Below are 144,179 nucleotides of genomic sequence, written 5' to 3'. Positions count from 1 at the left end.
AGGGCTAGATAGAGCCTTGCTCCAGGTAATGCCAATATAGCCTACAGACTCCTGCGTGACAGAATTAGATTTAGCGGGGCAAAAATGATATGCTAGGTTATGAAAATAACAAAATATTATTTGCTGCATAAAATAACGAGTTAACTGAGATTTATCAGTGTTTAAAAGTGTGATTATTACGGGATTCACCTATTGTACATTGAAACATATTATGAAGCTTTAATTTAGAAATATTAAATGGGATGAAACATAGGAGAGGGTAATATCAGATAACGGATAAATCAATTCACTTTCTAATTGAGAACTGACTGATTAGACTTTTAAGTTTTTCATTGCACTCTGTTTATGTGACAGTAATGTCACTATAAACCAATAATCTAAATTTGCTCAATTATTATATAATTTTTTTTTCCATTTATATTCAGTGATGTCTTTTCAGAACATTATTTAAAGGTGTGTACTTTTAAGCCAATTTATTCCAAATTCAGGTGATCCAGGCAGAACTCTACAGTTAATACATCAGACGAAGGATGACATGTTTGGTTGATTCAAAAGCAATAGTACAATTTCCTAAAAGACAATAGGTTATATTCATATATGGGTACCATTTTCACCTGTTTGTTCACCATCAAGTAGCATTTATAATAAATACAATATTTAGAAATCTAGGGAACAAGACATTGAAGTGTATTAATCACAAAATATTTTTAAAAGAAAACTTACACTAATGAGAATTTCTGACACAACAGAATAAGAGCAGGAAAAAAGGCATGACATTTTCAATTGGTTCAAGAATTTATTTATAATTAATAAATTGGTTTGAGAACCTAGATGCCTTAATCACAAGAAATATATGATTAGCATTGGCAGAACATGAATAGTGATTGCAGAAAGCCTACTATTAGGTGAAACATTCTGCTTTTAGCATTATGCATGGCTCACCAATTACAATATTTTCCATAAAACCTGCAATAAAGCAGTTAATTAATACAATATTCCGTGACCTGCTTAAGCTAATTCTGGATCACAGGGGACTACAGCCTATCCTATAGTCAAGGAGGACCTGTTTGCACATGAACACGCATAGTACTGTGGGAGGAAACAGCACATGAATCACACAAGACCAATATAAAAATGACTGCTATGTATCAGTTCACGTCTGTCCCAGCCAAATGAGAAAGTCAGGAAGATTTCTACAAAATGTTAATCAATTTTAGAGATAATAGCAAAAATCCTGTTTTTTTTGGGACCACCTATATTACATTTTTAAAACACTATTTACACTAACCAAATCATATTTATAAGTAAGTACATTTTTATTATTAATGTATATTTTCCATATTTTTATAAATAGCTTATGTTAAAAGGCACAGTTCCCCTGGGGACAAACAAATAAAGGTCTATCTATCTATCTATCTATCTATCTATCTATCTATCTATCTATCTATCTATCTATCTATCTATCTATCTATCTATCTACAATATGCCATAGTTTTTAAATAAAAAAAAAAAATCTTGTTTTACATTGTAACTTTATCTTCATTAATGTGTAAGGAGTGTAAGACAAAGCTGTTCTTAACATTTTTTATTTTTTAAAATATATTATTAACAATTAGTGATTAATGAATGATTTATTGAATAAAATGGAAACATTTCTTAATTGGTTGGTTTCTTTAACTGCAATATACTGTGCAATATATATTTAGTCTTTTGTATTTGTTATTATTCATTCTATCTCTATCCATTTTCCAAACCTGTGTTTTTTTATTACAGGTTCATTTGGAGCCACAGTTTTGAACTTGAGTTGGAAAATTACAGCGGATTGAATGTCAATGCATTACTGGTCACACTCACCCTTACTCATAGCAGGACAGTTTAGAGTTTGCTGGATAATCTAATCTGCACATTGTTAGGATGTGAGTGATCACAGAGTGACTATGCAATCTCTACACAGACAAAACATATGACAAGAATTGAAACCATGAGTCTAGAAAGGTAAGTCATTAGCACTCAACACTGTTACTTATCCAACCATCCATCAATTTTCTAACCCTGTTCATCCTAAGAAGGGTCACGAGAGAGCTGGAGCCTACCCCAGTAAGCATAAGGTGCAAGGCAGTAACAATTCCTGAACAGGTTACCAGTTCATCACAGGGTGAACTCACTAACTTGCAAACACACACCACATACTGTACAATAGGATCTAACATTTTGGACTGTGGGATAAGCCAGAGCACCTGGAGGAAACCCATGCTGGAAGGACCTGGAACGTGAACCTTAGTCTCCCTACTGTGAGGTGCAGTGCTACCAATGCACCACTGTGCCGCCCAATATTGCTTACTATACAGGTATACCATATGAATCAAAATCACCAATACTATGGAATCGCTACTAGATCCATTCTACCTTTTGTTCATTCCTCATTAGTGAATTTGTCTCTTTGAATCAAAAATTTACCAATCACTACTTTAATTATTTCATTAAAATTTTAAGAAAACGGGTGAAAAGTGTTGCGGTACATTGAGAGGTGTTGCCAAAGGCAGAACAACACACTACAGAGGAACATCTACAGAGATATTTGGAGATCATTTTGCTGTGCCAGTGTGAGTAGGCATATGTTGTTTTAGGGTAGAAGGTGCCCTGTAAGCTACATCTTAAGTGCACCTCAATGAGAGAAGGTGCTTATTCTAAAATGTTATTGATTAGATCCTGCCAGGTTTTAAAAAACTTTTGAACAGATCCTCTAAGTGAGAATTTTATTTTTTTTTTCTAATTTCAAATAGTATATAACATTCTTCCATTTGAGCAAGATAAGTCTACGTGCCAATAGTGAAGTAAAGGCAATTACAGAAAATATTTACATTTCAACTTTAAGGTCACATGAACTGAAATCATTTTTATTGCAGCTTGTGTAAGGAAAAGAAGACCCAGTCAACACACTGTGATAGTTTTGTTTATATGTATAGTGGTCTCTTTTGAAGATGATTTATGTTTTCCTAATAGTAAACATTGATCTAAACCATAAGGTTTTATAATTGTATGTTTTAAATACTGTATACTGTATGTATTTAATATTTTTACTTTGATGGCTCCAACATTTAATCTATTTATTGTCTAATTCTATAGGAACTCTGTTTTAATTTGGTTGGACGATGACCCGTGCTGTTGATTGTTGGGTTGTGCTTCCTTGGTTTGAATCTTGTGCCTGGTCATCGTTGGGGTTAGGTTGGCATGTCATGCCCAAATCTGAATAAATATTTACACATGATGCTGCTTGTACCCTGAAATCCTGAACTGAACTAACTGATTTTGAGAATCCAATGTTACATTTAATTGATGAGCAGCTTTTGTAATTGCTGTATCACTAACCCATGGTTTTGACATACAGTAATTGTTTTGATACACATTCATTCATTCATTCAAACTCGCAGTGTTTACTGAATAGTTCTTTTCTGTGTTTTGTGAAATGAGTAAAAATGAATTAAAATGTTCTGGTGTAGATGGATACAGTTTTCTTCATCTAAAATAAATTGCAGTCAAGTTTAATACATTTCATGTGACAAGGATGTATATTTCCAAACTTAACATAACACATTATTACAGATATTCTTTTGCAATTTTATGAAAAGCATTTGGGATTCATACTTTTGTTATGGGTTTTACTCTGTTTTCAGATATTTCTGTTGTAATGATGCCTCTTGATTTCCTTGTGTGTGTATTCTGCACATTAAATTGTTGTAAGGTTAACATTTAAACAGACTAATGTGTTTGGGTGATATTCTGTATTTGTTCGTTTGTTTGGTACTATATGGACTTCCTGCATATCCAACTAAACTTTACCTGTGAAGATTCTGTCATGGACAGGACTGTAGTGTTAAATGCAAGATGAAGTTGCATCGTTCACACTTCAAAATGCTTGCAACCTTTTATCTCTGTGCTGTTTTTATTACCACAACTCTCACTGTATAATTGAGTGGCATAAATAAAGGAATCTGAAGATGCTGAAAAGGCAGAAAAACAATACAGAATTTGTCTTTTAGCAGACACAGATAACAAAAAATTTAGAGTATTAGGAATTGTATTTTTAATGCTGAGTAGATTTGTTTTCTTTTCTGCAAATATTTTAGTAGAACCTGTCAAATTATCCAAAGAGAGCTTTAAATTTAAAGATCTGTTTATTCCAATTTAGGGTTGTGGTGGGCTGGAGTCAATCACAGTAAGATTAGGAGTAAGACAGTAAGCAAAGTTGAATGTGGCACCAGTCCATGGCAAACCCCCTATCACACAGTTACACAGATGACAATTCAGAATAAATTAATCTAACAAGCATGTCTTTGAGATATGGGATGGGGACCACAGAACCCAGAGATTAGAACTTGCAAATATATTCTTAGGATAATTTCTTAACTAAACCTTCACCAGATTGAGTTAGATAATTAAAGTAGGTTAATGTTTACAAAAGGTATATTTTAGTGTGTAGTATAATTATTTTTATTTGTTTATTTGAATGTGTTTTTATACATTAAGCACAAGGAACATGAACTCAGCATTTCTGGTATGTTATACATCCACCTCACTGCAGCATCTTACCATTGATCAATGGGTCTACACACCACACTGTCCCCAAATACAACAAAGTTACCCTGTCCTGTATTCTGTTTGTGGCGCCTTATATAAAATACAGTAACTATATATAAGAAATGCTAACAATCATAAGAACATATAAAGATCTTTTTCAGTACGATTTTGAAAGTACTATGAAAAAAATCAAACAAGATGATAATAGGTGGTCTGTATTCTATCTTATGTTAGCAGAGAGAAATAATACTGTTAAAATGAGCATCCTCCCTAAGCTGCTATAACTATTCCAGAGCATCTCAATATACATCAACAAATCTTTCTTCAGGAAGTTAAACTCAATTATGGCATCATTAATTTGAAATGACTATGCCTCCAAAAGACGATTCTATAAAGATCTAAAAAACACAATGCCGGACGTATTTCAAATTATAGAAGCTTTTATCTGTTCCCCCTAAACACAATAACCATTTCAAACCTACTCAGTATTTAACCTATGGAAATGCTGTGGATTAAGACACTTAGAGATCTTTATACAGTATAGCTAAAGTTTTCCCATCTTATGAACAATTATACTCCAGATTTTGTTTTCCAACTGCACACTTTTTTATTTTATACTTTATACAAATTGCAAATTTTGTTAAAAGAAGCCTCACACCCATATGTATCCCTGAGGCAATGCTGGATAGTCTTGATGAAGACTTGGGCAGCATTTCAAAAATATATAAAAATATTTAATACAATCCACCCAAGTATCTCAGAAAAAGAGTGGAACTCAGCCATACATATAATACAGTGTAGATCTATATGCGTCAAGCATTCCATAATTCAATTAAAAACATTTAATCTATCAAATTTCCATTTACAATTGTTTAAAATGTACCCTGGGCAAGATCCTACTTGTGAGTGATGTCATTTAGCTCCTGTTTCACTAGACCATATGTTACAGGAATGCACTAAATTACATTAATATCGGATAAAAAATCTTAACACAATTCTTGGAGTGTCTTGGTGTCATAATCACCCCTAATCAATTGATGTTGATATTTGGTGTTCTCCTGAATGAGATAAAAGTGACTAAGGAGAAATCAGTTGCTATATCCTATACCACCCTACATAGATTTATATTGTGTAACTGGAAGAATCCCAACCTACCTTCTATAACTCAATGGATAAGTGACATTCTATATTATCTCAAATCAAATTGTCTATAAGAGGATAAGTCCGAGACATTTTTAAAACATAGCAAGAATTAATTAATATAAGTTTAGAATAAGCTTGCTGAGTCAGTGATTAATTGTCTTACATGATTGTTATATTTAAAAACAGATTTTTCTTCTGCTGGTGTCTTTCTGCCTGCTTTTGCTTTTTCTCTTGAGTGAAGGTTGAATCTTATTTTGTTTTGGTTTTATGTTTCCTTTGTCTTTCTATTTGTGTTTTGTCTCCTGTGGATTGATTCTGGAGTAAATTGGTGTATCTATTATGTTATTTATTTGATTGAGTAGTATGCTGTTGTAATGTTCAGATTTTCAAAAATGAAATAAAAATCACAAAGAAAGACATGTAATTTATTGTAAGTGTGCAGAATTCTAAATTCACTCAATTCAAGTGTTTATTGGCAATTTGTTTAATTATAAACTGAAGCTTAACTCTTTAAGGAGTCACTGAGTCAGGCTGTTACGTCACTGTTGCATCTGTTAAATGAAACTTGCATATGACACATTGATGATTATGGTAAAAAAAAGTTTTTCACAAGTCTATAAGGTGGGTGCAATGTGTCTTGGAAGAATGATGTACTGTTTTTCATGTGTTTCATTTGTAAGTTAAAAATAATAATAATGCAAAATGTTTAGACATACCTGTGAAATGTGCTCTATCTATCTATTGAAAGAAAGAAAGAAAGAAAGAAAGAAAGAAAGAAAGAAAGAAAGAAAGAAAGAAAGAAAGAAAGAAAGAAAGAAAGGAAAGGGGAATACTTGGATAAAGTTTCTGAGTGAATGGCCATTTGGTTTTTGCTGGTAATCTTGATCATTCAGGTAGGTTCATTCCTTCAATCGATGTTTTTCTTTCCAGTGTTGTGCTCAAAGATTAATCTGAGTTACCCCGCTATTATGGTAAGAAATACTTTATGGAGCATGATAATTGTACTTTAAATGAAAGCTGGTGGTCACTGGCCAATTACTCCCAGGTTTCGACAGGGAGAAAGCTGCTCTGTGTTGTCTTACTAAAGCCTATTCATTCCTACACCCCCACCCACCACCTCAAGTCACAGTTGGTTATGATTTCGTTAAATTACTTTTGCAGCAGCTTCTACTGTAGTAAATCAAGGCTTCTGAAAACTTTAAAGATGGGAGGGAGCACATTAATCCCCTACACTGAACAACAGTCATCTCCTGCTATAATTGTACATTGTTTTTCTTTTTCCACTCTATCATCTGGTTGGATTTACTTTCATTTTTCACAAATTACTAATTCACTAGAATCACTGCTATTTCCAGATCTAAAGTGTTCGCCTCATCTCAGCACTTCATTTTTCTGTTTAACAATATAATTACTAGAATTCAAGAGCTGTTTAAAATGGGAAATGACCAAATCTGGATGTGTTTAAACATCAAATGTTTCCCAAGATGTTCATAAGCAGAACTTTATTTTGCAGTAGTACTTATCTGTATTGATATTTTTTTATTTTTCTAGTTTCAGAGGCTTTGTTTCCGCTGACTTTAACTTGCAGAGTAGATATAACTTGACTGGCAAATGTGTCCATTCCTGCACACCTGACATATGCTATTGGAGGTGATATGCTAACATTTATCAGTTACAAATATGACTAAACACTTTCAGCTTTTATTTTGTTGATTGTTTTTTGTAGAGACTACCATAACAAGGTGCTTTACAAAGAAAAATCAATTACAATATAAAATTACAATGATACAGGAAGGAAATGTTACAATAGAAGTTTTAAGAAACAAAATTAAATCTTTGGGTAATTTGATATTTTTATGGCAAAACTTTTAAAAGGCTCTTGAGTTTGTAAAATAGCTTGGCGTTTTCAGTATTATCAAAGTGAAGAAGAAAAGAGACTTCATTCAAAACTTATAAATGAAGGCAGCACAATTAAGAAATAATAGGGAACAGGCGGGCCTTCTGTCTTGATCTAAATGTCAAGATGGATGGAACCTCAGGAGCAGATTAAAGAAGAGCCACAAAGCACCTAATAAAAGAGATGCTTAATATTTAAGGTAAAAGCAAAAGATATTTGAAGTGTAGCCTGATGGGAAGAAAGAAACACCACACACAGTTCTAGGCTGAAAGTTTAACTTTTTATTGCTGAAATAACAATAAACAAATTATAATAATAGGAAACAGAGCAGCACATCAGTGAAAACGAATGCCTAACAATAACAAATGTGAATATCAAGACCAATTTTCATGCAGTGCTTCAGTAGCTTGTGTGGTGCAGTTGCCCTGCTCGACACCTCTAGCACCAAGAGTAAATGAGAGGACAGTTGTGTCCTGTCATTGTCCTGCTGAAGGTTCATACATCTAGGAAGTGTGAAAAGAAGGCCTCTGGCAGATCAGCCGGAATGGAGCCTGTCCCTCACTGTTCTTCCACTAATGCAGAAATTGCGTCTGCCCGCAATTTCAGCAGCAATAGGAATAGCTGATCTGAAATGATCTCTCAGATGTTCCAGTCTGGTCCTGCTCTGTTATTGTGGTCACTCATGGGCAACCAGGTCTTGAATAGCAATCTGTCTTCTGAAACCTTGCCTGCAGTAACGACACAGTGGAACACTTTAATCAATATTGTTGGGCAATGCCACACGATATGTCCACCTGTAGCATGCCAATGTCCCTTTTGTTGCTTGTGATGCCATTCAATGCATGGAAGGCAAAGAAAACTGGCCATGTGTGGCCTTTGCGACCTAAGCCTTGAATTAAGCCTGATCAGGTGTTCTACCAGAACCTTGTTAAATTAAAGTGCAGCTAAAGATCTTTGGTGAATTTCACAAATGGACTGGACTGCTTTTTCAGACTGCTAAAACAAATGGACAACTTTTTGTGACTGTCCACAAACTTTTAACTATAGCTTTCTTATTCCAGAAAATGTAATTTTTTTTTTTATCAAGATACTTTGCCTAAAGTAAACTATACAAATTGTGCACTCCCTTTCTTCAGTGTATGACGAAGTCAACAGGTACATTCAATGGTCAATTGTTTATTCGAATGAAACAATTAAACAGCATTGCACATTTGCAAAGGGCCCCAAAGAGAATGGTTTAACCAAGTAGGATCCACACAGCAAATCACTTTAGAAAATTCTCAAATGGGTCACCCTGTCCAAAGGAGCAATCTCATTTTGTTTGTTTATTCCACAGGCTGGCCCAAGAACAATGTTCAAAAATATGCCATTTCGTGGGACTGCTTAGCTATTAGCTAAGCAAATGGGCTTGATGGACTGAATGGTTCATTTATTTTTGGGAGTTGCTTATTCCAATACAGGGTTACTCCAGTAGCATCAAGCATAATGTAGGAAACCATGGCTCAGAGGCCAGTACATTGCAGGGCACATAAGGCCAGTCTAGTGTCCCTATTAACCTAACACACATTTTGGGGATGCTGAAGGAAAAAGTGACATGATCTACATGAGCTTAAGGGGGGTATTCAAGCTTTACACTGACAGTAACTTGGCTCCAAATTAAACTCTGGATCCAGAACTTTAAAGCAGCTGCAAAAAACATTTTGCCACCTTCCCACAACTTCAGTCTCATGTAATCTTATGCAAGCTCACAAAAAACATTTACCTCAAGAAATATATTAAATGTGGCAAATCCATTCCCTGGAGTTTGTTTTTGTTTTTCTAAATATAGTTAACATATTCAAGCAAGTTTATTTATAGATAGCCACATAACTGCAGTACTACGTTCTCCTTTTACATTTAGCCACTTGGACCCTGTTATTTTCAGCGCCCTTTAAAAATGTGGTTCCCCGAGAAAGATAACAATCCACAATAATTTAAGCCTGGCAAATCCCTCTCCACATCCGCTTGCATTTACTGCAATTTCTCCTCCAGCCCCCATAGCACACCTGCAGCAGCAGTTCTTGAACACAAACAGGGGGAGGAATCAGATAGATAGATAGATAGATAGATAGATAGATAGATAGATAGATAGATAGATAGATAGATAGATAGATAGATAGATAGATAGATAGATAGATAGATAGATACTTTATTAATCCCAAGGGGAAATTCACACCATGCTATTCAGCTTAGTCATGATGGACTATAAACAAATTAAATGTTTAAAAAACTCTCCATTTAACTAATACCAGTGTTGTCTGAGCCTAATTCTTTAAAAATAAAACCAATCATTCAATCTTTCAAATCTGCTCTTTACACCAATACAAGGCAATTTAGACACCAAAACAAAATTACAGTACATAAATGAAAGTGCCAAGCAATGCATTGGAAATAATGCAGCAGGGGGAGCCGGGAATTACATCTGATAAATCCTACTTTCTTCCAAAATCCCTAATGTAGTGCAAGTTAGGTTGATTGACAATTAAATTGTGAGGCCTGTGTGTTTGTGTGTGTATGAGTAGGTGTGTGTAAAGTGAAGCCCACAATGGATTGGTGTCCTGTCTGGGATGGGTTCCTGCCACCAAAACACTATGCCAAATTAAATTAAGCAGGTTTGAGAATGTTATGTTTAATTTTATAAAGAGATTATCAAAAGATGATATGCAAATCAAGTACAGCTACAGAATAAAACTTTGAAGAAAAGTTCACTGCTTCAGTGACAAAATAACTACAGAATAAATTAACAAATTATGGAAAAACCTTTTAAAGACAATTGGCCAAGTTTCTATAGTATGCAGTATGATAGTGTCAGCATTCCCCTAGTGAACAACAGAGGCAGTTATTCTAGATCTTTAGGTTGGATTTGAATGCCAGTGCAGACAGGACTACAAGAAAACCTAAGAAGAGGATTCCAGGACTCCATAAGCCTTTGTCAAGAGTTGTGTAATGACATCGTTTTAAATGGAATACCTCAGCTGCCTAACAGGTTCAACATATTGTGAGGAACAGTACTTTAGAGTCATATTTACAAAGATGTTTCAGTAGTTTGATCAGAACCCATTGCCAATGAGATAACTGACATGTGGAATGGTCATAGTGTTTCGTTTGGGTTAAGACTCTTTCAGCAGCAATTGGAACAAGATGTAACCTGCGAATACTTTGCACAAGAAGACTGATTATATTATTTTGCAAGTACCAAAGGAATCAAGTTGTCCAAGTCACCTTGTTGGAAGTAATTTAGCTTTGTTTATGTTAAGCAAGTAAGTCAAGTAAGTCCATGCATCATCAAAGTAGACAATCAGCTTTTTTATAGTGACTGTAAATCCAGGATTGATTTTTGCTGTAGAGATGGGTGTCAGCAGCATCGGTTTAAAATATGAAGTGACACTGATGCAGAAGGAAGACTAAGGAATGGTAGATTCGCCACTGAAGACAACTGATAACATATGGCCAGAAAAAAATTCAGCACCCAGGAATAACACATTTCTGTAATTGAGATCAAAAACAGCCATGATGGCATTGAGTAGCAGCTCAAAGAGACAACCTTCACCAGCAATGAAAGGAAGAACACTCATAATACAGACTAAGAATATAACTTACGTTGATCGGGTGTAAATCCAGACTACAAAATATACATTTAGCTAGAAACTTCACCTTTGTATTCTGCTAATAAGAGGAGGAAGAGGCAAATTGTAAATGGATGAGACCAGAAAATGAGATATAGTCAAAGCCAGTCAATATCAAAAAATCAGTCCTATCAATCGCCCAAAAGCAGTAACCTAAATCATATCAAAAAAGTCACACCACAGAATTCTTTTAACACTCAGTTAAAATGTATGTGAAAAGCATTGAGGTTTTATCCTCAATCTCAGATTATCAAGAAGTGTAAAGTGCTGACATTTATTCCGTCATGATGAATGGCAATATGTTAGCAATGGGAACAAAACAACGGCAACCCATATCAAAAGAATATGGAGTTGTAAAAGACATGAAAATATTTTTATGTCTTTAAGTAGTTTTTCTACAAAAATATAAAAGGTAGAACTTAATTCTACATGTCTCAAAATCCGTTTATGGAGAATAACTTGCAAGAAATAGTGCACAATTACGTCAGAAAAAAACAAAACCCAGATCATAACAGTGTAAGAGCTTTAGGTAAGAAAGCTTTGTATAAATTGACTGTTAGTTTCTTTAGTACAACTCTCACAATCTTCAGAGCAGCATAAACTGAGCAGGACTGCCGGGAACAGTTGAGAATGTGTGTCTGATGAAGGGTACAACCTCAAGACATGGAAAGGGACGTATCGTAGATAGACCCATAATGAAAAAGATGAAAGACAACTAGACAATAAAGTCATGAAGGAGAGGGGTGAGTGAAGGAATAGGAGTGCTAAGATGGAATAGATGGAGAGGGAGAGAGAGAAATGAGGGGAACTTTCATTTTGAAAGAGTGAGACAATATTTAGGCATGTTAAAGAAGATGAGAAATTTGTCTTTTTTTATCAGGGTGAAAAAAATGTTAAAGATTTTTTTGGACAACGTCTTATTCGTTCCTAAGCACTTCAGTGAAATATCTCCTCTTGGTATCAGGAAGCAATTGTCGGAAATGATGCAGATTGAAAAACCATATTTCTCTGTGGACTAAGATACCCAATGATCCTCATCATCACTTCAGCTGACAATCCTGAATCTTGAGTTTTCTAAATTTATCAGCACTTCAGGGGGAACGACAAATTAACTGAAAGTAGTTTAATTTGGAAGGGAGCAACCAGATCAGTATTGTCCATCAGATTGAAGCGGTTTAGCTAAAAGGTGGGAGATGTAGATACTGGAGAAAATGAAATGAGGTTGAGGGATTGATAACCTGAGAGTAATAGTTTAGGGCTGGATGCTCTTGTAATCCAAGACAGTGAGAAAGGAGATGGTAGAAATAAGATCTACAAAGATGAAAAAATGATCACAGTAGGTGAGATCTCAGTGATACTAACTGACTAATTTATTTTGGAGAGAAAAAAAAAATCTGTCCAGAATCACAAATAAGGAAAATAAAAACTGTGTGAGACTGAAAAGTCAAGATAGGAGAAAAAATCAGAAGTTAACAAATAGAAGAACAGTCATCACAAATGTAGAAATCGGCAAGATTTAAAACAGTTGAAAGAAATATAGAGAAGTGTGCAATGAAAGAGCTGAGAGCAAGGCAGGCAATGCAAGAGAGAAAGAGAGGAAATTTGAGAAAGATTTGCAGAGTCAAAGTTGATTGACCTCGCCAGTGACGTCAGCATTGAGGATCTTACACAGAGTAGAAAATTTCTTTGTAGTACATGAAATCAACCTTAGAGGAGTTGATGAAGTCACTGAGAAGAGGTGACTAGGACAGGAAACAGTAACAGTTTAGAAGAGAAAACAAGAGATTTTGGATTAGAATTTGACTTCTGTAACGGAAAATGAACATGGAAAAACCTTATCCTCATTACGATTCACTGCTGTAGTTACTGGATGAAACTAAGGTGTCTACTAACACAGGGTATGCTGCAGCTCACTGATAAGTTCAAGCAAACCTGGATCTCAATTACCCACATTCAAAGAAGCAAGACTTATCAGTACAGTATGTTGGCTGGGGACCACTGACATAGGTAATGGCACTGTGTATCCAGGACTTTTTGAAGAACATGTCCACCCCTTTCTTTACGGTAATCAACCTTAAATGCCACCAGAAGCCCAGCCAAGTTCAGAGGGTGGAATGGTTCAGCATCTTCAAAAAAAGAATGAGTTACAAGTGCATCAAGAGCTCACTCTCTGAAAGAAATGGTATCTTTGACCTCTGGCCATGTGACTCTCCAGAGAGAAGAAAAAATGACCGCACCTTCTTATTATCAGTAACCACTGCATGGGTGGTAATGGATAAAGCCCTTTTTAGCACCCAAGGGCTAACCTGTGCAGGAGAAATTAGGAGAACGGATGGGCGTTTGGTAAATGGACAAGTGGTTGTCGCGAATAAATTATTGTTGCTTTTTCAATGAAGTTGATCTTTCTAATGTACTAATGTTCATTATAGTCACTCAATAAACACACACACAAATAAAGAAGATTTGCTTGTGCCTTCAAGGAAAACATGATGCCTTGTAACAATTGTTTAAATAATACCAAAGCTACCACATTGCGTAAGAGCTTTTTGCCCACAAGCCATCAAATGCATGAATTTAATATTAAGTTTGAAGTACTATGGTGTTGTACCGTGTTAGCCATTATGAATGTAGTGAAAAGTCAAGCAAAATGACCCCTTTTATTGGCTAACTAAAAAGATTAAAATATGCAAGCTTTCGAGGCAACTCAGGCCCCTTCTTCAGGCAAGATGTAACTGTTATTCAAATCATTACATCTTGCCTGAAGAAGGGGCCTGAGTTGCCCCGAAAGCTTGCATATTGTAATCTTTTTCATTAGCCAATAAAAGGGGTCATTTTGCTTGACTTTTCACTATATTAAGTTTGATAAATTAAACATGACATTTTATGAATATAAGTGTGTTTTCATTACATTGGTGGCTAGGGGCTGTTAGGGATTACTATTGCCCTCATGTTTTATGTTTGTATGGATAAATGTTTCAATTGTATGAGTTTCACCAAATTAAAATCTCTGTCACTGACAATTGTTATGGCAGTAAAAAATACTGGAATACAGTATGTAGACATACCTGATTCAATTGCATTTCCTTTTTGTAAGTACAGTATCTGTAGCTCCTACAGTATGTGTCACATTTCAAATGCTTCTACCAGCTGTATACGCTTTAATGAATTACAAAAATCCCAGAAACATCAGGCTTTTGGACAGTCCACACATTCATTATTGTACCACCAACTAGCTTTGTTACATCTCTAAAGACAGTAAGTCAGACCTGTGATATTGTTTGAAATAATTTAGCCAGTAGATTGCTATGTATGGTGATTATTCACTGTCACCAGTGTTTCTAAAAAAAATTATTTTAAAAACAGATTTAAACAATGTATTTATTTAAAACAATTTACCTCTCTTAATGGGCGGCACGGTGGTAGCACTGCTGCCTCGCAGTAAGGAGACCCGGGTTCGCTTCCCGGGTCCTCCCTGCGTGGAGTTTGCATGTTCTCCCCGTGTCTGCGTGGGTTTCCTCCCACAGTCCAAACACATGCAGGTTTGGTGGATTGGTGATCCTAAATTGGCCCTAGTGTTTGGTTGTTGTGTGTGTGTCCTGCGGTGGGATGGCGCCCTGCCAGGGATTGGTTCTTGCCTTGCGCCCTGCGTTTGCTGGGACTGGCTCCAGCAGACCCCTGTGACCCTGTGTTCGGATTCAGCGGGTTGGAAAATGGATGGATGGACCTCTCTTAACAATTTTTGCTCCTCTTGTTCGCCGTTTTTGTTGCTTGTTGAACCAAAGTTTCTCTGTTGCCTCCCAAAAGAAGCTGCATTTCTTTGCATTTGTGGTTGTCCCAGGAAAATCTAAATTATAACATTCTACCACTTGTATTTTTCATTCTAATTAATGTGAACATTTCTTGCTGTTTAAATTACTTTCTGTATTTTAGGTGTCATCTTTTTCATCATGATTAGTGCTAGAAATTAATTTTATTGCCATGGAGCTTGATAGATGTGCGCTTATGGTCATCCATTGTGAGGATTTTACATTTTTTTGTATGGTTTTGCTCTCACATTCAAAGGATGTGCGTGTCAGAGTGATTGGCACAACTCCTTTGTCCCAGGCCTTGTGATGGACTGGCGCTCTACCCAGTGTTGGTTCCTGTCTTGTTGCCTGATGCTGAAAATAACAATCTTTACAATCCTGCGACACTAAAAGACTGCTAAGAATATGAATGGACCTTCCTCATTGTACGTGCCATTTTGTAATCAGAAGAAAAATGTGATGTAATTCTTAGATCAATAATTAAAAAGCTATAATATCATACTACATTCTCAGACATTCTTCATCCAGATTAGGGTTGTGAGGAGCCACAGCGTATCCCAAAAACATCAAGTGTAATGCAGGAACTAACCCTGGATGGAGAGCAGGCCCACTCATAAACAGGACTGATTGGGAATTGCTAGTTAATCTATCATAAATGTCTTTGGAAGTGGAATGGAAATTGGAATACCCAAAGAAAAATGAAATATGAACATACAATGCAAGATCTGTGAGGCTGCATACTGACCAGTGCACCATCCACTTTTGGGCATATGATCTCTCATTCTGTATGAACCATGAGGCTGACTATGAATATGGAACCTGCTTAAGTTGAAGTAACATATTCAGCTTTGTCTTTTATGCTAAAATGTAACCGTGTGCAATGATTTGAGGTTTGTGGGGATGAAGATTGTAAGGGAGATGGATATTCCATCCATTATCCAACCCACTGAATCTGAACACAGTCACGGAGGTCTGCCGGAGCCAATCCCAGCCAACACAGGGCGTAAGGCATGGAACCAATCCTGGGCAGGGTGCCAACCCACCGCAGGAGATGGATATTCAACTCATTAATGTGTAATGCTCTTCTAATATGTTTCACTCAAAGTTCTGGACAGATTTAAAAATACAGACCAGTACAATACAAAACATCATGAGGTATATAGTGACATAGAAGTGCATAAACATTTGATTGGATAGTGTGGCCAGTGACAGGTCTTCAAACAGCAAGCAGATTCTGGGGTGCCAACCGATTGTTCTTTTTGTTGTCCATGGACAAAGAACAACAAACAAAAGAAATGATGCTCTTCAACGTGTGTCCCGTAAGTGGGAATTAAATGATAACAAAGAGTAGCAGGGTTACAGTCACTGGTAGTGGAGCTCCATCTGGCGGGTTGCTCTTTCCGGTACACCCAGGGTTTTACGGTTGCTGGACCACAATGGTCAAATGCCCTGACCAGACGGCTTCTCAGCACTGTTGGGAAAGGGCATGATAGCGTTAGTGGGAGCACCCCCTCTTGTGTCGGCAGGTCATTGCATACTTTGATTGAACCTGTGAGGAGGTCCTCCGACATGCAGGCATGACAATAGTTATTAATTACTTAGTAAGTTTAACCTTGTACAATTGTTTTATTATAGGATCTTAATGGTTTTAAAGGGATGTAAGAGAAGAGAGGAAAACTAAAATTCCTCATGGAAAGAAGAAGCATCGGGAGGTTCTTGCCTTGAGAAAAACCCAAATCCAAGTGTTCCTGAAGTAGTTATCATCATATAATGCTGTAATGAAATTCATCAGAGATGACCAGTTTTGCTACAGTGTGTTCATATGTATTCACGTTGTGCAAAATGGTAGAACAGGCCATATTAAAGAAAAATCAGAACATGAAGCAGTCTTTACAGCTGATTTAATGTCTACTGGTCCAATGACTGATTCCTGCTAAGAAAACAGCAACAGTGGATGATGTGCCAACCACTTACAGATAAGCCAGGGTTCTATGTACCTGTGTAAGAAAACACTTATCAGTAAAACCAATAGTTTGTCTTAAATCTAAAATCTAATGACTCTGCTTTACAGCGTTGAAGAATATCATAACACAAATTAAGGTTGCTTTTTCAGCTGAGACTGGGGTGAGACTTGTGAAATACATCAAAGTGTTTATCTGTACAAGGACTTTAGTAAGAACAGTACGCTGAAAATTGTATATAGTATTACCAGCTACATTTGAACCTTAATCTGATTTCTCTCTGTCTGTTCCCTCATTTGGCCTCCAGATCTTAACACGTGTAACTTATATTTGACCTTTTAGTTTATACTGATGGGCACTCCTGTTGCCTTTCTCATATTTTGTCCTGAACCCTGTGCCTAAATGCTTCCATCATTTATTATAACATATTGTACAAAGCACCTTATCCTTGATCTCACTGTGAAATGCATATGCAAAAGTAAGATTGATATGATTATTTAAGCACTTTATTTTGCAAATTTGATATGCTGTAATGTATTTACAATGCAAAGATGAATGTAAATTGACTAGGATGAAGGACTGTAAATTCTAAAAAGCCTCATTGTCACTCTAGCAAGGCTGAAGTTTGTCCGGTAGGCAAAGGAGAGGGAAGTCTAGGCACGTGAACCCTCCCAGCAAGCTACACTCCACACCCTTCATGCATTTTAATGAAACGTTCCACCCAGCTTCTTATCAGCAAGTAACACTGTGATCTAGTTAAAGGCAGCAAGGAGCCATTACAGGACACAACCCAACTTGTTGTGCAAGAGAGATTCACCCACTCCTTTTCACTGACGCTCTCTTGCATTCTTCTTCTTTCTCATATTTTGGTTTATACTGGACACAAATGCCTCACTGAGATGTCATTTTAATGTTTACACTGTAAAAAAATAAAAGTGCAAACACTTCTTCTCTCTGAATTATGGAATACTGTTAAAATCATTCGTTTCAAGCTATTATTCAAATCCATGTAAAACACAAACTATACTAAAGACTTTTTAATGTGAACTTGTGTTTGTAAGCAGGGCCAAACTGAGATGAGACGGGCCAACAGTCCATTGCAGGACATGAGCGTGTGGCCAGTTCACCTGTTTGGGTCATAGGAGGAAAACCACGCAAACACAGAGAGAGCATAAATAGAGCCCAGGAAGCCATTGCAGCCAGAAATGGACCAGGAGTCCTAGAGCTGCGAGCAAGCAATCACCACCTACTACCATACTACCCAGCAATCGGAAGAAGTTTAAAATGTCAGGAAAGAGAGCAGGGCCTTAAAAATAGAAAGCAATTAAATTGAATTGAATTTGAATGAAAGTTTGTAAAATGTCCAATCTAATCTGTCCAATATAAAGGTCTTCTCAAAGTAAATTTCATCAATAAAAAAACTGAATATTTTTAAAGATAAATAAATCACAAAGAAATACAGAACCTTGCACAGAATCATAATTAACACTACTCCCTGCAAAAGATAACTGAATGGCTGTTGGCTAGCAATGGACAGGTATAGCGGGGTGTGTTGTAAAAGAATGAAATACAAGGAAGGTACAAAACAAAATAAAAGGGTGTTATGAACGTCTTGGCCAAGGTTGTGATGTAAAACAATAAATGTATGCTTTCTTTCCAGATGTAGGAAAGCTTGATGCATTAAAACTTTAAGACATGGGTTCCAGCGTCCTGTGACCCTGCTCAGGATAGGCAGGTTTGGAAAATGGAGGGATGGATGGATCACAGACCTCTGCCCACACTCTTAAAATAGCAGTTCTTTAATATCAGTTTAGAATTCTTTACTTGGTTGTATGGTTTATTGTAGAAGCACTGCTTGACAAAGCATCACTTCATTCTGGGACTGCATATGAAGTTGATTCCTTGTGCTTTGAAAAACTTCCTAATATGTAGAAAAACCCTGAAATCTTTAATGTATGGTAGGCTACCTAGCAGGACCCTAACAGATTAAGGCAACCTGGACCCAACCTGTGTTATTGTATGTAGAGAGAGTCCTTTTAAAATCATAAACCTACTGGTACTTTCAAAAATCTCTTACCATCTACAGTACATATGGTAAAGTAATGTGTGGAGCCCAATACAGCTGTAAATGAATAAAGGTCCTTTCTGAACCTTCAAGCAGATGGGTCTTTTGGGGACCAAAATGGTTTCTCTACGGCACCAGTCTGGCACCTTTATTTGTAAGAGTGAGACAAGTGAAGTTAATGGATGAACTCACTAATGTTGGGTATAAGACTACTGTAAAAAAATTAGGGAATCACTTAAATACCCTGGAATAGAAAGGCACCAGATGCTACATAACAAAAACAGTAAGAAATCTTTTATATTTTATAATTATGTGGTTTGCTTGAAAGTCTCTTAGATAAAGTGAACGGAGGAAAGAGTGAGTTTCCAACCACTTGATTCTCAGTCTTCGTACCAAACATATAAAATGGGTACTCAATATATCATAATCAAGCCGTTTTTAGTGGTTCTTGCATTTGCACAGTTAATGTCTCTTCCACGCCCTGATATCTCCTGAAATAATGTCCACTTTATAATGGCTTTGGAAATTCTACTTTTAGTCATGTATCCCCAAGGTCTCAGACGTGGGCATGCTTTCAAAGCCACCTGTCTAAAAACGGGCAGAAAAGGCCAATGTGGAAAAGCTGACCACGGAGCAGCTCAGTAGAAGAAGTTAGTAAATAGTGAGTTACCTGAACTTCATAAACTCAACATTCTCTGAAAAAGTTCTGTTCACCTAACTTCAAGCTTTAAGCAGCTCAATTAAAGCTTATTATATGCTTGAAAGGTCTTATAAATTTCAGGTATAATTATAAAACTTTTCTGATCAAATTTAACTACACAGCTAACAAAAACCTTTATAGAGAAAAAGTGGACAGTCAGTCAGTCCTTTTTTAACTCATTTTGTCCTGAACAGGGTCACATGGGTGTGCTGCAGACTATCCCAGCTAGCAAAAAAACAAACCCTCGACTGGGTGCCATTCCATCACAGTGCAAGAAGAGGACCAAAAGTGTTCATTTTACAGTATGTTACAAGTGGTCATTAAACACTGTATTCCACTTAATTAAATTAAATATTCATTACCGTGATTGGCACGATTGTGCTGACTTGGTTGCCTTCTAAGTGGGGTGTGCATGTTCTTCAGATGTTCAAGTGGGTTTCCTCTTTGGACCTTAATTTTGTCCCACGTTAGACAGTCGTGTGGCTACGCTGACTGGTGTCTCCGCCCTGGCAACTCAAGAGTGTGAATGTGTGCACAAGTGTCCCATCCCGATACATTTTATGTATGCTGTTGCAGGGTTAGATTTCAATATCCTACACCACAGGCAAGAAGAAAGCAAGTTTGTGAAAAAAGATTAATGAATTCCTTAGGTTCTAACATTCAAAGATATTACTGAAATGCAGTGCGGTTAAATGTTATTTCATAATATGTTACAGTAGCAACCTCATTAATTACATAAAAAACATCAAGTCAGAAATGTGGAAAGAAACGAAAGCTGTAATAAATGACGACCTCTGTGTCGCAATTCCTCACAGATGACTGTTACCACATTATGCTGAATCCGACTCCGTCTTCACCTTTTTCTTTATTGGAAGCAAAATTACTTCTCTATTTTTGCTGATTTTATAATGAAAGTTTCCACTTCCTTCTCTGTGCAATATTACTTTTTTACTCATTGCAGACGTGCAGAAAAATAAACAATCCGGAAAGCTAACTGAAGGACTTCCATATGTAAGTAAAGCAAGTTTTCAATCTGAAGACACATAGCTTTCAAAATGAAAAAAAAAAAAGGGAAATTTAGTTTTAGATCTGGGGAATCATAATCTGTAATGTCAGTAACATAACAAAATGACAAATGTTTTAAATTGTAAATTCCTGTGCCTGAATTTACTTTAATTAATGCATGCACATTACTGCAGTGTACATTTTTACATTTTGCTCATTGTATAATTACTACCACTGTCTAGCCAGGAGGACCACTGGAATGCAACCATATTCCCAAAGGCTTGTACTCCTGGTTGGATAAATCTAACTTTATCCCGAGTGGCTGAGAAAAGCAAAAAGGCAAAGAAAAACCAAAACCAAATCTAAATAAAAAAGTCAGTAATGTCATCCTGGTTCTGCTCAAACGAATAACACTCAACGTCTAATAATTCTCTCTCCCTCGATTTTTTTTTTTTCATGAAGATAAAAATCAACTGCACTTGTATGTCTGTTTACCAGATAGTGCAGAAGAGATTGTTAATAGTCTTTAAAAAGAGCTCTTTTTATTCACACTTGCACAATGCTGTGCACAATCAGTTGGGTTTCCTTTCGCCTTTGAAAACTAATGGTGCGAACTTTGAGTGTAAATGAAAGCCCAGCCCAACTGCCCCTCTCCATCCTAAAGACATGAGGCTAACACAATAAGAGAAAAGAGAACATATTATGTGCGGCTCTCGGCTGCTACAAATGAAACGAGAGCCAGATGTTCATCAATCTTCTTGTGCTAATTTAATCTGTTTATTTATGTAGAGTAAGTCGTGGAGGAAAAAGCTTGTTTAAAGTTAGATCAAATTACATCAGCCAAGCTGGAAAACACGGGGTGTTGCTAAGAAAGCAGCTCAGGCAGTTTATTACTAATAAAAATAACAACAGCAGCAACAACACCAACAACAACAATCATTTTATACAATCCTGATTAGAAGTGAAATGGGTCTGTAAATTCAGAATTTATTCTTCACAAGCACAATTTTACTTATGACCTAACCATGCTATAAAATAACTGTAAATACAGTAAAACAATTACACTGCTGAAACATAATCAGAAAAAATATTATACAAGTATACAAAATACATACTGTACATACATACATATAACGTAGTTTAACATCCAAATTCCACGTGTCCAAGTCTTGTTTAATTCTGAAAAAGATAGACAAGTGACAATTTTATTCAGACAAAAGACTTCCAAAAAAATAAAATCCGTGATTTCTAGGGTATTTTATAATTAATGTATTAATCAGGGGGCTCTAATTGGTGGTGCTGCAGCATATCAAAGCCACACCTTTCACTGCTGGCACGCAATAAAGAAACTCATTTTGGAAAGAGTTGAAAAGATGCATCATAAATGGAGCTCCCGATAGGCTGAACATAATAAAATGCTAATTAATTTGAGCTTTGTCCTTAGATTATATAAAAGTTGGACTACAGTAAAATACTTTTTTTTCTCCTCTTTCCATTTAAACATCTTTTTGTTTCTACTACATTCATCTTATTAATTTTTGCAAGCTTACAGTTAATCATTTTTGGTGTTAATAATTCATAACCCAGTCCTAAATTATTGTGGACACAGAGTATATAAATGATTTCTGATCATGTAATTAAATGCACAAGTATGGTGCAGATATTGATATAATCCAATAACAGTCAATTTAATCCACTGATGCCCTTGAATGACAGAATAAATTTATTTACATGCAACCCACCTCAGCACAGTGAATGTCCATTACTTCTACAAACGTGCCAACTAGAGGAAAATTCAAAGTATAACTTGAGATAGTGCCCGACATAGGCTCAATAAAACATAAAATGTACAAAGTGAAAATATTAACATAATTAGCTAAAAATAATTAGATCAATACAAACAAATAAAACGAAAAGAGTGGTTGTAAAAGTGGAGAGACGATAAACGGTTGAGTACATTATTAATGTGAACTGTCTGGGAAGTGGCATTGTGAATTGCCCAGTTTTGTTTTCGGTCGCACGTTCTGTCGTGGGTAGCATGTGCACCAGGGCACGTGCACAGGTTCAGGGTTTAGTGCACAGGCTGGATAAACAACTTCCCTCAAATCACAAGTCCTATGGTTCCAGGAATGCTAAACCGCACATGTAATAAGTGATATGACTCAAAACCACAACCTCTGCCATATCACTGCCTTTACAAGCGCACACTTCAAACTATAAATGATAAATCTTCCAAATAAGCCAAGTCCTGCTGCTACAATGTGCCTACTGACAGGAGGTCACCAGATGCTTTACCAATTCCACAAATCTGATGATGTATCCCAGTTTTATAGTGTAACTTGAAAACTGGCTGTGCCTCAATGGACCCCCCTTTTTTCCCCAATAAGCAACAACGTATTCTGAATTAAATAATCGGACACATTTGTTGTGAAGCAGAATACAACTGGAAGGGGCATTAAGACTCAATCAGTTTTGGTGACAGTAGTTCAGACTCTCTGGATGATAAAACAATCAAGCATCTCAATGTCCATTCACTTCTTTTTCATACTCGATTAATCACTTTTAGGCTATCCCTGCAGCATAATGGGACTGTATAATGAACATTACAAGCTAGTTAACATGCAGTATCATTTAAGAAAACGTAACACAAACAGTAATAGCTTTAAATATGCATTACCTGATGTTTGTTTTCCTGTGTTGTTAACTTTAAAACTGATTTATTGTGCATAACAGTAACTTACACATTTTGAAGGTGATTATAACATACTCCACAATATTTCAAAATATTTTTCTAAAAATTCGATCTACAGTGTAAGATGAACAAATCTGGTCATTCGACTTTAAAACATTTTTAAGTGTTGTGTAATAAATTGTTCACATTATTTCCAGTTGTAATACGGACAGTGCAGCCCACATCTACTCTTTTTAACGTATTGAGAAATAACTTGAAATGTGTTGTCTCACATTAAAACAAACAAACAAACAAACCCGTCACCACCCATGTAAGAAATGCTCAAAGCTGATTTGCTTACGGCTGGCAGGACTTATTTCTTCATTTGCATAAAGCCCATTCAGTGCCTCCCTAAATCAGGTCACCCAGTGTGCCTCCTGCCCGAATGTGGAAGTAGGACAGAATGATTTCATAGAAAACACAGCTAGAGTGGATTTCTTGCATATTTTATCATTTAAAAGAAAAGTTTTAAAATACCAGCACTTTAGTAACAAAATGTTTTTGCAGCATTATGTAATCATGTTTGATATATAGAAATATTTCAAACAAGAAATATATATATCCATAAAAGGTTAATTTAAGACACTGATGTGAAATTTTCAAGGTGTTTAAACTGAAACACAGTAAGTGTTCAGATTATTTTATTAAAGCACTCGGTGGTTAAATTAGAACCCTCTTTTCAAGATCTGCTTTCTATGCCCTTACCAAATTTGTTGTTCCTTACAATAAATGGAACAAATGACAGCCTGTATTTTATTAACAATCAAAATTTAAGATCTTAAAATAATCATTTTTAGGAATAGAAATTTCATAAAACATACTTTTATTTTCTAAACAATTTTTGTCTATTACACATTCATGGAGAATGGGAGCCAACTGCTGGGCAGCATTAGGTACAAGATATGAGCCAACCCTGGACACAGTGCCAGTCCATCGCAGACCTCCGCACTTTTACACACTAGTCCAATGGAGAGGTGCCAGTTATCCCAAACTTAAGGATGTTGAGAGAATCTGGAGTATCAGGAAAACAATTCCGTGGTACCACAGGGAGAATTGTGCACCCAGCAGACAGACAGCGAGTGACCAGTCCGCAATTTAAACCCAGTCGTTTGGAGCCCTGGCATCTGACTGTAGTCTGTAATAAAGCAGGGCATTGGGATTCTCTACTGTTGTCAATAACATTCCCTTAGTTGTTACTTTCTTTTTGTAAATTTCTTTGCCTATTAATATTGTAAAGCACTTTGGTCTACTTTCATGTAAAGAAATTACTGTATAAACACAAGTAGTTATTGTTGTCATTGCCCCTCAAGATGGATGAATCACCTGTCAGTGCCGACTGCGATGCGGATGGCAGGCGCCGCTATCTGGCTTTCATTCAACTTTTTTTCTAAATTAGGGTAAATCAGGTACTGTCATTTTCAGACTGCAGAATCTGCTTTTATAACAAAAATGAGTCTTTTTAACACTTTATTTTATTTTAGCCTCATCACTAAAGTATTCAGGACTTTAAAGTATTGCCATGACTCTGAAGAAAATATATTTCAATCCATTTAAATTACAAATTAAAAATGTGCCTGTGCACGTACTCCAGAAATTATTAAAGGGATTTTGCAAAGGCTGCAATTTGTTTTCACATAAAATGGCATTTTGAAAAAGCCAATTTACCTTGTTGATGTTAAAGATGAGTGGTAACTTTTTGATACATTATTTAAAGAAAGTTTTTATATATATCACGTCATATTGAGGTGCATTCCTCTTCATGTTGCAGATAGAAAGGTATTCATAAATACATTTGTATATGAATTAATCCATCATCACATTACATATCGGTATTAGGAAGTCCTGTTTTAACAGTTAATCAACTCTGTATCGATTATACTGTATACTCAGATTATGCACAGCACGTTTACAAACTATTTAAGAAAAGTGTCTGAAATTTTACAAACATAAAAGCAGAAAGCTTTACTATTATAAGAAAGAAGAGAATTTTGCATGTATAGTTTATATGCCTCATCATTATCAATATGTTTCCTATATAAGGGTATGCATATTAAAAAAAATATTACTTCAGAAATATACTTTTTCACAAAGTATATTTTTTAATTTACTGAAAACAACAGTTATAGCTTTTAATGCACTCTTTCATTACAAAATTCACCTATTCTCTTCTTAAAGCTTTCTCTTAACTGTCCCTACTCCAGGTTTGATGTAATAGTTTTTCTTTTCAATGCAAATACATATTCGAAGAATTATAAAAATGTTGTATAAAAATACAACAAAAAAATGATGAGTTTGATGTTTTTAAGCCTACTGTTTGCTTGAAGCACATCCTATTTCAAAGTATGCAGCCTCTCTCCTGTTTTCATTCCATGGTCACTTCTTATTAATTCTTTATTGAACGTCCTGCTCTTTTAAAGGTTTACAAGCAGACGCAGGAAAATGGTAAGAAAGCAGCAAATGCACCCTCCTAAAGGCAGTTCACTTAACATTTAGGTGCATTTGTTTTTATTTTGCACGCATGATTTCCAATTACTGTTAAGGTACAATATCAAAGAAAACCCTTTAGGAGATAAGAACATTTTAATGATGCACATTTGAAATAAAGTACAGTTTATGTTTGAAACTTACAAATTTAAATCAACACTCTTGCAAGCCTGACTGCACCCATTATGAAAAGAATGAAAATAATAGGATATTATTGTGTGGGAATGTATAGCCAAAATCTAAGTTACTTATCTGCCCACAGCCATTGATAATTAGTACTTTATAGATGATTGTAATTTCAGCAGAAAAACTCAACATTTTTTAAGGTTTAAAGGAAAGATACTGCTCAGTGATTCATTTCCCGCCTTTGTAAAACTGTTGAAACAGAAACAAGCACACTTCTAAAATTATTCTCAAAACTCTGTTAACCACAACAGAAAAAAATCAAAATCTTTTAGAAACTGTAATTTATGTTAAAAAAAATCTGATTGGAAAAAATTGTGAAAGAGCATCATTAAATATGTCATAAAATGTGACTTGACTTTTTATAAACCCTGCATTTTACATGAACATCACCTGTAAAAAGCAATGATAGTAAAATGCTATTTTTTTTATATTTGACTAGAAACACATTTTCCACAAGGAATGACCTTAAAAATGGGAATAAGTCCATTTCACCAAAGCCTGATAATTCAAACAATATCAAGACTACTAATGGCAGCATTGTTAATCATAGTAACTACTAACTTAAAATTCTTAAATAGCTTTGCTTTTAGTTTGGTGCATGTCTTTCAACAATCAAAAAACTAAAATAAAATAAGCAATAAAAACACATTTAAGGTAAAAAAAACAATTTCTTGGTGTCTCAAATCATGTCAAAACCCAATTTTCCTTTAAAATAAAAATGATACCAGTACCTGTTTATCTAATTTTTTTTCTCATTCAGAGATGAAACAACTTGAATTTTTTTTATTTTGGGGTGTTAAATGTTTATAAAGATAATTACAGTGGAGAATGGAAAACAAACAATAAAGGCATTTCTTTCTTTTTTACCTGCTCCATCATAATATGGTGTGAAAAGACTCCAATATTTTTAATCAGTCTTTATTCTTGATGGTGTTTGCATTGGCATTTTAAATCAAATCTCAGTACATGATTTATTTTCTTAAAAATGATTCAAGTTAGGATGCACACATTGCTGCTATATACATTTTTGTCTATGAATTATGCAGTATAAAAAGCACACATTCCTTGTTTCAGGGCTCCCTCAGTCAGCTCCTGGACCTGATGCAGTGCTGCTCAGCTGTAGCCTCATCCATTTCTTACTTTTATATTTCCCGTTTTTTTTTTTTTTTTTACTTTCAACATTGTAACTATACTATAAATATTTTGAGCTATAGTGGGAGCAAATGTATTAAAGAATTCTAACAGCTGATTATCAAAGGTATACAATTTATCCCTAAATTTTACAATCCACAAAAAACAATAATATAAATATTTCCAGGAAAAATACAGCACTGCACGGAAACAGCTTATCAATTCAAGTTTTGCCCTCGCACACACACACACAAAATCAGAGTTTTGCAGACTATGAAATGACTTCTTTGATGATACTGAGGTATTTTTTTTAAAATGATGACAAATTCCTCCTCGGATATTCCAGTGTATTCTCCACCTCTGCACCGAGACCACAAAAAATCAAAACGAAACAAGAGGCAATGGAAGAGACCTGAAACTCTAGTTCCAGAGATGAGCCGCTAACTAAAATTAAAAAAAAAAAATTGGATGTGTTCAGTTTAGTAAGAAATTAAAAACAGTTTTATTCATTATGCACGTTTGAGAAAACGAACATTTCAACGCGGTCCATATTGAAAAATTACCAAAACTGTGGCGATTGTGTTTCGGTGTGATAAAAAAAAAAAGATTAAAAAATTAATTTTGGTTACCATAAACAATAAAATAAGAAACTATAAAGTTAGGAGGAGTTACAAAATGTGAGCGTGGTGAAAACGAATTATAGTTTAACTGATAAAACACGACCTAACCCCTAATCTTATCGTATCATAATCTTTAAAAAACGAATTAAATTAAAAAGTTAACGAATCTGAAGGACATTTTCGCCGGTTTGCTGCTAGCCGTAAGCGAGGTGTAAACGAAGGGGTCTGCGATTCCCGACGTGAGCTAAACACGAAATAAACAGCTTAAGCCAACAATACAGGGGCGACCGGTTGAATTTGTTCTCCCATCGCTTTTTGTTTCTTACAACTACAAAATGGCACAGATTTGATTGACGCTTTGCAATTTTATGCACACACACACTAAAGAAAACTTACCTCAGTGCATGTAAAGAGGAAAATACATTCGTATTATATTAAAGCTTGGGCTTAAATGGAATCTGGAATCGCGGTTGATTTAATCGGATCGGGGTTCAAAGCACAAATACACTTCTTTTTTGTTACATTTGGGAAAATGCATGAAAACGACCCAGCTAACCTGTAACAAAGCGAATCAAAATGCAAGCTTGCACGCCCCTACCCCCCAGTCTCATTACAAACGGGCAACACAGGCTTCTGCAGACCAATACAGAATTTTAAAAATTAAAAAAAAATACACATGTAAAAACAACAACACGAATTTATAAACGCCTCTTTACTTTTTCACAAAACAATACTTCACAGCAAAAGGCACGTGCACGCGAACCAACAAACAATTTGAAGATGATTTATTGCGGAACCACGGAAATAGCGATGTATAAATAAAAAAAGAAGAAATAATCTTCGTTTTGTTTTACAAGTGTACGCTGTTGTTTTTTTTTACTGCAGATTTAGGGGAAGGTTGAATGCCGGTGCAAATGCTGATCACTGTCATAGCGCGGTAGATAACAGAAATAAAGCGGACAAAGCAAATGCCCAATGATCGTGCAAAAAAAAAAAAAGCTCGCGCACCAAAATAGACTTGCTATTAAATGCTTCACTTCAGTTCACATCTGTATGTAAAATGCATACGGCTATCTTCCACTCTTGAAAAAAATGCCTAACCGGAGTAAAGATGCTTCACAGTTCCCTGTCCGGTTGATCTCTGCTCACGTTCGACAAATGTAAACACAAATGCGGGCTGTGTTTCCGACTAAAAGCATCAAGCCAGCACAACGTGCTCGCATTGTTTTATCTAAATTGTTTTTTTTTCTTTCTTGAAAACAGGTAACGGCAATTCGTTGCCCGCTATTCTTGTTTGGAGCCGCCCTCGCGTTGCAGAGTTAGTTGAATAATTTTGACAAAGTTGCGATTATTGAGAGATAAGAGCAGATTCACTGTGAAAAAAAAGTTTAGCAGCCTCGTAAAAAAGTTTGTGTGAAAGTGCCTGACGTCACTCCCACAATGCTCCCGCTCCATAACTCTAGTGAAGCAGCTTGGGGAGAAGAGACTTTCAGGCCCCGATAAAAGAAAAATTACCGAAAAAAATTTGGAAAAAATAATAAAATCACAGATCGAGGAGATAACGGCCCGGGAAGGTGATGTGGGAGACCCCACGGTAGGTTTGCGTCCTGTCTGGGATGAAATGGCGCGGGGCTTACCTATGAAATTGACCTGTGAAGTGCTGGAAACTTTTTGGTGGGTAACTGTGCTCTCTCTCTCTCTCTCACTCACACACACACACACACACACGCACACACACACTCACTCACTCACTCTCTCTCTCTCCATGTAGCTTCTAATGTAGCTGCAGTTGTCTGTTAGGAAGGTGTTTTTATGAGGACTTTTTTGCAAGTGTGTTTTTGCAAGGGATTCATGGCGATCTACATTTGTAACTTGGTTGTGTCTCTCTTATGGAACGAAGTCGCTGCGAAGAACGAGCCTTCAGGTCTCTCTAACGTAGTTATAACGCATCCGTTCGTTATCGGGAGAGGGTGGCATTAAAGTTAGCACATTTGCGATCTAAAGACAAACATCGATTTGATTGTGTTCGTTTGTGTGTTGTACTTGGCTGCGCCTTTCTTGCTCACAAATCATCGCTCCTTCTTCGCGTGCATTGTGTAGTACTGTAGTCCTGTCTCTTCGGACCATGCTTCTGATGCTTTCAGGCCGGCTGCACTTGGATTCATCCAGAGATGTTTAAAAGACGAAAAACGGTTATGCTCTTGCAGAAATGTAGAATGGAATTGATCCTGCGAATCGCCAACTTCTTTACTTTCAGTTTGCATGTAAAATGTCTAAAAAGTACATCTTTTCATGGCCCCGAACGGGAGTTGCGATTTTGTAGTGAATGTGCGCTATTTTTTTGTGGCATTTGTCTCGTTTTTAAAGTAATTGTAATGTGAGCGGGGTTACACGGTTTCGTTATTGTTTTCTGTTTCTTGTAATCGTCTGGAGCAGTGCGGGGAAAACGAACCTGATGATTTGAGGCAATCGATTTTTCAAACGGAAAAGAAAATATCACAACTAAAGTACTTCTGGTCCGTACTGTCACTTGCTTTTCGTACCACTAGAGCAGCTTTTTTTGTTTCACATCACGCATGTGTGAGTTTGTTCCTGCAGAGGTAAGCAGGTGATTGAACGGCAAACAATTGCATCCCCCCTCTCCAGAAATAAAGGCATCTAAAAACAATACATTTGCGTCTTTAATGTAACTTAGCCCTGTCTTTCATGGGAGGGCTCGTCAGCAGTTTCTCTTTTCACATAGGAAAAGAAAAGATTGTATTCCCTCGGGGGGGAAAATAAAGTGACATTATTCCGAAGGGAGATGGTGCCGGTGGGGGAGTCATTCTTTCGTATAGTCCCCTGCTGAAAATGCTTTAAAATGTTAAACGATTTATTTGCAGTCTGTGCTAAAATGATTTGAATTCTAGAAGGCGATCTGTTCTTGAGGCTGACGAATTCTAGATGGAACAAGAAGACAAACGTTGCCGCACAGACTCCACCATCTCTTTATAGTTACTGCTGTTTAATTGCTTGTCGGATTTTAATGGAGTATCGCCTCGCCTGTTTTCATACTTGCACTGATCTCCGTGGGCTAGGGTTGTGTTTTCTTTGAGGAAAGCATTGCTCGTTTTGTTATTCTTTTGCGTGTGTTATTATTATTAAGTAAAATCATCTTGTTTGAATGCCACAGTAAAATGGTCCTGTTCAGTTTGGTGGTTTAGAGGTATTCAAACTGTTTAAAAGTGAATGACAACAGTAGAGTACCAAACTGATTGCTTATATTGCCACACTGTTGGGGTTTACACAGTACATGCCATCTGCACTTTTCTGTTTTAAAAATAACAAAACAAAATGGGATTAAGTAGGTTTGAAAAAGTTCTGTCCTGTGATCATTTTATCTGTGCAGACCTTTAGGAAAAAAAAAAACAAGTAGAAAAGTGCAGATAGTAAAGGAAGAGCCCTGAGTTTAAAAAGTATCAGTGTAACTAAAGCCAGTTAAATAGTGTCATTTAGATATGCTAAATGGTGGTAGAAGTAAGCCAAACAAACCCATTTCCACTGCCCCCGGGACACACAATAAGGAAATGGAAATTGGATTGTCAAGAGACAATGTCCCTCTTGTTGACACAGCATTCTAGCTGATAAAAGATAGTACTGTACATTTTTTTCTGTTTTGTGTGTGTGTTGGAGTGTTGCTCGTTTTTATGACTTCTTTTCCCTTTAATTGATCTCGTTTCCTAGGTAGGCGATAAATTATTACAAACATTTGTTCCTGTTTCTTAGTTTTGTGTAATAAAAAATGAAGACTTGAGACCATGCAGTTGAAGGTGCTGTACAGCAACTCCAAGAGTGTTGGTGGAAACAGAGTTAAAATGTGTTTTACACAATGGTGCTTGATTGCTTGTTGACTTTTATTAACTTTTTACTTAGAAGGTTCTTTATACAATGGATATAAAATGGTATTTTAAAATCCCCATTAATGTAGCAAATGTTATACTTGTTAAATGGAAAAAAGGAGTAAAATTTTAGCACCCTGTAAGGTAAATGCTTTATTTGATTTGACATGGCCGATTACACATTAACATGTATTTAATACAGTTTGGTTTGTAGCTAGGAAATAACAGTTGTGTTTTGTTCTTTTCATATGAGAAACTTTTTTTTAAGCAATAAATTTAAAATACATTCATTCAAATGTTTAAATGTGCATAGTTGCACGCTTGTGAAATTGCGTTTGGTGTGTTTTCTGTTTTCCATGTGTTTGCACCTTTCATTTCTGAGAAAGCGACTCTTTTTTACATATATATATATATATATATATACATTTATTTAAGCATATTTGCTAAATGCTTTGAAAAATGTAATCTTGCATATGGTCTAGGTAAAGCTTCTTTCAGGGAAAAAAAATACAATTCAGAAGAAAGTAGCAAGTTTGCATTGTGTAACTTTTTTTTTTCTCTTCGGGCAAATCTGCTTCAATAAGAATCCGTTGCTGTGTTGGTTCTGATCTTTTGTTTTTTTTAGATTTTTTCAACTGATACCACAAAGGGTTGTGTGCTCTGGAGGTAAATTGCCAGAATAACCAAGTGACACTTGCTTTTCTGGTGTCTGTTCCTTTTACCTTTTAAAAAAATGTGTTTCATTGTCAGTTTGTTTGTTCAGCTTATTGTGGTAATCTGCTGAAAATGCCTGCATTTTGAGCCTCCTCAAAAGTAAAGGCTTCAGATGAGAACAACAAGTTGGTGTAGCAAAATTGGTCTGTTTGTGGAATGTCTAAAAGATATCTTCCACCCTAAAGAAGTCAGGTCGGCCTGCCTTACCATTAATTTAACGCAGAAAGCACACCGACTGAACTCTCTCAGATTGGTAGATGTCCCAAAAAAGAGCCCAAACAAGGCAGATTCGGAGGAGTTGAAGCAGATGCAGAGCAGTTGCAAACGTGGCCCTTGATCCTAAAATCATTCTGAAGTGTAACAATTCATAAGTAGGTTACACAATTTTCATGTTTAGGCCATTGAAAGCTGCTGTCATTGGGTGGGCTGCGCTTGCCATATTGAGCATGTGACATCGGATGAATATGTTAAATGTTTGAAGTGCATACCACTTCAGCTGGAACAGGGGCTTGGTTGATAAAACCCCATTCGCACAGGGAGCAGCACAAAGCTGTTTGCACAGTAGGCTGGTTAGCATTCTTAATGTAGTAATTTAAGTGAATTAATTGGAGAGTTCAGCAAGGTTCTCTAGGTTCGTTAATTCAAGGGAATTTCGCTCAGCTTGTTAAACGTAAATGAAATCTCATACTCTCACTAAAGCACAATAACGGACCGATTGTTTTTTTACCCCACTAGGCAGAGACTGTTCAAGAGAATGAGTCAATTGCAATTGACTTATTGAGGCCATTTTCTAATTAGTTATCTTTCCCTTTTTGCTCAGAGACTTTGGGTTTAATTGCAAGTGATTGTTGATTTGCAGCTAGGTGTGTCGTATGCAGTTGTATATTGTTGGTCATTTTGAGAGCTTCAAGTAATATTGCATTTATTTGGCTTGTTTCAAATGCAAAAAATCCCCAATTTTTTTAAGTGTACATAGCTGATTTCTGAAGTTGATACCCTGCATTATATGTATCAGCCCGACCGTCTTTACATTTTTTTTTAGAAATTTCCTATAAGTTTCACAAATGAAATGAAAAATAATGAATTGTTGAGAATACTTTATCTTGTCAGACTTGGTATGGCCATGCAGCAGTGTGGAGAGCTGTTGTGCAAAGTGTTCAGTGAGTTCTCAGCGTTGTGATGAATCGCAGCATTAACTAAGAATGATTTTTTCGTTGATTCGGTTTCAGAGCTGAATCACAAGCACAGCAGTGAGCCCTGATCTAAGCAGCAGTGTCTGTATTTGTTTTGTAAGAGATCATTCTTTTACTAGGAAATGGAAGGTCTAGCTGCCTATTTAAATATATGGACCCAATATCTCTTTAGTAAGCTTTCATCTTACATAAAATACCCCGTTTAAACTGCAGAGCAGTGAAGGAGAGAACAATAACAGCAAAAAAAACAATAGCTTAAAATGTTAAGGCAATAGTAATTTATCCGAGAGCCTTCTGTAATGCCAGTTATTCGTGTAACATAATATGAAATGTTTCTTGCCATTCTTAACTTTCTGACCAGAAATATAACATGCATTGTTTATTTGTCAATTGAGTAACATATTTTAGATGAAGGACAGAATATGTAACTGCTAGTGTAGAGCACAGATTGATAACCAGAATCGTCAGCTTTTGTTTCAGAGTTGGATGTTTTTGTGTTATTTTTTCATAATTCCAACATTTTCTACCTTTTTTTGTGGTTTTTTGTCAATATGTAACTCTTTTTTGATCATTTCAGCAAATAATATCCAGTACTGTGATTATCTTTATTGTGATTTTGTTCTTTTGAATTGCCTCCTAAGCATGTTGCATTCATAATTAGTGTTAAGCACACTGGGCTTTTCGGTGGAGGAGTGCTTTCTTTATAAGAATAACACATATTTCAGAAAAAGCAACATGGTAACTATTTTGTGAAGCAACTCATACCAATGTTCTTTGTTAAAAATGAACTTGTCATTTTTAGGTTTTAAAAATGTTACTCTTTTACTTGACAGTTTTAATAAGTTCAGTTCTCCCAAGGACATGCTCCTTGTGTTTTTATCATCTCAGCTTTACTGACACAGAACACAGCGAAGCCCCTTCATGGAGCTGCTGCTGATTCACTCAGTTGTACAATAGTGCAAGTGTAACACTTTAGACACATACAGCAACAGATTCACTTGTGGAACTCTCTCAAGTTGCTTATTTTCTATTCTAAATGTTACTTATTTGCTTCAATTTATTTTCAGTTTTGATGTATTACATCTTATAAAAATGAGTAATGTTTACTACTAAAGCAATTCATTCAGTTTCTTTTAAATTTACAAACTGACACATTGTTTGAAAAAAAGACCACTTAGTTTTCATTTGTTTGAAGATAAACTCAGTTTTGAAATGTTGGACATCTTTTTTGATGGTCCTTTTGTATTTGCACATTATTAAATATTGTTTACAGAATTTAAGAATTTAATTTCAAACCATAATCAGGGTTGATGCAGCTTCTTTTTGGCTCTCACTGAGCAGCATTTCAGGAAGGGTTAGCGTCATATGCCAACCAGAGAGTCGATAAACTATTAAACCTTTTTTAAAAAAGATGTCAGTTACTCTGCGCATGTGTTGTTGCATTCACTGTATGATGTTGTATTCTTTGTCTTTTTTGTCAGTTGTTGGGTTTGTACAACTGTCACTTGTCTGAAGGAGACATGCAAGTAAGAATTGAATTGTACTGTGGACACACCACCATAAATTTGAACTTCATTTGTAACATTTTTGTGTGAATTTGCATGAATTCTAAGCTTGCCTGCTCACCTCACACTATAGGAACAATAATATATTATATTAAATAGATACAATATTTCTTACTGCTTTGGTAAAATTTTATGAATTTTAAAAATCGAGTTAAAAAATGAAACTCTTAAAAGAGTTAGTTTTTGCTGTCCTGGTTTTACATGATTCAGATTTTTTAAATAATACATGCTAATATGAATAAACTATAAACAAAATTTTATTAATTGTGCAATCTGGAATTATACATCTTGTATGTGTTTATTAAGAAAGTACATGTTGCATATTAGCTATCACATACATGGACTCATCTAAGTAGAGGATCTGGGGCAGCTAAATTGCTTCATTAAAAATACACAATTTAAATTTAAATAAATCAAATAATACCATCATTTTGGCTGCTTTGTCAATATATTTTTATCCAACTGTGACATCCTTACTTGCCTTTGGAATTCTAAAAACTCAAGCAAACTCCTTTAGATTCAATAATAGGTGAATGTAGAACTGTAGAGCATAACAAATATCAGAAACATAACAATTGTGAATCAGTAAGCTTACAAAATGCTAAAGCAGCAACGTATTAAATGAGGTGCTCCACGGTATTGTCTGTCTGGTGGCAGCATACATATTACTGTAATGCTCATGGATTGTGAATCTGTATCAGGAATTACAGTACCACTTAGGTGAAAACCTTTATCACTTGTTAGAAGTAGTTATCACAGGAGGGGTTTATAAAGATGTACATTTCTCTGAGTTTGATTACATTTTATTCTGTTGTGAACATGTGCTTTTTGATTTAATCTTTGTGGATGCAAAAGAGAATATAAACTTCTTTGTTTTGTGAGTAAGCAGGACAAACAAACCTTAAACATTACAGTTCAAGTTTGATTATGGAAGGCTGATCCTGTTATAGCTGTTCCCCCTTAATATTTGTCTATGACTTTTGGATATTGCATCTGTGTAAAAGCCCCCCATTAAAGTGGCTTTTATACCTATGGTTTATCTATCTATCTATCTATCTATCTATCTATCTATCTATCGAATACTGTTTATAGTATTCTCACAACCTCTGTATAATTTTGATAAAGCTGTCAAGGAGAGGAGTACATTCTGCTAGAGGAGTTAATCATAGATAAACATTACTAAAGGAACTGAATCCTTCTTGATCTTTCATGCTTTTTCTAATACTGTACTGAATATATGTTTCATCTTTTTGGTAGTATGGAGGATGATATGTTGATGAGTCTAAGAATGCACATGTGTATCTTAGGTGCTGTCTGCTTAGTGCCTGAAATAGTAGAAACGATTCTGAAACATATTTGAAACATTTTAATAAATAGATTGTGGGTTTCATGTGGCACATCACCATTTGACACTTCCTACCAAAGAACCTACCTTATGACTTTATCAGCTCCCACTTACTGTAGACATACTGCCATGCAGATTTAAGTTCCTTTTAAATGGCATTCCTTGCTTGATTGCTGTTGCTGTGCAGTTTTCACATTTTCCATGTCTTCATGGCTGTTCTCCTCCCACATCCAAACAATGTGCAGTGTTGCTCAATTGGTAGCGGTATTTTGCATTGTCTACAGGACTGTAAGTTTGTTACTGAGTTGCAGGTTGATTCCTGATTTGCACTCAATGGTGCTGGGACAGGCTATGCCTCTCAATACTTTTGTAAGGAAGAAATTTAAGTGTAGGAAATGGTGGAAGTTGTGAAAAATTCTTGTATATGTTTTAACCTCAGCACATTTTTGTGTTAACTTTTCATATTTCTTGTGTGGTTTTTCATGAAGGGAGAAAATACAATGAGTAAATGCAAAGAAAAAAGGGAGAGAGAATTGTGGAAGACGTGGATATGCATTTGTCTCTGGTGTCTTGCAGTGTCTTTTTTATTTTTCAATATGGACATACATACCTTTTTAACAGAGGTTTATTCATTGTGGAGCTTGAGAACTCCAGTGGATATCAAACAACTGTTCATTAACAGAACATTTGTTTTATGTTCTTAAATATGTCTTCAGACATGCACATTATGTTAAGGTGTCTCTCAAAATATCTAAACTTTGGAGTATACAAGCAACTAAGCTATAGTTTTGTCTTAAGGCACCTTTCACTTTATCATCAGAAAATCTTAAGCAGCAAATTACAGTAGTGCAGTGTTGCTCAGATGGAATCTTCAGTCATGTCAGTCACTTCTCTTTTCATATTACTGTAATTTTTACTTTCTATCTTATTCAGAATTCTGCTTTGAGTTTTTTTTGCTAATATTATGTAAAGTGAAATTAATAAATGATTACTTCTTAGGTTTCACATGCCTAAAGGAGTGTTGGCATAAAGACAAAGACATTTGGCATCTTTGTTTTGTCTGTTTGATTTTTGCACACCCTGATGCCTGCACACAAACCTCCACCTTTACAGAAGTACTTTAACATTTTTAATTAAAGTTGAAGATGGAGTGCCACACACTGCAATCTAAGCAGTTTGTTCTGAAAAGAACTGGTCCTGTCCTGTAAATGACTTTAAAATTGCACATAGCAGTAGAAAACATATTGACGTATGAAGCTGAGTGGATTGAGCAGAGTTTGTACTTCTAAGGCTTTTCTAAAAAAGTAATTTCGAATGGGGCGTCTTCCCTGTATTCTTGGAAAATAAAATAGAATTCTGAATTTGAAAGGCTCACATAATAGTAGCGCTTCTGAAAGAATTTTATCGATGACATCCTGAGGCTATCATTAATCACAGCATTATTGAATTACTTGGCTGCAGTAGGTGAAATCTATCTAATCGGGCGTGGGGCTACCATTAAAACATGCAACTTGATATGTGATTGTGCTTTATTTGACATATGGTATGTGTCAAAAGTTTACCATGAGATCTTCACCCAGCTTTGACATTGAAAATGACATCAGCCAGGTTTGAGAGACCTGGATTTTTTTTTTGTTCCAGCTAGTGACATCACCAAAGGCCATCTTTTAACCAGTTTGATTTAGCACCTCGTTATTTCAGTTTCAGCATCTATTGTACCTTTCATTCTAAATGCCTGTTGTAGTTTTCTAGTCTTTTTTACTAAACGTAAGAGAATACTTTTTCTAAGTTTACTTTTGAAAGATTTGTATATTGCCTTCTTGTCTATCTATTGATCTAGCTATCTATCACAAACATATTTGTTACAGTCGTAGCCTTTGCCTATGAATGGAAACAACACTGAATTAAACATCAATCCATTATAAGCAAATCCCACAAGGATATCGACATTTGTTCAAATTGTTTCAATCTGGAGTCACCAGTCCGTGTAAAAACATATTTTATCTTTATATTTGATGTTTTTTCTCTCACTGTACAGCAGCTCAATGAGGAAAACCATATGTAAATGATAGCGAATTATCTCCACTCTCGAGAAAGCGTTGGCATTTTCTTCACTGTCTGCTCTTTGCTAATTGTGACATTTAAGAAAAATATATAGAAACAGTAAACAGTTTGGAACCAAACCTATAATGAGTAAAGGAATCAATAAAATGGCCAGCATGTTTGGACTAATATAAACTTAAAACAGTAGTAACAATACACATCTTTAAAAAGTTTCTTCCAAAAGTTAAGTACACCCTTTAGTACAGCTTTATCTCAATAGAACTGGAGCAGCTACACGCTTACAAGTTTAATTGTGAACCATTTCAGAACAAAATTATGCAATAAGATATGTAAAAAAAATGTTTAAAATATTAGAACAGAGGACTCAGCTCCAGTTTCTCCTACATGGTCTGGCACAATATCCATAGAACTGCTGCTGCTACTTTAATCCGTTTTTCAATTTCATAATCCCCTCTTCCCTGACTCTTAGGCTGTTGCAAATTCTCTACCTGAAGAGAACAATGCACTGTTCTCGGGAAGAAGACCATGAACTTAGATTTAGAGATATTGATTCCCATCAAAACTGCATCACACATCAGAGATCACAGTTTGATACCAAGAGCACAACATCACCTGCAAACAGCAGAGTTGCAGTCCTTAGGTTCCCAAACTGGATACTCTCCAATCCTTCACTATTCCTTGACATCCTGTCCATAAGAGGAAAAAGGCAAAAAAAGTTGTACCTCTGCTGGAATCCAACAGCCATGTTGAACAGACTTTGCTTAATGTCAAGTGTTCAAACACAGCTTGCTTCATAAACACAAGGACCTACTGTTACGCACCAGAGGTCACAGAATGCCTTTGAGGAACAGTTGATACACAGTCGTGAGCTTTTTCCAAAGCCACAAAGCTAATGTACGTAGCACTGGTAAATTACATTAACGATGGGCTTGCTGTTTAACTGCCACCCCTCCAAGTTGTCAGTCCTGAGGCACTGTTTCTGCCTTCCACGCAACATTGAAGAGGCGTATTCAATAAAGCACCCCCATAACCTATAGCACTTCTACCATTTCTGGATGGATCTTATCTACCCTGAAGCCTTGCTTTTTATCCATTGCAGTAACCTTTGCCTGCCTCCTTCAAGCAGGGCGTATTCATAAGGTTTAGGAATTTCTTTAATTGTTCCTTCAACCTTTCCTTTCAGCAGTATGTCCAACTGCACTCAACATTTCCTCATTCTTGCTGAAAATAGCTTGGCGGATGTCCTAAGTAATTGAGGAGTTTTCAAGAGAATCCTTGAGGCCGTATATAAGTCGTTCTCAATGGTTTCACTAAATTTCTATTACAAACAATCCCTTTACGTTTTTGGAGTGCTGGTACCACTCAGTCAACCCTCTAGACTCATCTCCTAACACTGCATGGATGGCCTGTTTTCTAGACAGCTATTTTACTACTGACCTCTAGCAAAGAATTCTAAGGATGTCACCACGACAGAAACCAGCAACCCTCTGGCCACAGCACCGTATAGCTGCTTCCACTAGTGAAGGCATTAACACGGTCCATTTAGAGTTTATGTTGTTAACCACCCGAGTTACAGGAGAAGCTCTTTCAGAGATAGAGTTGAACTCATCCCAGACAAAGGCACCCACTTTTCATTCCTTCTACTCCCTCACTAACTGTTAGTGTTTTCTATATCAGTCCACCAGGTGCTCTGTTCACCCTAGCTAGCTTACTGCCAAGTATTGATCATTTGACAACTTAGCACCAGAACAAATAGTCTCAGATTAGATGACACAACTACAAATCGAACATTGACCTACTGGTAGCAGGTACATTTCTGAGCATCTTTGTGTTTGTGCAGTGGTGTTCATTATTGACACTCCATGACCAGCAGAGTTTCAATAACAATTCACCATTGGATGTCAGATTAGACAAGCCACTCCTTCCAGTCGTGTCTCTCCAGTTATCTCCATCATCTCCCATTTGAGGAATGAAGTCTTCCAGTAGGCATAGAGAGGTAATAGGTGGTACTCTTTCCAGTGACAAATACAGTCTCTTTAAAAAGTCCTTTGAGGGGAGCCTTTTGTCCACTGGAGAAATCTCCAGAGACACTGCTTAATGAAGAAATGAGTCTAAGTATATCTTGTTGGTATGTTAAAATCTACTGCACAAGCACTATCTCCTTCCCATGAGAGAAGATTCAGTCCATGACCCAAGAGGGAGCTTCCATTGCTATGCTCTAGTACACCCTGAACCTTTCTGGACTGTTCCCTGGCTGCCATTGCACCTGACTGTAATCTTTCACTTTATTGGTGGTGAGCCCACATGATGATTCAACCTGGATACGTAAGTCACACAACCTCCAGGCGCTCATCTGGCAGCAGGAATCAACTCCAGTATTCCCATTCCAGGTGAGGCTCTCTTTGATTTTAATTAAACTTTCTAGTGCTTTGTTCATAGGAATGGAGCTATAGATAATAAAACAAAATTGTTATGGAAGTCAATAATGGATTGTTTCTCCGGCCCTTCTCCTTAAAGTACTTTGCAAAAAAAACACATTATTTCTGCATTATGCTTAACTTCCACAATTTAAGAATGATACACGCTCAAAATTGCAAGAGGTACATCCCAAAATTACAGCAAAGTTGGAATAAGCAATTGAGAAACTATGGATTCTGACGGTAGCCTGCACTAATCAGCCTGAGTAGTGGGGATTATCAATCAGTGTGAATAAGTCAAAACGTTATTTAGAAACAAAACTGGTCATCTTCAGATGTGTTTCTGACCTTGTTCTCTTAACAAGAAAATGACTCAACGTATTACATTTAATTGTAATTATTATTTAAAATAGAACACTACAGACAAATATAGTATAAATAAAATGTTTCAGAGAGATTTGAATAATCCCAGTCAGAGTAATGAAAGATGCTAAAAGAATTTTTGTTTCTTAAGTTGAAAGCAATATTTACAAGAAGTTGCACATTTGATTTTTAATATTTAACACACACACACATATATATAAGACTGAATGTGGTAAGCTGGAAATTGTTTCATTTCCATTGCTCCAATTACAACTTATGAGCAATATGTTTCATCCGAGTAGTATCTATGTACACACCATACCTGAGTGGATTTTCTTTAGGTGTTCCAGTTTTCTCCCACATCCCAAAGAAGTGCAGGTTGAATGGCTGATGACTTTAACACGGTTCAGTCCTCCCGATTGTGATAATGATGATGATGATGCAATGGTAGGGCCCCGCCACCACAACCCTATACTGGAAGAAGCACGGTCAGAAAATGGGAGGATGAATGAATGGACAGTCTATTTTCCTTGTTCTTCTGGAGATTAAGTTTTGATTGATTTAATTAAAACTTTAAAGTCTTTATCTCCAAAACTCTAAACAGATAAACCTGTAAAGGGGGCTGAGAAATGGAAAAAATATTTAACAGATACAATATAGTAACAGGCAATTATGTTTCTTTTAATAAGGTTTAAGCCTTCTGAACAGAATACAGACAAATAATTAGTGACCGGTAAAAACAAGTAGAAATGACGTGTAGACTAGTTTAGCTGTAAATGCAGTTGCCCAACTGACATGACTGATTCATTAAATTTGTGTTACTTAACTGTGTCTTCTTATAATATGTTTTCTATAAAAACATGAAATTGTGTATTTATATTCTTGTCTATCATGGTGCTGGTGAGTGGGAACATGTTTGTCAGATGTGTAAGTAATAAGTTTACTGCGCTCAGTATTCACGACAGTACTAACTGCTACTACTTTGAATCATGGGCAGCATACAAGCTTGGGCAAATTTGTGACAGATGAAATTTAATGTTATTAAATGTAACATGGTACATGTAGGAAGTAAAAATGTTAGGTTTGAATACACAATGGGAGGTCTGAAAATTTAATAGTACACCTTATGAGAAGGATTTAGAAGTCATAGTGGACTCGACACTATCAACTGCCAGACAGTGTTGAGAAGAAATTAAGAAGGATAACAGAATGTTAGGTTATATAGTGCCCTGATGTGTGGAGTACAAGGCCAAGGAGGTTATGCACAAGCTTTATAATGGACTGGTGAGGCCTCATCTAGAGTACTGTGTGCAGTTTTGGTCTCCAGGCTACAGAAAGGACATAGCAGTGCTAGAAAAAGTCCAAAGAAGAGTGACTAGGCTGATTTCAGGGTTAAATTATGAATGGGATGAGTTATGAGGAAAGATTATAAAAGCTGGGCCTAAAAGAAGATTAACATGATTGAAGTGTTTAAAGTTATGAAGGGAAGTAGTACAGTGGATTGAGGCAGTTGTTTTAAAACGAGCTCATCAAAAACACGGGGACACAGTTAGAAACTTGTTAAGTGGAAATTTTGCACAAACATGAAGAAGTTGTTTTTTTTTCACACAGAGAACCATAGACACTTGGAATAAGCTACCATGTAGTGTGGTAGACAGTAGAACTTTAGGGACTTTCAAAACTAGATGATGTTGCCTGTATTTCAGTAGAATTAAGTGGAGAGGACTAGCAGGCTTTATTGGGCTGAATGGCCTGTTCTTATCTAGCTTTTCTAATGTTATAATGTTCTAATATTCTACTGGTTTAAATACCCCCTATTACAGCACGCACTATTGCTTTTTAAACCATTTTAATATATTTGTAATCTGTTAAGTTTTGTGCATGACAAATAGATCCAGCCTCTGGATTTCAGAAACTAATTTTTCAGTTGGGGTGTATTCAATCTTTAAAGCAGATACCCTTATTCCTTTTTACACTGCAGTCATACACAATGATAATGAAACGGTGTCTCATGTGTTTATTGTATATAAACCAATCAATCAGTCAGTTAATGACTTTTATAGAGTCAATAATGGCAGATGGAATTGTGAGGTGCTGTATAGGGCAAGCAAAATTACAATACAGAATTAAATGAAAAACCTGAATAGCACAAAAATATAAAACCACAACAAATCCCAAGAAGCAGCATGGACAGATTACAGAAGGATACTGAAAGTGCACTTGACAGATTTTAAACAGAAAGTATCAAAATGGGCAGCTACAATATAAAAATACAAACAGAAGATGGTAACTTGATAAAATCAGGGTAGAGCTATCAGGGCTATGCTCATATTTTGCACAGTGATAGTCAGTCAGTCATTGTTCAACCCGCTACAGTATATCCTAACTACAGGGTCACGGTGATAGTGATAATACAAACTTGTTGAGCAGTTGGGACTGTGGAATTATGTATATAAAGGTACAGTAATAAAAAATTGAGAGAGAACACAAGGGTCCTAAGGTAGGATACAAATGTCAAACTGAGCTGAGTCACACCGATAGGCCTAAGAAGACAGTTCTAGAGAACAGGAATGACGAAGCTGAACAAGCACTCACCCAGAGTTGTGCAGCAGAGTTTTGGAATAACAGGGACAAAGGCATACAAGTAGGGTGTTGTCTTAGAACATTAGGTGGCTATGAGTAGAGTACAGTTGGTGGAATAAGGCTTTACACTGACGCCATGCTGACTAATAACAAACACAAATGATGTTTAACTGGAGCACAATGGCTCTAACTAAGAATACAAGTGTTTTGTTTTTCACTGCTTATTTTACATTTATACTGACCATTCACTAGCATCTGCTTTTCAGGCAGAGGCCCCAGTTTTTTGTACTAGTTTTTCATGTTTTTTTGTGCAGCCATCATTCTCTTTTTGAAGTTTTTGCCTACTTTCCTTTAATAGTTAGGAATGGCCACTAACCTTCATTCAGTTTGCCTGGCATGAATCTTTAGTTTGCTATTTAAATGGGCAGTCCTACCATTTTCAGAACTGAATGTGATCTTCCTTCTGAAGCGAGAGACAGACAAGTGGCAGCAGAGTGCTGTGGTCTCCAGGGAGTGACCACCTTCTTCTTGGGAGGTTTCTGCCTCATGCTTACATCTCCACCCATTCATTCTCTTCATGTCGTGTATGCAAAGCAGTTTAGTGTTTTTGTTAAGTTTGACTTGTTATTTACATAAACAGAATATCAGTCAACATTCTCTCACATGAAAATAAAAAACTAGTGCATATACTGCATATTTCAGTGTAGGGAACACTGCATCCCCATCTACTGGGGTGGTGCGGAACTGCATAGTGTTTTTAAGTGGCATATGAATTTATGGTGTTTTGGCATAAAATGAAATTCCCTGCCGGGAACAGGAGCTGAAGCCAAGATTGTTTGTAGCATTTAATTGCCTCCCAGTGGCTTACTAATTTGTCAGTTTGAAAGTAATACCCTGGAATGCCTGGACAGACAAAAAATACAGAGTTGGAGTGGAAGTAAATGGATTGAAAAAATGTAAACAGGTATAAAAACAAAAAAATGCCCAGCAACTCATGCACAGCTCCCTGTTTAAAGAAACAAGTCAAATAAAGGAAAATCTTGAGTGCTGGTTGTGAAGATAGATGGAGCAACATCCTATAGTGACAAAGATGCCCAAGAAGAAGTGTTTGGGTGAGCACGATTATGCCATGCAGTGGAGAGGCATCCTCTCTTTGGTTCCTGTCTTGCATGTTCAGAATTTAGATGGATTGGTGGATCTGGGTTTTCCTCCCATATTGTTGTGATTAGGGCAGTGGTCGCTGTGAGCTGTGTGAAAGAAACATACAGAAATGGACATACTTTTAAGAAAAGAAGAGAACAATAGTCAAGAATGGATATGGGTCAAATACCAAAAAAGAGGGCAAGCACTAAAACCACAAATATAATCTGAAAATCAAAGTTAAAAATACACAGTCCCTAGTCTAAGATCCTTTCCCTGACTCCTAATGTAAAACATATTCGTAACAAAAAATAGTTTTTGTCAGTGATCCAATGTGCAGATTAGTGTATTGCAATGTTGTAAGTAGGAAAACCTCCATGACATCAAATGTCGTGACTACGTCCAAACATGTGATTTGCTACAAACAACATGGCTGTGGCCATTCAAAAACCTCACAAAATAGCAATGACCGTGGAAGAAGCCCATTGAAGATGGTGCCATGGTGACATCACTGTACTAGTGATGTAAATTATGAAAAATGCCACAGAAATGGACTAAAGCAACTCACATAGCACAGAAACCAGAAATAAAAGAACAAAAATCGCAAGACATGTGTCCAAGAAGGTGTGTTAGATTCACTGGTGACCCTAAGTGGGCCCTGTGTAAGGGTGTGTGTGAATGTGCCCAGAGCTGGACTGGCATCAGCCTCCGGGGTCTATTCCTGTCTTCAGATCAGTACTAGTAGAACAGGCCCTGGTCCCCTTTGACACTGGAATGGCTTACGTGGGTTGAAGAATGTTGTGTCGTGTCTGTAATGTTGTTTATCTTCTTCATCCTCTTCTGTCAGTCAAAGGGGTGGGACTGTGTGGAGGTTTTCTTTTGCCACATTACAGACTTTTGAAAAGAACATCTTTTATCAATTTGAAAACTTTGCCACCCATCATGAATACAGAGGCTGTACCGCGTATTTAAAATGTAATTAAAAGAAGTCAGAAGGAGAGAGAAATAAAAATCATGGCATATCTCCAGCTATGTTTCCCACTCAGTCCTGCGGAAAGTGCTGGGTTCATGTTTGTGGAAACGCTGGAATCTCAAGAGCTATCCTTTTTATTGACTGCTTCGTTTTATAGCTCACTTTGTTGTTTTTTTTAGAATGGAAATGGAAGGAAATATCTTTTCAGTTTTGTTTGCTATGAATAGTAAGTGCTAAATTCTGGTACAGGCATATGCCGTTGTATATTTCAGCAGCTTATGATAGGCATGGTAGTTATCATTTATAATTAAATCTCTGCTACTACATCCTGCCATTTCCTTAAATAGTTATGTTCACATTTTCTGATGTAACAAGAAAGACTATCATTAGTGTAAATTTCCTTTAAAATATTTGATTTAGCTTACAACAGTATAAATAAAATGCCACAGAAGACAGTTCTCAGTGCTGTCCTACAGTGTCTCTTATTAGTAAAGGTAAGGTCTCCGTTCAAACACCATGCATTTGTACTTTGGTGATGCCCCATATAACAACACCAGTTTTCTAGATTTGAGTGAAGATCGTGCTATTCAAGTGATAAATATTTATGTTGGGAAAGAGTGCTATAAATGTTTGTAACCTTATAAAAAGAAATGCATTTTTTTAAATGCAATTTCACAGTATTATTATAATTTTATATTTTTCCGACACTGTTATCCAGTGTGATTTTACACAATCAGGATATGTTACAGCTACTGTATTTCTTTACAGTTAGAGGACAATCAGATTCAGTTGTTGCTGATGCTTTATTTTACATATGCTGCTGGAATATTTAAGACAAGTGGAGAAAGTCATTTTAAACCTTCAGGTTTGCTGATTAATGTGTGTAGTTCGGATCTGGCAGTAAAAAGTTCAATGTCCAAGTTACTGGCCTCATGTAAATTATAGGAACAGTTAGGTTTTCAGTTTTTTTGAAGTGATTTGTATGCATAGGTGGTGTAGAAGGTATGAAAGCCAGACCCTCGCGGGAGTATGTATGTGTCTGCATTATGTGAAGATTCAGATTTTGCTTCTTTGATTAAAGATGTATTTAGGGTGATAACCTGCAAATTATGAAAGGAACAAATTGCATCTGACAACTGGAAAATTATTGAGGATATAATTTATAAGCCACATATATGGTGGATTCAGAAATTATTTGTATCCCTTCATTTTCTGCACACTTCATTATAGCTTTGCAGATTTCATTTTAATTGAATAATTTTGGCGTTTTTGCCTATCAGTCTACACTCAGTAACCCATAATCTCAAAGTAAAAACATGTTTTCAGGTAGGTTTGCAAATTTATTTAAAACTGAAATCTCTCATTTAAAGAGTATTCAGACCCTTTGCTGTGGTACTCCAAATCGTGGTCAGGTGTATCCTTGTTTGCTGTAATTTTTCCCGAGATGTGTCTAGAACAAGAACATGTAGTAGCTTAGAAAGGCACATGCCCGTGTGTTTAAGGGCCTACATTGCACACTGCCTGTCAGGATAAAAACCAAACCATGAATCCAAGAAACACTCCATAGACCTCCATAGATTAAGTCAAGGATATAAGACAATTTCTGGACCTTTGATTATTCCCAGGAGCCCAATGGCCTCAATAATTGTGAAATGGAAGATGGACCCTTCAGGTCAAACTGAGTAACTGGTCAAGAAGGGCCTTGGTTAGGGAGGTGATCAAGAACCCAATGGTTCCTATAACAAAGTTTCAGAAGTCCTCTGGTAAAATAGGAGAACCTTTCTGAAGGTCCATCTCAGTAACACTCTATCAATTAAGTGTTTGTGGTAGAGTGGCCAGATAGAAGCCGTTTTTGAGTGAAAGGCATATAACAGCCCACATGGAGTTTGCCAAATGGCATTTAAAGAGTCCAATGGGCAGCTACTGGGGTGCTGGCTCATCTTTTAGCACAATAATGTCCTGAAGCTTACAACCAAGACAATGCTGGAATGGCTTTAGAAGAAGTCTGTGACTGTCGTTGAGTGGCCCAGACAAAGTCCATACTTAAAGCCCATAGGGCATTAGTGGAGAGACCCAAAGATGGAAGTTTACTGACACTTTCCATGTAGTGTGATGGAATTTCAGAGGATGTGCCGGGAACAATGGGATAAACTGTCCAAATCCAGGTTTGCAGCTGTAAAGACTTACCCAAGAAGACTCAAAGCCATTATCGATGCTATAGGGCGTCTTCTGAACTTAAGGTCTGTATAGTGATATGAATGAGAGATTTCTGTTTTTGATTTTTAATATATTTGCATACCTCTGAGTAGACATATTTTCAATGATGGCAAAAATGGCAAATTTATCCATTTAAAATTATGAGAATCTACAACATAATAAAGTAGGCAGAACATGAAGGGGTTTGATTACTTTCAGGATCGGCTGCATTTTGTACTGTATGTCCGCTATATTTGCTGTATGTTCTGAAAGTAATCAAATAAAATTCAGGTTTCACCAATGCATAAATATTCCACTCTTTGACTCAGGGCTGTTGTAAACAATAAATAAAACAACACAAGAATGGATCTGTAGCTTCCCACTAAATGTACTAAATGAATGAACTTAATTCATAGTTATGTGAAAGAGTAGTACAGAAATTATGTCGTAATCGAACAATGACCACAGGCCTATGCTTGGCATAGACCACTTTTATCATTACACATTGTGTTGTCTTTTCCGTCTGCTTTATATGTTTTATACCTTGTTGTGTGTTCAGTTTATGAGTCTCTGTCAGGAAGAAGTGAACAAAGTGCTTCAACGCTAACCCATTCCAGTAAGAAGATACTCTGCTTTTCCGTGCCCCTCCACTAGATGTTGCGGTAGAGAGCAGTACACTGATGCACTCACTGATGCACTTCTTTTCCCTTTCAGTCATTCTCATCCACACTGGCCAAGTGTGCACACACAAAATCTCTATGGGAAGGAAATGAAATTACATTGTGGTGCAAGAATCATAGGGATAATGTACTCTGTAAAAATGTTGGCAGTATAGTATAAATTATTTGTTTTTTCTCTTTTTACAAGTAGAAAATATTCTTTTTTGATTAATATTTTATGGGACAAAAGAAGAATTTATTTTAAACGTATGAAGAGACAAATTATACAGTGTTACTTGAGAAAAAAACTGGTGAACTCTGTGTGAGTGGCTGATAACAGATTGCCGCTAAGGAGCCTGATTAAACATGCTGTAATTATTATTTTGGAAATTGATTTCAAGGGGTTTTCAGAGCTTTTCATAGACTGTTGGAATTTCACATTAAATACTAATTAAGCCGTTGTTTTTTAAATTGTACTTTGAGGAGCAGTTCATACAAAGTGGATGTTTTTATTAGTTTATCACAGTATAATTAAATAGATGTGCTATTAAAGACTGACGCCTTATCTAGGGGTGGTTTCCCCTTTAGCTGATGTGGTCTCAATATACCACACCCCTCATGACCCCATTATGAAAGTTAATCAATAGCCACGTGTGCCTCCTGATACTCAAATTTTGATCCCACATCTCAAAGATGTGCCACATCTAAATTGTCCTGGTATGAGTGAATGTGGGTGTATGCCTGAGTGTGCCCTGTGATAACCTGGAGCGCCATTAACTCACTAAAACTGATAAATGTTTAGAAAATGGATGGATGGATGAATATTGTTGTAGCTTGGGGCGGCCGAAGCAGAGAAGAAAGAACCTGATATTGTAGCTGATTAAACGTTCAAAGCCTGTTTGCCCATTCGTCCAAGGTTAGCCCCCTTTAGCTCAGCTGGGTGACCCAACACTTAGTGACTTGGAGGCCCTGAGTTTTCAGCCAGCCTCATTGTATGACGATGTAAAACAGAGAGGGATGTGATCTTCATTAATTTCTCATTAGTGGCAATTATTATTTTTTAAGTATTATATCTTTTTGTGTTTAAATATGAAGAAGGAAATATGATAACAAATGTTTTTCAAATGTGTGATGTTTTTAATTCCTACAGTATTAATTTGCACAATCAGTTACTTGAAAACAGCATGTGAATTAATCAGTCTTATGTGCAAGTGTCTAGTCTTAGGTTTGTTTCTTCTGCTTGCCACGTTGGTTGTGTAAAAGCTTAAGCAGACTGCAGTCAACAATAAATTCATCCTCCTTGTCATTTTTGTTTTGCCTCTTACATTTTGATCCTTTTAGTTTGGGGTTTTTAATGCTCTTACATACGTAAGTATTTTATGAAAAAGCTGTTAGTGCCACCTGGGAGATACTATTATGCTCTGTCCCACCCAAAGATTGGGATAAAAAGGAAACCTGGAATGTGACCTCTTCTCCAGTCTAGTTAATGATCCACTGTAGGTAAGGCAGTATATCTCTGGAGCTCCGGAGTGATAAGTGATAGGGGGGCTGTGTTTCCCTTAGACTTTCCACCAGCCTCTGGCTGTTACCCTGATAAAGGCAGATAATTAGTTGTATTTAGAGTTTATGTTGATGTTTGTTGGCTAATACCATTCAACAGTCCCTAGGGGAAACATTGCGACTGAACAGTCTGAACAGTGAATTCAGGCTGTTCAACAGATGCAATGCATCACTACAGAGAAGTCAGGACAGTAAACACCCTAAATTCATAAACTTAAGGGATTCAAAAGAAAAGCTCATGGACTTTCCATTGATCCATTTCTGAATCTGCTTAATCTTGTTTAGGATCACAGGGAGCTGGAATCTATTCCAAAAACATTAAGTGCAAAATTGGAATCAGTTCTGGAGAGACCACCAATCCATCAGAGGCTGTGTGTTTACAGTCACCCACATTGGGCTACTTCGGAGATTTCAAACAGTTTAACCCACACCTCTTTGACCCTTGTCGAAGTATGAACGAGTCTGTATAATTTGAAGATTCGGAGTTTGCGTCTTGATTAATGATATATTTTATAGAAATACCTACAAATTATGAGATGAACAATTTGCATCTGAAACCTGGAAAATGATAGTTACTATAAAACAACATTCCATTCCATATTCTGAAACAAAAATCAAATAAAAATCCGATTTCAACCATGCATGATGTGTAGACGGAAACAGGTCCAGAGATGGCACTGGCCCGTCACAGCGGATGTATTTACACTCTCTCATGTCAAACTACTTTAGACTTACTACATACAGTAGTTTAACCTCAACCTCTCTGGGGCATATCACAACAAGTGGAGTACCCGGAGGAAAATGCACGCCATCTCCACCTTGACTCAGAATGGGCTGTTCTTGTGGCCCTTGACTAATTAATTGTTATGGATGCCAGAAATTATGCTGTCTGTTTAGTAGTAGTAGAAATGTTATTATAGTATACTGTAAAAAGCCATGCCAACTTTGTCAACCCCTTCCTCTCAAAATAGCTTATACAAAGGAGAAGGACAGATCCCTTTCTTGATGGAAGCTAACTTGCTGATGGAAAAGGGGGAAATAAGTTCAAGTGCCTGTCTTTTGATCTTGGTGTTCACTTGAATTACATTCCTAAATGTGAAATTGGTTTGGATAATTTACTAGCCTTGCAGAAGAATGTGCCTACTCTTTCAGAGAAGGAGTGCAGTTTTATGTTTATTTTAAAGTAGCACATATAAACTTCTACTTTGAAATAAAAGCAGATTTGCCACATCAAACATACTGATCTATCTGTATCTTTGAGAAAGCAGGTGTTTGCTGATGCTTCCTGTTCTTAATTCAGTTGTATGTAAAAAAAAATACCTGAGCTGAGCCTAATATATTACCTCACGGTAAACAAACCACGCCTGAAGTAGCCAACAGTGCAGCGCACTCATGGCAGTTGTATTCAGAATTGTGTTGGTTTAAATGTTCCTTTGACAAATGTTGCATACTTAATCGTTTTACATTTTTGTTTAAGTACAAACCTTCAATAAATTTTTAAATGTAAGTGTTTCATTACCTCTTTGCATTCCAGTGCTTTAAAATATATTCATATCTTTATGTAATCCTCACAGTAAAATAAATTGAATTATCTGGTTCTGTTAATAGTGTGGCATGGTGGCACAGTGGATAGTGCTGCCTCTCCTGGGTTTGATTGCTGTGCTTGCTTGTTGTCCTTTGTGGAATTTGAATGTGTTCTCTCTTTGTCTGTGTGAGTTTCTTTAGGCTAATCCTTTTCACTCTCTTCCACGTTTCCACCGAAATGCATGTTAAGTTAACTGGCTATTTATTGGCTGTTGTGCGACAGTGGGCCCTCAGATGGACTGACACCCTGTTTAGGGATATTTCCTACCATGTGATCAGTGCTGATGGGATATGCTACAGTCCCCTACTGACCTGTATCTAAATTAAGTGGGTTTGAGAATATTCATGTTGTCTTACATTGTAAAGTACAGAGTGTAGAGGGAGGGTCCTGCTGTTTAGTGGATTGCATTGTCAAACCAAATACACTAATACTCACTGCCTGTATGATACACAAAACCAACAAGTCCCTATAAGGTGATTGTCTGCGTGTGTTTTTTTTTTTTATTACTGTTTTTTGAAATTGAAGACCTATAAAATGTGAACATTTACTGTCAGATTTCTTCAGGTGTGTTAGAGTTCCAGTTAGGAAATTAAAGTTTAATTGCCAGACATGCGTATGATCTTCAGCACATTAATGCCCCCTCAAAGCCTGGCTTTTTGCCACATCCCTTCATTTTCATCCATTTTCTAAACCTGAAAACCTGCTAGCAGCATTGTCCACAAGACAGAAGTCATCCAGGAGTGGGCAGTCTTGAAAATGCAACAGTGATAATTACGGCCAGGCCTGCCACAGTGTGACTGAGGAAAGGGACGTATAGGCCTCACTGCTAAGACTACTACCCCCATGACCCGGGCTGGGATAAGTGGTGGTGAAAAATTAATAGAAAATGAAATGAAATAATGGTCATAATTCACTTCTATTTACTTACTTAAGCATTGAACACATTTACAAAAAAGAATACAAAATATCATGCACCATAAACAATGCTGTACTAGCTACGACTGTTGACTCACAGATCCAGTGTCCTGCGTTTGAATGCTGTCCCTCATCATTATTAGTTTGGAGTTTGCCTGTTCTCCCTGTATCTGCGAGGGTTTTCCTCTACATAGTCCCGTTTAATTCTCATATGCCAAAAACTGTGTATGTTGTATTAACTGGTGACTCCAGAATGACTATGTGTAAGTAGATCCTGCAATGAACTGGCACCCTGTCCTGGGCTGTTTGCTGTCACGCACCCAGTGCTACCTGGAAAGACTCTGGTCACCGTCATGCATATGTTGTGGTAAAATCAAATAATACCATGCTTTACAGAAAAACATCCATCCATTCACTAATTGAACCCATTTAGTGTAGGGTAGTGCAGACTAGTGGCAGCGTAACAGCAAGGGGTCTGTGCATGAAAATACGGTGCCTATAAAAGGTACTCACTGCCTTGGAAGGTTTCATATTTTATTATAAACCATTGATTCATAGCAGATTTCATTTGCTTTTTTTGACAACATAAACAACCTCTTTAATATCAAACTGAACACAGATTTCTCTGCAAAGTGGTTTAAATTAATTACAAATATGAAATACAAAATAATTGCATGCATAAGTAGTCACTACCTTCGAGTTAGTATTTAGTAAATGTACCTTTGGCAGACATGACAGCCTTGAGTCTCTGTGCACAGGTCTCTATTAACTCTCCACATCTGGACACTGCAATGCCTCCTCATTCTTCTTTACGAAGCAACTCAAGCTCTCTCAGATTACATGGGTGTCACAAGTAAATAGCCTTTTTCAAGTCTTTCTCAGTTGGGTTGAGATGTGGACTCTGAATCGGCATTAATTAACATTGCTGTTTTAAACAATTGCTGGTAACTTTTGCTTCATGCCTGGGATGTTGTCTTGCTGGAAAACACATCTCTCAATGGGCAGACTGCATTATGTTTTTCTCCAGGATGTCCTCATACTTTGTTGTAGTCGTGTCACCCTCTACTGTTGAAGTCCTGCTGTAGAGAAGTGTCTCCACAGAGTGATGCTACCACCACAATGCTTTGCAGTGGGGATGGTGTATGTCTGATAATGTGCTGTGTTCGATGTATAATATTTAGCCTGATGGCCAGAAAGCTCCATTTTGGCTTCACCTGACCATAGAAGACTCTCCTAGCTGACTTTAAAGTCTTCCATATGCCCTCTGGCAAACTGTAGCAGAGAAGAATGACGCACCTTCTTTAAGAATAACTTTCTCTTTGCCAGCCTCCCAAACAACAGCCAACAGCTGTCATATGTTTCGTGAGTCTCAGCCACTGTAGCTTGTAATTATTTCAGAGTTTGCATAGGTCTCTTGGAGTCTTTCCTCACTAGTCTTCTTCTTGCATGATCTTTTGGCATTCTCTAGGCTCATTTGCAGTTGTGCCATACTCTTTCCATTTCTTAATGATTAATTTAATTGGCCTCCAAGGGATACTCAGTGACTTGGATATTTTCTTGTCTTCATCCCCTGACTTGTGCCTTTCAATCACCTTTTCACTGAGTTGCTTGTTGTGTTCTTCTGTCTTCATTGTGTACGTTACTGACTTGGCAGAAGTTGGACCTACCAGATAAGAAGCATTTATACTTCAATCAGCTGAAACCCCTTGACTACAACAGGTGGTCTCCATTGAACTAATGATGGGTTCTTCACACTAAGTGATGATTTAGGTGAATACTTGTGCAATTATTTTGTGTTTATAATTGACATTTAATTTAAACTAATTTGCAGAGATCTGTTTTCGCTTTGACATTAGAGATTCTTTTTCAGGTGACCAGTGTCAAATTAAAACCAAAATAAATCCACTGTGGTTTAATTTTGTATTACAGTAGAATGTGAAAACTTCCAAATGGATGAATACTTTTTACAGGTACTGTAGATACATATATCTAGAAGTTTTTAAAAGTAAGTTTCCTAAAACGTCATATAATAAAAAATACATTAAATTTGAAATAATAAATGATAAAGTACAAATATATTAAGTTACAGCTTTCTGGTATGGGAGGATTAAAAAAAAACAAAACAGTATTTTAGTTTACCACAGTTTCCAACGTAAGTGATACTCTGCATTCCAGAGTTGTTAAACAAAATACAAGTTAAACCCACAGGCTAACTACCTGTTTTGGACTTTCTAGAATGATTGTGGCAGAAGATGTGTCCAATTCTGTAGTTCTAAATCTATTCAAGTGGATTTGCTGTTTAAACTCTGTGAGAGTTATGTTCTAGCCATAGCTTGAATCCATAGCTTGAATCCTATGACTGCTTGTAAATTGCATTGTCACTGGTCCTGCATTCACAGTAAATGGGAGACTAGGATTTGCACACAGTGCACCTAAATAACTAACACTCAGTTTAGTCCTTGGGCCACTGCTGTGTATTCAGTGCAACTGTTTCTGTACGTAGTGAACAGCAGGGGGCTTGAGAAGTGATCTGAATCACCGATTTGTCCCGAGTACAACAAGTGGCCATCCATGAAACTAAATATCATTCAGATCAGTAGTGATCTAACCTGATTGACTCATCCTGCCAAATTCAAGTGTGTACTTTAAATAGTATTGTCAGGAAAGTTGAAAAGCAATATTTTAACATAGATAAATAAAACCTAAACCACTGAGAAAGAAACAGGGGTTACAACTTTTTTTCCCATTAAGTTCGTTTTCATGTTACTATAATATTTTGTCTTTCTACTGATTTATTTAGGAATAATAGGTTTCAGAAATGAAATACATCAAAATATCCTGTGAAAAAGACAAACATAAAGAAGTGTCGTTTTATGAAAAAATGCAAATAATGCAAGTAGTGATCCCTCGCTATATCGCGCTTCGCCTTTCGCGGCTTCACTCCATCGCGGATTTTATATGTAAGCATATTTAAATATATATCGCAGATTTTTTGCTGGTTCGCGGATTTCTGCGGACAATGGGTCTTTTAATTTCTGGTACATGCTTCCTCAGTTGGTTTGCCCAGTTGACTTCATACAAGGGATACTATTGGCAGATGGCTGAGAAGCTAGATTGCTTACTTTTCTCTCTGTCTTGCGCTGACTTTCTCTGATCCTGATGTAGGGGGATTGAGCAGGGGGGCTGTTCGCACACCTAGACAATACGGACGCTCGTCTAAAAATGCTGAAAGATTATCTTCACGTTGCTATCTTTTGTGCAGCTGCTTCCTGAAACGACATGCTGCACGGTGCTTTGCATACTTAAAAGCTCGAAGGGCACGTATTGATATTTGACTGAAAAACAAACTCTGTCTCTCTCTGTCTCTCTCTATCTCTCTCTCTCTCTCTCTCTCTCTCTCTCTCTCTCTCTCCCTGCTCCTGACGGAGGGGGTGTGAGCTGCCGCCTTCAACAGCTTTGTGCCGCGGTGATTCGCATACTTAAAAGCCAAACAGCCCTATTGATTTGTTTGCTAGAGATTGTTTTCTCTATCTCTGTGACAGTCACTGCTCCCGACACGCACTCCTTTGAAGAGGAAGATATGTTTGCATTCTTTTAATTGTGAGACAGAACTGTCATCTCTGTCTTGTCCTGGAGCACAGTTTAAACTTTTGAAAAAGAGACAAATGTTTGTTTGCAGTGTTTGAATAACGTTCCTGTCTCTCTACAACCTCCTGTGTTTCTGCGCAAATCTGTGACCCAAGCATGACAATATAAAAATAACCATATAAACATATGGTTTCTACTTCGCGGATTTTCTTATTTCGCGGGTGGCTCTGGAACGCAACCCCCGCGATGGAGGAGGGATTACTGTAATTTAAATAAAATTAAGCTAGCATTATTTTTTTTTTTGAATTAATAATAAAATAAAATAACTAAGTAAATTTGCAACTATAATTTTTCAGAGTGATTAAGATAAAATATATTTTCTCCCCATATGATCAAATCATTTAATATTAAAGGATATTATATAATCTACTCTATATATATATAATCCTAAGCCTAAAAGTGCAACGATTTTATGTGACATTTTTATGTCACGCTTTAAATTTGGGCTTATTTTAAAACCTACATATATATGTTTGGTATCATTCTTTTTAGAATTTATTGAACTTTAATGTGATGTTATTAGATTTTCAGATTCCTATTCTGTTTTTAAATTATAAACTAAAAAATATCAAGAACTCACGTCCTGCGAGACGAGACTTTGTGCCAAAAGATTTAACCACATCCGGGGCCTGGAAATAAAAGACAAAGAGTAGGACGCGAGTGGCAGAGACACAAAGTGGCTGGCGTGTTTTGCAGGCCGGGAGGGTTGGTGAGCGAAGTGAGCAGGGTGGAACCCCCTAATATATATATAATATTACAAAGGATCATTTAATATTTTTATGACCTTTTTGACACTCCCAATGTCACTGGCAGGAAACATCACTTAAATGCAGGAACATTTCCAAACAGCCATGTCAGAAACACGTTGAAGTACGTAGAAGTGAAGACTAGCGTATCATTGGCATTGCTGTTTTCCATCTATAGATGCTGTTAGACAGCATGGCAGCCATGGAAAGGCTCTCATACACCATGGCAATTGCAGGCAGCTACTAAGGGGTCTGTTTGAAAGTTGCTGGCTGCTATCAAGGCACCAGTTTATTGGCTGTGTGGTAGAGCAGCACTACTACCATTATTATTGCCCATTTCTGGACTTTTAACACCAGTTAATGTGAATATTTTTTGTAATGAACTGGGGATATGAGCTGAATAAGTTTTACCTTCCATACAGTAACCTGCATTAATACATCTAAGAGGCCATCTCTAAAGAGAAATGATTTTAAATTTAGGAGCCTGATGCTTAGGAGCTCTGCCTATATAGTAATATTTAGTTGATGTTTTTGTCCAAGTTGACTTACAAGATCAGAGTTTGTTACAATTCTCTAAATATACACTATTGCTGCACAAGCAGCTTAAAGGATAAGTTAAGGTTTTTTAAGTGTAACTTATTTCTTTGCAATCATGATACAGTATATATTAATTTGCCACATAAAGTGATACATTTTCTATAAATTTTAAAGATATTTGATCTGTTCTTGCAGCTTACAATGGGCCTTTATGGAATCCAGAGTCTGTGATAGAAAAAGTCATAAAAATTACCAAATAACTTCCATTTTCAAGCCAAAAATGTTATCGAGTTTTGATCTATGTCTTGAGATTACACACATATTGCAAAACAATGTATCCATGTTATTTTAAGAAGGAAAAAAGCAAACCATTGTTGTGAGATTCAGTTAATTTAAAAGGAGATCAGCTATGAGCCTCATGTTCCATCTTCCCCTGTTCATATGTTTGCCAGCTTTCCTGCTCATCTTACTCCACAGTACTCTTACTCTCTCGGCTTTGTAGACAGCTAGCCAATAATAATGGAAAAAAATCACACTTGTGATCGTATATATTCGCGTACCCTGTCTCCTTACTGCAAGGCAGCAACACTAACACAGCACCATCATTTTCTGCCCCTTGAAAACTCAACATTCGTTATAAAAATTTGATAGATTTCTTATACTATGTGTCATAGTATCATAATATGTGGGACTGGTGGATGTGCACAGAGAATAAATAGGAAGATTTGACACCAGAAGCCTCCTAAGAGTGGTTGTGTTCTCTGATTCTGTAACAACCTAAAACTTAAGCAAGCCAATAAAATGTTGTAGGATCTTTGGAGGCATTTCTATAGTGTGTGTATTTACTGCTGGTATTCAAGCTGATAAGAGCCATTAGCGCTGTGGTCTCACGGCTCCAGGTGCCTAGGTTCAAATCCTGACCTGACCATTGTTTTCTCCTATTAATAAGTTAGGTCTGGCTTGTGTAAGAGTTTGCATATATCTGATTGTACTCTGTGATGATCTGGCACCCCATGAAAGGTTGTTTTCCCGCTATGTGTGCAAAGTTAGCAAGACTGATTCTGGCTGCTTGAGACTGTGTACTTTAATTAAGGTGAATGAATGAATGAATGAACGCCTGTTTTCATTGCTACATGGCTGTCTCACAATATTTCAAGTAGGCAAGTGTACTAAGGTTTAGAAGCATACAGCCTCCCCAGAACATGTTCTTCACATAAGCCTTACCATCACCTTATAGAATGTGTTACGTGAGCAATATTATGGCTTATCAGAAGACTTTTTTATAGGTTGTAATATTATGTGAAAAACATATCTAGCATCTAGTAGAGGATATAAGTTAAATAGATCAGGTGGCTTTTTGAGACAGGAGGTGACTTTTCATATTCAATAGGAGACAGTTAGAAGATCTGTTTTGTTGTTTTAACTGTCTTTATCCTAACAATTTCTTTGTTGTGCTCAATGTTTCCCTTTCAATCTATACTTTGAAAACATAAAAAACGCTGAATAACAACACTGAATAACTGCACTAAGGCAGCCTGTCCATATCCATGCAACTTCAGTTTCTAAAAATACAGAGGTTTATGTTGTGCTTTTTTACCACAGAATACGCATAGGCATTCTACTCGAGGTCACTACTTATAGGGAACTTGAAATGGTGACACTTCCCCGTATTTATTACTAAGATGTAATGGACTGGACTTTTAAGGAGTATTTGAAAACTATAGACTCTGTACTAATGTTTCATTAGGTTAATTATTACGTACTATTGCACCAAAAATGCATCTGGTGCCTTATGATTAACAACAGAGACTGGCACTGCTGATGAATGCCATGAGAGTTTTGCCTTTTGTAAATTAAAATAACTTTACTGATGTTTACCTGGGGGCACAGACATTAGGAAATAAAACAATAACGGTAACAGTATGCAGATCTGTGGGAAGCCAGGCTTTACTGCAGTGGTCTTTAAATCTATAATGTAATTTAATTACCTGCAGCCTCTTGAGAAACCACAGGCCACCTGTTATTTTTTTTTCATATGTTTATTGGAGGCTGATCAAAATTTAAAAATAATTCCGGAGTTGTATATGAAATTATTGAAATGTGCTTCGAGCATGGGAAAAGTGCCATATACTGTAAATAAAATGTATAATTTTATTATTAAAAATAGGCATCTGATGTACTTTAGATATTTGGGTCGCTTGTAAGACGGCTTCAAGAGTAAAGATAATCTATAATAAATTAAGCCATAAGCTTTTTTACTTCCCATAGTTCCATGTCCAACGCCATTATTGCCCCATCAGCAGTAACCCTTTAGATATGAGGCAGATTGGCCTTCGATTTTGAACCAGACTGTCTCCTTTGGTCAAGAGCTTTTTCTTCCAAGATAAAATTTCCAGCAGAAATGCTCTGTGACACATTAAGCATATTGTGAGTAATTTCGGTTGTTGAGTAACATGTCTAGAGGAGTGATTATAAGCGCACTGTACTTTGGCTCTTTTTAGTAAAGTATTTTAGTGAACAGTTTTTACTCACCTTTTCTCAGGAGTTTTCTGTGATGAATTTTCCTGGTTTTCTGGCTTTTGATTGAACTCTTTGTCCATTTACTTTGATCCATTTTAGCCAGTGCCTCAGTTACAGTGTATTCACTATTAGGCACTGCAAATAACTCAGAACATGAGGCTGAGAATGTATTAGCTGCTTAGGTGTATGCTCTGACCCTTTTGGTGAATTGTAAGTAGTCTGACTACCAGTATTTCACACATACTCTGTTCAAAGTTCACACACTTTAGCCAGTAGTATAGTTGACTGACCTGATGAACTAATTTGCTTAAAACACAGTGAGCTACAGTAGTCGTAATCAGAATGCTTCGGGTCTTGCACTCGTTAGTATTGCTGGCTTGCAGCTCAAGAGGCTGCCATATGTGTAAAGCTTGCACATTTCAGTGTTTCTCAAATTAATCTGATTTCCTCCTACTTTTGACAGATATGCATGTTCATGAGCTGTTGGTAATGACTGAAAGAATGAGATTGTGATTACAAGTGGCAGAAACAAGGTCTATTTGCAGGGCCACTGGGCTAACATTCCATGATAGTATGAGAAGCTCAGCAATTTTGGAGAAGAAGTTGTGGTGATTTGGGCATGTTGTAAGGATGCTCCCTGGAAGGCTCATCTTCAAACTGGTCTGGGTGTGTTCCTCTGGGTGGAGAGAGCCTGCAGCAGTCCCAAGACACACTGGTGGGATATATCTCTTGGCTGGCTTGGGAATACCTGGGAATTCTCCAGAAAGAGCTTGAATCTGGGAAGGCTGGTCTGACCTACTTGATGAGATGAGAAGTTAATTTGATTGGTGAGTAAACTGACTTTGTGTGAATATGTGTGTGTGTGTGTGTGCACCTGTCTTCATGTGTAATGGTTTGCCTTGCAATAAACTGGTGCCCCATCTAGGCTGAATTCTGCTGGCTGCAGTCAAGACAGATTGTTTCTCCTTACAAACCTGCTTTAAGGAAATGAATGTAGAGAAAAGCCAAGCAAAATGACACCTTTTATTGGCTAACTAGAAAGATTACAATATGCAAGCTTTCGAGGCAACTCAGGCCCCTTCTTCAGGCAAGATGTAATCAATCAATTACATCTTGCCTGAAGAAGGGGCCTGAGTTGCCTCGAAAGCTTGCATATTGTAATCTTTCTAGTTAGCCAATAAAAGGTGTCATTTTGCTTGGCTTTTCTCTACATTCATAATGGCTAACACGGTACAACACCCTAGTACTAAGGAAATGAATGTATAAAAACACTACACAATATTCATATGCTGAGAGCCAATGCTAAGTCCTAACACCATCTAAGATTGAGACCACATCCTAATGTACATATCAGAATAAAACCTATCTGATATATCTGAATTACAGTGGGTTTGTGCTGGGCCCACCACAGGTCAGGCCCTCTTACCGTCTGAACTTGTAGCCATGTGCCTAGTTACAAAGTAATAAATTGAGCAATTAAACTGTAGCACTACTAGTTCAGCAGATGGTGGGCATTTCAAGCACATACAACGTGCTGTATTATTGGTAAAGTTGTCTACCTTAAAGAACAGTAATAATAAAAAGTTAAAATTCAGAAATTGAATTCAGGTTCACCTTTAATGCCTACTACAGCCATACACTTCAGCATCACACCCAAACCCTTTCAGTCACATCTCCTCACAGACAGAACACACAAACAGTCAAACCGGTTCAGCAAAATGCCCTCTGTAGCCTGGGAATTTAGTGTATTCTTTTTTTCTTGAGGGTAGAAGGGATTCAGAGTAAATCACATAACTGTGTAACCATAAACGTACAAAGAGAAACAGCCTGAGTGTTATATTTGCTTTCTTCAAAGTTTCTAGCAAAATGATCTGAAAAACAAGGCTGTATTTTATTAGCAAAGGTTGTATTTAACAAACTTATAATGAAATTGGCAAAATTAATTTGGGCTTGCTTGAATTTAGGACATTTTGAAAGTTCACCTTATCAAATACAAATCACTGAAATACCGATTAGGACCAAAGAAGACATTTGAGTGGCTTGGTTGATTAAAATGCCAGGATGACAGAGGAAGTGAAATGGTTAAAAATTTAAAAAGTGATAAATGTTTTGCAAAATGTTTATGCTAAATTAATTATATGCAATAAAATATACACAATTATCAAAAATGTATGCTTTCATTATATGTTGGTAGTTTTCACAGAACAGTGGATGTACATGCAGTTAAGCAGTTTCAGATGATGAGATGAAATATATATGTGTGTGTGTTTGTGTGTGTATATATATATGCATATATCTCATCTCATCATCTCAAACTGCTTCTCCTAATAAGAGTTGCGGAGATACAGTATATACGTGTGTGTAATTGCAGTCGTTACTGGTCTTTATTATCACAGTATTTTATAATTATGTTTTAACAAATCAAACAATATGCATCACCATATGGTCCATTCAGTAACCCTAGTGTCTGAAAGTCAGAGGGTTCTTTCTGCTTTCTGGGTAATTTTATTACAGCATTGATGTGCTTACCCGTATATACTAAATTTATTGCATAGCTTGGCAGTTTGACTTTTAAAGACAGCCACTGCTTGATTTATAAACATGTTTCATGCTTATAAACTCCTTAACTTAGAATGGGGGGGCACTGTGGACAAAGACTGAGTCTGAATCCTAAGCCCTGCCACTGACTCTGTGGAGCATTGACATGCTCATTTTTTCTGTGCTGGATTTTCTCTGTGTGCTCCCAAATTCTAAAGACGTGTTTTAAGTTAACTGTACTCTTTAAACTATACAGGTTTGCATAAGTGTGCCCAGCAACAGAGAAACATTCCCTCTGTACTTGGTTCATGTCTTGCACCTTATGCTGCCAGGTGGGACTTTGTCTTCCTGTAACCTTTTGGTATTTAGTAAGATTGAAAGCAGATAGATACATACTGTAGATGGATGAGTAGCCTAGAAGCAGTCTAATTTCTCCTCATTATAAATACACACAGGCAGCAGTTATACTATTGAGACTAGTGAGAACATCTTAGTGTGTGATGCGCTGGTCCTTTTATGTAAGTATTTACTTGGGAGTTTTTTGGACACAATAGGAATTGTAACTGCAGAACAAATGTAGTCAATCAGTTGGGCAAACCTTCTTACTTGGAAAAACAGAAACAGACGTCACAGTCAGAAGAGCTAGATTTTGAGCCTGTAATTCTTAAACAACAACATAGTTAATTATTTCTTTTTGCAAAGAGTTCTTCCTTTAGTTTTTACTTAGTTATGAAAACATATTACTGAATTAATGAATATCTTTCATACTTGAAGAGCATGGAAGTGGATATGGCATAGATAGATAGATAGATAGATAGATAGATAGATAGATAGATAGATAGATAGATAGATAGATAGATAGATAGATAGATAGATAGATAGATAGATAGATAGATAGATAGATAGGGCAGTGGTGCCTCAATTAATGGCGAGCAAGAAAAGAGCATCTGTAGGCAAATAGCGAGTTGTTAACACATACGAGTCATCAAAAAGACAGCAGAAACAGTAAAAAATTAATTTCAAAAAACAAGACAAGGAAAAAAATATGCCAAAATCTAAGACACTTGTCCAGAGTGCCAGGAGATCATGATAGTGATGTGTCCAACAGGCACATCCTAAGCATCATACACAAACTTTCTCATAGAATAGGTTTGATTGTTAAAGCTCTGCATGCATGGAAACTGTTAATCAGAATGTACTGTATATGGTGGTAGATGAAAATGAAATTAATAATTAGAAACTTTGCACTGGGGGCTACACTGTTGCATATACTGTAGTAAGACCTGTCTCCAAGTGCATGTGTATGCCTATGTGCGCAATTCTCAATTCATTCAGGGCTCCCAGGTTAGACTGTTGGCTCAAGGAAATACCGTATGCAGCATCTGTCTAATTGGTACGTTTATGCAATCAGAGACTTGTAGCAGAATGTAACAAAACCAGAAATTTCAGGCAGCCTTGCCCATGGCTGTGCATCTTCAGGACAAACAAGATTTGATGTGCAGAGGTATTAGGTAATATGAAAATAATTAACACATGGGAAGCTTGGTGGTGCAGTGGTTAATGCTGTCACCTTTTACGATGATCACTGCTTGTGTGGAGCTAGCATTTTTCTTCACGTCTGTGTGGCTTTCTTTGGGCAGTTCAGAACATGCATGTTAGATTGATGTATGACTGTTTGTGCCCCATAATGAACTGGAGTTTTGTTTTAGGTTGTTTTCTGCCTTGTGTTCAGTACTACATGGTTGGCTCAAGCTTCCTCGTGTGGGGATAAAAAGCACATGCTTGTGATATCTCTGGCAATCAGCAGCCACCCTGTAAAACACACTTAGCTCTGATCTCTCAAAAACATCAAACGTTACTCCTTAACAATCCGTAGATGATAATGTCTGTTGAACAAACAGGTATCCCTAGCTAAGCAGAGGCAAGGTGCACTCCAACACATGGTGAGAAGTAGACTAACTCGAACAGAGGCTGGCGAGGGAATGAGGAAGGCCCCGCCTCCTGATGTCGGCCCACTGCCACTCTCTTGGATTTGCATAAATATATCAGTACCGCAAACAAACTATGGTACTTAGTGCAATGAGAGCAGTCACAAAATCAACTGGAAAGTTCAAGCAAATTATGGAAAACAGCCAGATCTAAATCTGTTAAGTAATTCTCTCGTGAAAAGCGGACAGACATACAGACAGAACGCGCAACCAAAATTTTGGACCACGAAATTTTTAAAACTGTTTCTTAGCAAGCACCTATGGGCCAAGGGTAACCTACATTCCAAATTTCAAGTACCAAGTCCTCATGGTTCGGGAGATTTCATGATGAGTGAGTCAGTGGTATTTGGCTTTTATATATACAGTATATATAGATAGATGAACTATAAATACAATTATTATAAAACAAAACAAAATAACCAGTATTAAATAGAAATTATCGAGTAAAGACTGACTGTACTCCAAATACATAAGATTTAACCGATCTACCATTGTTCTTCCAAAGTAATATAACAGAAATTTTGGGTACACTATATTAAACAGTCCAGCTTATGGAAAACACATAACAGGATCTAGAAGAATAAATGTGTTAGGGTCCAGTTTATAGGCTAGAGAAGGAACATAAGCAATGAGAAAAATGATTGTTCAAGTCTTAACAGTTTCCTACTTACCATAATTAATTAGACTCTTTGATGGTTATAATCTCCTTGATAGAGATGATTTATATGAAGAGGAAAAAAAAATAAGAAAAAAGAAATATTAGAAATTTGTAATTAATATTATTGAGGAAGAAATATGTAAAATTATCCCATTCAAAATACTGTACATTTCATGTGTGAAAACATTTAATATGATAACAACTAATACACTGCGATGGGCTGGCACCCTCACTCATGATTTGTTCCAGCTTTACAGCCATTGCTGCTGGAAAAGACACCACAACCCTGAAGTGGATAATCAGATTGGAAAATTAATAGATAGAAAAGAATACAAATAAAAACATTTTCAACTTTATATGTAAGTGAAAACTGACACATCAGAGATTGTATTTTGTACTGAATGCAGTGCCAATAGGATGGCATGGTAGTGCTCTGGTCAGAACAGATATCTTGCAATTTAAGAACTTGAGTCCTGTACTGATGATTGTCTGCATTACAAATGTTTCAGAGACATTCAGTGAGCAAACAATCATGTAGGTTAACTGTACTACTGATGAGATTATCAAACTGAAATATGCTTAATTTTTTACGAAGGACATTTTTGCAGTCACAATGAAGTACAACGTGTTGGTGTGCTGTGCAATATTCCAGGTAAACAGAGCTTCCTTAAGCTTAAATATGATTTGATGTGCATGTCGTGGACAGAAAATTCTGAATAGATTATTTTAGGACTGACTAATACAAATTAGGAGTACAAGTAAAACTTGTACAACTCTTCATATTTGTAAATCTCTTCATTATGCTTTAACAAATGAAGTGTTAGCCTTATTTCCTAATCTAATGAAAAATGTATAGAACATGGACTTTTTCCTTTTTTTGTGGAACTTACTGTTATGAATGATTTAATTAAACTAAAGACAGCTCATTATTTGCAAAAGCTTCCTAAAGACACTACTAACTAAAAGATGCTGGTGGGCATTATTTTAAGTATAAGCAAAGCGATCTCTCGCCGACATACAGTAGCTATATTTTAATGTGCTTCTCTATTTAGCCAAACTTTCTTTTAGTAGTAGTAGAAATAGTAGTAATGTTGCCAACTGTACAGAGTACAGTGAAATTCTTACTTGCATCTCTGACCATGCAATACACTTCCATAATTTAATTTAAATGATAGAAAGCACAAATCAGCTTATATGATGTACTCTTATAAGCAGTCATAAGCAGGCATTGCCAAGAAAGTGGTTATATCATAACAAAGTAATGTGAAAACTTCATTTAGGTGGTTGTGTCAGATTAATACTATATATTCTTTATGAAGACTTTTGAAAGTAGTTTGTGTAAGTAAACTAACCTAAAAACTATGGTTATTTGTAAATGGGCAGCGCTCATCATGAGTTACTGCATGAAGACCTGCCAAGGGGCTAGTGTGATAGATAGATAGATAGATAGATAGATAGATAGATAGATAGATAGATAGATAGATAGATAGATAGATAGATAGATAGATAGATAGATAGATAGATAGATAGATAGATAGATAGATAGATAGATAGATAGATAGATAGATAGATAGATAGATAGATAGAGACTTTATTAATCCCAAGGGGAAATTCACATTCTCCAGCAGCAGCATACTGATACAAAAAACAATATTAAATTAAAGACTGATAATAATGCTGGTAAAAACAGACAATAATGTTTGCTTTTCTGTACTTTGAAAATCATACATGGTGACCAGATAAAGAGTTCAGTCCCCGCTGTAACTTTCCTAAAAAATAAATTACATTAACAAAATGTTAATTTTATTTTGAACAATTTTTATATTCAGTTTAAACTCTGTTGTCATGTCTTGGGTTGATTTCTGCCCTGTGTCAAGTGCTGCCTGGCCAAGTTCCAGAGCACTGTAATCCTAAAGTGGATTAAATGGGACTCCTGGCTGTGACACAACTATTCAAATCCATAGTCAGGTCTCACATGTAATATTGCAACAGAACTTGTAATTGAAAAAAATGTGTAAGCAGGGGTCTTACTGTAATAAATGGTTATAGCACATTTTTTCCTAAAGGCAGCAAAACCTGCTCATCTCATTCTCAAACCATCTTTTTTTAATTCATGATTGCAGAAGTTAAAGGAATACTCCACCTGAAAATGGTATTTTTTAGATAATACTTACACCATGTAGTTTGGGGTGATGGGTGAGAAAAAATGTAATCTCATGTTTTCTTGGATAAAAAACATAACATGATAGAACGGGACTCAATGGCGACCAAAGCTGGACAACTGCAAAGGAGATCAAAAAATCTCATGTTTCTCATACTGTATTTATCCACACATCACATCATCGAGTCATATGCTTACAACTTGTAAAAAACATGTTTTTTGTTAAAATATTATTAAATAACAGGAAGCAACTAGGAAGCACTGTCACATGGGATTGCGCTTTTGAATTGAAGATGTGCCTTTCCCCCTCATTCATTGGTCAATACTCCTGTCTTCAATTCAGTTATTTAACAATATACCACGAGATGAGGTGGTCTAATTTTGTGGGCTTTTTCAGTCTGCAGTTGCCAACCACAGTGTGCATTCATTTTTTTTTCTTAATTCAGTTTGGCCAACGGTCAGCTGTTGTAGAACTAAACACTTGTGAAGAAGGTGATGTATTACTTAAGTCTGTCTCTGTCTCTGAGGGGCAGTTGTTAGTCTTGCTTGAGAGCTTGGAGATTTTCTTCAAATCTATTAGATTTGTATTCTTCCAGTTTCAACTGTGCATATTTCTGCTTGAAAATATTATTTTAAATTGTGTAAAAGGATGAGTGTTTGCTAAACTATTTTAGATACATTCGTATGTAAACACCAAGTGTCATCATCAGATCTGTCTCTCTGTCTACATGAAACAGTTTGGATCATTGAAATTGGGTACATTTAGTCTTCAGAGAAAGTTGTCTGGATGGTTCTGATTTCATTAGATATCTCAAATAGAGAAGATTTTTTAAAATTGTAAACGGCTTTGGCAAATTTTTAAATTGCCAGTCTTAAAACAGTATCATCATGTGGAGCCACAATCAGTGATTAATTTATTCTTTCAAATTTATATTCACAGAGAAATTATGTCCTGTAGCCGCTCCTGATATCAAAAAGAAGTCTCCAATGTAAATTATTGTTGCGCCAGCCGTTGCATGTATGGCTGGGAACTCTCTGTCACATCCGCTTCTTATGTGCACACCGGTCGACTTGAATAGAGATTTAGTTCTCCTTTGGGTTGTTCTGTTTAAGAAATATGAACTAGACTAGGCTGTAGACTCTCCACAATTAGCAATAGCACATTGGTCAATGGACATTTTATGTCATTTGAATTGGATTCTAATGGGCTTAAGTAAATGATATTGGAAAATGCTATTAAAATGTATATTTTATGTGTTCAACAAATATATGTTATTACATTACTACTGCTCTTTTGAATATGACTTACTGTTACAACAATATTTATAGCCATTTATCAGTCTTCACTGAGTGCAGGCTTTGAGCACTGATAACAAGTTTACAGGTAAACAGTTATAAATTCTTCAAATTACAAAATGCACATACATGAAAACAAATTAAATACACAGTAATGGTGGCTTTTTAAGGACTCTGAGACATGCTGAACCATGACATAGTAGTTTTGTTCAAGGGTTACCTTTTACTTTAAATAGGCATTTTTGCTTGGACATATAATTATTTTCAAAGTATAATGTTATATTCGGTCATGAAGTTCATTGTTCCTGTTTTGGGTCGTGTTGGGATGACACAGATGTTTTGTGAATTAATCAGTTGCTTATTTTTTATCTACTTCCTTTTGTGTGAATCACAATTAAAATGTGTTTTAAGAAACAAACAACAATTAAAAACAAAGCACCACAAGATAGCAGAATGTATTGTCGTGGGAATAATGTTAATTAACAGGACAAAACAAAATTCTGGATAAATGATCACAGGCAAATACCAAGACTCTTGACTTCAACTCTGTATATAATGCTAAGGGCTGTCTGTCACACAAACAAATCTCAGTTGAGTGCTTATGCCGTGATACAACTAACATGACCCATGAATTAGTTGTGCAGTCTACCATGGCCATGAAATTGGGCTTTGGGTCTTTCTAAAAGCATTGTGGCTGACAGGAAAATAACAGCAGCCTGGGCATGTGGCACTGCTTACAGGAAAAGAATCATGGTAAATTATTCTGACAGTGAAGCACATTGCATAGGCTGACTGATAATTTTCACTGTAAATGCCAGTCATACAATCTGGGTGCAACAGACAGTCATACATGACCAAAAGGCGGTACAGGCTTCCTATGCCACATTATTGGGCTGTGGTTATTTATACAGCATGTGTTGGCATGGCCTCATGACATGGCTGACAGAAAAACATCTGCTGTGCAACTATATGGCATTTCTGTCTAGGAAAGAGTCATAGGAACATCAGATGGCAGTGAAGGGCATTGCTTTGCAGACAGTGAAGCATATTGCATAGGCTGAGTGATTGTTTTTACCTCAAACACCAATCATATACTCCGAGTGCAGACATATACTGTACATGTACTCCGAGACATTTACATATCACTTTGCTGACCTATTCAAACTGCTATCCATAGACAGTGGGGAACCCCTTCAAACACCACCGATGTGCAGCATCCACCTGGATGATGCGATGGCTGCCATTATCATGCCAGTACACTCACTGCACATTCTCTGTTAGGTGGTGAAAGAGTGAGAGACGTAGCCAGTTAGAGACAATCAGTGGGCCATAATGACAAGGCAGTGGTGGGCAATTTCACTTACTCTACATCCGTTTGATGCGACACCCTTTCTTCTTTGTATTATTCTTTTACTCCTTGTCATCTCAATGAAACTTTTGTTTTCAGCTTTATCTTGATTGTTACTCTAAGGCCGTGTTTTCTCAATCTGACTCTTAGTTTACATGACTGATTTATTAGCTTCTTTTCTTGACTAACACCCTCTAGTTTTCTCTGTAAACACATCTTTTAACACTTAACAGTAATTTTTTTTTATTTTCTGGGCTTTTGCAATTGCGTGCCCTGCAGAGGTTGTGAAATGCATGTTGTTGTTTCGGTACGCTTCCAAAACAAATCTAACCTTTTGGTCAGCCCATACTGTACTTCTCACTTTTCATCTGTGATTCTCATGTTCTGTTATTTCTGATCAAGTCATCTTTGCCACCTTCCAATCTGCTATTCTCATCACCCGATCATTTATTGAAGTCACACATTATCTTGAATGTATCAGGAGCTTAAGACTTTTCTTCGAACCTCTAAATGTTTTTTTCCAGTGTCGAATGAAGTGAAATGTGTGTGGTTTTCTAACTTAATACAGCAATGCTGCATTTTAAAGAGTCTTTAATATTGGAAAATAATTCATCGTGTAAACTTTCATTGAGTTAATGTTGAACTTGTTAGGTTTAGGTGGAGTAGGTGGAATGACAGTACCTTTCAATTCAACTAAATGGACAACTCTTCATTTGCAAAGGCAGTCAATGCTGGGTGTTTCATTCATGTCTGAGGCAGAAACACAAGCCAGCGTTTCCCTCATATACAGCATATGCTTTATGCTAAACTGTGGCACTTTCTGTTGTGTCCTTTAAATGCCATGCCACATTTCGACCAAAATGCATTACTGTGTTTAGTAAACCTTTGCTTATTTTTTTTGCATTTTTGTCCGTGATTGCTGAAAACCAAGCATCTTTGATTAAACCTGTTCAAGGATAGTCATAATCATATACACACTCTATTATCCACATTGTATTTTTCTAGCAAATATAGCACCTACATACCTGTACAATATACACACATGTGGAAACTGAATATAGCACCACAAACAGAGCATGGCATTAAGATGTGTGATATATAAGACGTTCGAACAAACAGCAGCTTCCCATCTGTATGTGTTGTGGGGCGATCTCATGGTTGCTGAACCTTGACCACAGACACAGGTATTGCAAGACTAACACCTGATTTTGGGGTGAGAATAGAACAGGAGTAACTGCTAATATCTCTTAGCATTTAAAAGGTCACTCAGATTTATATTCATTGTTCACGTTTAGTGTCATATTTGGGCCTCCATCCCACTTTGAATTTGCATGAACTGCTACCTCAGTGTACCAAATGACGGTCAGTTAGCTTACTGAAAGGATGCTGTAAAAAGTGGAATATGGAAAGTTTGCTTCCCTTGAAGGTTTGTTCAAATTTACCAAAATCTTTTTCCATATTTTCAGGTTTTATATGATAGCATTTTGTGGTAGAAGTTGATTTTCAGGTGTTTTGCTGCAATCATTTCACTAAAGCCGATGTCACATTATACAACTTCTAGTTCAAGAGTTTGTCAGACTGCAACTGCAGCTGCTGATCTTGTTGCCAGAGTGTGTCAATTTACACGACTAGCCATTGCAGGGCATGTCAGATTATGTGACCGTGTGATTACTTTACAACACAGTTTCACATACTTCACAAAGTACTGCAAGCTCACCCCTTTCTCTGACGGCTAATAACCTGCTGCCTGACAAAGCCAGCTCCCGTGTGAAGGTTTTATGGGAGCAGCAAGTTCAGCCTTAGTCTCTGCGTCTTTTTTACTTTCTTATATACGAATTATAGGGAAACGATTGTAATTGTCCAAAAATTCGATGTCGAAACTTTGATGAGTCTCGACGTTTTAGACCTCCCTGAGTCCAAAAATACCATTTTTGAATTATGTCTGTGTGTGTATGTGTGTGTGTGTGTGTGTGTGTGTGTATGTAAACACGATTACTTGAATACGCTTTCACTTTGGTCAACCAAATTTTGCATACAAGTATTAAGTACAAAACATAGATTTCTATCAACTTTTGGGCTATTTCTGCTAACCAGAAGTGGTACTTTACCTTTTATTCATGCAGCTACAGAGTCCGATTTATTTAACTTTGCTTTTATAATAATTGTTCAATATATTATTAATTTGATTTGATTTGTTGTTGATGGTTCTTTAATGTACATAATATAAAAATATAATCATTGTCTTGTGGTTTACTCCTCAAATATCCATCCCATATCTGAGTATATGAGAAAGTTTAGGGGAGACCACTCCCGATTTTTGTTTTTTCCATTCGATTCTATTCAAACCCTCTCTTCTGTTTGCAAAGTTCAAAACATCTGCGCTCCTTTTTCTCATATCTGCATTATATGCATTATACCAGTACTACAAGGTGAGTGGTCAGTGGTTGTCAGCGCTCATGCATACAGAGCCCACCCCAACAAAACTGATTGATTTTGTCAGGGTGAATCATTGGCAAGTTGGCCAGAGTCACTGGGTGTGTCAAACTACACAACTAATAACTAGTGGTCGTGGGATCGTGCAGCAAATGCCCTCAACTTACTAAGATTATGAAGTCGACAGCTAAAAATCACTGGAAAAGTCATGTAATGTAACATGGACGTATGTACCAGTTAGGTTCACCCTATTTTTTCATTTTATTGGGGCTAGTTGCCAACTTGTTGGACTGAGTCACTGGGTATGTCAAATTTACACAAATAGTGGTCATGAGAGAAAACGGTGACTGCCCTCAACTCGCTACAATTAGGTATCTGAAGTCTACAACTGAAAATCACTGGACAAGTTGTGTGATGTGACACGGCCTTAAGAAAGGTTTTATGTACCGATTAGTCAAAGTACAGGACTGTATAGATAAGGACATGCAACTTCTAATCGGCTTTGTACAGAAGCTCTGACTCTTCAGAAGATTGACAGCTTTTTTCAATAAATGTTACATTTGGCTTTATTCACCAAATGTACAACAGAAAACATTTTCTGTTGTTAGTATTTTATGTGATAAGTTTGAATGATTCTCTACTGTTAATTTTTCTTTAGTTGCTATGTTGTTAGACTGATTCCACTTTAAGTCTAACAGTAATTTTTTTTGATACCCTTTATTAATCTCAGAGGGGAAATTGTCTTTTTGCATGTTGGTCAGTTGTAATGTACCTTGTTACTGTATGGGATAGCTGGCGTCATGGCACCACGATGTAGCCTCATATCACCAAGTTGATGTCTTTATTCTCATCATGTTCAGGTGGGGTCTCTGGTTACCCAAAAACTGGCATGTTATTTTAACTAGTTTAGTGTTTATAAGTGTGTTTTAGGACGGATCGGTGACCTGTTCAAGGCTGATTCCTGCCTTGCACAAAATGCCACTGCAGTACACTATGGTTCGCTGTCACACCGTACTGGGAAAAGCAAGACCAGAAAATAGTTAAATGGACACATAATAAAATACAGAATTGTCAGATGATATGAATTCTGTATAACAGACCATTCATTAAGTGTTGTCTCACAACACAATGGAGGTTTTTCAGGTGGATGAAGCCATTCACAAGACTGTTTTAGCCTTGCTGAGTGTGCTGACCGCTGATGACAGAGGACATTCGCTCTTAGTTTGTAGGGAGGCTTCGGCAGTGTAACTCAGGCCTCACCGATGTGAATAAGATAGCCGGTGGCAATTCTATCTCCACTGCAAAGCAGATGTAGTCTGCGTTTTATTGATAGGCGACAGTTTTCTGCTCAGCATCGGGTCTTCTACTTTAAGTAGAGTACACTTCCATTTTGGGCTTTTTTAAGATCAGAATTCTACATTTTTAGAACTTTTTATTTCCCAACATGAAATTACTTAGCACTGAAATGTACATAACATGTTTGCACTTTCTCTTGCCTGGAGGTTATAAGCTGCCTTTAACCTTGTTTTAAGTTTTTGCTTTTGCTAATTATTAATGATTTTCTTCAACAATGCATTTTAAGCAAACACTTTATATACTGCATATGTTTCTTTTGCCCTGAAATCTGTGACTGAAAAAATATTTGTAAAGGAAAAAAAAATGTAGCAAATGAACAGTTTTCATTTAAAAAACAAAAATAAATGTGCCCTTCTTCTACACCAGACTAAAGATAGACCAGAGATACTGAATCCTAACTGAAATTTTCTTTTTAACAGTGCAGTTTTGGCCACAATGAATGTTATTTAAAAAAAAGTTAAAAAGCTGAAGAGGAAGTGGTTTGAAGTCTTATAACTGGATCAACATTGGTGGTGTCTCATTTTAAGTCCATCTGACCATCTCACTAACGAATCATTACAAAAATATATATTTATATTTTAGGTGGAACAAAACCCACAGTGAAATAATGTTCATAAAGAAACAAAAAAAGGAAATGCAGTGTTTTAGAACGGGGTGTTGGGGGGTAGGGTTAGAATGGGCTCATTTTGTATTTTAATCGCCAGTTATATGTTGAGTTTTTTCTTAGTTTTGTTTAGTAATTTTTATTCAGATTTGGGACTTGATTCAATGTATTCTTTTATGCACATTTTCTCTTCTAAGCCCAGTGCAGTTTTGATTATTAAAATATAATATACAAGTCAAGCAAACTATCGTGCACAAAAATATAAGAATATGAATACAGATGTACAGTATTTGCATATGCTATACTGTATCTAAAGCATTAAAATAGTGTTTTAAGTATATGTATGAACCACAATAGCTCATTTCATGTTTTTGCAAAATGTTCATGATAGCAATTATCTTCTTAGCAGTTAATCACATAGCCTGTCATCTGGCTCCATTCATCTGAGCTCCTTCTCTCTAGGAGAACAATCAATTAGAAATTGCTGCTCATGACCAAGACTCTTGAAATCTAACTTCACCTCTTGTGTTTTGAAATATCACGTCAAAGTGGAGACCTCCAGCGCTGGCTTCTTGTTTTTCTTGGCATTCATGGAGCTGTGTGTCAACCAACTCTGCAGAACAGTTTTAGGGAGAATGTGTGGGATGTGCGTTTCTGCGTAATTTGTGGGTCGTCCTTCTTCATTTTTGATAATGCTCTAGGGCGGATTCCTGCCTTGAACCTAATGCAGCTGGGGTAGGCTGGGCCCTCCAAGACCCTCATTTCGATTAAGCAGATTTAAGAATGTTATGTTATGTGTTATTTTCAGTAGCATCTTTCCATAATACTATATACTCAGTGTACTCTTTAGTTTTTGGCTAGTGTTTATTCCTGGTTATTGTGCAACAGAAACATGTATATCGCTACTTGGTTCAAGCCTGCCTTATTTGTACTGTATATAATACAGTAATGTTTCTCAATGCTTTATATTTAAGTTCTTGTTATATATTGTCTTCAACACTTATTTTCATCTCTCAATCCTGTCAAGCAGAGCAAGGAACAAACTAGCTGAGAGTGTGCAGGTCAGTCTGTTGGATTCTTTTGATCAAGTCTGATTTCAAGAAGTTTATTGATATGATTGGATTAACTGTATTCTTATTCAATCCTTCCAGTCGTGGAATAGTGATGGCTTTTTCCCCCCACTTAAACAACACCATCATATGTGCCAACATATGTTTTTTGATTTTATTTAATTAAACTACTTAGTGGCAGCCATGTGAGGTACACAAATATTGTATATGTCACGTGCCCACAGGTGGAATTGGATTCTAATCCAAGTCATGCAGAAGCCGTCCAATGCAGTATCAAGCTTTATGGCGGCAGGCAGATGCAAGGTGGAGATTTCTACTTGAAAGCTTCCCTTTGAGCAACAACATGTTGGTCCGCTGTGTCGAACCAGCAAAACAGCCACCTGCAACCCTTCTGTAAATTTAAAATGTCTCCCTAAAGTTATTTTTGTAGGTACTTGTATATACTTGTAATGGCTTGTTCCAATAGTTGAAATGCTTAGCCCTACTAACAGCCTCTCTGGTTTATGTCTAAAGGGGCTAAGGTGGTAGGTTTGATACCTTGAGTCAGTTTAGTGTTTGAGTTCTCCATTTGCTTCACATTAGGATCGTCTAGCACTTTCTTGGTGTTCCTTTTCATATTGTTATAACTTCCTCTATAAAGCCCTCGATTTGATTCAGATCTTAAACAGTTGTTACTGAGGTTCTGCACATTGGGTAAGGGAAGCACTGTGGTATCTTTGCCTCAGCCTGTGATGGGGTTTCTATTTTTATACCATTTTACTGTTGGGAACAGCTTATCTGTTAGGTTTTTTTTTTCACAGTAGATAAGAATTAAGGTGGGAGCTTCAAGACTGTAGTCGGTAACGTTACAGCTCCATGAAATTTACGCCCAGAATTTTATTCTGTTCAGAATATTTTGTACTTTATAGATTTTGTATTTTGGCTTGTATTTTAAATCTTCACTCCACAGTTTTATGCTAGTCTTAAATCAACCCTAAGTCTTATTTTCTCAAGAGTGAAATCTCCCAAAAATGGCACTGAGGCAGACCAATTTTAGTTTGACTTTCAGATATGGACGAGTGACTGCAGTTGAAGAACAAAGCACATGCAGGATGTGTACTGTATAAGCTTTGGCTGTGGACCACCAGAATAAGATGTGACACCTAAGAGTACTTGAAGCCCCAAACTCCCCCTTAGAGAAAATGTGAAGAGCAGCTAAGAGCCGGTGGGTAACAGACACCGTCTAATGTCCATAAGACGCAGGTCTTCTTGTTGACCAGTTTAAGTAGGTCTGAAAGTGATTAGATAAAGGAGCTACAAAAGGCAAACCAACTAAGGCAGCATTTTTTTTAAGCTAGCAATTTACTGACTTGATTGTAAATTTGATTTTCTATGTTCTGTATTTAAATCCCACCATACAGGCTACGGAATGCACTCTAAAAACACCACAATTTCTGACCGCTATACCAAAACATTATTTTTGATTGTAATTACATAAGTTTAATATACTGTATTTATGTTTGTTGTGGATGACAGATTTATTTGTAAAATATTGAAGTGGTTTCTCAGAAAAAACACATTTTAAGGGTAGCAAACTTTGAAACTTGCGAACACATTTTTGTTGTTTCTTTTTTCCCCTTTTTTTACCATGGCTGGCAAATATATTTTCTAAAAATGGAGAAATGAGTTCATTAGAACAAAGTGTTTTTTGTTGTTTGCCTTACCTTTCCTTGTTGTAATTATACTAATGAAATGTTTCTTTTAACGGCTTTCTAAAGATCTATTTCTGAGTTTAGGGTGTTTTGAAGAGATTTTGTTTTTGTACTTTTGGAGCCTCCTCTTTCCTGTATGAATCTGTTTAGATGTACACTTTACTGATGTGTTATGACAGCATTGCGTAATTCAAAAACATAATTCCATCTATCAGTTAGAAGAAACTGTGCATCCAAAAAAACATTTCATTTTAACTTATTTTGATGTATTTTTTGAAAGATGCTTATTATTCAGGTACAGGATGTTTAGATTTCAAAATGTAAGATCTTCAATAATGAGCATAAAATACAGTGCCTAGAAAAAGTATTCACCCATTGGAAGTTTTCACATTTTATTCTCAAACAGCTTTGAAGCACTACATATATAATTTGGCTTTTTTTGATCAACAGAGAGAGACCTTTTAATGTCAAAGTGAAAACAAATCTCTGCAAAGTGTTCTGAATTAATCACAAGTATAAAACACAAGATCGTTGATCTCATAAAAGTCGATATTCAGTGAATGCACCTTTGGCAGCCATGACAGCCGTGAGTCTGTGTGCATAGTTCTCTATCATCTTTGAACATCTGGGCACTGCACTTCCTCTCCAGTCATCTTTTCAAAGCAAAAATGTGGAAGTTTCCAAGAGGGTGAATACTCTTTAGAGACACTCTAGTGGATTGTGAACATGGACTCCAATTCTTCACCACTGTTATTCAGCTACTTTTCCATTTTGAGACGAAAATAAAATGTCTCTAATTGTGAACGCTGACTTTATTATTTTTTTTTATTGGTTGCTATTGCATGATGTAATTAATAGAAGTGACATAATTAATCAAGGGTCATTTTATGCTTTTCTTTCCTAATTATACAGTATTTCACTTTCTACTGTGTTTTACCAATGCCCTAAATTTGACTTTTTTGCTGTATAGTAAGATTCAGTTTTTGTTGTGTGCAGGAAGTTCATTGCAAAACCACAACAAGAGATTATTTGTTGAGTATTAAAGACTAAATATTCTTTGTTCTTCCATTACTGGTACTTGAAGTTTGCTTTATTTAGTTAAATTATGTCCTATCTTGAAACAGTGAAGTCTTAATTTATTTTGTGGATGCTATTACATCTTGCCTGAAGAAGGGGCCTGAGTTGCCTCGAAAGCTTGCATATTGTAATCTCTTTAGTTAGCCAATAAAAGGAGTCATTTGGCTTGACTTCTCACTACATTCATAATGGCTAACACAGTACAACACCCTAGTACTACTGGACACTATAAAAAAACCTGTATTGCTGTTGTTTTTAATTTCTTTTTATATGGAGGATTAGAGTAGCAATCACACACATAATCCAACAGTAAAACCATATATGATACCATAGTTGACAATTCTGGTTGATATTATTGCTGACTAACATGATGGCCGGTGCCACCGTTAAGGCGATTTAGGCATTCACCTAGGGCGCACATCATAAGGGCAGGTAAAACCCAGCCACACAGATTAGGCACTAAATAGTCGGTTGGCACACTAATAAGCTTGGCCTAGGGTACAAAATAACCTAACGCCGGCACTGCAAGGCTTGAGTTGGTCCTGAATTGAGCAGATATCGGTGGATTGGGAAGTCACAACAATCTTTCATGTTGGATTTTCCAGACCATTTAATTTTAACGAGGTGCTCTCAACTCTCCCATAATTCTCTGCACTTAGGGTTGCCGTATTTCCCCACTCAAGATTTTGCTTCATCCATGTATTATATTATGAAATCTTATACTCTACTACTGCATTTATGTACTCTTTTTTTTGGACTTTCCAGATACAGTGGAACCTCGGTTCACGACCATAATTCGTTCCAAAACTCTGGTCGTAACCCGATTTGGTTGTGGACCGAAGCAATTTCCCCCCATAGGATTGTATGTAAATACAATTAATCCGTTCCAGACCATATGAACTGTATGTAAATATATATATTTTTTTAAGTTTTTAAGCACAAATATAGTTAATTAAACCATAGCATGCACAGCGTAATAGTAAACTAAATGTAAAAACATTGAATAACACTGAGAAAAGCTTGAACAACAGAGAAAACTAACACCGCAATAGTTCGCGCTATAGCGCTACCAACCGCTGGCTAAAAACACTTTTTTTTAATGAGTTTTAAGCACAGGGAAAAAAATGAACATTTGAAAAAATCCGTAATTTAATACACCACCAAGAAAAGTAACATTGCAACAATGCACACTACGAACCGATCGCTGTAAACAGAAGTGAAAACAAAAATAAGCCCAGTGCATTCTTTAACTGCCTTCCTACCTTATGAGTCCAGCTCTCTCTCTCGCTTGCGCTGCCTGTGTGTGTGTGTGTGTGTGTGTGTATGTGTGTGTGTGTCTCTCTCAACAGAGATGGATTCAAGGCTGTCCCTTTTCTAGAACGTTCTTTGAAATTTCCTAAATCAGCTAGTAATCCACACCAAGTGCTGCCTTAAGAACCACCACAGTGTTGATTTACACAGTGAAGAAGCACAACCCCGATGAAAAATACAAAACACTAACATGTCACTCTTGCTCAAATGTCTAAATATTAATATTAATGTGAAATGTCACAAAAGCCTGAAATGGTAACCTGATCTGTTTTGCTCACCATTACTCCATATCACTACTTTCAGAAGCAATTTAAAACAAGATGGATCAAATTATTTTAGAAGGATTCTGTTGAAGAAGTGAATGTGTAGCTGTTGATTTTTTGTTCAGCAATAGTGCAAACTCGCATTATAAAGCTGGACATTAGCTGGTCCTTCAAACCACCAGTAAGTGTCAAACCATCGGAACAGAAATAGAGTTTCGACCTGCTTTGTGTCATTTGTTGCCTGATATTCTCAGGAATCTGATTTAGAAGAAGTGGAATACAAAATAATGGATAGATCAGTATATTAGTGTTCTAGTTTTGGTAACCCAAGGTTTTTTAGTTAGTCAGATGTATCCCTCATTAATAGATTTGCTTGGAAAGTATAAGGTGTTTAACTCCAATGACAAGGTTTGACATAAATACAAAGAGAACATTAAAAGTCACACTCATAAAAGGAAACATCCCCTATGAGATGGACCTAAGTAATCCATCCATCCATCCATTATCCAACCCGCTATATCCTAACTATAGCCAATCCCAGCCAACACAGGGCGCAAGGCAGGAAACAAACCCCGGACAGGACGCCAGCCCACCGCAGCCTAAGTGATCCTCCCTTGTATACCTGACTCTGCTTTATACAGACTGTCTGGTTAGACATTAATAGTACAGAATATGTTTAACACATACACAAAGTTGAAATATATTTGAAAATCAAGTTTTGAAGAGCACTTATTGCAAAACTGTTTAGCATCAACTGAACGTTCTGTAAATGTAGTACACAAAAGGGATTAATATATGCGGAAAATTTCAATACTAAGTAAAAATAAATAAATGAAAACATAATGAAATATCTGATAATTTTCTGCTGGAATGGCTGGTGTCTGCAAAGCTAAACAATACCTAAAAGATTTGAACAATAAGTAAACGATGATTCACAACTGGATTAGAACACAGCACCAATTTAATAACACCAGCAGCATTTGAAGCGTTTACAGTTTATGAGGAGAAGCCTGCTGTATTCATTGTGCTTTCCTTTTAATTGATATTATTATTATTTTTTGTTCATTTTCCTGGTTTCTTTTATTTACCCAAAGACAGCATTCAGTACAATCAGACTGATTTTAAATTTTATAAAGATTTAATGATGATTATGATTCACAATAAAATCATAGTGGCTAGTTTTGGTTCCACTTTAGGCACATTTTATACTTTTACAAGTAAGCACATATACAGTACCATTATCATACTTTTTTTTTCTTCATTGCAGGCTGATCATGAATGAATGAGATAAGAAAAAAAAGTCCCAGCATTCATGCACATTTCTGACCGACATGCAGCACATCGCCACACTCTGTCTGCCACGTGTAGATCTTAACTTGAAATCTGCTGAGCCAACTCGCCAGTGCTAAATTGACCCTTAAAATGTATATGTGGAGAACAGCACTATACGCTTTTAAGGGTTATGTTAACACCATAAGAGTTCACTTAACACTGGCAGGTTTGCTGTTTGTGGTTCTCACAGGTGATTTGTCCATAAAGTCTCAAGGATACTGGGTAATTATTGGAATAAATACAGTGCTAAGTCATGATACTTTTTCAGTCTATCAAAAACTGCTTAATTCAAACATGCAGTAGTTTTACTGGTTTCTAAAGGCATGAAGTAGCAGAGTATTAAATGAGTAAATAACAGAAAAGGCGCAGTTGTCACAGTAGGCGGCCTCACTTTGTGCACAGTCTACAAATATATACAGTGCATCCGGAAAGTATTCACAGCGCATCACTTTTTCCACATTTTGTTATGTTACAGCCTTATTCCAAAATGGATTAAATTAATTTTTTCCTCAGAATTCTACACACAACACCCCATAATGACAACGTGAAATAAGTTTACTTGAGGTTTTTGCAAATTTATTAAAAATAAAAAAACTGAGAAAGCACATGTACATAAGTATTCACAGCCTTTGCCATGAAGCTCAAAATTGAGCTCAGGTGCATCCTGTTTCCCCTGATCATCCTTGAGATGTTTCTGCAGCTTAATTGGAGTCCACCTGTGGTAAATTCAGTTGGTTGGACATGATTTGGAAAGGCCCACACCTATCTATATAAGGTCCCACAGTTGACAGTTCATGTCAGAGCACAAACCAAGCATGAAGTCAAAGGAATTGTCTGTAGACCTCTGAGACAGGATTGTCTCGAGGCATAAATCTGGGGAAGGTTACAGAAAAATTTCTGCTGCTTTGAAGGTCCCAATGAGCACAGTGGCCTCCATCATCTGTAAGTGGAAGAAATTCGAAACCACCAGGACTCTTCCTAGAGCTGGCCGGCCATCTAAACTGAGCGATCGGGGGAGAAGGACCTTAGTCAGGGAGGTGACCAAGAACCCGATGGTCACTCTATCAGAGCTCCAGAGGTCCTCTGTGGAGAGAGGAGAACCTTCCAGAAGGACAACCATCTCTGCAGCAATCCACCAATCAGGCCTTTATGGTAGAGTGGCCAGACGGAAGCCACTCCTTAGTAAAAGGCACATGGCAGCCTGCCTGGAGTTTGCCAAAAGGCACCTGAAGGACTCTCAGACCATGAGAAAGAAAATTCTTTGGTCTGATGAGACAAAGATTGAACTCTTTGGTGTGAATGCCAGGCGTCACGTTTGGAGGAAACCAGGCACCGCTCATCACCAGGCCAATACCATCCCTACAATGAAGCATGGTGGTGGCAGCATCATGCTGTGGGGATGTTTTTTAGCGGCAGGGACTGGGAGACTAGTCAGGATAAAGGGAAAGATGACTGCAGCAATGTACAGAGACATCCTGGATGAAAACCTGCTCCAGAGCGCTCTTGACCTCAGACTGGGGCGACGGTTCATCTTTCAGCAGGACAACGACCCTAAGCACACAGCCAAGATATCAAAGGAGTGGCTTCAGGACAACTCTGTGAATGTCCTTGAGTGGCCCAGCCAGAGCCCAGACTTGAATCCGATTGAACATCTCTGGAGAGATCTTAAAATGGCTGTGCAACGACGCTTCCCATCCAACCTGATGGAGCTTGACAGGTGCTGCAAAGAGGAATGAGCGAAACTGGCCAAGGATAGGTGTGCCAAGCTTGTGGCATCATATTCAAAAAGACTTGAGGCTGTAATTGCTGCCAAAGGTGAATCGACAAAGTATTGAGCAAAGGCTGTGAATACTTATATACATGGGATTTCTCAGTTTTTTTATTTTTAATAAATTTGCAAAAACCTCAAGTAAATTTTTTTCACATTGTCATTATGGGGTGTTGTGTATAGAATTCTGAGGAAAAAAATGAATTTAATCCATTTTGGAATAAGGCTGTAACATAACAAAATGTGGAAAAAGTGATGCGCTGTGAATAGTTTCCGGATGCACTGTAATACGGAGCTGTCTGACAGAATATTGTAGCTACTTGATACATAACAATCAATCACTACAGTATTTATCATATTTAATGTTCTCCCTCCCACATGTCCATGGTGGGACTCTAGCTTAGCCCCACTGTGAACATTAGTGTGCACCATGATGGACTGGGTGCCAGTCCAGTGCTGTCTGTTGCCTTTTACCTAATGATGTTAGGGTAGGCTCCAGCTTCTCACATCCCTCTGTTACTATAAATGAGTTCAGGAAATTTCTAAAAATGTGCACATCAGTTACCAAAGTGTGAGCGATGTGTTTGTGCTGTCTCACAGAGTTTGTGACACAGGTTTAATATCCTGTCCTGCCTTGTAGAACTTGAACCAAATTGTTCCAATTCTTGCGTTTCCTCCCCAGATAGTATATGTTAGTTTAAATGGCTGTGAGGTCTCACACAGAGCTAGCTTTCCTGCTAGGGAAGGGTCTCGTTCCCCACAACCTTGTAACATAAAGAGCAGAGAGAAAATATGGCTGTTTGGAACAGCTACTTGCAGTTTCAGCATGTGTATTTTTCCTGAATATTTGTCCTTATTTATCTGTTACTTAACAGCACGTTGTAATAAGTACATTTCTTACCAAATATTCTAAACCTGTAAATGCCATCAGAACAATACTCTTATTCATAAGGAACATTGTTTGCATTCCTAAACCAGATTTTTTCTCCATTTTTACAATTTTGCAATTCTTTTATTATTTAAACATTGAGTAATTTTAACATCTACATTGCTTAACAAGCTTGCAAGCTTGAAACAGACAACAGTTGTTAGCAACTTCCAATCAAAACTGAATATTATGAGAAAAATTAATTAAGTATGGGACAGGTACATAAACTGTGTGTTTGTTTTGTAATTCATATAAAAGGTACCTTTGTCCACTAAGGGCACTATTCTTTTTCACTTATCAAAATTTTAATATTGTTCAAATCAGAACTATTCCAAATTTGTGAAGTTAAAGGCCACTTACTGTTTCAGGGAAACCATAATCTCCAGCTTTTTCCGTCACTTTAGTATGTAGGTATGTTGTCTACTACAATATGTTAGTTAGAGAGTGAATTCAAATAATCTACTCAGTGGTCCTGGGAACAGACATACTGTACACCCTCAGTGCTACTCATACAAGCTGAAGTAGCTGCTATTGCTGTTTTTATTGTTATCTCTGCAGTAATAATTCAAAGAAGGAGGGCAACCTCTTCCCTTTGAACCCTAAGACATGCACAAAAGAGCTCCCATCAGGCTCTTTACCAGCGATTGACAGCCTTTAGGCACATTGAGCCTGACGCTGGTTTGGAAACAGGAGATAAAGAGTGTCACACAAGTACATTAGGAGGCTAAAGAAAGGAAAGTTTTGTTTTGTTTCTACCTATCATTTAATCCTATATACTGTACCCTGAAACCACACACAGGGATGGTCACTGCAGGTGATGCTCTCTTGCTTGTAGGTATGACATAAGCCAGGTAGATGAGACAAGGTGCATTCTGTTACTGTTCTACTGCTTTCCACTATTTCTGTCTTGAAAAACAAAATATAATCATTTTTATAGGTATAATTTAGAACAGATCTTAGCAAGAATTTAATAAATGAATATCAGTCTAAGAACAAGTTGGATTACTTTAAGAAATGATGGTATAATAAACCATTGGAAATGCAGAGGAAACTGAAAGGAGCATGAAAGCCAGACAGCAAAGTAAATGAACATGCAGTGGATTTTTTATTGTGATATAAGGATTAGTCCGCCTTATAAAATTATGGATGAGCAAACCAGTACTCAAGTAACATACATTTAAAAAAACACATGCGCACACTATATATGTATACCTGAAAACACACAAGTGTTGTAGTAAATACCTATATGAGATTAAAGAAGGCAGCCACAGTCCTTGATGTTGTGAAACAGGCACACGTGGGCACTGGAGGACTTTTCTTTGTGAAACTGTCCCTCCAGCTCTCTGCCATCAGCCAGCCTAACAGCAGCTCTTGAGACATGATTTTTGTCTAGCATTTGATTAACCTTGTCACTTTTTGAGATATATATATATATATATATTATATATATATATATATATATATATATATATATATATATATATATAAACTACATTTTCTAGGCCTGATGTTGCATTAAGGTTAACTGAGCAGAGTCTGAGCTTAGGCCAGTTGCAGAGTGTTGCGATTTGTGAAAAGTTCTATGGGTTTTGTATGAAGTTGAGAAAAACACATACTTGGAAGTGCAGCAAAGGCCATTTGTATTTACAGGAAGAAGGTCCATCTTTTGAAGCCTATGCAGTACATTGTTATAATGAACTAATACTTGCGTCAACCAGTGTCAACTCTAGGCATTAAAACATGACAAGCAGGACTTGTGCACTCAGAAGAAGGAAGAATTTCCCCTTCAACTGTTTAGTGAGAAAATGGGTTTGAGTTTATGATTTATGTAAATGGGTGTAGTGCCATACTGGCAATTTTCAAAGTTTTTTGCATTTCAGTAAAGCGAAGATGGGGTTTGTATCTTTACTCACCGTTCACAGCCAGGATATATAATCATTTGTGGGGCTACACCACCATTTATATACTAGAGGGGTTAGTGCATTTTCATCAAATACAGCATGCAGTTGTGTCCCTCACCCAAATCAGGAACTGAGATGTAGAAGAGGCTTAAGGTAAGATAGGAGCACAGTAGCAGTCAGTGTTCTTTGTCAGGGAAGGACAGAGTGGCCAAAATGGTCACACCATTAAATGGCTTGATACTTTGAAGTGCAAAAGTCTCAGTCAGGTGTCTATATACAGTAGGTGTTTTTGCAAATAAAATGCACTTCTCTTTCACAGTGAGTGGTGATGTCAGAATGCAAGTTCTCCTTCTTCCTTAAACTCGAGAGAGTTCCAACGCACTGCCAGAGTTCCTACTTCTAGCTTCCATGCTTCAGGGTGTAAGCATTGCAAAGTTTTCGTTCAGAGAAAAAAACAGATTGAAAATTAACAAACGATGCCCTCTTCTATACGGAGACAAAAAAATGAAGCTGGAATGACAACGGTGAGCCCTATTCAACCTCCCTAACATTAGTGTGAAGTTTTGAGTTTGATTGAAGGGCCTTTTCTGTGGTCTGCGGTGTGAAAGCTGTCCTAATTGAATGGTAAAGTGCCCTGAGATGGAGCCTGGTGAATGGCTAACAATGCAGAGCCTGTGTGTGGTAGAGAGATTTTGGTATATGTCCAGCCTTCTCCTCTCCACTCCAAGAGGGGTCTATTATTACCCTCTCTGCTGGAATCGGTCACCTGACATTTGTCTGGCCAATCAGCTGCAACATCACTGCTGTCCATGTGGTTTCAATGGCCTCGGTTTCAAGGAATTGACTTTAGTTATCTCCACACTGCTGTGCAAATTATAATCCAGGGCCTCAGAATTTTCTACTTCACCACTTGTCCTGGCAAACTTGAAAACCTGAAGAAGTTTTCAAGTGCAGTGCTGTCATCTCTGTGCTTGAGAGTTGATACAGTGGCTGCTGCACACTGTTTTTCTTTATGTCCTTGATGTTTTTAAAGCTGGATCTTCTATTTGCTAAGTGCCAACAAATTATACATCCAGAAAGAGTGAAGCTTCTTTTACAGTAGCTTAAAAGTGACCAGTTAAGGTCCCAGCAAATCCAAGTCAGAGAGGTATGTGGGGAAGAGAAGCTGAAGCAACCCAGCTTTAGCCATATCCATTTGGGGAGTGTGAAAGTTCAGTCAGGGGGTTTTGTTAGCTAAATGTGGGGTGATAGAGGGGATGCAGGCCTCGTAAGTACAACACATCACAATATCAATTCAGAATGCCTAAATTCATAAACTTTAAAAACTGATGTTTATTTATCTGTTCTGACAGTGCCAGCTGGGCAGCACCGGCCACCAACGCAATAACAAAGCATTCTGGTAAACATGTTGAATGCGTAGAGCATGGCAGGAGACCACAGATATGAAGACGCCCAGGTTGAGTGGTTAAAAGGTGGAGCTAACTCAATGAGGTGTCAGCTGAAACAATAACTAGAAACAAAATAATGTTGAATGCATTCATGATGAACTCTTTCAGAGTCATACCGTTAAATGAATCAAAGCCAGAGTAGCTTTTGTTTACTTCATTATGCTCTCTATATAGTGACATTCTTTACACATTTCAGCATCTACTGGTGGTGCAGTGCAGAAAGTACAGTCACATAAAAGTAAGAATCTCACTGCTCTGTCCATGTGACATAATTAACTCAATAAACTGCATACATTTACTGTGCATTTATGCAGAAGATAGAATCAACATTTCAGACTTCACCGATCAGCTTTTATCACCCTGTCCGTTGAACTATCTGTATGTCTCTCTGCAAATCTCAATGTGGTTGACGGCTAAATGTACTTGCTTTTTGGCTTCACTTTATTTCTTGAGTTCTCTCATTCCATATTAATATACCATTCTTAATGGGCTGTCATATTTTACGGTGAAGATTACTGCATACTCATGATAGTGGTTAACAACTGCTGCCTCGATCCAAGAGACACATTCTTCCTCTAAACTTTCTGGTTTTAGACGGTCTGAAATCCTTTTTGCATCCCAAATAAATGTGGGTTAGCTTGATTGGGCGAGTGTCCTGTCTGGGGCTGCTTCCTGCATTATGGATCGAATGGCGCACTGTGACCCTGTTACCAGACTAAATTGGTCTGGAGAATGAATGAATGAATGCATGAGAACCGATAGTGCTTTGAAGTGATTATCTCATACACTTTTTCAGGTAGTTGGCAGAAACTGAAATACTCTGATAAGATGAAGAATTGAAAGGCAAGTTATAACGAAAGCCACCAGTGTATCAGCAGTGGGAGTAGGAAAAGAATTTCTAAACTGCAGTGTGCAGGCACCTCAGTAGGTGTCAGCAGGATGCAGTATCAAGTAACGTAATGTTGGCAAATGCTTATAAACAAGGCGGATTACAGTATCAGGATACATTTGTATTATAAATATATAGATTATAATTGAATGCCAGGATAATGAGGCAGCTTACATCATCAGAAGTTGCTGCCCTGTTGCACTCTATGTAATGAGCAACAGTCTTGCTGCAGATATCTGACACCAACCTGCTGAAGAAGATACAGAAATAAAAATAGGTTACTGAGCCCATACCCCCTCTGCAAAGTCCACCGTTTGACTGCTCTTGCCAAAAGAGAGGAAGAGTAAAGCATGGAGGATGTACATTTTCTGGAATGGCCCCTCTGGAGCAGTACATATTATCCGGTGCTGTCCCCTGCTCATCACAGCTGACCTCCACAACAGTCCTCCTCTTTCTCTTCCTGCAGTAGTAAATTCAAGACGAGGTATACGCATGTGCTGGGTATGCCTACAGTATGTAAACCACAGACGGGCAAGAGCGGGAAACAAAGACAGAGGCAATGGTTTAAGTGTTTCGTTTTTTTTTCCAGACAATAGGTTAGTTGCATTTTTTTCATATTGGCATGACAACAGCAGTTGTTTCCTGGGTCAGCTTCAGAGGAAGTCGCACAACTAATCTTTTCCTAATTCTTTCATTTTTACTTAACTGCCACTATTTTTTTTATTGTGCATGCCCAGAATATCTCCTTTTGATATATCAAACTGATCTGTATGCTCTTTATACTCTACCGAAACTACTGAAAGTGGCCCATTTACACTTGCGGCTAATAGATGTGTAGTAACTGTAGATGCTGCCACGTTTTCGAAAAAAAAACAAATGCCAACAGGCATACCAGTGGAGGGAAAAATCTTCTGCATCATTCCTTCCTTCTACGCTTTTACTGATCCAACTTTGGTATTCTTCCTCCTGTTCCATCAAACGCTTCCCTTTATTCATTGTTTTGCCCCTTCTCATAATGATTTTTTCCATGGTGTTCTTCTCTTTCTACCGCCTTCTGTCCTAACTTCCAACACTCTTCCAGTTATTCTATCATTTTCATGTATTAACACATGACCAAGCCATCTTAGTGGTTTCTTTTTCTATTTTCTCCCAGGGGGTTCTTGATTTCTGCTGCTTAAATTATTCTGTTATACTTCACCATCACAGTGTCGCTCTCAGCCCCATAGGCCAACACAGATTTGTGTACTGACTTAACAAATGTGTAACTTTGGCCTTCTTCCCACTTATGTTTTCTCCTATAATGGTGTTATTTACCTGATAGTAAATTCTGCTGGATTTATGTATTCTGTTGAATATATTTCTTGATCTACTTTACTGTTACTAAATATTCATATCTATCCACCCATTCAAAGCCCACTCTCTTCAGTCTTTTTCTTCTTTGTATTGTTTCTTCCAACTGTGTATTCCACATATTCACAGATTCCTGCAGTGCGAGTATATAGGATGAATTCTGAGCCATTCATTTATTTGCAAACGAGTGAGAATTAGTATTCAGAAGTATCGTTATTTCCTAAAGGCGTTAGAAAATGAGTTTCAACTCGCTTCTCCATGTAAAAAGAGGAGGGCTGTGTCTACAGAGTTGTCCCTTCTTGTGTCTTTACTGACATATCTACACGTTACAGTACATGAACGGCTGTAGTCTCATCGGGCGGGACAAGGAATAAAAGATTGTGCACACATATCAGATTAGAGAAATTGGTAACAGATTCCATACAAAGATGTTCATTAAAAATGCTTTAACTGCTCAGAATTTAAACAGCTCAGACAACATTCATAAATGGCAGTACGAGACAATGAAGCTCATCTGTTTCCACTGTGTAAATCTGTGGGCGTAAGCAGGTCAAATTGTGATATCTTGCAGTTTGATTTTTATGCCTGTGTGAAAGTGTAAAGAACGCCTGTGTGTTGTCAGCAGACGCAGAGGGTTCAATCTTTGAGAACATGATTTTAAGTATTTTGTGGTTTTCAGCATCTTCTCTGCTATCTCTAAGCACCTTTACATTTTTATATTATGTTTTATTTCTTGTTTACATTTATGCCACTGTGCACATTTGCAGAGTACAATTTCAATATCTTTCAAAGAAGTTGTATCTGATTCTGCTGCCTTGCAACAAGGACACCTGGGTTCCCATCCTGGCTGCTTCCTGTGTGGAGTTTGCATGTCCTCCCCATGTCTGCGTAGGTGTCCTTCAGGTGCCACAGTTTCCTTCCACACTCTACAGATTAGGTGGATTGACGATGTTATATATTATATGTGTGTATAACTGTCCAAGAATTGCTCCTGAAGGTTGCTGGGTTAGTCTCCATCTTCCCCATGACCCTGCTCTGGATAAGTGGGTTTCAAAAATGGTTGGATGGGTGGAAATCTGACTCTATAATTGGAACGTTTAATTCTAATACATTGCATGACTGTTATCAAACTGCGACTCATCCATGACTGCATCTTGTCTTTGATCTGATGCCACCAGTTAATCTTGTCCTACCTGCAAACATGACCATGGGTCATCAATTCAGAAAATGCATTATCCTTCATTTAAAAGCAAATACTATCACAAAGTTGCTTGATGGAGCCATGAGGATCACTGTACTGTGGAATAAGCAGAGATGAAGGTACAAATAGTCACGAAAGAAATATTTAAGATGTTTGAAATTTATGATAGGAACTAACCCAATGCAGAGTACCTGAGTTGATCTCAATGCTGCAGACCCTTCCACCCTTAATTGTATGGAGCAGGTATGAAAATGGGTGGAATGGGTAGATGCAATTTAGGAAGCTCCAAGTCTGGGACTAGCTTGTGTCAGTGGAATTTCAGTGTGAAGCAGGAAAAATAAATCTCAATACAAGAGTGCCATAATGCATTGAGCATATGTGTCTTTTTGTGATATGCCTTGCCTAATTCCTGTGAGGGGTGGCAATTTTTTAACGTATTTGAAGTAGTGTGAAATGCTTAGGATGAATATGGCATAACAGTGACGTCAGTAAGGCCAAACCTGAAACTTCAAGGCCACATACGGATTGTTTTTCCCTTTTACTTGTGTTTTTACATTACATAATTTGCTTTTGATAATAATTGAAAGTATGAAATGTATTTGATTTTTTAGCAGATCACTGGCACCCTTTCCCTCTAGAGTGGCTACACAGATTAGAAAGTGAATGGGTGGCAGATTCACATTTTCCTAAATACTTCTAGACTGACTTTATTTGGGGTAAATGAGGCCAGATATTGCAGGACATAAAAAATGCTGTTTTCTGTTACTTAAGAGTTTCATTATCTTGGTTTGATTGCAGATGAAAATAAACATTTCTTACAGCTGCATTCTACAAGTGAATTCCAACAGCAGCGTCTTTTTTCTTAGCTGGCGTCTGGCCGAGTTTGGCCTAGAAGCTAGTATGCTGCTGTAGGTACGATTGGTAGGCGAACGTCTCCAATCACTTTGTTCCAGAAAGGAGGGTCTTGCTCTATTTGTTTTGCATGTTCCAGACTGAGATTATGGTTGCGTAGGTCATCCTCTATTTGTGTTGCCCAGGGTTTTTTTTTTTTTCTGCTGACCTTTGTATCTTCCATTGCACAGGGTGTTTCCTCCAAAGTAGTCTGTGTTGGAAGTGATGTTCATCTATTCTGCAAACACAACCAAACTAGCACAGGCAGTGCTGTTGTATTTCTTCCTCCATTACTAGTTGTTCGCAGTAGCTCAATCAAATGGCGTAGATTCTGATGCAGTCACACAGGCAGACTCCCAGGATTCCACAGCGGCATTGCATTTGAGAGACTTCAAGTTTGTTGATATCTTCCTTCATCAAGGTCCATCTTTTGACTTCACAAACCATGATAGGCAGTGCTAGTGCTGTATACATTCACATGTTTGTGCATTTTGAGGTGTTTTTTCATTTCCACAAACACCACTTCAGTGATCCAATGGCAGATGCCACCAGCCCACATCCATGGTGCACTTCTACAATTGCTGTTAGTTTCTTTTCCTGCAGGAGTGAGCTGAGGTACTTGAACTCATGGACTTGCTCTGTGTGGACTCTCTTGGTGGATGGCGAGCCGTCAGTGGTCAGGACCTTGTGTTTTTTCAACATTGACGCTAAGGCCAAATGGGTGTCTGATATTCGCTGTTTCATATAGGATATCTTTGGCCTATGTATCATCATCTGGGAATAAAGCACAGTCATCAGCAAACATCAGATCTGTTAGATGGTGGTTTTCATCGCATTAGACCCCACACCTGCCGGTGAACGCTTAACGCATTATGGCATCAATGATGGTGTTGAACGGCAGAGGTGAGACTACACAACCTTTGTGGGCTCCACTTTGGATTGAGAATTTGTTTTGAGATGTTGTTTGGAATTCAGATGAAGCTACTGAACTGATCTTCTGCAGTAGCCAGATGATTTTGTTGGGTATGTGTTCTGTTCGAAGTGCTTTCCACAGGATTGGTTAGTGGACCTGTTGAAGTCAATGAACACTATGATGGCCTGCTTTCCATATTTTATGCGCTTTTCAAACAGTTACCCTAGGGTAAAGTTTTGGTTGCAGCAACAATGTTTTAGGAAGAAACCAGCCTGGGTTTCCCTGATGATTTTCTCATTGTGGTTCTGGAGACGTAATTGGATTATCTTTGTGAATACCTTCCCAGCAATTGAGAGGATCTAATGCTGTTAGCTGTTGCAGTCGTGGCTTTTGCCTTCCTCGAGGACTGGAATTACAATGGATCATTTCCAGGCAGCTGAATATTTGTTCTGGTCGGCTGTACCAGAGAGTGCAGTCTTCAAGCTATGATATCATCACCAGCTTTGATCGCTTTAGATGTGATTTCATCCAAGCTGACTGCTTTGTTGTTTTTTAGCAGCTTGTTTGCCACTTTGAATTTGTCAATCGTAAGTTTGGTTTTCAGGGCCTGGTTGTGAGGTTCACTGAATGGGGAGGATCTGCAGGTTGTTCCTGCAGCACTTCGTGGCTGTAGAAGTTTTAAAAAACTCTTTTCATCGCTGTAATCACTCTGATATTATTGCAAATGTTGTCATTGGTTCACTTAGCTTTCCACTACGTCACCTGAGGATTGTAAAGACTCTGTGGTACTCGTGCGTCTGTGCGGCCTCTTTGAGTTCACTTGCCTCATTATCCCAGTGCACTTCCTGTTTCGCCTAAAGCCGTTGGTGAGCCGCCTGGTTCAGTTACTGAATGTGGTCAGCCAGTTTTGCCTGCTTGCGCTTGTTGACCAGTTCAAGGCTTTTTGTTCAAGATCCAAGCTTAAGTTTTCGGTCGCTTGACTTGGGCACACCTCTGTTGTGGAGTCTTCAACTGTGTTGGCAATTTGGTTGCATTATGTGTTTGTGTCTTCTGTTTCCTACTGGACAGCGAACCTGTTTGCCAGCATCACCAGGAATTGTTGTTTGCAGGCTGCTTGTATCAGCATTGACCAAAGTCACTTTGTGGATGAAGCCATTTGTTGTTCTGCGCATTTGAGTCAAAGATGGAGCAGACAAGGCAGAGGTCAGAACCCTAGTCTGCACTCTGTGTAACACGTACACCTTTGTTGGACAAGCGAAAGCAGGTATTGATCAGCAGTAGTCCTGAACAGACATATCTTTGCCGTTTGGAGTGCACCATGTTAGTTGTTGTTTCAGTGGGTGGCGAAAGAGACTGTTTCCGGTGGATAGTCTATTTACTGCAGTAAATGATAACAGTCTCAAACCACTGTCATTGGCAATGCCCAGGGTGAATGTTCCAAGAGTCTCTTCCCATCCCGCCTATGTGTGCGTTCAGATCGCCAGCGATTATGATCAAGAGTGTGTAGAAGTGTCTTTGCCATCATCGGCACTTACTTCAGTAGGAGTGTAGACTGAGAAGGTGTGCGTTTAGACTGTGCCAGTAAGTGTTAGTACTGCATGCTGTCATGAGAGTTGGTTTAAATACCACTGTGCTCATGAGTGTCTATTGGTTGACGGCTTAGCCAACACCCTCGGAATGCTTCTGACCGCCTGAAAAAAGTATCATCAAGACATTTTTGCTGTCTGGGGTATTTGATTTCGGTCCCTGATTCTGTATCTTGATAACTTCCTTGTGGTGATTTACAGTTGTTCAACATGCTATCTGGGACATACATTCCAGGTGGTGAACTGGAACTCCAATCTCAGTGTTCCAAATTTCTTCAACTTTGTCACTTTGGTTCTTTTCCCAGTAACAAACTTCTCTTTAGCACCCTGGCTTGGGCTATCCACCTTGTATACGATGCAGTAGCTTGAGTGGATTATTAATGTCCCTTTTCCAAGGATACACGCCTGGTTTTATGGTCCTCAGCAGGGGACCAACTCTCCTCTACTGTTTGTGTCTTTTGTACATTTGTATTCTTTAATTTCCATTCTACCTGAATTATATTAGGGTAAACTGGCAAAATAAATTCTCATTTACATAAGATGTCAGAAACAAAAAAAACTTACAATGGAAAGATGAAAATGAATTTATTCTTAGTATATACAGGAAAGCGTAAATGAAGGAAAAAGAGCTCAGATAGTGTTTAGTGTGATTTGCACGAGTGTGAGCAGCGATGGCTGAGTGAAGACAAGATGAACTGATTGTAGAGCAAAGTAAATGAACTTAAAAGTAGTTCAGCTTTGATATCATGAAAGCAACAAAAATGTTGAAACAGGAACTTTCTGAGAAATGCTAACAGCTACAGAGATCTTACGTTTCTAAAGATCTGCTTTAAAATGTGGCCTTGCTGCTAGTGCGATGGTATGATTGTGTTTTAATGTACCCCAGTCTGTCAGTCTGTCTGTGTGCGTACGTCCAAATGAAGAGATTAACTCCTGATCCCCATTTCAGATTGACTGCGTCCTTGAGAGTGGTACATACAAGGCATGCTCACCTATGCGGTCCTAAACCTTAAAAAAGTATTCTTTTATTCTGCTTTCACATGCAGCTAGAATTGTTGCTTTCTTTGTCTCATCGTAATAATAAAAAAGGATAAGAAAATAACAGAAATTACCTACACCCAGCCCCTGACTTACTTTATTATTTTAATGTGATTTTTTCTAAACTTTGGAAGTCCCACTGCCTGAATCTAAAACTTTGTCAAATAATAGTCCTACATAAAGCGTCATTTTAATAGCTAGGTGCCAGCTCTGAACGTTATTGCACATTTCAGGCAGCCACAAATTAAAGAGGGGTGGCATATTATATTGTTAAGATGGATTGAAATTAAGACGGCTCATGCTACGTAACAAAGCAAATTGTAACAGGTTTGTAACTCATTCTGAACAAGTTATGCCCTTCTTGGACTTGAAACCACAGACTCGCTTTAATGAATCCACATGCAGAATTAGAAAACAAGCAACTTACCAGGCCCAGCTGAAAATTTTTTCCTGTTCCCTTTGAATCCACAGTGCAGACTCGCGACATCTCTAAGCTCCTTAAGCCTAGTAAAAAAGTTAGTTATTGTGAATCTCATCACATGAATTTATGTACAGAAAACGTTTTTATATTATTGATTGACCTAGGGCTGCATGATAACAGAAAAAATGATTATCACGATTATTTTGCTCAAAATTTTTATCACGATTAATAATGACGATTATTCCTTTGGTAAATGAAGTCTGTGACCAAATCAGTGTAGCCTCGGCCAGTTATTCACAGATGCTGCCCTAATCATATTAGCTGCGTTGTCCGTTGTGATGCACACAAGTCTTTCTTCCACCAAGCCCCAAGCGGACATCGCTTCTTTGAGGCCCACTGCAATAAACTCCGCTGTATGGTCTTGTGGGAAAAACGAAGTTTGCAAAAGCTTGCTTTTCATCTCAAACTCGCTGTCAATAAAATGAACTGTCAAGCTCAAATACGGTTTCGCAGTTCTGCTTGACCATAAGTCGGTCGTGGCAGCAAAATATTCAAGGCTGAGCCTGAGAATTTCTCTTTCTATTTCTTTTCGGCATTTCGCATACAGCGAGGGCAGCGCAACATTGGAAAAATGGTTGCGTGAGGGAATGCTATATCTTTTATCAAGTGTTGCGATCATTTTGTTAAACCCCTCACTGCTCACGGTGGTTATTGGACACATATCCTTGGCTATATGGTACGCGATCGCCTCTGTTATTTCCCGGTGTCTTTGCGAGCTAGGCAGATATGGTATTGCGTTGAACAATGTCCCTGATATTGTTGTCTGTGTTGTGGATGGCTGGTAATTTTTTGTTGTTGCTGTTTGTGCCTTCAGTCGTTGAAATTCTTGATAGTGTACTTTGTGGTGGCTTTTAAGGTGGCTGATGAGGTTTGTTGTGTTACCTTGGGACGTTTGGACGGAACAGGAGCAAAGTTTGCACAAGACTCGTACCTGATCAACATCCCATTCCTCGAAATCGAAATAGTTCCAGACAACTGAGTATGACCCCTTTTTAGGAACTAACGATCGCACTTCTGCACATTGCTCCGCCATCATATGTTTATTCTGACTGACTGTTATTGCTGCTATTGACTTCTACTGCTTCAGAAAGCGCTTGCAATCTAGACGCAGTAACGTCATAGTGACGCAGTCCAATCCGTAAACTTAGCCCATAAAAAACAGTTTGGTCTTTATACTGTAAAATCGCGACGATATTTATTAACTGATCGTGGGTCATAAATATCGTTATCATGAGAAAAAAAAGATTAATCGTGCAGCTCTAGATTGACCCGATGCCTTTGATATGCTAGTAAACATTTCAATTAAGAACTGCTTCACTATACATGCTACTAATTGCAGATTCTACTTAGCTACTCTACTTATAGATTTGTCCATGTTTTCACATTTTAATTGGTAGAAAAAAAAATCTATTGTTGAATTTTAGCAATGTTTATATTTTATTCACTTAGCTGGAATTATAATTCAGTCATCTGCAGTCCAAGTCTCCCAGTGAATTCATGAGGACTTTTTAAAATTATTAATTTGTTTTTGCTCAGTTCTTCGTTCTTATCAAATGTCTTGTCCCAGCATGCTGCCTAAATTTTTTCAAGGCCAAGTGGTTTCTTGGAAAGCTTTACTTTATTGTACGGAGTAACATGATTTTTCTAATATATTAAAAATCTACAAATTGAGATATCTGAACAGATATACATATGGATTTTATGGTCTGCTTCTTGCTTTATAGAAATTATAGACTACTACCTGAGACATATAAACAAATCAGCAGTACGGTGTTGTCAAACTCGTCCTTCCACTATTCACCTCCCCAGACTCGGTGATCACCTTCTCCTTCATTTTTGTTTCCCCCAACCGATGGGTGCCGGGTTTTAATTATCTGCAAGCCGTGGAGTACCTATGTGTAACAGCTAACTAATAAGCAATCAGCTCACCATCCATACCACACACCCTGCGGCCAACCAACTCCACAACCACACAGACACCCATGGAACCAGAGCACACTGTTTTTAAAACTCATGCAGCCACGGACTGCTCCCACAGATGGATTTAGGGTTGGTGTACACTAAGGGATTATCTGATGTGTTATAGCATTGAGGGTCGGGTTTTCTCTCATGCTTAAAGACTCATTTACACTGATAGCCAACTGGAGGAAATCATATGCTATGCGATTTTACTGGCTCACAAAAGGTTAGAGGTCTTTTTAATAATGTCAAGCAAGACTCCTTAACAAAACCATTGGTCAGGACTCGACATGGTATTTCACTCTATCGCTGTTTTATAGCTGGCTAAATGTGGCCACATTCATTCCCAGACTTTGCTTGATTATCAAAGCCATATGATCAGTGGACTATATTACTTATGATAATCTGTTAAAGTACAAACTTGCAAAGCTGCCAGAATGTTATAGCTTCTGAGAAATGTATTTCAGTACTTCGTCTATGAAGACCTGATCATGATATCACACAGTAGATGATTCTCTTGCCACGGCTTTACCAATTTGTTCTCCTTCTCATGTTTTCTTAAAGGTTTCACAGGTATGTTTGGAATATAATAAACAAGAGGTAGCTTCCTGTTTGATCAATGGGAATTGAAACATGGAGTGTCTTTCTCACAATTGACGAACTCAAGATGACAATGCTTGGAATTTTTTTGATATGTCAGAAAACCACCAACAGCCAGTAAACCACACAGATTGGAATGAAATATACCTCATACCTTCCAAGTTGTGACTTTAGGACCTTCAAATATTGCATAAGGAAGCCAAAGCTAAACCTCACAGCTATTGTAAAGCATATTTTACCATGATTTCTTGGGTAGGAAACACCCATTGATTCATTTCACGTCTTACCTGGGATATGTTGAATCTTCTGCACTTATATGATCTTAAACTTGCATTTCATTTGTTCCACTTTCAGATTTACTTCAATACAAATACTGTACATTAGCACAATTAGTTTAAAACACATCTTTCCCAGAAGCTATTAATAATAATAATAATTCTAATAATAATATAGTATAAGTTTAGATTGGCAATACTGAGTGCCGATTAGGGTTCAAGACAAAGTATTGATAGCCAGGGTGAGAGAGGTTGCCCATTCTTACTAGACATGGTCAATGAAGGTGGAACATGAAGCAAAGCCAGAAGGAACAGAGATGAGAATGATCAGATGGATGTGAGAAATGTCATGCAGTGAGAGGAAGACAAATGTTAAGTTGAGAGAAAGACTTGGTGTGGAGGCGATGGGTACTGCTGAGGAGAAACAGACTAAGATGGTTTAAACCAGTGGAGCAAAAGGCAGAGAATGACTGAGTAAAGAGGTGCACTAAGATGGAAGTGGAGAAGATGAGGCCCAGAGGGAGGCCGATGAACATGTAGTTGGAAGTGGTGTCAGATGAAATGAAAAGAATGTGTCTTACCCCAAATGGTGTTCCACACTTTAAAGATGGGAGAAAAAAAGATACAGGGATAACCTTCTTACCTGAAAAACACAGAAAATGACCGTTAAACCATTGATAGAACATATTACTAATGCCAGTAGGTAGAAGTTGTTTTGTGTGTCATTTCTCATCTGCCAAAGTATGCTCTGCAGCATTGTTTATAGGTACAGTACATAATGCAGGAATAAAAAAAGAATATACATGGATGTGTCCTTCAAGATTACACTAAGAATGCTTGAGCCAGTGTAAGCTCAGCTTAATATATTAAAACAACTTCTGTGAAGCGCAAAGCAAAATGAAAGATTATTGAACTAAAAGTCGGTTTAAGATACACTGTATATAAAATTAATACAGCTTGTAAAAAAGTGTTTATATTCTTTACATACACTAAAATGGGGTCTCCAACTCTGGTCCTGAAGTGCTGCTGTGGCTGTAGGTTTTTGTTTTAACTCTTTTTTTAATTAGTGACTAGTTTTTGCAGCTCATTAACTTCTTTTGCCTTAATTGTGAATGACTTGCTGCTTAAGACTCAGACCCCTCAATTGTTTCGTTTTTCCTTAATTAGTAGCCAAACAATGATGAGATACAAAACAAGCCAACTCTTGAGCTGCAACCTGTGTCCATCATACCATATCTGAACATAAAGGAAGGTGAAGGTCTCGGTCATGTTGGGCTGCTCAGGCCCACAAAACATTTTGGCGGTGCTCTTAGAAAAAACAGAAAATCAACCATTCTGAAAATGTTTTTTTAATTGGGTTTAATTAACAGCAAGAACTGGCTTCTAATTAAGAAACCGGTTGGAGTGAAATTGGTTGGAGTTTGAGGCCCCGAATGAGCTGGTCATCTGTTGGCTGATTAACATCTCATCTCATTTCTGTTTGAGTGACGTGTAAGGAAAATGTGAGGCAGTTCAGAGGACTGAATGTTAAAAAAAAAAAAAAACAAGTCAATGAAAATGAAGGCAAAACAATTAGCAACAAGAAGTGGGCACTAATCAAGAAAAGAGTTGGAGACCCAGGCACTCGAACAAACTGAACATTTCATTTCTGTTTAGTAAAGTAAGGCAAAAGACCTTGGCTTTGAATAGCTCACTGCACAATGACTGTGCTGTCTCTTAAAGTGGTAGTGTCCTATGACATATTATAACAGAATATATATGCAGCATTATGAAAGAAAATTAAGCATCCATCTTATTAAATTTGGAACTAATTTGAGTTATTGTGTAGAAGATCTCAAACGTTTATGTCACAGATCTCACTCCAAGTACTTATCTTGTATATTAAATGGTGCCAGTGGGAGTACAGCTGACATCTCCTTCACCTTTTTGCATGGAAAATATGCAGCATTTCCTGCAGAAAATGTTTAAGAGAACTGCGTGCGTGTGGCTAGCCACTCCTGCTATCTTGATACTTAGAAAGTTTGTAGTACAGTAATAATAGCAGTACTGTCACAGGTACAGAGTATGTTTTACGTGTACGTTCAGCCGACATGCAAGGTCAGAGCTAGAAATACTGTATTTACTAACATTAAGACTTCTGAAAGTAATCATAAGGTGTAACCACAGTGCACTAAAAGAAACATATACGCTTTAACTGCTGTCAATTTTGAAAGCTAATTTTAAATGTTTAAATGTAGACTAACCAGTTATTAGCAAAATCAGCTCTGAAGAGCAGTCTTTCAGACAGCAGTCGAGGATTTCTATGTGTATGTGCTTCATGTGGCCGATAGATTAGTAAACATGGTGACAGTTAAATTAGAACACAATTTTGATGAGAAAAAGCCTTATTAACAGTCTTATTCACCTAATGTCCCCAAAATATCATTAGGTCGAGTTTTAAAAGACCCTAAACTCCTACTGTCTACCATACAACTTGGTAACTCTTTCTGTGTGTGTGTTCCACTGTGTGTGAAGAAAAACTTTATAAAGTTTATGGCAAATTTAACTTTAACAAGCTTTCATCATACGGTTCTTTTGCCTGTTCAGATTTTTAAAATGTCTGAGCTTCTTCATGTGAATTAACACTTGATTGTGACCCCACAACCTCCACTCTGAACCAGTTTGGGCAACGAGAAGCAGAACGTCTGAGCTGTCAATGGCTGGCAGTGTGCTCCGCATGAAGAGACTGCATTATGTGGACACCTCGACCTACTTTATTATCTGCTGTGCTGCTTATGCCAATAGTCTCCTGGCTTTAATGCTACATCAACACTATTATGTTTTTACTTAAAAATGGCATTTTTAAACATCCACACATAAAAATGACTAAAAGCACGTATGACATAGATATTCGGCTACACTGGGCATGAGTGCACTGGCGTAAAAAGTCTTGAAGGGATGGTAATGCATCTGTTCACGGGATTTACTGTAAAATTGCAGAGATCAGTAAATGATGTGCCATTTATGCGTTTATGCAGCATTCAGTACGTACAAAATGCTACTTAGATGCATACGGAGTGGACAATACAACAGCAACTCTTCTGTGCTCCTTATATTGAATTATGGTTTTCTTCTGTGAATTGTGACCAACCAGGGAATGAGGCGTTGTAATGAGCATGATCCTAATAATGAGCACAAACCAATTAGAGTCTGCACTTTCAGAAATGTGCCACGACACTGAGGCTATGTTTTCAGAAGCATATGGCTCTAGGGTCTCCATTGTTGGTGGTTGAAAACATTGAGGTAGTGGGAACAAAAGGTGAAAAATGTGTGCGTAACTGAAAAGAAAAATAGTAGTGTGTTCAGTTGCCGAAATTCGACTTGCCATTATACAAAAACAACAATAGCTTTGTGCAGCTCTGCTAATACAGATTACAAAAATACAGAAGTAGCTAAGAGTACTGTATATACAGTATGTGCGCACCGTTCAGTGTAGGAATCGCTACAGTGCCATCTATCAGTGCTTGATAGTTGGGTGAGCATTTCCAGTGCCACAGAAAATAAAGGAGATATCTAACAGGCAAGAAGGCGAACCTGAACACTGAACAGATAATTATTTGGGACTGAATTAACCTACCAATGGTTTAAAGTAATCTGCGGCGGACTGGCGCCCTGCTCAGGGTTTGTTTCCTGCCTTGCGCCCTGTGTTGGCTGGGATTGGCTCCAGCAGACCCCTGTGACCCTGTAGCTAGGATATAGCGGGTTGGATAATGGATGGATGGTTTTAAGTAATAGTTTAGTTTGAAAGAACTAGCTCTAAATACTCTGATGAAGGGATAGACTAAAAAACAAACATAAAAAAGAAAAAAGGAACTGCTGCTTGTGTATGAACCTTTGGTCACAGAAGGGTGTACTGTAGCATCCATTTTTAATCCCTCAGGTTGTGGAGTATAAAGCGTCTTGGTTTGTTTTTTTTCTTTCAGATAGATTTTATGTGCACACGTATGTGGCGAAAATGTACTTTCATAATGTTGAATTGAGTTCATTTACTTGTTAATTAGCGTGTTTTATGTTGTGTTTATTCACCAGATGAACTTTTATGAGTTATGTATTTAAGAAAAGAACAAGGTTTCCAAATATGATCACACACTTTGGATTCCAGGTCCAATGCGATTTAAAATTTGTGTATACCAGAAACTGCTTCATTTCCAAAACTAGGTATTTTATTGAACCGAAGAAAGTGGTGTAATAACGGCATCATATTTTGCATGAAGTGCACTGTTTTTCTTTGCAATGTGTGCCAATATTTCTTGAGGTATATGGATGTAGATTGGAGCAAATAGACAAATAACTTTGAAAACCAGGTTGAAAGCATGAAATTTGTTGATAAGTGTCTGATTTGGTGTATCTTTGAAGACAATGTTGAGCGACCACATACGCTGTATCTGCACATCAGCTGTGAACAGGCCCTGAATGGAGCACAGCTGCCGGCTTTTAGTGGTTAAAACGTGCAGTTTAATCTGTTGCTTAGAATTATACAGAATTATACAGAGTTGCATTCGATGCAAGTTTAACTGCTGCAAAAATCTGAAGACACCCACACATGCTGTGTCTGTTGGTTATTCAAACCCAAAGCTGCATCTATAAAACACAATATACTATCAAACGTTTTAGAACTGTTTGTCCTATTAAAATAATCTTTCAAAATTCTGCTGTTACGCTGAACTATTCACTGCGGCTTCATAAATGTATCCAGGAGCCCCCAGAGAAAGTAGTGATTGTAATTTACATGCCTTGCAAAGCAGAGATCAATTAACAAAACATAAAATCGAATGGACAAACATCTTAATAAAGAACCTCCTGACCTAAGAGCATCAATTCAGAATTGCTTTGTTTTCTGAAAGTAAGTTATGCTTTGAGAAATCCTCTCTAAATTTGGGGTTTTGAGACATGGCTAACCCTAACCCTAACCCTTCTTTGTTCAAATTATCTATTGTCAACCAATATAGGCAATAGAATCAAATTGTGGGGCTTTGCACGTTGCCTTCAAGACAGCCAAATCTACCTAGAATTAGACCTGAGCTCACTGAGGTATATTGTGCGTAAAAAGTAGAGTTTGACATCTAGGAAGAAATCTCCATTTCATCTTTTTACTACTCATGATGCTTTTGGACTTTGTGCCACAGTAACAAGAGTAGTATTTTGTTTTTCAATTCTTTATTTTTTGACATACTGCTTTGGCCTTGAAATTCTCCTAATCTTTTTTAAAATATTTAAGTTTCCTCACTGATGATCAATGTAAACACATCCAGGGGTATGTTTGGCTAGAAGAGAGTATGTTACATCAAAATCTCTTTTGCTAGTTTATGGGATGGACCGGCATGAGTATTTCACCATTGTACTGCCTTATTTACCAGGAGATTATTGGTCATCATGGATGAGATGGCCAGAAAGATTAAAAAAGTCCTAAAAGTGTTGTGCTAAGCGTCACTTAGGGAGCCAGTTCTGGACCCTAAAAATACATGATAGCTACTAGATTCAGCTCTTTGGCCGCTCCGCCACTGTTTTTCACATTAACATACAATATATCACTGCCGATATCGACTCCGTTTCCACACTTCATAGTCTTTAGCATCATTGCTGATTGTTAATTGAAACAGATCAATGATGCATCAAATTAACTGAACTGGATATCAGTTACCAGAGATTGATGGAGCAGCAAGAACTTTGTACAGTAATGCATCATTTAACTTTACTAATATTTTTTTATAAATATTTAATTACTATTTAACTTATTTTATGTGCAACAGTATTTCCTAATTAATGATGTCATCATTGTGTACTCACATGTAGTAGTAGAAGCAATGTGTTCATTAACTGAGGACTCAGCTGTGTATAAGCCCACCAGTTCAGAATTAACATGCATGAACATCTCTGTTCCTTCTAGTGAAATTTATCCAAAAGTTCCCTTAGTTCCGTTGGTAACTGATGACTAAAATATCTTCGTGAAACTGACTGTGCGACTGTGTTAATGGTAGGTAAGGCTATGGATTAGGGCAAACTGATGGCAAACAAAACTTACCCAATAACTCAGGCCTCGGCCATCTAAACATTACATTAATACATTTAATTTATTGAGCTAGCAGTTTGATCCAGTATATTGGATGAAATTCTTTTTCTGGTACGAATTTCGGGAAAACTGTTTTACCAGTGTGGTAAAAAGAAGTGAAAAACCTGTTAACACATTTAAACACAAAACATGAATGCAAAAGGAATTGGGAAACATGATCTAGTGTCGGTGTATTTGTGTCTTAACCGTAATGTCTTTGTCTATCGACTTGTATCTGAACTTTGTAATAAGGGAGTCTAATCCTGTAAGAGAATTACCTAGAGTGCTGTTTGGTTCAACATAATCAATGAGCCAATGGAAATCAGAAGAAGAGACAGGAACAAGCCACAATTGTACTGTGTTTGCTTGTCAGTGGTGACATGAGCAGGCACGAGAATACAAAGCTGTACTTTTATCAAGTTCAAGAGCAGTGAACCCCTACAGTCGAATCTATTTGAGTAGAAGAGCATTAACAAATGTTTGGATATAAAAGGCTACACATCTTTAACAACATCTTAGGCTACATTCACATTACCAGGCCAAAGTGACTCAAACCCGATTTTTTTTTGTCTTAATGTGACAGAAATCTGATACTTCCAGCGCTGTGTGGACACAGAAATCGATCTTTTCACATCGCATTTGAAGTCACTCTCTTATGAGGTCCTCGATTGGATAAGTATCCAAGTCGTGGCTGTGGAACATGAATGAGAACATTCAGATCGGAAATCATGTAGATCTTCTCCTATACACATGGGACGATCACCTTCTTGATCTAATCATGTACAACTGACCAACTGTTTACCGTCCTCCAGAGCATATTGCGATGCATACACTAGTCACTAGCACGTTCATTTTGTCAGTTTTATTACCATGAGCCGACTGACAAAAAAATTTTTTTTGCTGTTGGTAATGCAGATGACTTGTGCGAAACATATCAATGTTCACATGTGTGCCATTTTGGAGGACAGATGCGTTCACATTACAGTTATGTACAAGTGTCTTGTACTTATGAATGTGAACTGTTATGATAGGCAAATCAAATCTGAGCAAAAAATCGGAAATTGAGCAATGAGGCTTTTGATGTGAAGGTAGCCTAAATTACATTTGTTAGTAATAGAGTTTTTTTGCTTTAATTAAATTTTACTCTGAAAACTATATACAAATACATAATAATGGTATCTAACAAAACCATCAGAATTTTCTGTTGTACCGTGATATCGATTTCAGGCCATCCCGCCCAGTCGTACACAGTCAAACTGCTTAGCAAGCTCTGAATTCATTACAATCGTCTGCCTCCATTTGCATTTCCAACACTTGGAGCACAGACCGGTTCAGTGACTTGCCTAGAAGCAGATTGTGAGTTGAAGGTGCAGACTGAATGGACAGCTCTCTGGTTTAAAGTCAAATCCTTCACTCCCACACAACACACTTTAGGGCAGTTGTGTTTTCCTAATTGAATGTTGCAGGCTATTCTTAACATTTTACACTTGTCCTTTTTCGCTCTTTTTGGCTCTTCTCCCATTGTCTTGTCAGGTATTTCCTCCAAAGCTGTGGCCAGTTTCTAATTAAGAAGGGTTTTTTTATTATTATCGGGCAGCACAAAGTGTATTTCTTTTCAGAAGCTGCAGTAGCACTTGTGGTTGGTTAAAGACAGCATTTAGGATGATAAACTTGGCTCTTGAGACAAGCTGTGGGGAGTACAGTGTGGTGTACAGAAATAATAAGAGTCACTTGCATCTTGATAATACAAAGGCTAACTTTTTTAAAATACATTTTGCTTCTGTGAATTGTTATTTATTATTTCAGCCAGTCACATTACCATACAACACATACAATGCCACACAATATCTGGTCAAGTTACATTGCGTCACGTTCCATGCATCCATCAAATTTACTAAATCTAGTTTAGGATTGAGGGGGAAAGCAACAACACAGGAACCAACCCTGAACACCAGGGCAGTCTCACACACACATACCCAAACACTCGCTAACTCCTAACTGCTAAGACCTGTTCAGGTGTAGCTGCATGTCTTTGGGATGTTTGAGGAAGGCCAGAGGACCTGGAGAAAAACCAACACAGACACAGGGCGACATGCAAACAGTCAGTGACTGGGCTGGGAATCTTTACTTGTTACCTCTGTGCCACCATGCTGTCCGGGGGGGCTGGCTCCAATCCACCATTGCAGACTGGAATGAGTGGCCCAGTCACTATCAGTGTGAAACTCACATGCTCTCCCCATGTCAAAGCATCTTTTCTCTTGGAACTCCTGTTTCTTACTTCATCTCAATCACATACATGTCTTGCTAGTACTGGTGCCTGCTGAGTCCGAGGTTGACCCCTGCTTTTTGCTTGATGTTGCCATGTCATTCCTCAGTGATCAATAGCCATTTTTTATAATTCTTGTGTATGTTTGAGAGAGGTTGGTGTTGTTCATTGTAATATTTCAGAATTTCTTGAGTTTCTGTAAAAGCTAAGAATAAAGTACCAACTATCTATACACAACCCTGCAGTGGAGAAAACAGCTTCTTAGAACTGGAGAAGCCTTTCTCAGTCATGGGTGTCTTAAACAAAGAGAGAGCATGCCACTGTAGGACTAACCTCTAGGAGTTTGTCAATAGTAAGAAAAGCGTGGCCTAGACAGTTTAGGATCAGCACTTGAAATCTGAAGGCTGCTGGTTGACATCTTGCTGTTACTGAATGAACCTGTGAAGATAATAGTAAGACCACTAAAGAGTACTGGAATGGGGTCACCAAGGAACTGAGACAGCAATAAAATAAAGAGCTCCGCTCTGTCTGCCTTCTGTCTCTTGTTGTCACTACAGATGACTTGTTGGTTCAAGTCAAAGAATGTGCGCAGTGCAGCTTCAAATATGACATGAAGGAGCTAAAAGTTTGCTGCAAGTCAAATTGGAAAGCAACGAGAATGGGACAGAACATTTTAGTCGTGCGTTTGGGTTATTTGATTTGGTAAAACAGCAAATGAAACATTGTTGGTTCCGTGTCACTTTGCTGTGCAGTGTGTTTTGCTTATTCTTTTGCTTTTTGATATCCTGACTTGCTTCCGGTATAAAGTTTATAGAAGAAGATAGATTTTGGCTCACTTTTTTCTACAAATTGGAAACAATCATGGGCTTCTTATCTCACTGGCTAGGAAATAAGGCTCTGGAAGAATAGCTGTGTTTGCATCTAAATGCACTGCTAAAGCAGGAAAAACAGACCATTGCATGTGTGTATTCCTCCTAGGACAGAAGGTGTGATAGCATGAACAAATGTTAAGGAGACGTCTGAACATTTACTGTACTTCAGTAGAAAAACCATCTTGGCAGATGGCATGGCAGAGGTTCAAGTGGATGCCCTAAAAGTAGATTTAAAGCTTCATTTGACTGTGGACTGTTGCTGCTTTTGGACCTTTCTGAGACCCCATCTTTAATATTTGTTTTTAAATGTAAATGCAGTGCAGTGGCATGTTATGCAATGTCCAGTCTGCTTTTCCTGCAGGTCACTACCAGAAAAGGCTTATTTAAAGAGTCCATTTGTCATTTTACTGAATGACTTGGAGCATCAGAGGTCTTTTGTCACAAAAGCAGCATAACGGAACTTCTATTAGGGATTCTCTGATCAGGTTTTTTAAGGCCGATAGCGATCACTGATTTCAGGTTACTTGATTGGCCGATTCTGATACCGATTTGTTTTTTTCGTTATCCTTTTAAAAGACTTTTCATACTAATGTCCTGCATAACCAGACAAATAGAAGTGTTATGTCTTATATTAAAGTGTATTTGTATAATTAAACTATAGACCAAAGGTGTAAATTGTTCATTTTATATTAACAAGATGAAATTCTGTAGGCTTATTGTTCAGTGATCATAAAATACTAAAATAGAATTTCCTTAAAATACATGCTTTTAACTAATGAAATATGTACAAAAATAGTTATCCATAATAGATATGGCATAAAAAGAAAATAAACACAAATCTTTAAAAAAAGCCAATTGTTTACTAAGCAGTAATTTAAAATTCTATTTATTTTTTATTTTTTCAATTAAAGTGTGAGCTGCTGCATTTTAGACTAACTCTCTTTCCAAAGTCAACCGGTGTCCGTTTTAATTTAAAGGACAAAATAAAGGTCTGAATTCCTTAAAGTAGCTTTTTTTGTCGTTTGTCAAGTTGCACGGGACGATTACTTTTTTTCCCAGTTTATTACCCCGCTTCTTTATTCACTGATAAAACAAACTCTCACTCGCTGCTCTTTGTTTACAGTGCAGGAAAAGTAAAAAAAAAGACGCACACGCCTTGTGTAAAGGAGCACTGCAACTGAATGACCATAAACCTTAGAAAAGCAGGGGCTGATAATATTGATTTGTTGTGATCAGCCTTTTCACCAGTCGAGTCTTTTGTTAGTGAAAATCATCCAATTTCAATTAGCGGCTGATTGATAGGAGCACAAGGTATTTGCAGCACATGAATATTATATGAATATTACATTTTGTATCAGGTAAATGGTTTGCAGATTTCATATTGTGCCATTGATGTTAGTGTACATACTGTACATAAAAGAGCAGGATGGCCACAGATATAACATTTTCAGTCTGTTTTTTTATTTATTTTACTTTCTTGCTTGAACTTGGCCACAGACTCTAGACAAAGCTCTGCAATAAATATGGAAATCTTTTATGAATCATTGTTACAGCTTTAGGTTGCCATATCGACTTTGAATTTCTTTATGTAGCTTTGTTGAATTGAACAACTTAGAACAGTTTATCAAGTAGCATTTAAAAAATCTTTGTCATGTGGAAGAAGTTACAGATGTGTTTTATAAATCATGGAATAGCCTTGTGTAATATAGAGATTAATAACACAACCGCGTGACACAAGAATGCAGTCACACTTGCTTCAGGGATCTGAAAGACACTATAGGAAAAACACCATGAGAGGGCCAGTGGATCATGCAACAGAACATTACAGCATCTACAGAACATCAGTGCCTTCCACCATCTGCCGCTATGACTATGGGCCATCCACTCGCAGTGATGAGACTCCATTTGTGGCATATGTGATGAGCTTTCGTATCAATGGTTCACAATTAATGACTATGGAAATTTGTAGAGCTGGGACCGAGTGTGGTGTAGTGGTTAAGGCTTTGACCTTCAAACCCCGAGGTTGTGGGTTCAAATCCTGCTACTGACACTGTGTGACCCTGAGCAAGTCACTTGACCTGCCTGTGCTCCAATTGGAAAGCCACAAGTAATGGAACCAGCTGCATCATAAATGTTGTAAGTCACTTTGGATAAAGGCATCAGCCAGATAAGTAAATGTAATTGTGATCATAAGGAGCTTTACTGGAGAATGGTGACTTGCTGCATGTTGGTCGGACATATAAGTAACATTTTCTATGAACTCCGTATACATGACAGTGCTGCTATTATTTCTGTTTCTGCTTTGGACTGACGGCCAATTGCTTCTCACATGGAGCTGACATGGACGATGGAATAGTCTGGACAACTTTCTAGAAAAGCACATTGTGAGAATAGTGGGTGACACTATATCAGGTGCCATCACCTATGACAGTCTGTGGCCTAAAATGCCTGTTAGGGATACTTTAACTTGTAACACGATGTGGCAAAATAAATAATAACCGTTTAGTTTGTCTCTCAGATAAGGCATCTGTACAAAGGGAGAATGACACTTTCTCACATGACGGTCAGGTTAATGAAACAAAAGTGATGAGGTATCCTCCTCTGACACTTCTGTTTGCAGTTATCTGGGAAAAAAAGCAAATCAAGTGGCGTTTCAGACCTTCGTTCTGTCAACATTTCCAGTGCTTCTAAATCACTAGGCAGTGTGACCCCTGCTGGCACATTAAACAACAGCAAGTTTAATTTAACTTTCTTTAGACCTTTTTTTTTTGTTCTTGATTTTGCCGTATACAATTTCTTGTATTAGGAATTTGTTAGTTTTCGCATACCCCTTGGGGTCAGAGCGCAGGGTCAGCCATTGTACAGCGCCCCAGGAGCACTTACAGGTTAAGGGTCTTGCTCAAGGGCCCAGCAGAGTAGGATCTCTTTTGGCTGTGATGGGGATTCGAACCGGCAACCTTCTGGATACCAGTGCAGACCCTTAGCCTCAGAGCCACCACTCCGACCTTGCAAGAATTCCAAAAACTAAATAGAGATAACACTTGAGACTTCCGCTTTTTTTGCTTCTGATTGAACAAAATCTTCAAATGAATCACTTCTGAAAACCCAGCAATGTGCGTTTATTTTCATAGACATTAAGAAAAGTACAGGCTGCTGACGGGATGCTAGAATCCATTTGTTTTCTTTCTAAGTATTGATTGTCTTAACTCTTATTAAACTTTATAATTTTGTACATTTTCTCTTCTTTTGTGTGCTATAACTGTGGAGTAGGAAAGCAAATTCATTGTCATCTTTGTGCATTATTTTTAAACACTTTGCACAAAACTAAAATAAAATTCACATGTCATATTTAAAAGAGCGTATCCAGTCTGGTGTAAAAAGGGCATCTTTTCCAACATTTTTCTTCCTTTTCTCCTAAAAACACTAAAACAGATGGTGCCACTTATTTCTTAATTGACTGACCAAATGCAGAAAGAGAAAAGCAAAACAAAGAGCTTGATCAAAGGCACCGACTGACATTCAGCTTAGAAATTGGCAGGAATGAAAAGCAGCATCCATCGTGAAGCCCCCCAAACAGCTGAGACGGGTGCCGCGGGCAGCTTTAGGACTCAATTGTGTATGCACAGGAAGAGGCTTGTGGACATCCCACTGTCATTTGAGGTGCCGGCGAGGTGTGTGTTTCACGTCTGGATGATTTCCAGTCTAATTTTGGTAGGCCATTGATTCACTTGCCTGATGAAACCCGCAAAATATACACACCCGGCACACACATGCTTAAAGGGAAACACTGCTGGAATGAGTGTGCCTGCTTGTGAGTTCTAAACTTCCGCCTTCTGAGGCTGCCTCTACTGGCACGGTGCCTGTTGGCAGCCCGCCTGAAGCGTGCGCTGCTCCACTGATTTCTCTGTTGCTTCTCTGAGTTCCTGCCAGGAAGGAGTTCCCCTTGTTTACTTGGCTGTGGCAAGCAGGAGCCTGGGAAGTGCGGGGCTCTACCTGCAGCGCGGTGCCTGTGAAGGAGCGCTGTGAACTTTCCCCCATTGTGAACTTTCTTTTGTTCACCTCCCATCTTTTAGCTATGCCTAAAATGAAAGAAGGAAGTGCTTTCAGCATCCACAAGCTAAAATCTATGTACCCGATACCCATGGTGACTGTTAGCCACCACACCACTAAAGGAACAATGTACATTTAGAAGTCGCTTACACAGATCTCTGTCTTTGAAGGACAAGCATGCCTTTCATGGGCGTGTTTAAGTTGTAGTGTTACTTAGCATTTTCCATCCATTCACTTATTCTTCAACCCGCTTAATCTAATTTAGCACATGGGGGCAGACCTTATCTTTGTAGCATCAGGTGAAAGGCAGGAACCAGCCCTGGATAGTGTGTCATTCTAGTGACCCGCTATTAGAACATTAAAACAACTTTGACAAGAACAGGAGCTTGCCAATCCATCCATCTTCCTAATGCACTTGTCCAGGGCACAGTGGCATGACAGCTGGAGCCTAAGAGCCGGTTTATACTTCACTCTCAGAACACTAATGTGCATGAATCATGGCTGCCACACATTCCCGGCATTGTTTTGATGCGTCCTCTGAGCATGTTGTCAGAAATTAACACGATGTATACGCAAGTTGTAGTACCAGCAAAAATATCAGTGACGTGTGTGTTCAAGTTTTGGTACGAGATGTCAGCATCGTTGTTAAGTATCATCATGTGACAGCAAGCCACACTGCAGCTCCAACAGGATCAATGGGCGTGCTTCGATGTTAGATGAATGGTTTGATGTGGTGAAGAAAATCATCAAACTTGAATGCTGACATGCGAGTGTGCTTTTCTTCATCCGTTTCTCACACAGGTCGCATATTCCCCATCATAATGACACAATACATTTAAAGGTCTCACATAGCATCTGTATCATCACTGTTGGCAACAGCATCAGAACGTAAAGAATTATTTTTAACATCTGTGTCCCTCAACTTACAACAGAGCGAAATTCAGGCGTTTTCTCACCATGATGATGTGTTGGGTGCTACCTGGTGGAATCCTCAGATTTACTTAAAGTGTGCGTGCAAGTATAGACAGTGTACTGTTTGTGTAGCAGCAGCGTCCTCAAGCGCACAGTTCACGTAGCGTTAACTGTATTCTCGGCCTTATTCAGCAATTATTGGATGCAAGGCAGAAACAAAACATGGATAGAGCGCCAGTCCATCACAGTGTGAACACACACCAGGACCACTTTAGCAACGTCACTCCACCTAACTGCATGTCTTCAGACTGTGGGAGCAAAACAGAGCTCTAGAAAGAAACCCACTCTGACACGGGGGAACCCAGTCTGCTTACTGCTTGCCACTCCTTTTCAACTAATTTCTTCAATAAAGCATTAGAAAACTTTTGATGAGAACAGGCCAGTTGTGATGAGAACATTATCTTCTACTTGTGTCCTTGGGATGTGGAGTACTTCAAAAAAAAAAAAAAAATGCATATGGACATATAGAGAAAATGCACATACTGGCGACCAGGTGTGGGAATCAAAATCCATGAGGCAGAGCCACTAGACACTGTGCCACCCAAAGTGGACTAAATGGATGACTTTTTATACAATAATCCTCAATTCCACTATTTCTTATTGTTTTGAACATCAAAATTTCTTGATTTTTTTTTTTTTTTTTTTTACAAATGAAGCATCTTGTTGTCTCCTTTTGGACAAGGTCCACCTCATAATTTTTCCATGTGGTGGATGATGGTATCCCGGGTCCACCCTGCGTGGGGTTTGCATGTTCTCCCCGTGTCTGCGTGGGTTTCCTCCCACAGTCCAAAGACATGCAGGTTAGGTGCATTGGTGATCCTAAATTGTCCCTAGTGTGTGCTTGGTGGTTGGGTCTGTGTGTGTCTGTGTGTGTGTGTGTGTCTGTGTGTGTGTGTGTGTGCCCTGCGGTGGGCTGGGTTTGTTCCTGCCTTGCGCCCTATGCTGGCTGGGATTGGCTCCAGCAGACCTCCGTGACCCTGTGTTTGGATATAGCAGGTTGGACAATGACTGACTGACTGGATGATAGTATTGGAACCCCTGCAGATTTTGTTTCTTTCTAAAGCCGTCTGGAGTTTTTTTTTGTTTTTTCTGTCCTCCCCGGCCATCGGACCTTACTCTTATTCTATGTTAATTAATGTTGTCTTATTTTAATTTCTTATTTTGTCTTTTATTTTTCTTTTCTTCATTATGTAAAGCACTTTGAGCTACATTTTTTGTATGAAAATGTGCTATATAAATAAATGTTGTTGTTGTTGTTGTATTTGTCCATCCATCCATCCATTATCCAACTCGCTATATCCTAACTACAGGGTCACGGGGGTCTGCTGGAGCCAATCCCAGCCAACACAGGGCGCAAGGCACGAAACAAACCCCGGGCAGGGCGCCAGCCCACCGCAGTGATAGTATTTGTGCCACCGATTAGTCACACCAGCACTCGCTATTCTGTGATACTTAACCTCCATGGCATTAACCCCAAATGTCTCTCAAGGTCAGAATTCTATGTAAAAACAGTTAATCCTGAGTGTCTTTTGGGTTAATTTGTTAAATTGTTAGAATTTGAAGTACAGCCCAAATAAGGACAGTATTCTGCTGCCATCTAGTGGATAAAATAACATCCTGCTACAAAAAAATCATGAATATTTTAATGCGTTTTGCCAGTCCATGGTAAGTCATCAATATTCATGAGCGGGACAGAACCTTCGACCAAAACACACAATGGTGTGTAAATGAAAAGCTGTAAAGCCAATTTTAAAACAAACTGAAACTGAACCACTCGTTGAGTCAAGCAATAGTGATGACAGTGTGAATTGGTCATCAGACGTTGACCCAGATAATGAAATTGATACGTACAGCAATGCACAACTAAACCGTCATGATGTGCCTGGTGTATTTGGTCAGGGGAGGCTTTAGCATGACAAAAAGGCAAAATGATTGGGATCAAGTGGAAGGAAAAGGAGGACGTCAGCCTCCTAAGCACTGTTCACAGGGGGAAATGTCAGTAAGCCTTGCACTGTGATAGCCTACAATAACTCAATGGCCTGCTGGAAACAAGTGGCAGATGGTACTGATGTGAGTTTCCAGGCTGAAAAGAATGAGATTACTACGATGTACACACGATTCTTAGGGGACCCTCTCGTTTGTCTGCTTTTTTGCTTTGAGGATTAGAGCGTCTTGGAGAGGTTGCTGTCTAGAGAAAGCTGTGGAGGTGGCAGGTTTTCATTCACTACATCATCTGAGCCTATTTGTATTCGTTTTAGTATTCATATTCATCTGTATTCCGACTGAGGATTTGGAATTATCTGTGGCCCATGTCTAAGGCACCTGAACATGAGTTTCTTTTAAGAATTTCAGATTTAATTACATTCTGAGGCATCAGTTTCTCAAAGAATGTAGGGAATCTCATCTGGATAACAAATTACAGAAAGCAACGATGATGGAATAGAAAGAGCATAAAATCCACAAGCACCTCTACATGAGTATGGGGGAATGATCTAAAAAATTAAATCCTCTGGGGAGCACTACAATGACAAAATGGGCCTGGTGGACTGGAGCTACACCAGGATGGATCTAAAATACCGCTCCATGTCAGGCGTAGCCAGTCTGTCTGTAGGTAGTGAGGTGGTTGAAGACTCAATGAAAAGAAGGAGAAGGGGACATTGATATATATGGTTTAGGAAACTGTGAAAGCCACTTCAGCAGGGAGACAGAAACCAGGATGGTACCTCCAGTGAGTCAGAACAGCTTCATTCTCTTCATGTCTGTTTATTTGTGATTGTTTATTTTGATTTAATTTTAAAAAAAAAACATTAGGAGCTCACGTGGCCCTTTCTTTGGGTTAGTGATGTCTGTTGGTGCATCCATTGCTAATCTGCGTTGCACTGAGTGGAGAAAACATAGGAAGTATACCAAACCTGTAAAATATTAATTCTACTTTGACCCTTGTGAACATAAAATAACACTGGAAAGGGCAGCCGTCTATCACAGTGCCCACTCAAGTATAAACCCACACAACATGAATTCACACATAAGAGTTGCATCTCTGGCTTAAATGTGGAAAAACTAAATAACTTGACGTTTGTATCGATTTCAGTCCAGGTAAACCTTTATATACCTTGTAAAGGCCTTGTGGTTCTTTCATCCTGGCTTTTCTACAAACTCTGAGACACGATGGTGAACACAGCTAATGCTCTACTGTGAATGAGTCGCCCCAGTTCCAGTCACTTTTCTGTTCCATGTGTTGGCCCTCACTACTGGCTCACCTCTGTATCCGGCTTTCTGCTTATTTGGGCTACTTTATAAGGTTTATTTTGGCTCCTGCCACTGGGAAACTATTCCTCCATATGCAACACACTTCTTAATTGAAGCCGTCTGCTTGCACATCTGTTCAATTAAACACATTTAATCTTTATTTTTGACTCTCTGACACCATTTTAATTGTGCAGCTTTCGTCTGAACCTCCCCACACACACTTGAGAATGCCACCGATTCTCATGTTACTTGGTTGAATTTTCACGTCACAAGAAGGCAGCCATAGGAATTAAAATTACAGACTGCACATTTGTATACTGTTGTTAGATTTGGGGTCGTCTTTTGTTTAAGATTCCATATATATTAGGGATTGCAAAAACATTAATAGATAATTTTTAGTCGATGCATGGTATTTCTTGGTCTGTGTTAAAAGATAAGTTTGGTATTTTTCAAATAAAAATTAATTTCTTCACAATCATGGTATAAATTAATTTGCCACCTGAAATTGAGTTGTAAAGGGAAGTGTTTTTTTTATAAATTTAAAAAATACATTGTCTATCCAAAGGTGAAAGAAAAATCTGTTAAACTTACCCTAAATACGTTCACTTTGAATCGGCAGTGGTAACGATTGAAGAAAACCTGCGTCCCGTGTTTATGAAGCATCCTTGTGATAACAGAAAGAAACCAGAAACAGTTATTTTATCACAGATTGTTGGTCCTGCTCACTTGACGTAAGGATACGTTTCCTGTCCATTTGTCTGCTTGCAGCTGCCATTGTGGTTGGAGTTATGACATCCCAGCACCCAAAAAACAGCCCATTACAATCTGTGTTGTTATTTTACAAAGTCTATGGAGCAAGATCCATATCAAGTAGCAGCATAGTGAATTTATTTGTACTTTGTACATATAATAATATAACTGAACTGATCTGAATACACTGCAGTCTATCTCTATATACAGTCATATGAAAAAGTTTGGGAACCCCTCTTAATTCTTTGGATTTTTGTTTCATTGGCTGAGCTTCCTTTTAATATATGACATGCCTTATGGAAACAGTAGTATTTCAGCAATGACATTTCGTTTATTGGAGTAACAGAAATATGCAATATGCATCATAACAAAATTAGTCAGGTGCATACATTTGGGCACCCCAACAAAGATATTACATCAATACTTAGTTGAGCCTCCTTTTGCAAGTATAACCGCCTCTAGACGCCTCCTATAGCCTTTGATGAGTGTCTGGATTCTGGATGGAGGTATTTTTGACCGTTCTTCCATATAAAATCTCTCCAGTTCAGTTAAATTTGATGGCTGCCGAGCATGGACAGCCTGCTTCAAATCATCCCATAGATTTTCAATGACATTCAAGTCAGGGGACTGTGACGCCCATTCCAGAACATTGTACTTCTCCGTCTGCATGAATGCCTTTGTAGATTTCGAACTGTGTTTTGGGTCATTGTCTTATTGGAATATCCAACCCCTGCTTAACTTCAACTTTGTGGCTGATGTTTGAACATTTTCCTGAAGAATTTGTTGATATTGGGTTGAATTCATCCGACCCTCAACTTTAACAAGGGCCCCAGTCCGTGAACTAGCCACACAGCCCCACAGCATGATGGAACCTCCACCAAATTTGACAGTAGGTAGCAGGTGTTTATCTTGGAATGTGGTGTTCTTCTTCTGCCATGCAAAGTGCTTTTTGTTATGGCCAAATAACTCAATTTTTACCTCATCAGTCCAAAGCACTTTGTTCCAAAATGAATCTGGCTTGTCTAAATGAGCATTTGCATACAACAAGCGACTCTGTTTGTGGCCTGAGTGCAGAAAGCGCTTCTTTCTCATCCCCCTGCCATACTGATGTTCTTTGTGCAAATTGCGCTGAATTGTAGAACGATGTACAGATACACCATCTGCAGCAAGATGTTCCTGCAGGTCTTTGGAGGTGATCTGTGGGTTGTCTGTAACCATTCTCACAATCCTGCGCATATGCCGCTCCTGTATTTTTCTTGGCCTACCAGACCTGCTGGGTTTAACAGCAACTGTGCCTGTGGCCTTCCATTTCCTGATTACATTCCTTACAGTTGAAACTGACAGTTTAAACCTCTGAGATAACTTTTTGTAGCCTTCCCCTAAACCATGAGACTGGACAATCTTTGTTTTCAGATCTTTTGAGAGTTGCTTTGAGGATCCCATGCTGTCACTCTTCAGAGGAGAGTCAAAGGGAAGCACAACTTGTAATTGACCACCTTAAATACCTTTTCTCATTACTGGACACACCTGTCTATGAAGTTCAAGGCTTAATGAGCTAATCCAACCAATTTGCTGTTGCAAGTAATCAGTATTGAGCAGTTACATGCATTCAAATCAGCAAAATTACAAGGGGACCCACATTTTTGCACAGCCAGTTTTTCACATTTGATTTAATTTCATACAACTAAATACTGCTTCACTGAAAATCTTTGTTCAGAAAACACCAGTACTCAGATGGTCTCAGGAAATGAAAGACATACCACTGTAATCTTTTTTGTTGAAAGTAGAGTCAATTATTATGCAGGCTGAGAGGGGTTCCCAAACTTTTTCATATGACTGTGTGTGTATATATATATATACTAGCTTTTACCCACAACTTCGTCCACACGGGACTCTGTTTTAATATACTTTTTTTTTCGGAAATATATATATATGAAGTTATAGTTATTGCCCGTGACTTTGTTCGCATGGAACTTCTGACGATGTAGGAGTGTAAATATTTAATTGGTTTTTAGAGGATTTCTTTATAAACAATATTTTTTGTTTGTTTATTGGGCGGCACTAATATTACCAGGCTCGTGGGTGAACTTACGCGTGAGCAAGCTACGTAAAACCGACCATGGGAGAAACAATCTTCCCTTAAATCTACGCCAGCGTATGCCAAACCTGATAAAAGTTTTAAATTTCCATATTTTTTGTGCACAGTTTTTCCGATACCGAGACTGAATCTCTCTGTGTTTCTCAAGATGCGTGTGTTGATAATTGGTAGTGGCTTGCCTGTGAATTTCAGGATGTAATTTTTGAAATCTTGCAACTGCTTGTCGATGTGTAGTAGGATTCTTTTCAGAAGATTTTTTTATCTGATTCTTTCGGATGTTATTTGTGTATCGAGCCCTGCGTTTTTTTATTTTCTTCTGTGTTTGAGTTGGTAAAACCTGGTGTAACTCTTGGTTTGACGAAGATGAAAATATGTATAAAATAAATATCAGTTTGAGGCGTCGGAGATGCGGGTCTTTTTAATCCTTGTGTTGTTATTTTTCTGGTAATAATAACCTTTGGCATATTTGAAGTCGAAACTTTCAGAAGAGGATACTTTTTTTGTGAAACATAAGCATCAAAATGACCACTCGAAAGATTTGCTATGAACCTACGTTGTTTTACAGGGTTATCATTTATAGACCGAACAGCATAGCATCAGGTCGCTCGCGCAAATGATGCACGGCTATCGCTCACTTTACCGTCAGGCAGAAACAGAAACATCCCCTTCCTGATTCCACGAATGCATGCCATGTCGTTCGCCCCTCTTCTCAGTGGCAAGAGAACGGAGATAGTTGACGCCTTCCAATTCACCCCCTTAGGGATGGAATTTCAAAAAATCCTTTCTTAGCGGTTATCCATGTCATTATAGGAATGCACTGTCAAAATTTCAGCCCTGTAGGTCCAGTGGTTTGGTCTGTGCGTTGTCTGTCAGTCAGTCATGGAACTGTTTTATATATATATATATATATATATATATATATATATATATATAAAATCCAACATCCGTCTGTCTGTCTGCTTTTCATGAGAGAACTAAAAGGATTTAGATTGGGTTTCTTTTCTATAATTTGCTTGAACATTCCGGTTGAATTTGCAACTTCTCTCAGCGTGCTAAGTATCGTAGTTCGGTTCGGTAGCTATTTATTTGTGCAAATCTGAGAAAGAGGCTGCGGGCCGAGGAGGCGGTGGGTGAGAGGAGGGGGGGCTGGGACCTCTGGAGTAGGGAGCTGTGCGGGGACATCCTCACTCATGCGCCAGCCTACGTTGGAGTCGCTCTACCTCTCGCCACATGTTGGAGCGTACCTTGCTTCCGCTTAACTACCGATACCTGTTTGTTCAGCAGGCATTATCATCTAGAGATTGTTAAGGAGTGACGTTTGACGTTTTTCACTGCTATGCGGGTGGAGCCGTGGACGACAGCTAGTCATTAATAACCGCCTTAGACTTTTAAATGAGCCAAACCACCTCTTCTATGATGTGTCTTGTGCATGCACAATCAAAAAAAAGCTTGGAAAATGAAAAAAGGCAGAGTGTGCAATAGAACAGATCGAAGGACCACAAACCAATCATGAAGTTTTTAAATGCATTACGAGTCACTCACACAGACGCTAATCTATCTGTAAATACACAGGGAGAACGTGCAGACCCTGGCACTGTGAGGCAGGAATGCATAGCCCACTCTCCGTATGTTAACACATGTGTAATGAACTTACTAAAACTTAACCTAGATTAAACTTTGGTGAACCTCCATTGCTGAATTAGCCATTAAGGTGTGTGTTTGCCCTGCAGTGATGTTATGCTACCTTGCGTTTGATGCTGTCTGGGAGAGCCTCCAGCTTCCTTGCTACCCAACCCATGATTAGCAGTTCAGAAGGTGGATGCATGAATTTTATTATTTTGCCTATTGTGGAGAAACAAATATAAATAGATTCATGGATGGAAGATATCGAAGACAGCAATAATAACAATAATTAATATTATTATTGGGTGGCATAGTGGTAGTGTTACTGTCTCACAGTGAAGGAGAATCAGGGTGTTCTTTGCATGGAGTTTGCATGTTCTCCTCTGGTTTCCTCCCACACTTCAAACACATGCAGTTTAGGTGGACTGGAGTAGCTAAGGTGGTCCTGTAGGTAATGCGTTTGTGTTTGCCCTGTCCGGGGATTGTTCCTGCTTTGCGTCCGGCCAGTGAATGCTGGGATAGGCTGCAGAAATACTGTACATCTGTTTGGTTCTTGTCACCTGATTACGTGCCAATTGCAGTACTTGAAGTGGAAACAAATAATTGCAGAAACTCTGTTTTTGTAGGCTGCTTGGTCCTCCTTGTGATGTGCGTCACATTTTGTGCAACTTCTTAGATGAACGGGTGGGGAGGAGTTTTGAGTCTGCTGTTAGGAGTATATTATAGCAAAGACTGGGGGAGCCGATATGCAGTCATTTATAGCAGGTCACTGAAACAGAAAAATGCCCCCCTTCAAGCTCTGGTTACATGCCTGCTTAATATCTTCTCGTTGTGAAGCACGCAATATCTTTGTGAAGTAAAGTTTGTATAATGAAGGAATATATTGTAAGTGATTATGTGGCTTTTTCAGTTATTGTTGTCTACATGTGTACAGAACTGAGATGCAATTCATATCTGGGCATCAACATGCAATGTCAATAACAGTACATGGCGATGACTTTCTGAGGTGAATCCACAACCTTGGCCTTGGAGGAAGATGAACGGAACAAAGTAAGCTGTTACAGTGGCCAAATCTTACAACAATGGCTTGCTTAAAATGACATGGATATGCGGTTTAGTAATGAGGTTGTAATCTCAAGGCGAGGAGCAATACCTGAAACATTTTTCGCTTGAAAATCGGTATGTTTCAAGGCTTTTTTTTTTATTTATTTATAATGGGACCCTGGTATCTATCCATAAGGAGGAGGAGGTTAGGAGCACACGCTGATATAGCGCATTGCCGCACCCACCACATGACAAACCAACTCAGGACCCCAGGTTAGGATCCGAGTGCAGTCATGCAGTGTGTGACACCTCAGCACCACAGTGGTTCAGATGGAGTGGAACAGCGTGAGGTTTTTTATGGGGACTGGAGTGCCAATTCTGCCACCAACCCCCAGGTGTCTCCCTGCAGGTTGGAGGGCCTACCTACAGGGCTGGGTGCAGATTAACGTCATACTCAGGACGGAGCAATTGCAGGTTAACGGAGTAGCCATAAGCTACATGATAACACACAAGAGTGGGCTAGTAATTTTTTAAAATATGAAAAAATATGCTTATCAGCATTGCCTTTTCTAGTACTGGTAATTATTTAAATCATTTGGTGAGGCTCACTTATTATTTTCCTTAACCTGTCCCGGAAGGAGGTTGTCTCTGGCCATTAGACTTATATCAAGGTAACTGAAACAGAATAGTTTTAAAAAACAAAATATTACAATTGACTGCTAAACACTGGGATTGTAGAAATATGATGACTGCATATACTGTATGTTAACATAGGATACAAGACAGATGAGGCAGAAAAACATAACACAGAAGAGGCTGCCAGTTCAGAGTTCAAATTGATTGTGACCCAGATAAACAGTTTCACGACAGACCAAGGCTTTCAGGATGATATCCGATGTTGTGTGTGCTGTTGTTGTTCTGAGTTCAGGTGGAGAATTCTTCTGCCATTTGAGTGCACTCTTTCTCTGTGTGATGTGGTCCTTTGTTTGTGGTGTGATGTGCTTTTCTTAGCTCACTGTTCAACTTTTTGTTGTGTCCTCTGCAAATTCGTAGGAAAAAATGTTACTCTTTCTGGCACAGGAGTTTAGACTCTGAAGTTCCCTTCTTGAAGTAATGGCTGCTTCTCAGGTCTTCTCAGACTGGGCTCAGTCACTGGCACAATGCTTGGCTTGGCAGAGTGGATCTCAGCTTTCAGGTCCGTAGGAAGATGAGTTTGTCAACAACCTTTAGCTCCACAAATACAGTGCAGCTCATCAACGTTTAGATTTCAGAAACGAATGTAGCTAGTGTTTAAAGTCACTTCCATTTACTGAACTCTGTCGGCTATAGGACTGTTAGCCATTCATTGAATTCTAGCTCATTTCTTGAATTTGGTTCTCCATTTGGCACCTCCATGTCTCAAGAAGTTCTGCTCTCATTGACACCTTTGTTATCAGACGTAGTACAGGCTGATCCTGCTACGGTAAGAGCTGCCGTTAAGCCATTTTCTCCAGAAGGCTGGATGGGTGTAAAGCTGGATTTCTGCATCCTTATTAAAGCTGCTGTCTGAACAGGCTTTGCCTGCCACTTAAAAAGCCCAGCAAAATGGCAGTGGCCACTTTTTGCTCAGCTCTTTGGGCTTTTTGACCTTAAGTGGCTAACCTACTTCAATTGAGCTAATTTATACTCTCCTTTGATGGACTTCGCATTCTGTGGTAAAATGTTTAGTTTTGTCATTAAGTAGACCAATCCGGGCCCAGTGGCGGACACCCTCATCCCAAACTGCTCCCTGTTTGGCAAAGCAAACTCAGATCCTGCTGTTTGTCTGAACAGTGAAATGGAGTCTACTTAGCCAATTGAGTCACAGGAGAACTTCTTTCATTCAAATTGACTATTTGAGTTTTGACTACGAGTGCTCACCTCGTAACTGGCTTATTTCATTTGCACCCTCCCTTGCAAAGCACTTTCTCACACTACTGATGAAGCAAACTGTGATGACAGGACCACTCTAATGAGGCTCATTTTATACCAGCACAGATAGTTGCTCTCTTCTCCAGGATGTGACACGCAAAGCATGGAAAGCAGCCTCAGAGTGAATCGCATCACAGGAGAGCCCCTTTAGTTCAAGAGGCTTTACTCTGTGAGCGCAGGCTGCCTAGTGGAGGGGTGACATGTTGCATGGTTGGACATGAATTTCACTGCACTCTGTACACATGACAATACTATTACTACTGTACTACTGTTTTCATTATTCAGTTTTGGTGTGTTCCACTTGGAGAGCATCTTGTTAGGATCAGAATATGACACATTCTGTTTGTAGACCATTAAATGGTGGAGTGCCACTGCAAATTTCTTGGTAATTTTTGCCCATTTTTGGGGTTAGCTAGAAGTATGAAGTATTACTAATATTACTAATCACACTCAGCACTTAGATAACAGTGACACTTGTTCAAACCTAAGACTGGCTATTAGACTGAACACGGCTTCTTATAACCTGTAAACACGTTCTGCTTGGCAGAAGACATTGCAAGCTTTTTGTTTCGATGCATGCTCAATAATCCAGGTAAGGAAATCCTAGAAATTTGATTCTGTTCATCTGGACAAAGTTTTTAAGTGGGAGAAATATTTCGAGACTTATCCAAGTCTCTTCCTCAGTCTCAATTGACTGCAGGTTTCCCCAACCTTATAAACAGTACCTTTGCTTAATCACAGAGACTAGCACCATTGACAAAGGGCCAGTTGATCAGTGATATGCAAATTGTCCACTGATTAGTAGACATGTGAACCATTCATAGAGAGTTGAGGAATGGCTACAATCACAGCATTGTAAGATGGCGACAGATGTACCCTTAGGCCCCCTCCTCTGTTCAGAGATGGTCGTTCCTTTTTCACGTAAATGGCCTCCTTGATTCCTCTCTCAAACCAGCGCTCCTCCCTGTCCAGGATGTGCACCTCTATATCTTTAAAGGAGTGACCACTATCCTGTAGATGTAAATAGACTGCGGAGTCCTGGCCTGACGAGGAAGCTCTTCTGTGTTGCAAGCTTTTTGTTATTTTCTTCTGCTTTACCATCCTTCTGCAATCCTGCGGAACTTTCGTTACTTAAAATAATAAAATGAGAGCAGATCTCGTCTTTTCGACACATCTCCACTTTGAACCTAGCTCTTGAGGACACCAGCCAAAGTAACAACATAACAAGCACTTAATACACAAAGGACGGGGCTCATACTCAGTCAGCTCTTGGGTTCCCAAATTCAAACTCTCTGCTTGGGTTTGTGTAGGCTGACTGTCCTTCTGACGTGCATCATCTGAACATTCAATGGTCTGCTAGTTCAGATTTGGCCTTACAGGATGTTGAACACATGTAAACACTCATCTGTTGCTGTGTGTTTATTGGCAATCTAAGCTCTATTGTAGGCATGGAGCTGGACAGTTTGACATCCGTGGCGGAGCGACAGGCGCTGAGCAGGCTCCTGTCAATCATGGAGAATCCACTGCATCCACTGAACAGTGTCATCTCCAGACAGAGGAGCAGCTTCAGCGACAGACTGCTGTCACTGTCCTGCTCCACTGACAGACTGAGGAGATCATTCCTCCCCCACACTATGCGACTCCTAAATTCCACCCGGGGGGGCTAAACGTTAACATTATATAAAGATATCGTCTGTCTGTATACCTGCATTGTTATCACTCTTTAATTTAATATTGTTCTTTATCAGTATGCTGCTGCTGGAGTAAGTGAATTTCCCCTTGGGATTAATAAAGTATCTATCTATCTATCTATCTATCTATCTATCTATCTATCTATCTATCTATCTATCTATCTATCTACCACAGTTTTGGATTGGCTGGTCTACCCGACCACAGGACTTGGGGGGGGGGGGGGGGGGGGGGGGGGGGTTGGGATTGTGAAAACTGAAAAGTGCAACAGGCAAGAATTGAACCCGCAAGCAAGTGTTGTGAGCCACTGTGGGCTGTGGATAAGCCACAATTCTAAGACTTGGGAAAGGAATCTTAAATGATCAAAACAAAGAACATTTGTTAGGAGTTTGCAAAACGTAATTCAGGAAACCTTTGTCCAGAATGATTGCTCTCAGCACCTTCAGTAGCAACAGTTTTAAAACATGAAAATCAACAGAAACAGATGCACACATTAAGTAGGCCAATGTCACACGAGCAAGTGGCTAACAGACGTGAAACTGCCAGACCGCCGCAAGATGTAAGGAGAACAGCGCAGTTACTGAGCACACAGCTCACAACAGCAAAATAATGGCCACTGACAGCCCACAATGAAAAAATAAAAAGTAAGAAACTAATCAGTACCCTAAGGGGAATGTCACCAGTAGCAGTGTTTTTAACTCTGGATATTTTGTTTTTCACTTTAAAAATTGTCTAATTTGTTTTCATTGTTTAATTTACCTTTGCTGGGATTAACTTATTTTTATGTTGATGAGCCCATACCTGAAAAGGCACGCAGCCTGACTTTTTTTAATTAAACGTGGCGTAGTGGGCCTGAACATCGCAGGAGTTGGGGCTTCTGCCAGAGACAGAATGTAAAAACAGACCAGATGAACGATACAAAAATGAAAGACAAAATAAATCTGTGAGGTCAATGCAACAGTCAAGAAATGACAATGAAAACCAAGCTCAGTCCACAATACCAAAAAATCACGTCAAAGATTCCACAAAAATCTTTGAAATTCATGGCACCTGTGACTTGACTCTGATGTGCCTGGCTGTCCCATTCTGAATTACTTTGAAATGAATTTTTGTTTTTTGTCTGTTTTCCCATCCATCCATTTCTACTCTGATAATCAAGTTCATGGTTACTGCCAGCTGCATCTGGTAGAAGCCGTACTGGACACCAAGGTGAGAGCCAACCTGGGATGGACTGCCCGTCCACAGAAAGTCAAAGTCACTTTCATACTCACACTGGTGTGCGCACCCTTGGGATGTGGGAAGAAGACTTCACCTGTCCCACCCAGACAACCTACTGTATGTTCAGACCGGGATTTGAACCCAGCAGGCTGGAATGCTGTGTTTTATTAATATTTTTAAGTGAATTCACTGCCAACAGTGTATGAATAACGTCTCCACATTTTTGTTCCTTTCTTTTAGTTTTTAAAACTATTGAAGTTTTACAAATTCTGTCATCTTCAGCTTTTTCTTTCAGTACGAGTGTTTCCGCCAACCAAGTCAAGATCTGTCACACACTCCATAAATCGTAGTTGTCAGCTCCTGGTCTCGTTTGAGCGAGGCCTTCCTTCCTCCAGGCTTGCACTTGGTATCGTTTTCTGACTCATTAACCTCCACAGGAAGTGACACACAGCATCTTCAGTTAAAACACCTTGCATTGGGGGGGGGGCGCGAGATGCTGGTGTCATTAAAAAAAAGGCAACGAGGGCCAAAAAAAGACACAAGTTTAGGAAGAACGGCACCCATACTGTTGAGACAGAAAAAGAGAGACGTGCTACTGTGGAGGAGTAGGCCAGTGTGCTCAAAGAGGACTCAAATATTCTGGATTTTGGTGCTCACTTTGGCAGTCAACGACGTTCTATGGATATTACTACCTTGGAAAAGAGCTTCATTTTATCTACAGATGGCATCAGCCATGAAAGTGAATGCAGCCTAGAGGCTTTAATATTTCCAACGGTGTATCTTTTATTAATATTTTGTAAAATTGAGTTTCAGTATTTTCACCTCATCTAGGGTTGGTTCCAGCCTTGTGCCCATGGCCACTGTGACCCTGAACTGGATTAGGCCTGCTTGGCAACGGATTGATGGATAACACTAAATAAAACTTTGCTTTAAAGTGACTTAGGAATAGGAATGTTTTACTTGGATAAATGACAAAACGTCTCATCAAGATGACATAACCATTCCCTTTTTATATAGCACCCGTGATGATCTGGTTTTAAAGGATGCACTCCTCCTCATTTGGCAGCAGATTAACAACATTTTTCCCACGAGACGGTTGTAAAGAGTGCAGAACAGGAGCCAACTGTGGATGAGATTCCAGTCCATCCAGTCCATTGCAGAGCAGGCTCACCAATGCAGGGCCAGTTTGGAGTCAGCTTGAGAAAGATAATCGAGAGAAAAGCCACAAAGATATGCAAACATAGGACCAGGCTGGGAAATTAACCCATGTCTCTGGAGCCGCAAGACAGCAAAGTTAAACACGGCACCACTGGACGAGCCAGAAATCATAGAGGAATAGAGAAGATGCAGCAGAGCTGCCTATGAAAAAAATATTCAGATATTTATATGTAACCTGTGTGTTAATGGTTCACCTCCATTATCTGATCCATACAGCCAACATAATCTTTAAGACATGCGCCTGCATAAATTCAGGGTGCAGTACAGTTTGATGGCATTTCATTAATGTAAAATCGAGGTATGTGTGCGAACAAATATTCTTGGTAACTGGAGCAGTTTTAAAAGGATCGTGTTGCAAAGCTGTGAATCCCTTTTATTCAAATCAAGTACAATATTGATGATTGTGGCACACACTTCTGTGGCCTTACAGTACTCAAAGTGAAGTACATTTACACAATCATTTTGGAGATTTGGAGCAACGGGCCAAACACTCCTCACGCAAGCCCTTCTTTGCTCGGTTAGAACCTCATGTGAATATGGCAAGGCTGACAGAGTAACCGAAGCTGTGATGAGAGCAGTGAAGTCCCCAGGTCCTGCTAACAGTGTGCATTGTCAGTTAATGTGTGGAAAGTAACAGATAACACTTGACCTGTCCTCCTCTGGCCCCCTCCTCATTCCGGGATCTGCACACAGCAGCTTCTTCCCTTCCTTTGCTGTCATTGTGTGTCAATGTGGTCACCAAACCATGACTTGACATCCTGTTCACTGAACTATTACTAAAGGCGAGGCAGTGGCGGGCCTGTTACAGCGTCTCTCCCTCTTTCTCCTCTTCATGGGACTTTCTACTTTCTCATTTACTAAGCGAGAAGGACTGCCATTTGGTCACTCTCAGCTTTGCTAAACAATGACGAGAGATTCTGAACCTGCATCTAATGGAATCAAACGTGGCTGCTCTCCCTGGCACTGTATCATAATTATACCTTAGATGTGTCTTTTATCATAGTATGAGAAAAGCAAACTCCCTGCAAGGCATTATAATATTCTGTTTTTCCAAGGCCTCTCCAGTACCGGACACTAAAAAGCTGCTGACCACATACTGTAAAGCTAGGGGGTAGCCATGGCACCGAGTGACAAAGGGTCTAACGTCATCTCCGCCTGTGATAACATCTGTTTGATGGTTTGTGAACAGCTAGACTGACCACAGTGTGCACCCAATAAATGACGCGTCGTGTAAGGCCAGTTGAGAGTTAACCCAAAATGACATGGAGTTCTGTACTCTTGCTGATACAGTAGGTTGGCTTTTCCTCTCCACATGCTTTTCACAGCTTCAGTTTTAAAGATTTCATTTTTCGGAAGTGTCCATGTATTCTTTGCAAAACTATTGAATTATAAAGTTTTATAACAATTGAAAAGGAGGACAACTTTACATCTCAGAGTCACTTGAGGCTTGAAGATTCCTGCAGTGGAATTGTTCAATGTTTCTATTGTCTTAACTCGGAGTTTCTTAAATTATCGGCGGGTCGCACGTTGCCAGCGTTGAGTTGCATAAGGTCACGAGTCTCCATTGTATGTAATAGGAGTTGGTTGTGTATTGTTTATGAAGTGGTCAATTAAGCAATCGATATTACTCTGTTATGAAGAGTGGCGGGGATTCTCGAAGGCAGACGTACCGATTTTCAAGGGAGACCCTAACAGGCTTTGTTGACTGTTGTCCAAAAGGGGCTCCCCTGCCACGATCTGACAATTATCATAGAGTTGGTCTCGAAGACACTAAGAAGGGAAAGGTTGGGTCGCTAGAAAAAAAGACTAAGAAACTCCTGCTGTAACTCCATTATTGAAATAAATGTACAACGTGATAAGAGGTAACAAAAATGATATATTGTCAACAAACATCGTACAATGAAGTGGTGTGTAGTAATATTAATCAACAGAAGACATGATGAAGTAAGGCCTGCCTGTGGCACTTTTGCTTTTTGATAATAAACTCATTCACATTTTTAAATAAAATATACAAATATTCTATTACTTGTAAAGTATTTGAGTGCATAATGATTACTTTCTAATTACAGTTCACCAAAAGCAAGTCTGCTCAGAACGAAAAGAATGAAACATCACACAAGTCCATAAAGACAAAACCACTGGAGATTATAATCCACAATCTTTTTTCAAGTTTTCATCAAAGATCTAATGGGTTCTGCGAGGCATTTCTCAAATGGCCAAGTAAATGTTAAGCAATTTGTATAATTCAGCAAGAATGGGAGTTCGGATTGATAGTTTAGTTGAACTGAGAAGCAGAAGCAATGCTGTTCTTTTACCCTAATGGAGTTTCTTTCATCTCGCTAATGTTAGCTTATGCCCAGCATTGCTCAAGTTCTTTACAGCTGCATTAATGAACTCAGAACTTGGACGGCTGATGCAGATTTCAAGATGCCCAGATTAGCGTTTTGTTTTCCTGGTCATTCTGGAAATTAACTTTTTTTTTTTTTTGGTGTGACAATCAGCTGAGCCCTGCCTTCATTTTAGCCACATGGCTCATTGTACACCAAGAACAAGACAATAAATTCAGAGATGGTCTGTAAATTCCCATCTCATTTATATAAATAAAAGTTATAAAAGACCACTTCTGCCTACCTTTTAATGTCATCTGTGAGTGTTCATAAAAACAGAACGGCTGTGTGGTTCCTGCAAATCTGTCCTGAGGAGTTCAGGTGACCTGAAACAAAGGCGTAAAATCTCTTTAGGTGAAGTCACAATCTCCGATGGCTCCAGTACTGTTTTAGCTGCTGCTACTTTTCTGTAACATGTCACCCACTGTGCTCTCCAAATTTACCATTCTGTGATCACTATGGTTATAACATACATGGAATAAAACAAAATACCAGCAGAAAGTCACTTTAGAAGTCAGTTGTGGGGGACGGAGCCCACAAGCCAAGTGCCATCTTACTTGAGACATCACGAGATCTTTGCAGAAAGCCATTGATGATATTTCTTTTACTTTTACTGTCAAGGCCTTTGTAACTCACTGGCGTGGTCTATACAGATGTAGATGTATAGTTCTATACAATATGTACTGTATATATATACACACCCACTACATGTGATATACCGTACATGCAGTGTGTATGTTTTAAGTTTCAGTATTTCTTACATTACTTGTTGTTAGGAGTGGCAGGTTAATAACCTAACAGCCTGCCATTAGATGCTATCCTTGAATGGTGCAAGTACTGCTGGTCTTGTACTGTTTGACAGAAGGTAGGCAAGAGGTAAGCAGTGTGGTAAAAAGCATTTGGGGTCTGTTGCAGTGCATGAGTGTTTGTTTGTTTTTAATTATAAAACAGTGTGCTGAGGCATCAGGTAAGGTATAGGTGCACTTGGTAGTGTGGGCGAGTGGTCCTGGGTGGTGGACAGTGCCCACGGGGCAGGGCGCTCAGCAGGAGCGACTGACCACGCCAAGTTGTCTCCCGATGAAGGTCAAGGAATAGCAGTGGGAGTAAGGAGCAGGGCTTGTGGAGTTCCCCAGTCAACGGTTAATGGAATGGTGGTGGGAACACGAGCCGTTTCTGAGGGATGACCACACTTGTCAGAGGACATGTCTTCTTGCTGAAGAAGTCTGAAAAGTGTGAGCAGAGGAGATGTTGATTTTAGAAAGAAGCACCAAAGCTTGCATTGGTTTTAATAAACATGGTAGTGATTTTAACCTCATTTTTACCATTAGATTATTTGTTGCTTTTAACCTCCACCATGGCACTGAATTTTATGGATTATTTATTTATGATGATTCTGCACTGTACTTTAGTTCACTGTGAATTAACTTGATTCTATTACAAGAAATAGTAGCCTAGTCAGGGTTGTGGGATTAAGTTTAGTAGAATTTGAGTTACAGTATACTAGCATTTTGGGAAAACAAAACGGTTCTTCTGTACAATGCATGAACATGTTTGGAACGAAATGCACCATACAAGAGTGCCACGGAAATTTAAGGAAATAAAGCAAAACAGCATTTCTTTGACACTTGCTTATTGTTACGGAGCTCGCTAGATGTATCTGACTGTTGTTGTCTAAAACCAAGAGTATGGAATTTAGCCTAAAGTGTGTGTGTAAATAAAGAGTGACGGGCTGAGCTACTGCAGTCAACATGTCTGTTTCTTTCTTTTCTTGTATAGGATGGAGAAGATGTGCAGTAATATTTCGTGGTCACCCCCAACTCACATTGTTGGGACTGGGTGAGCAGAAGATTTCTTCTAAGAACACTGGGACCCCCTTTGGAGAAGGTACGACTCCACGTAGCCACTCTGCCCTTTTTCAGAATTTTGCCTTCCCTGAGTGGCTTGAGCCTCGCTTATGCTATTATGTGTAAACTCTGCCATCTTTCCTTCTAGTATTGTTTGTCTCATACATTGTGGCTGGCAACACATTGTAATGCTGTGTCCAGCAGGGAGTCATAGCTCCATGTGATGGGAAAGGCCATTCTTTACTTAGAGTGACAAAAAACCACAACATGAACAAAAACAATCCTAACACAAGTAATCGTTTTATAGTTACCTTGCTTCATGATTACTACTTCAGCTCAGGAATTGTCTTACCAGAATAAAACATGACCTCAAATCTTCTGTCTCCTGACCTGAAAAATCTCTGAACATATTTGTGTACATTAATAATGACAATTCCATAAACACCAGTTTTTAGAGCAGCTTCTCAAGGCCCCAATGATCTTTTAGCCACACAGGTAATTTGTCCTCTTTATAACACTCCAGTTCTTCATGAAAATGGTGATGGGTTGTTTCTTGCCTTACACTCACGGACTCCCTGTGACCCCACAAGACAAGCAGTTCTGGTCACTCGATTGTTCGTATGCACATCCCTAATCTACCCATCACTAGCTGTCACAGGATGTCCGCAGCACACACGTGCACAATGATACCAACCACACCATGCAATATCGTTTGGGGAATAACACAGTAATTATTGTGAAACAACATTTTTTTTTCAGTGCCAGGAATAAACTTCTGCACTACTTTTGATTCTGATACATGCAACATATTCTAAAAAACGTTTGGATAGTAAAGAATTTACCGCTTTGTAACGTTGCCTTTCCTTTTTCTTTGGGCCTTTTCCTTCGTTTGTCCCATTCATTCTGAAAAACAAGCCTTAAAGTGTGTAACAAGTATGGTTGACTCTGTTGTCAGATTTTGCATTTTAAAATGCACCCCGCATTCTCAGTTGGGGGACAGGTCAGGACTACCAGAAGGGCCAGTCGAGTACCCGCATCCTCTTCCTTAGCAGCCATGTGATGCACACAGAATGTGGTTTTGTCTTGTCTTCCTGAAATAGGCAGGGGCGTCCATGGAAGAGATGTTCTCTTGAAGGCAGCATGTGTTGCTCTAAAATCTGTGCTCAATGGTGTTTTCCCAGAAGTGCAAGTTACCATTGCCTAGGGCACTAACACAACCAGACACTGGCTTTAGGACTTGTACGTAGCTGGTAACAGTCTGGATGGTCCTGTTCTTCTTTAGTCCAAAGGCCATGCATTTCATCCAAAAAAGGCCTGAAGTATTGAAAAGCACTTGGTTTGCTTTCACAGTAGGTTTTGGCTCATTGTCCCTCTGTACTAGGAAGGGTCGTCCTATCGGTTTTGCATCATTTAGGTTAATCCGAACATAGTATAGCCCTGTACACTTCTGCCAGCAGTTATACAGTAATCAGTAGACACCAGTGACTGAATTCCATTTGCAGCCATGCCTGATCATGCCATAAGACTGCCTCCACCATGTTTCACAGATGATGTGGTAGTCATTGGATCATGAGCCGTTTCTTCTCTTCTCCATACTCTTCTGTTTCCAACACTCTAGTATATATTGATCTTAACATTCCTTTGTCCAAAGAAAACTGTTCCAGAACTGGACAGGCTTTTAAAAAATGTTTTCTGGCAAAGTCTAATCTCACTTCCCAATACTTGAGGTTTATCAATGGTTTACACCTTGTGGTAAACACTCTGTCTTTACTTCTCTTGATTGTAGACTTTGGCAATGACAGGTCTTTCTTCCAGAGAGTGGTCTTGGTTTGGCTAAATGTTGTGAAGGGGTTCTTCTTCACCCAGGACACAATTCTGCAATCATCCAGCACAGTTGTCTTCTGTGGTTTTACAGACCTTCTGGTGTTGCTGAGCTCACCATTGTGTTACTTCTTCTTTAAAATACACCAAATGGTTGATTTGACCACTCCTGGGGCCTCATGTATAAACGGTGCGTACGCACAGAAATGAAATGAAATACACTGAAATTAACCACATATTGTTTATTAGTTTAATGCATCTGATTGTAATTAACCAGTAACAATATAATGGTCCACGGAATGGTCAAACTATTCCAAATACCATAACGGCTTTAGCGTTGTTACTCTCACTGCACCTTCTTCTTCTTTCAGCTGCTCCCACTAGGGGTTGCCACAGCAGATCATCTTTTTCCATATTACTCTCACTGCACCACTCGGAGAAGCTGATCGGAAAGAGAATTATCGGTATACAGCATCAAGCACACGCTGCCTAAGCCATGCTTCCTATTTGAACTGCTTCTCACACAGCAAACGCTTCAAACCTTCCCAGGGGCGGCCTGAGGCATGTGCAAACTGTGCACCTGCACAGGGCCGCCAAATCCCGGGGCCGCCACGCCAATATATCTTGAATATAAAACAGAAAGAGAAAATAATGACACAGCTAAAAACGCAGCGGCAAACTTCGGCAAAAGTTAAACGCTTGAGTCATGAGCATGAGGTGGCTATGCAGTGTCCACAGCGGACGTGGTCATCCGCCGTGCATAAGATACCATATTGACATTGGCGGGCGAAGGGGCCACCACAAGCCTAGAGCCGCCCCGAGTACTACTGCAATAAATTATTTCATCGAAGGTCGCGCACAATCACTGCGCCACTGTGTTTCCATGTTTAATAACGTGCTTTAACGCCTATCATCATGAAAATGATATCACGTATACATCTCAGTATTTTAGTTATTCAGAGAGCTGTAATATCACAAATGTAATGGATTCTGTGTCCTGTTGGAGGAAGAGAAAGCCGATTTAAGAAGCACGTAGTGATTCAAACACATAGAGCACATAGAAGAACACATACAAAACAAAGCATTTAACGTGCTACTTTAACTACGATGTGATTTGAGAAACTGGTTAATTAAACGATTTTAAGATGGAAGTTTATGATGTTCTACTTTAATGACAAAATAAACTACGTAATTAAAGTGGACATTTCGAGACTAAAGTTGACATTTTGTGCTTTTTCCCCACTGTGTGCCTTTTTTTTCTGTGTACCCTAATAAGCTTTCATATGACACTCAGATGGTGGGCTACGACTCGCCTTTTCACGGTGACTTTGATATCTGACAACTTCTTTTTTTATTTCGGGCACTGTGCGACTTTGTGAACTTGAGCTTTCGAGTTTCTCCGACACGCTGTCGATTAGCTTCCTTTTTTTGTTTATACCACTGTTTAGACCAACAAATAGTACGTTTTCCCTTGCCTCCACTTGGTATTCGCTGAAATTCTTCCATTTTCCCTCTTGCTTTTCCCATTGTCTTTTCACAGAACACTGAGCTTAAGGGCTATTTATATTGATTTGCATATTCAAAGAGGCGTCATTCTGGGAGGAGTTGGGGCGGGACAGCAGGCGCGTGCACGAGTGTTACTTTTCACGCTGATCGGGATTTATGTAGCGGAAGAATGTGGAAGTATGCGTATGCACAGATTCCTGATTTGGATTTTTCTGTGCGTAAGCACATTTCAGCGTTTGTGCTTACGTCATGTTATAGTGCGAATTCTACACACGGCGTTATGCATGAGGCCCCTGGTGTTTCTGGTATCTCTCTAAAGGTTTGTTTTGTAATCTCTGTCTAATGATGACTTGTTTTTGATGATATGTATAATTATTTTTTTCTCCAGCTGACTGTGGACATCTTTAAACAGACATCATCTCACCTCCAGTAAGTTCTTCTTCAGGTCAGTTGGCACTGCCGTAGCTGAACACATCTTAAAGACAGACTGGAAGAAGAGTCTTGAGCGTGCAGGTTTTAATGGCACCAGCCTTTTAAGGCTGCCATGGCAGCAGATGCCATCAGTAATCAAGCTCAAATTTCCACTGTAACACAAGAAGAAGTGCAAGGTGCCAGGAAGAGTTTTGGGGTCAAGCCTCTTCCAGAAGACAGAGCAGCCCTGACCCAAGAGACGAGTGAGTGTGAGGTGTGTGGATTGCTTTTCAGCACACAAGATAAACTCAGAGTGCATGTGTATAGTCACACCGGACAGAAGCCCTACCACTGCTCTCAGCCAGATTGCTCCAAGGCCTTTGTGTCTAAATATAAACTTTTCAGGTAAATATGTGAGCAGTGAAAGAATCCACTCTGAAATTCTCTTTGGAAGTCATTTAAAGCAGGGTTTTTCAACACATGACCTGTAAGTTAAAGGGCTACAGTTTGGGACAATGCTAACATCTCCTTCCTCTTTCCCATGTCACTTTTCAGAATTATGGTTTAGTGCTCATTCCAAGAGGCAGATTAAAAAAAAGTTTTATTGTTTGTGGATTAGAAACTAGCTGTAGTTCCAGTCCACCTGATTTTCCTTGTAGACCACGGTCCTCTGAGTTTCTTCCTAAATGTTTCCACTCAGTGAATTGGGCCTACTGACATCAGCGGACATAGCAGTCGTTTTGCAGCTCCTAAACAGCCTAGGCATGCTTGACACAGAGACAAACTGAGGCTGGTTTGGACGAAGCCAAACATAATGTGGAATAAAGGAATGTGTGTGCGCTGCCACTGTGAGACCATGTGTGATCACTCCAGGCCTGGAAACAGTAAGCAGAGATGTGCTTTCAATCACACTAACATAAAATTCTCATTTAATCAGCAAAAAAGCCAAAATATAATAATTATAAAGAATTATTTGGGGAAAACATGACCACATTAAATTAGATAATTTTTTACATGACAAATTCAGAGATTTCATTTTAAACATTGTTTACTTTGCAAATTAAGGCTAACGATTGAGACAGACGTTGCTAGAGCTTGGACTCCTAATTTAAAAACTCCTTCCACTTTCCTTAAGTTCAGTCCTGGAGAGCCGTAGTGACTACAGGTTTTTGTTCTAACTCAGTCACTTAACTAGAAGCCAGATCTTGCTGGTAATGGATTAAGTTATTTTTTTGTACGGTTTGTAAGATTGAGTGTTGGCCTCTAGTGCGCACCGAGGCAGTTTGTGGCCAATAGTGATGCAGTCAGGATGAGGATAAGCTCCTCCAAGTCTGAGGTCATGGCTGTCAGCTCAAAACCATGGTTTTCTTCAAGGTGCTACACCTTTAGTGGAGAAGTTTAAGTATGCCGGGATCTTGTTTAGTAGTGAGGGGAGAATGGACAGATGAACTGAGGGGCATCAGCAGTTAACTGGGCATTATACTGAGAGACCCGAGCAGAAAGGTAAAGTTTTCAGTGCACCGCTTGATCATACCCTCTCCTGGGGCCACAAGCTTTGGGTAGTGACCAAAATAAAAATCTTATTTTTATTATGGATGCAAGCGGCAGAAATTTGCTTCCTTTGCAGGATGTCTGCGCTCAGCTTTACAGATACGTTGAGGAGCTTGAAGTAGAACTATTGCTCCTCAGCACTGAAATGGACCATTTGAGATGGTTCGTTCAACTGATTTAAGACCTGGACCCGACCACAGAGGAGATGTTTCAGTATGTCCAATTGGGATAAGGCCTTGGTACAGACCCAGGGCACACTGGAGAGACTGGCTTGGGAACACCTTGTTATCCCTTCAAAAGGAGTTGGAAGGGGTGGCAGGGAAAAGGGATGTCGGGGCATCTTTGCTTAAACTGCTGCCCCTACGATCTAGACACAGATAAGTGGTAGAAAATGGATGGGCTTGCAAGGTACCTTAATTTTGCTATGTCAAATCATTTTTTTTTTATAGTGGACCTTGCCTCTCTGAGGATGCCAGTTAAATTAGTTGTGGATTGGGGAATTAGTAATTCCCAGTCCTTTAATTTTTTTTTTCTTTGGAGATTTTTTTCCAAATATTTGATTGCTGGGGTAGGCTCCAGCTGGCCCATGAAACTGTTCTGAACGAGCAGATAGGAACATGGATGGGATACTTTGTGATGAACATACACAGGTGTAAATGGGACCAATTTAGATGGTGGCTGTGTTCTAATTTGCTTCTCATTCTTAACTGATTGAGAAGAAATTTTAAAAAACAGAAAATGTAGCTATAAGACTAAAAAGACAAAGGTATGAGACTCATAACAATGAAGTTAATAAAATAAAATTAAAATGCAGCTTGAGCAATGATTACTTCTTTTCTAATTAAGCAATCATACTGGGAAAAAAAATCCTGCAGTCACTAGGGCCCTCCAGAACTGAACATGAAGACCCCTGCACTCATGCACATTGAACATTTGTTTTTGTTTTCTTCTGTAAGGATATCATGTTTGTCCATGCCAAGCAAAAAGTGTCTTTGTGCAAATTATGCCTCAGGCTTACTCGACTAGTCTGGTGAGATCTAAATTAATGGAAAAGTTGAGAAACACTGCTTTAAACTACTTTGAATACAGTATAGAGAATACAGTAACAATACAGAGAGAGACATTTACAAATCATTGATTTTGATTGGATTCAAGGTTTGAATTGATTGTGGATTGAAAAGATTTCTGTTGACCTAACATGCCGTGTCTCAGGTTTTTGTCCAATGCATGATCATGTCCGATCAATTATATTGTTTTTTTTCCCCACTTTTTTCGTATGAATGGCTCTCAATTGTTTAAGAAATGTGTCAAAAGCCAGTTTAACATGAGTAACACTTTGATTCATCATTGCAGGCATATGGCCACACATTCTCCACAGAAAACACACCAGTGTACATTCTGTGAAAAAATGTTCCACCGTAAGGACCATCTAAAAAACCATCTGCAGACTCATGATCCAAATAAGGAGGCCTTCAAATGTGAAGAGTGTGGAAAGAATTACAATACCAAGATGGGATACAAGCGGCATATCGCCATGCATGCGGCCACCAGTGGGGACCTCACCTGTAAGGTTTGCATGCAGAGTTATGAGAGCACTCCTGTCCTTCTGGAGCACTTGAAGAGCCACTCTGGGAAGTCTTCAGGAAGCGTAAAAGAGAAAAAGCACCCCTGTGATCACTGTGATCGCCACTTCTATACCCGGAAAGATGTTCGCCGTCACATGGTTGTTCACACAGGTCGCAAAGACTTTCTCTGCCAGTACTGTGCTCAGCGCTTTGGTCGGAAAGACCACTTGACTCGTCACGTGAAGAAGAGCCACTCACAGGAGTTACTCAAAATCAAAACAGAGCCACAAGATATGCTAGGAATTCTGAATTGTGGTTCCTCCGTTTCAGTAAAGGAGGAACTCACTCCCATGATGTGCATGGCATCTTCTAAGGACTCTATGATGGGAAAATCCTTTTCCAATGCCTTTTCTGTGGGTATGTACAACCCGCACTTGCCAACCATGTCCAATTCTGGGATGTCTCATACTTTAGTACCAAGTTCATTGGCTTCCATGGGAATGGGCTGTCCTATGGAGTCTCCTCCTAGTCATCACCACTCCCCACCTCCGCAGCAGCACCCTCCACCCAAGTATCAACTTGGATCTACCTCATATCTGCCGGAGAAACCCCTTAAAGTGGAAATGGAAAGCTTCCTCATGGATTTACAGAGTGGCCTTCCCATTTCATCCCCTGAGTCCCATCCCTCACCACCAAAGGTTGGGCTGGAGCACCATCAGTCCTTAGACGATCTTCCAGGAGATCACATTCAATGCAAAAGCCCAACAATCATTACAGAACCTTTCTGTGCTGCTAACATGGATTTCTCTCACCTTCTTAGCTTTTTGCCATTGAACCTCCCTCCATATAACCCACCAATGTCCACTAGTGGTTTAGTAATGGGTTACCCATCCCAAGGAGATCCTCAGCCACCTCTTACCTCTTTGCAACCACAACCTCAGGAGTCTCAAGGAGCTGGTAATGGCCTAAGCCTCGGTCCGCTTCACCCTCTACCCCCCGTTTTCACCACAAGCCTTAGCACAACAACATTGCCACGTTTTCACCAGGCATTTCAATAGACATCAGAAACACCAGAAAGACCGTTTGAGGAGCCTTAATAAAGCGCACAAAGCTTCCTTAAATACAGAGGAAGACACATATATCTCTTTATATTAAGAAGCTTTTATAAGGCTTTATCTCTACTCCACTGCAGAGTTCATCCATAATATGGAGGTACAGTAAAGACTAAATAATAAAATAATAATGCAAACTTTTATTTTCTTTCCTCCTAAAAGACTGCTTAAGTGTGTTCTGAGGGAAGACCTTTCCCAAAAGATTTTTTTTTTGTTTTTCTCAAATGCTGCCATCAGAATTGATTCCATCCCCTTAAAGCAGCTCTGTATTATTCCTGTTGTTCAAGATTTTGTGTTTTTTTTTTTTTTTGACGCTATGTAACGAAAAATTGTGAAGGAGTGAAAAATTGTACATGAAAATTATACAGTGACAACAGGGTTTTGAAAAAAGCACTTTCCTTTATGGAGGTATCTTTTTCTTAAGGGTTTTACATTTGAGCAGGAAAAAAAAAATTAAGAGGGGTTGTTACCTCTCGATTTCTAACTCCGTTTACTGGAAGTCCCCATGACAGTTTAGACCAGCAGTTTAGGTATAAAAGTGGGAACTGTGACATAGTCCTTCAACTCTAGCTGCCTAATACACGCATTGCTGATGTAAATATTTTACACTTTCGAATTTTTAGAATCTGTATGTCAGTAGTAAAACTGGAAGTGAAGTTTCACTCATACAGAATCTAATCTGGAGCGTCAACGGTTCCAAATAGCCATTTTTTTGGCTTTTCCCATACTCTGAATGACAATTCAACATTACATCTATGAGATAAGCTTCTAAAGCGTAAGTGGGAAAAAAATATTACGTCATAGGCCTCGGCACATAACTATTTCTGTTAACTTGCAAAAATACAAACCAAGATAACAGCTAATTATATTCACTTATCACTATTTGTACGTTAAAAATAAATAGGTAAATAAAAAGCAGAGATTTTGCCAAATCCAGAGGCGTGTTTTCCTTTTACTACAGTATCCTTGTTTTCCTGTGTATCACAATAACAGTTATGCTAAGCATGACTTTCTAATCCGATTTCATTACAGAAATCACACCTCTCTTAGTGTATATTTAAATTAAATATATACCTGGGTTTCAGTGCTTACTAAAAATGACTCTGTCATTCACTTTTCTGATTTATGAAGCAATGAAACTGCTGCTTGCTTTCTAAAACAATTTTTAGAAACAACCACCTCAGATAACTAACATTTTCAGTTGAGCTACAATATTATCTTCAGGCTAGTTTGATCTTACCTTCTGCCCATTTTAGAAGTGAAAGGACTCTGTCTAACCTCAAAGAATCTGCATAGTTGGACAGACCATTAGTGAGATGAACTCAGACTTGATTCTAAGGCTACATCCACACCACTCTGTTTTCATTTAACAACACAGACATTAGTCACTGGTTTCTCTTTCATCCACACTACCCCAGTGTTTTTAACCTCCAAAAATGGAGTTTCGAAAACACTCTCTAGAACTTCAACTTTTGAAAACACAACTTGGCACTGCAATGTGGAGGAGTGAAAACTTAGACTTTTGAAAAAGCAGACTCTAATTGCACTCTCCTTTATGCTTACTGCGTAGCCTTTCCCTAATCAGACCGTTCTTATTACGTCTCATTCCGATTGTTTGCCCTTAGGAGTTTCTTTTCATGGCACTTGTTTCGTTGGGCTTCATCTAAATTGCATTTTGTACAGTTTGAATGCTGCATGCATGTGCAAAAGGCGAGTAATTTACTGGTCACTACAGTTTTGTCATAAATCCTGTGGCTGGTGGCATTACTAATCATTCAAGGATTAGGAGAACATCTACATCATATGCCTTTTCCATTGTTTTACTGTGGACTGTGATATTTTTGTAAACAATGTGAAAATGCTAGAGTGGACAGAGGTCCTTTTTTTCTTTTCTTTAAAAGTCATTTTTAAATAAAAATATAGTAGTGTGGACGTAGCCTAAGACACCATGAAAGCTGTAGTTGTTTTCATTCCAACTAATCTGCTAATCAGGCTGTATTCTTGACTCCTGTGAGGTGGTGAAATGACCTTGTAAAATATAGTAAAGAGTTACGCGCTTTACTCACAGGAATGGATATTTCCCAAGTTTACCTGTAACATGCATATTTTACAGACAAGAGGAGACTATTCAGCCCATCTTGCTCATTTGAATAGCCAGTATCGTTAAGTTGTTTAAATATTTCAATTAGATGATGTATTTTTTTAAACCCATGATGCTCTTCATCTGACTTGAGTTTGTTGCTGATTTACATTATTATTTGTGTAAAGATTTTCTTGTTATTTTTTTGAAGCTTGCAGCTCAAAGATCTGGCAGTCCAAGTTCAAATTCCTTGCCCAGTCATTGTCCATGTGAAGTCTGCACAGTCTCCCCGTAATTTGCTTGTGGTTTCCTCTCATATCCCCAGTGACATGGAAGTCAGGTTAACTGCCTTTTCTAACTTCTAACTTACTCATGGAGTAAGCTCCATGATGGACTGTTTCCTTCCTTGCACCCAGATCTCAAGCTTCCTGTTTCCATGAACTGGATTAAGTGGGTTTATATGCCTTTAAAGGTGTATGTACAACTTTTAAAGAAAATAATTTTGAGGGATTTAAGGAGGAAAATTGACGTGGCGTGTAATAAAAAATTTCCTGGGGGGGGGGTAATCACAAAGTGAGTCCTGCGCACTAAAGGTCAGAGAGATCAAGCGGCAGGACAGAAGTGTTTATACCACTGAAGCACACAGCCGAACTAAAGAACAAAAGCACAACAGTAGCTGCCTGGTTCCTGAATATTGACTTTGAAAACCATTGACAAAATTACATTTGCTGTTTTAATTATATGCAGACTTTACCTGGACACTTACAACTTAGCAAAACAGAGTGGCTGGAATGGCACCACAATTCACACCAGACTTTTTTTTTTTTTGTTACACTTTTTGAGACAACCTGTAAATATAATGCTTCTAAAATGAGGATTGCTCACATCTCTTTTGTTGTTTTATCTAAGGCTACTTTTGATGCCAATAAAGTTGCTTTACATTAAAGCAACATTTTACACTTCTTTTTTCTTGCATCCTTACTCAATGCCACCTAATTTGGCTTCCCTGAACTGGAATGGCCCAAAGAATACATATCTAAAAATAAACCTCAAAAGAAAACTGGACATGCTACACAATGGACTGCTTCACTCAACATTTAACTGAATCTTCAAGAGCAAGATGGCAATCACCAGGTTCACATTTTTTGGGGGGAGAAAAGTGATTTTGTAAGCAATTACATTGAACAGAACACTCCAAAAATGCATATTATGTGCACAGAATGTTCTGTGCATCTTCACTGAAGTTAGGCATTTTGAAAATTGTTTCTGCAAAGAATACAGAGAAGAATTTTCAGGTTACACCTTTTCCCATTTTTGTTACTATAACATTTTGACTCTGGTGGCTGATATATTTGATCAGTACCAGGCAAGCACTGCAATGTCTAGAGGCCTGAGCACTGGACTTCAAACCACAACACTGCCAACTCAATATCCACCTTCAACTCACCAGGTCACTTAATTTTCCTGAAAAATTACTTTTCAAAAAAACTACAAACAAATGTTTTAACCAATAATTAGCAATAGTGAGATCCAAACAGGTCCATAATTCATTTATGGTATTTGTGCAGTGTGCGCTTATATAAAACACATCTACAAATTTACAATAATTTTATTGCAGCCCTTTTTCATCATCCTCAAACATAATTAATGTATACTGATTATATACTTACATTTTCATAATATAAAAATGATATTTCACTTTAGTTTGTCTACCTTTTCCAGAACATGTGTTCAGTTTTTCAGATATTGTTAATTCCAGCAACACATTCCATTTTGTCTCTGTGATGCCTTTTACTCACATAATTATATTTTAACTGCTGTACACTGATTTATTATACATGCACATGTATTGCTGATACTCTTGAGAAAAGGGTTGTAAGCAGCCATT

General features: G+C 38.2%; 1 protein-coding gene across 2 annotated transcripts; it reads left to right on the top strand.

The window, feature by feature from the left end:
- The first annotated feature begins 28,769 nt into the window (after positions 1-28,769).
- Positions 28,770-141,177, top strand: plagl2 (pleiomorphic adenoma gene-like 2). Of its 2 annotated transcripts, XM_028811579.2 has the most exons (4): positions 28,770-29,566; positions 132,178-132,285; positions 135,961-136,388; positions 138,888-141,177. In XM_028811579.2, exons 3-4 carry the CDS (start codon positions 136,117-136,119, stop codon positions 140,155-140,157), a joined length of 1,542 nt encoding a protein of 513 aa, XP_028667412.1. In that variant the 5' UTR covers positions 28,770-29,566; positions 132,178-132,285; positions 135,961-136,116; the 3' UTR covers positions 140,158-141,177. The 2 variants fall into 2 exon arrangements, with proteins under 2 accessions (XP_028667412.1, XP_051789254.1); XM_051933294.1 differs by lacking the exons at positions 28,770-29,566; positions 132,178-132,285 and having other exon boundaries at positions 136,155-136,257.
- Positions 141,178-144,179: the final 3,002 nt, after the last annotated feature.

Source organism: Erpetoichthys calabaricus, chromosome 10 (genome assembly GCF_900747795.2).
Source record: "Erpetoichthys calabaricus chromosome 10, fErpCal1.3, whole genome shotgun sequence".
NCBI classification, from domain to species: Eukaryota; Metazoa; Chordata; class Cladistia; order Polypteriformes; family Polypteridae; genus Erpetoichthys; species Erpetoichthys calabaricus.
This window is presented reverse-complemented; position numbering and strand designations above follow the sequence as displayed.

Coding starts and splice junctions, on each gene's coding strand:
- plagl2 (XM_028811579.2), top strand. CDS start 136,117: ATGGCAGCAGATGCCATCAGTAATCAAGCTCAAATTTCCACTGTAACA. Junction 136,389..138,887: donor TCTAAATATAAACTTTTCAG/GTAAATATGTGA, acceptor TCATCATTGCAG/GCATATGGCCACACATTCTC.